This window comes from Thermobia domestica, chromosome 8 (assembly GCF_964235325.1).
Source record: "Thermobia domestica chromosome 8, izTheDome1.hap1.1, whole genome shotgun sequence".
NCBI lineage: Eukaryota > Metazoa > Arthropoda > Insecta > Zygentoma > Lepismatidae > Thermobia > Thermobia domestica.
Window position 1 is genome coordinate 127392538 of NC_137461.1, and position 144179 is coordinate 127536716.

Sequence of the window (144179 nt, forward strand, 5' to 3'; positions counted from 1 at the left end):
GCACGAACACTTTTTACAGGGTCTGCTTCCACGATATTGCTGAGGGGCTCATCAGAAATCCCCTTTGTTGATTGCTGTAGTTCTCATTTATCAATCCCTAGTTACAGGCAAGAAAATGCACTGTTGATGTTTTTCGCGACTATGTCTCAGTTTAAACTCATAAAGGATAACTACTCATAATTGTGTGTTAAAAGTCATAGTTTATACTCGTAAAGGGTAAGCACTCACAGCTGTGTGCTCTCTATGATGCATTTTTAAACAACCCTGTTGAACAATACACTTCATCTTGACTGACTGGGTACCTCAGTTTGTTTCGTGAATATCTACTGAGTTTGTGACGTCGTACGCGTGATTTCGGCTTATCCATTGGCTGCATTATAGAGAGTGGTTTCCCCTGCAAACACAAGAGCAGACATTCCGATCGTACAACTGAAAATATATTGTATTTCATTTATTCTCTTTTTTTTCAAATGTTTTCTATCTTTCTTGGAAAGTGGTTGAATTCTTTCTAAACCCTACATATACTATGTAGAATCAGTGATTTTAATAATGTCGCTAAGCTTCTTCGTGGCTATACGCATCTTCGATGCTCAAGTCCTGGGTTCGATTCCCGGCTGGAGATCATGTGGTTCGGATCACACACTCTAGGTTCATGTCTCACATAGCTTCGATGCTGAGAGGGACGCTAAATCTAAACTCAACCAATTAATAACATAGCTAAATGAATAATAACCACTACTATTTTGTCTTTCTATTATTTCAACCCAGGAAGTATTATGGCCGATTAGACGGATTTCAGTTGGTTGGTGTGTGGTCAGCCCTTCACATCACTTCGTTGTTGTCTCGTTCTGTATAGACTGGAGTTCCTTTCCTTTTAATCCAATGGTCCCGATTGTATCACGATGGTGAGACAACAAAAGAATGCTATGCATTCGTCAGGAATCGAGCTCGATACCATATTTCATGAAAGACATTGCAAGAAGGCCCTGTGATTCGATGGAGCATAACAAATTAGTAAACCGTTAATAGAAATAAACATAAAGCGCTGAGATCCTCGAGAATATGAGTAACATTTTAAAAATATACATAAAAATTACACCCTTTGTAATCGAAACCAAGATTTCACGTTTAATGAGAGTCTGGAAGTAAAAGAAATGCCTATAATTAAACAAAGATAAATAGAAAACTTACTTTCTTGAGAGGGAAGAGATACATCTTCCTCTTCTTTATGTTGAATTACAAGGCAGTTCGCAAGATTAAGGTGACTCAACCATAGTTTTTTTTTTTCTCTGAAGACATCTAAAACCTGAAAAGAATGAAGAATATTAAAGTTTTGTTCACTTTATTCAATGATATTTAAGAAGTTATACGTTCTCTGTAAGAGTTTTCTTACCTTGTTTACTACAGTAAAACCTGGCTTCAACGGACCCTTTATTAGACGGAAAACTGTCTTAAACGGAAATATTTCACGATATCATGAATTTTGAACTAAAAAACGCCTAAAAGTCTCTTCATTAAGTGAAAACTGTGTTATGTGGACAATGGAAGGCAAAATAAACCTTTTAAGGGAAAATTCTGAGTTCCGGACTGCAGCGTTTAGAAAAATTATTAGACATCCTGTGAAGGGCAAACATATACATTATACTATCTGCAATAAATTCTTCGTTCCTTTGCTAAATCTTTCTGGACAATTTTCCTTACGGAGAAACATCTCTGATTTAGTAAAGTGTAGTATCTGAGGCTAAAGTGTGCGGAAAATTGAGCAGCCAAGCAGCAATATATACAAAAATCCCTACTTGACTATTGGAAAAAATAAGGGTAACGTGTGCATAGCATATATTATGTTTATTTGAAGATTTTGTGTATTAATTTGTAGAAGAAAGAAGTACTGTAATTGAACAACGTACGTACAGCAATATATTTTCCCAGTATGTCCGTTATAAACATATATTTTTAAGGAAAATTCTACCTCCATTAAGGGGAAATCTTACTTTAACGGAAATTTTTACGAGTTCCGCTTGATTCCACTAAAGACAGGTTTCACTGTGTTAGATTTAAGTTGGAATTCAACATTCTCAATATCAACAATGTAGAAATCAACGGATTATCCCTTTCATATCATTTTTTCATTGCACTTGTTTTTACTTGCTCTTTTTATCTTGTCAGTCAAAATCATGGATCATACAATTCAATAAATGAATAACTAATAAACGTAACTAATAAAAGTAAACTATAAATAATAAAAAGACCATATCCAAGAAACAATGTGTGTAGTTAGTTCAAAGCATTGAGTTCACTCCTCCTTCCACTCCAGTACAGAAACGGTTTCTTTTTCCATCCAAACAACTTAAGTACAGTGACACCTGTCAAATTGGGTTTTACAGAGCAAGAAAACTGTACGCAACGTGAATCAATCTCTCATTTATGTAGTAGAGTGAAGGTCTTGTAGTAAGGCAAAATGCCGATAAGAAGATACGTCATGGCTCTGACCCATGGAAACTTTGGAACAGTGTCAAAATAATGGCTTTGTCATGAGACGGGCCAATTTTAGTGATTTAATTAAACGTTATGCATAGCATTCTTTACAACTCTTATTACCAAAGGAATTGCATCCAAAGAAAACATCAGTGGAACTTACAAGATCTGTACTGAAGATGATCTGAGATATGGCTGCCTATGAGAATCCACTACCTCAGCATGTTACGGTAAAACGGTTACATGTGGCCTAATCACAGTGAGTCGTGCAATCCATCACAAATTGAAGCTGTAAACTGTCCGCAAGTGCAGCTGCATGCGTTAACATTATGGAGCAAAAGAGCAAGGCCAGAAGGATGTGCGAGCGCCATCTATTTAGTACCGCTGGAAGTTTGTTGTGACAATGCAGGAAGCTTAAATTTACCTAAAGGTCAAGGGTTTGTGGAAAAGTCGGCCATCACCTACAGAGCTGTTCGTCAAAAAGATCTATGTAACTTGGTACATCAATTCAAAGTTTCTCGAAAGGTTTTATGACTTTTGCTTTCTCCTGTTATAGAGGAAAGGTCGAAACACAAGTCAAAATTAATGCTGCTTATTCATAACATGTTCTATCCCCAATTTATACAAATGAAATACGACATTGTATGGCTACGACATGGAACTGCACCAGGACCATGGCTACCGGCAAGGGAAGGGTAAACGCTAAGTAAAAGAACACTACCATCACTATCTGCTTTCCCATTCATCTCATCTAAGTATTGCCCAAGTTCAGCAATGATTATACAGAAATCGATACATCAAAGAGATTAGGGCGTTGGGCTGTGCTACTGGACAGTTCTAAGGAAGCTTTTACTGGTGAAAGCAAGGTGTGTGTAAAATTGACTAACAGCTTTTAACTCGTGTCTTCTGAATTATTATTTCTTTTGATTGCCTAATAATTACCACCAAATAAGATGAATTCACATCTTTCGGGTAAGTGAAAGCGATTTAACTAACTCTTGACTTCGGGACAGTCATTTCAAAGGAATTTGTGAGAGTCTGGAACTGCGATAAATTTGAACTTGCTCAGCGAGTTTCCTGAAGCACAATTGAAACGATTATATGTATATAATTTTTGACTCTTTAACAAGTTTGTTTCTTGTTCTGAAAATAAAGAGAAAGATGCTACAGTAACTTAATGTTTAGATCTATCATTATACTTACTAACATCCATAGCATTTAAAGCAGGCGTAGACAGCAGTTCTAACGTAGAAGCTGGTTGCAAAATCCTCAACTGTAACATCCATCAGTAACAGCGACACTTCATTGCAGGTACTGGATATTTCAGTTTTTTGAACATGTAACGTTAGAATCTTCTGCTAATTGCATGTAATATTGACTATGATAATCTCAAATGCACTATAAAGAGTTAATAGCAAAGTCTTGAAGAGGTTAAAGAGTGTTGAACAGTCAATCATAAGTGCTGAAACATTACAGAATCTTCCCTAAAATAATCACGGGAGGTTGTTCGATGTCTCGACAATCATTTACTAAGCGTTGAGAAGCAACTTTGTACTCTAGATTATTCTTTGGATGAACACTGCCAGTTAAAATTTGAATTTCTTTGTTTATTCACAATTTAAATCTCAATAATTTTTTAGTTTTCGTGTATACTGTTCACATGCAACTAGTCATAAAATATTTTGTACAAAATGTTGTCTTGGTGTAAGAGTATTATGAAGTTTTCGAAGTATTCCATCTCATATCGGGACTTCCTGTCCATGTAGTTTATAATTGATTGAGTATATATTTTTCCATCTTCAACAACGTTATGTCCATGGAAAAAAGAATAAAAATATTGTGTTAATGAAGGTTGTATGCAATCGTATATTCTTTCAACATCTTTTCTACATTCTTCTGGTCGTTTATTTGAATTGACTTGTTCTTCACTTTGCATTGGCATTTATTGGCAATTCAAAAAAAAAAAGTCTTTGTGTGTGATAGATATTATCGATTTACACAGTTTTAGTTTCTTTTATATTTAAAACCTGATAAGTCCCTTTGAAATTAGAAGAGCAACTGTTTTTGCAAATGCAATGGTTTTATATTGAATGTTTCGTCTCCAAATTTAGTTCCGTTACAATCTTCTGATAAATGGATCACAAAAATTATAGAACCCGTCTTAAAATTAACTTTTTTTAAAGCATATTAGAAGTTCATAAGATCAGTGCATTCAAAGCAAGGAGTTATCGTATCTGTTTCATAGATGTGTTACTCATGATCATGTCGAAGCTATCTGCTTTATCGAACTGTATTTTTCAGTATATTTTACTAATTTCTTTCTATAATATGAAGTTAGGCGGTATATTATTCTCTTAATCATCCAACCCAAGCATTTCTTGAAGATGTAATTAAGGACTATATGTACACATTTTCCCTCTGCATCACAAGTTATCTCTGTAGGTTTCGTACTCATGGCCCAAAGAATATCAGTTCTTTTCTTTAATTCCATTCTGCGAAGAATATATCCAAGGTAAGTTTAGATCCATTACTCCTTCTAAACATACGTAACTCCTTCTTCCATCGTTTTGATTCCTTAAGGAGTATTTTTGGATTCAAAGGAAGACCTTTGATTGGTAGATCTGACGTATGAGAATCTGCCTGTAAAGACAAAACGCTTTAAAGAGTCTACATTTCTTAAAATATTAGGTATTTCAATTATGTTGTCTATTAATCAATGTACCATCATCACATTTGGGAAGAAAGTGATTACTAGCTGAGAATTTTGCTTTGCTTTATTGTACTTATGATTGCATATCTCATCAATAAGTATAAAACATCAATATGATTTTGTCGATGAGTATGCAACACAGATATGTTGCTAGTGGAGAATATCTTTTGACGAGAAAACACACTTGTTGTTAATGTTGGAGCAAGCTTTCATAAATTCAAGTGCTTAAAATTTATTAATATCTGAATAAATTATTATTTCGTATATTCATTATTTCAGGCTAAGAATCTAATGAAAACAAACAACAGCAAATAATTACATTTAGTAGTTAATATAGTGCGAACTCTCTGAAACTCTCTGACAGGAAGACAGAACCCACTAATCGCCCAACACATCAAAGTCTTATCTGTTCTTAAATACTGTATTTTCCGAAACACATTTCGCTTTCAACTATGATAATTAGAAATACAGTCCCCTCTTAGGGAGCTGCTATTAATATTTGTAATTACTATTTTGTTTATTATTCTTGTATATCTTATGTATTCTTAGTTAATATAGATTTAGAAAGAAATCCCGGCCGGGTAAATTAATTATTACAGTATATATAATCTACAGTATATTAATTCTTATCTTTAATATAATTTTGTTTAGCTTAATTGTTAACTAACAGCAGTTTTCCTTCTTTACGAAACAGATATTTTTTAACAGCTCACTTAGAGGAGAGTCAGTTACGAACGCTAATCTCTCTCTTTTTTTAAAAAAAAATCGTTAATTTTAAAATATTTTAAACCAAGCGTCTGGCTGGTGACCGTTGGCTGTGACTACTATATAAGAGCAGAAGAATCATAGGTGCGGGAGGATTAGACTAATCTGATGTTTTCGTTAAAATCGCGATTCTTTAGTATTCTTCTGCCAATTTTGGTGGGATATGCGCGATAAATAGTTCTCTCCTATAAAGGGCTGGATTCATTACTTCCAGATAAAATGATCCGAGACATTTTTTTTCCTCTTAGTATGAATAAAGATTTACTATAGGTTAGTCCTTGGGCATTTTCCTTTTTATTTTCCCATAAAGGTTATTAGAACTTTTTTTTTTTGAGTATTTTGAAGCTTTGTTTAAACCCTATGCATCTAGACCAATCTGAGTACATTGCTTAGAGAAAGATACTTTGGGGGCTTGTTTTCGTTTTTTATATTTTTTTTAAATTTTTTGTTAATCAACTATGCTATTCCTCCTGGGTGCATACAGATGTTAAATGAGCCGCTTATACTCTGTGGACACAAGTTCTGTTCTCGGAATGTTTCCTTAAACGAGGAATGGTGATTAGTGAATGGGGGCGAACTTGGAGGTGGCAGAAGTAAACTCTAAATAATTCAAGTACAGTAATTAATTGTAAACAAATGTAACTTTAGTTTCATAATTTTTTAAAAAAGTTTAAAACCTCTGTTTGTTGGGAAAAAGTTTCTTCTAGTTACGCCACTCAGAGTTATAATTGACCCAGCACACATTACGGAAGAAGTAGAAAAAATAATCGTGCAAAAATAAAATAATTGTTCCTTCCATCAATGTACGTATTCGTTTCCTAGCTACTTTGTACTCTATACAGATAGATCTGCTTGTATGAGTCATGTAAACAAAATCTCTATAGAACTATAGCAAAAGCTATAATTTTCATAACAACTGTTTGAGACTCTACAATAGCAGAATGACCCTTTAGTGCAATTGAAATCTGACAAGAAAGGGTCACGCAGTGGCTCCGCTGAGATCCGAACGAGATAATCGTGTTTGCATTTGATATGTCATAACTAGATAAATCCCTAAGTTATACGGGCCACCGGGCGGAATATCGTGAGTTACAACATATTTTATAATGTAAGGACTACAAAAAAATTAACTGACAGAATTGTTTGAACCGAGTCATTTGTTCGGAAACGGTTGGGTAAGTGGAAAACTCGGCCAACACGTATCTCATCATTTTCAACGACAAACTCTTTGGGATTAAAAGCTTTGTCCCAGAGTCCCCCGCAGGGTCCCAGACGGGGTCCAACTCAAAATTTTTAAATGGCAAGGAGGGTCAAGTAGCACATCATTTGAAAGCTGTTGAAAAATGAAAGAAAATGCAGTAAGTCTCGACTTTCTACAACAACCCTGTGCAAAATGGCGGAGGGTCAAAATGTAAACAAAAACAATTTAAAAGTCCATGGTCACCCCTATAAATTGGAAACGGTGAGACAAATGTGAAAACAGGTAAGGAAGTGTGGCATTATTTTCAAAGTACAACAATTTAAGTGAAAACGTCTTGTCCCAGGGTCTCCACATGGTCCCAGGTGGAGTCCAGCTAAAAAGTTTCAAATGGCAAGAGAGGTAGCACATCATTTGAAAGTTCCTGTTAAGTGAAAGAAGATGGAACACATCTCGACTTTCTACGACAAGCTTGTCCAAAACTGCGGCGGGTCAAAATGTAAACGAAAGCTTAATTGAAAATCTATGGCCACCTTGAATCCAAGATGGCCGCTTAAAACCTATATAACCTAAGGATAAGCATACCAAACTGCTGAAGCTAGGAAAACCAAATTTGGCATTAATGTTGATTAGTAAGTGACGAAAATATGCGAAATCTTGAGTTCAAAATGCCGCACTATGTACCGAATGCATGTCCAGCTCACACCACTGGTGTTGGAGAAGCGAAATGTGGTGTTTACGTTTATGATTAATAGTAGATATCCACAAAATATCAAACAGTATAATCTGTAATCCAATATGGCTGCCAGCGGGAAAAGTGAGTTTGTATATAAATGTTATTTTTTGGAATACAGTACTGTGACCAAACCAACAAAGTTTGACGCAGCTCGATAAACTGAAATGACTTACACATGGTATGGTACTACCCGCCAATCTTGCAAATGATTTTTTTTTGTTGGTATATTTGGTATTGCTTGAAGTGTTGCGATCAAACCAACGAATGACATACAAATGTAGCAATCACGAATACGTTACAATAGAGCCCCCAATCTACTGGTGCAGCAAGTCCTTTATGTATGACAAAATTAGAAAAATACCCGAAGGTATTCAACTTTTGTTTAGCAGAATGAGTAGGAAGTCAGAGTTGGGTGTTCATCGCATGTTCGTTATATTCAAGTAAATGATGTCGAGAGAACCGTGACGAACGTGCATTAACAAAACATATATGTGTTATTACCGAATGAAATAATAGTTGAAGTGAATCGAAATTCAATTGTTCTTTAGTCTTCTAATTGTTTCTAAATACATAATAGAGGTGAATAGAGATTTCGATTTGTACTGTTATGAATGACATAGGTTTTAAGCGGCCATCTTGGATTCAAGGTGGCCATAGTTTTTCCATTAAGCTTTTTTTACATTTTGACCCTCCGCCATTTTGCACAGGGTTGTTGTAGAGAGTGGAGACTTACTGCATTTTCCTTCATTTTACAACAGCTTTCAAGTGATATGCTGCTTAACCCTGCTTGCCATTTGAAAATTTTGAGTTCGACCCCGTCTGGGACCCTGCGAGAACCCTGGGGCAAACTTTTTTATCCGAAAAAGTGTACCTTTGAAAATGATGGGATACGTATTATCCGAGTTTTCCATTTACCCAACCGTTTCCGAACAAATGACTCGGTTCAAACTATTCTACCAGCTTTCTAGCTTTTATATTACAAAATGTGTTGTAACTCACGACATTCCGCCCGGTGACACGTATAACTTTGGGATTCATCTAGTTATAACATATCAAATGCAAACACAATTGTCTCGTTCGGATCTCAGCGGAGCCACTGCGTGACCCTTCCTTGTGAGCAGAGAATTCGATTAGATAATGTTGTCATTTGTGACGTGAAATTGCAATAGATATTTTCGCTTTTGTTTTCCAAAATGTGTTTGATGAAGTTATTGGAGTGTAAAACACCGAGGGAAGGAAACTATAAAATAATATAATGAAAACATTACTAAAATTCCCAGATTACAGTCAGACGAAAATATGTGTAGGGGTGATTGCTTATTCCAGGGATAGCATATGCCAGGAACACCGCATCTGCAGCCCTCTTGAATTTCCTTTGGCAACTTTTTTTTCTTCCAGTGAAGTCATTTTTCCAAGAGTGATTTGTATCCCATGAAATATTTTCGTACACGAATAAAACAAGTTAGCGGGAAGGTCATTTATGTTTTCAGTGTATAAAAGTAATTTTTATGTTCAATATTTGAAACTATTTACCCTGCTACATATAAATGAAGGTGACAGGCAAATACTTCAGTATATTTATAACGTCCATCCACTGTTTCTACATTCAGATGCTCTTCATTACTAGAATTTGATTTTGTTTATGAATAGGTCAATGATTGTACCGAAGGACATGAGCCTTGATGTACCAAAAGACCATGGGCGGAGTTATGGGGGGCATGGGGGGAATTGTCCCCGAACTTTTTGAGAAAAAATAAAAATGCCACCTATAAGATGGCCACCTACCAAGACCTCCGAGACCGACCAGAAAGTCTGCCCCCCATTGCCCTCCCAGTAAACAATTCCTAGCTCCGGCTATGCAAAAGACAATACTTGGGATATAATCAATATAGCTAGTTTTGGAACCAATGCCTCTAATTGCATATTAATTGTATGTTCTTTCACCAAATGATATATTAAAACTGTGAAATGCGCCGGAGTTCCTTTATATTATCCTAAATGCTCTCAATAGTGTCAAATAGTTTCCTTTTAAATGCGATTCAGGGTAATGAAACGTAACCTAAATGGTATGTTATAGAGTTATAGCTAAAGCTATTATACATAAAATGAGTATGTCATAAAACACCATTTACTTAAAGATTTAACAGGCTTGATAGCCGTATGCCAAAAGTAACACATAATCTACTAGGGGATATCATTTGATGTTATAGAATTTTAAATAAAACCTCAACACATTATTTTCTGAAAGGTACTGCAGACTAAAGTTAAGGTATAGAGCTGTGAATTACTTTTGGTATGAACTTTTGAAGTGTTTGGCGTAAGAGTTCCCAAGTCTCGGTTTGGCACATCATCTTGCTTTGCAGGTGAAGATCCATTATCTCGCTGGTCGATCAGCTGATGTGAATCCATCAAAATGTGGTTCTCCGATCCCTTTCTCTGGTTGATAGTTTTGTTCTCGGTTCGTTTTTCGGGCCCTACCTTCGGTCTCTTCCAATTGCAAATATGGAAACTGGTACTTAGTGTAATATCTACAGTTATGACGAAGATAGCCGTCATCTCGGGTGTCCATGAAGGTTGTGAACCTCAGATACGTACGTTTTCTTGAAACCTTCTTTGATACCATCGTACCACATCGTGGAATCTTGATGTAGCTAAAAGGCAGAATGAAACTCTTGACGGTGACCAAAATTACGGAAGAGTCTGTGAACTTTTTTCGTCCTCATTAAAAACAACTAGGAAGTTTTAATTCTAATCTATCAGCAATCCATTATATTTCCACAAGCTGACACATGGGGAAGCAAAATACAGGCAAAGGAGTGCAATGAAAGGAGAGAATAAGGAATTGCTGTAAAAGACAAAAGTAACGAAAGTCGGCTAAGAAGTCTGCATAATGTACCTGAGTTTATTGTACAGAGAAAATTAATTAAAAAAAAGTTACAAAAGCGCTTAAGAGAGCTTGATACCAAATCAATAACGTGTTTATATATAAATTAACGATAATTCCTTGAATTGACATCAACGGGGATCGAACCCATGGATTTTTCGAACACAATCAACAGTAGGAAACAGGAAAAAGTCACATGGAGATAGATCATATGATTAGGAGCAATGGTGTTCGACGGTGATGTTGTCTTTCTGCAAGAAGCTAAACACCATTCCTGAAGTGTGACACAGACCGCTGTCATAGTGCAAATGCTGCTATCCAAATGCCCATTTGTCCGGACGTTTACGTCGAACGGAATCGCGTAATCGTCGTAACACAGTTGCGTAGATCTCCTTATTGACAGTTTGGCCACATGGAACAAATTTACGATGTACGATCTCGAACATGTATATAAAATACAACACAGTAACATTTTCAGCAGGATTGGCCTTCTCTGGCCTTTTAGGATGATTTCAATGGGATGACATTAGCTCGGTTTTCTGTACCCGTAAACCCATCATTCATTTTGTATGACGACACTACCCAGAATTTTCAGATCATTGGCGGCTGTTTTCTTCAATCCCCTGCTGATGGTGCCATGAGCGTTCTTCTGGAATTATGTAAGAATCCTCGACAGGAATTTCGCTAATACACGCTTAGATCTTCATGTATGATTTGGTAAGATTTGGAGTCAATTGAAATATTTAACGCTCCCGTAGTTTCACGGACAGTAGTCTATGATGGAATTTCTCGGACCGAAAGCGCGTACGCTAACCGTAGTCACAAAGCTCTACACTGATTTGAATCCCATGAAATTGTCAGTATATGTCTCATATAGACTTAATGCTGAAAAGAGGCAATAGACAATTATGTTAATTGAAATTTTGTATTCATGTTTTCGACATACTAATGTGAACGTGATGCCTTTAATATTTTTCTCTAATGACATCCCTCACTGATAACCTGTGAGTAGACTACTATAGAAGAAACACACTTATTTTATTCTACTTGATAAGGAGCTTACCAAAGCTGCCTACACAGCACACGTGACCCACTCGGATCAAGACAGATTCTTTCGCCAGTTGAAGGAATAACATTCCTTAAATATGTAGGGTCACACAGTGACATCAGGGAAACATAGTCTGGAAATAAAATGAAATAAATAATAATTGGCATGCAGTTTAAAGTAATTTATTTATTTGTTTAAAAACTCCGAATAACACAGGGTGCCCAAATTATAATTGAGAACTTTTAATTTCACATTTTTACACATTTATTACAGATTTATGACAGTTATTACACATTTCAACAAACGGGTCTTTTGGTAAACTAAACTTTGCGAAAGTAGTCGTAAGTTTGTAAATTTGTGTATTTGGTGCTGACGGTGCTAGTGTACCTTAAGAAAAAGTACAATGTGCGTATACTATGAAGTGTTACGCAAATGCAATGGAAATTTCGCCGTGTATTTTATAAGGATCGTTTGTCATGTACCATATTATCCTGCAGTAAGTTGACTTAGCTGAGGAAAAGTTCTAACGCAATTTTTTGAACGTCGAACAATAATAAAAATTCTCTTGAAACAGAAGAATCGTCCTCTTGATGAGTTACTCAACAATGAGTGATTATGAAAGCATTTTATGCAGATTTAACTGAACATATGAATGACTTTAATTTAAAATTACTAGAAGACGACCAGGTTCTGCCTGATTTATGCTCTGACACTAAGTCCCTTCGACAAAATGGTTTTCTTTCAATCCCAATTTAAAAGAAAAAAGTTTTACGCATTTTAATGCATGACAGACATTCAGTCTGCAAACTGAGGCTTCATTTCCGGTATATTTTGCAATAGAAGCTTTGGGTGCTTTAAAAATAAACTTTTGAGTCTCGTTTTTCAAATTTTGATACAACTACAAACGACATTGAGATTTTTTCAAAATCCTTTTAACGCCGACATAGAGGCTCTTGCCCCAGAATTTCAATATATTGGAAATGATTGATTTTCAAACGGTATCACTCGCATGTCTCTAGCATGTACCATAGTGGAGAAAATTTGCAAAAAAGGGAAATTTTTGTCAAAAATCCCTTTTTCCCCGATTTTGGACCCCTCTGGCCGGCTCCTGTGTCAACCCATAGAGCCCCAAAATATCTCAAACATACTACTTACTATGTGTAATAACTGTGCGAATTTTCAATGTTATATCTTCAAAAATAAGAAAGGAAAAAATACTGCCCCATGTGCAAAATGGATTATCCATTGCTCACATAGGGGAAAGCTGGTACTGTTTGAACATGGGGCAATATTTTTTTCCTCCCTTATTTTTCAAGATATAACATTGAAACTTCGCACAGTTATTACTCATAGTATGTAGTATATTTGAGATTTTTTTGGACTCTGTGAGTTGACACAGGGGCCGGCCAGAGGGGCCGAAAATTGAGGAAAATGGGATTTTTTGACAAAAATTTCCCTTTTTTGCAAATTTTTTCCACTATGGTACATGCTAGAGACATGTGAGTGGTTCCGTTTGAAAGACTGGTTTATGCCAAAGAAAACGAGGTACGTATCATGACTTTAGAATAAATAGTGATAATACTGTAGATACTTTACTAAAGTAATTGACTAAAAAATGTGTAAAAAATGAAAAAAATAAAGAAATCGAGATTTTTTGACACACGTCTGTTGACTCTAGCAACATGAGTTATACCTCATTTTCTTCAGTGTAAGGCAGCCTTTCAAATGGTACCATTCAAATTTCGCTATCGTGTACTTGTGAAGAGAAAAATGGGGAAAAGAGAATTTTTTCTTTAAAAAATCCCCTTTTTCCATTTTGGACGAGATTTTCCCATTTCTGGTACACGATAGGGAAATTTGAGTGGTACATTTCGAAAGCCTGTTTCATAATGAAACCAACGAGGTACAAACCCTGATTCTAGGGTAAATAGTAATGTGGCAGGGAGTTTTTGAAAAAACTTCTCAAATATATCCTTTTTTAAAATCCATCGTCCATGTTTGTGACGTCACAGCCCCCAGACAGAGCACGCGAGGCTGCAAAATGCACATAAAATATGTTCTATGATACTTCATATTTGAATGAATGCAAAAAAACCGGTCTAAAAAGCTTTACTAGAGACTTATAAAGCAAATTCCGAAGGTCGACGCCATGGCACAGCTGTTGTGCCATCATAATTGAAAACGGTTAATGGTTATGATCCTGTTCAGCACTAACAAAAAATGTCGAAAGACAGAGACGATCCTCGAAAATAATTTGCCCTGGCATAGATTTTGAAGAAAATAATAATTCAATGATTGAACAAAGTAAGTTTTTGTCAAATCTGGCGAATAAATCTCGTTTTATTGAGCAACTCACAAAAGAGCTCCAAAGCAGAGGAATTACTGTTATGCAAGCAAATGATGATGCAGACAGGCTCATCGTGCAAACGGATATCAAACTGGCTACCAGAATCAATAATAAGCCTGTAGTTGTAGTAAGAGAATATGTTGACCTACTGATTCTGCTGACATCATTTACACCCGATGAGATACCTATCTACCTTTTGAAGCCAGGACGAGGCAAAGTTTCTGATAATTCTTCTATTGATGTGCAACACTGCTTTAAAAATATCAAAGATCAATTTCTGTTTTTACATGTAGTAAGTGGCTGTGACACCACATCATCTTTGTTCATGGAAGGAAAGAAGAAAATCTAATTTCTGAGAACTAACCCTGAACTTCAAAATGCAGTTTCAGTTTTTAATGATCCATTAGCACAAGCATCGATAATACTAGCTGAAAGAGAAAACTTTCTTCGAGTCTACGGAGCTACAGAGACAGAGACTTCTTTAAATACCTTTAAATACACTAACTTCTATCAACTCGTTTCTAAAGCCAAAATTGAAGTTAACTTGGCTAGTCTTCCCCAACAACAGAGACTACCCAACAACACCTATTCAGTGTTTCATCAAGTGCAACTATGGAAGGTAATGTGTTACCAGCAGAAAAATGGGGTTGGCAGAAAGAAGATGGAATTTATTTGGTTCTAGTCACCACGCTTACACCATCCGTTCCCAAAAACCTTTTGAAGCTAATAGCATGTAAATGTCAAAAGGATTGCTATTTAGGTTGCAGATGCATAAATGCAGGTCTTCGATATTTTATTGTATGTTTTCGTTCTAGAGGATTGCGATGCCACAACTTGCCACCAACTATGTCAACTGAAGAATAAATAATGGGTGAACAAGTTAAGAACAACTATTTGTTGATGAAGATAAAAACAAAAGAGAATCTGAAAATGTAGAGTTGTGCACTTTTGGTAGCAGCATTTCGAAAGTCACAGACAAATGGCTGACGAAATATTGATAACAAGAGTGGACTGCGAACAGCCAGAACATTCAGATAAAGTTATAAATGGAATTCGATTAAGGAATGATACATGAAGTTAGCCTTCCTCAGTTCGATCCCGACAACTCATTAAGAATGGTAAGCAAACTATTTTTAGTTTCTTTTTAATTTATCTCACAATTTTAAAGATTGAGTAAATATATAACGTAACACTCCCTTAGTAAATTGTTTTTAAGATTATATAAAAATATAAAATTAAAAAAATCAAAATAAAAGGCAAGAAAAGGCAAAGAAAGGGAAAATGGTCTCGAAAAAGGAAAATGGAAAAGGATTGTTTTAGGGCAATGGTTCCCAACACCTTTTGGAGGACTTTATTTATCTCCATCATGAACGAGACTCCAAGAAACCTAAATCCTAAAAATCGTGATTGAAATCCCAATCCTAAATAATTCAATGTGTCCTGTCACCAATTAAATATGTTAAGACAAAATACGGTTAGAAATTTTAAAAATGATATTATAATGTTTGATGAAGGTTGGTTTAAGATAAAACCCTTTTCCCAACTATTAATTGCGTGTTCTGCAGTGAATATCCACTGACCTCTACGGGTCTGTGGACCACCATTTGGAAACCTCTGCTTTTGAGAATTGCAATTTTCTTCAATTTATTGGAAATTTAATGCTCTACAAGAAAGGCCCAATAACATTTTTGCGTATCTTACATAGTTTTAGCACACACAAAAAAAAAAAAAAAAAAAAAAGTGAAGAAAAAATATCCGAAAATAGTTTTTTTCAAGATGGCGATTTCCCAGGCTTCCCACCATTAACATCAATTGAACTCTACCGTATTTATTTTTAATGCTATTCTGAACATGTGTACCGAAAATCAGCTTGTTCCGAATTTGTTCCACTGATAAAGCTAATTTGCCTAGGCTGTCTTCATTGTTAGAAGGTACCAGTTCGCTGGGGTGTTCATGGTGATGATCACTGTCCGCGCGAGCCGCATTACATGCATATACGGAGACGGTTATACGTACGAAAGCACTGATAAGAAAAAAAAAACATTTAGGACAACGCCTACGATGCAGCGAACATGCAGCATGGACCATAGACACGCAACATAGATCGCAGATTAAAATGTGTAATATAATCATGTGAATCGTCGTTCGTCTTATTTAAAACCATGGGTCGCGTTTATGTCTGGTGCAAGGTTACATTCCGCAGCATTTTTGCCCAATCTTGAAATGGCGGAGGCTCTGTGATGCTGTAGACCACAATATCTTTGTTTGCTCTGAGCCCTGTGCTAATGCTTACCAGTCCGCCTCATTACCTGTGATTATGACGCTATTTTAGGAGACCATGTGTACACTATGCTTCAGAAGTTGTTTCCAAGTAATGATAGGATGATAATGCGCTCATTCATACAGTTGAAGAACATTGGGATAAAGTTGAAACATCTTCCCTGGTCCTCCCAATTCCCAGATCTGCAGAGGCGGATCCAGGACCGACTTCTGAGGAGGCGGTGGGTTGTCATACTGCTACTTTTAACGGCTCCAAACTTTGGGATGGGTTTTATTTATATATATAAAATAAGAAAGTTTCCGCCCCTGTCTGTGATCTGTTTCGGAAACACAAATCTTGTGTAGATTTCCGCCTCCATCCTTTGTCAGTGAACTGAGTGATGCACTGCACGCGAAATGGTATAAAATTTCACTTGTTACCTATCACGATCTTTATGACTCCATTCCTCGTTCCACTCCATTTCTTCCATCCATACTGTTGTGAGGTGGAAAGTCGGTCCAGCGCCATATTAATATTTGTAAGTTGTACTTTTTCAAAAGACATTTCCTCACATTGATAATTATATATATGTATATTATGTAATACTTCCGGTATAAACTAATTCACTCTGTATCATTTACGCATTTTCCAACCTAGTTTGTCTCACAAGACTCTATTTGCTACATTGATGAGACATACCGTATAAATAAATCCTTGTACGAGAGCGAAGGTGTACAAAAACTTCTAGAATATAATTAAATGAGGCATTAATATGACTATTTAAAATTTAAAAGTGTATCCTCAACTCTCATTTACGGTATTGTCTTGCACACCGTTGACTAATTATAAAGGGCAAATACTGAAAGCATTACTTCTCATAAGTTTTAAAGAAACAGAAAACACTTATATATATAAAACAATATGTTCAATATGTTTAGTGCTTATCCATCGCTCTCTATTTCAGGGCTGGTTATTCTAAATGGATCAAAAGAAATAGATGAAAGTTATCGTGCCCATTTCTGCTGTTTCCCTTATGTAGCTATAGACAACTGTGGCGTCGTTTCAGATTTTGTTTCTGGGGGTACAAGATCCTCTATCGAAATAAGAATGTCACGTTTTATTTATTAGGTTATTAGTATTTCTTGATTAAAAATATGTATTTATCAAAATTCGAAAATGACATCCCTGATAGACTGTGTACAGCAAATGCACCACTATATGCAAAAATTGCACGCCAAGAAAGACTTGTGGGAGTCGAGTGAAATTTATGTAACAAATTTATTACGTGACTATACAGAAATAAGTATAACTACAGAACTGAACAACCCTCTACTCTTGCAATCTGATTCATCAAGATTACGTCTACCAATTAAATAGGCGTTGAATGTATCCCCCAAGAATCATCTGCCATGCAGCTGAAGTTAAGGTTACTAGAAAGCAAAATATGTATGTTCCTTGACAGAAATTGAAAAGTTCACGGATTCTCTGAGTTAGGTAATCTTAGCTAAGGTTCGTGTCAACAAGGTAATGACACTGTCTATTAAAGGTCTCCAATGAACAAGTTACCGACCAACAATATCATACTTATGTCCGATGAGTGACATATCAAGCGACACACAGATCAGGGAAGCAGCGTACGTGTCATTCCTTTAAGAAGACGTCTACATTCTGGGGTATATATGTGGTTGGGAATTATCCTGTTAAAATAGCATCCGTGTTGTGTGAAGGAACTTTTCTGATTTACTGGCTACTTGTGAGGTTGCTCTGAATTGGTAGTAGCTGAGGTCGTGTGTTGCACCCAATGCAGTCGCCTCAAACCGTTATGCTTGTCTTTTGGCTGCCATGATACTCGACAATACGCTAGCAGATTACACTCATAATGACAGCGTCTAAAAGTAGGTAGCCGTCACAGTACGACTCGTCTGGGCCGCTCAACATGGTAAGCAATGGCATTTACATGCCCACTGTAGCCTGAAACGTTTGTGGTTCTGAGTCAATGGAAGTCAAGTAAAGCCATGCGTGCCCCAGTATAATATTCCCAGACACTGTCAAACAGTCAACTCAAACAGTTCTACATCCATTATCCTTTACCGTCTAGCTGATGCTGTGTACGACGGTGTTCGCTGTCATAGCCATCTGAAAAATATGTCTGTTATCCAGTGGTGTGTCCACGTCCCAATCGTTCCTGCGTATGATTATCTTCTGTTTCCACACGCGTATCACTGTTTTGGCGGCATGCTTGCACAAGCACAAACTTCTCATGGTCTTCCTTTTTTGTAGGAAAACGTAGGACTCCATTGAACACAGTATATTAATAGGCTACATTGAGCCTTCCTATGCTGACGAGGCATATTGACACTTGAGCATATGGTATGTTTCCTGTTCAATTGGCCATGCTCTACTAACTGAATGCTGTGTTGATCGTCCTCTCGCTGTGCTATTCTTTAAATATAACTAAAATATATTTCCTTGTATAAATTATACTTCTTTAAATATAGTTTTCAATGTTTCTCGCGAGTTTAAACTTATTTTCTTTCAACTTCCTCAAATTCTATTGATCCACGTTGGAGCATAACCATGTTAGAAATATGGGAATTCATTGATATTTTTACAATTAAACTAGAAAGCCAATTAAAGTGGTGTCTTAAATGATTCTTTAACGATTTCTTTCTTTTTAAATTTTAAATCATGTTTGACTAACTGGCTGTAGCAAATTATAGTAGCGACGCTCATAATTTCACCAATCGTCAAGTTTTAATCGTAACTTAGAGAAAACGCTATGAGGACTTCGGCAGAGGGTTTACATTGTGGATATTTGCTTCTCCTCACAATGCATTACGTAAATACGTTTACATTATTATATAATGGTCAACTTTAAAAAGTCTGCTCCAGCTACAACCCACTGTAGCTAGTATTCTTCTCACCTACTAAGGAGCACTCCCTAATTCCCAGACAATATAAGCATTCTATGAAATAGATCAACAATCGTCTGAGACAATAGCCAAGCTCACATTCAATAAAACTATGTCTGGCCCTATACCCGCTTAATCTTAAACAAAAACACCTCAGAATTGTAAATTACACAACTTGATGCATACTCAATTTAATTTTCAAAGAAAATTCCTCGAATAGCATAAGACGCCTAAGCTATACAGATAAACCACAGCTACATTAACATCTTTCGTGAAAAGTTGATCCACTTTGTAATCAATGTCATCTGTCGCAGAGACGATAAGTAATATAAATTTACATCAAATTTGACAGAATAAACATGCTACATAGCTAAACCCAAGGTTACACCATCTGTCACGAAAAGTAATTCAATCTTAACCTTGACATAACGAAGACAAAGTTACTGAGCTAACCGAAAGTTGCATCAATGCAATCTGTCGCCAAACACTCGAAAACAAGTCCTACTTCTCGGTGCCCGTAGAGGCGAATTGGAGCGTATATTACGAAGTACAGGTAAATCTGTCAGAGGCGTACGCAAGGGGATTTTCGGGTTTTAATTCCACATTGAGAAAGATATTATGGAAAAGTAAAGTTCAGTCACGTTTGTACTGAAAGAATATGAGTTTGAGTATCTGAACCCGTTTCGTTAAAATTCTGTGTACGTTACTGAAATATGTAATTTTTTAATGATTACTAGATTTTACACCTAATCCCCACCATAGCTGCATTATGTTCATCTTTCCAACTGTTAGATAAGGACCCGTCTCCTTTAGCTTAGCCAGCATAATCGTAGGACGTAAAACTTAAAGATTTAATTTAATTTATGGTAGATAAGGACAATCATATCCAGTTTCAAATGAGAATTACCACCAAATTTTGCTATATACATTATATATAAACGAATGATTTACTACATAATTTAAAGCATTAGAGTTGTGAATCTGGAAACACTAATCATCACTATTAATATATAACATGCTTACTGGTACATGTATATAAATTTTCATCAAATAGTTTAGGCCAACATATGTAAATTTTCATTCTTTCATTGGCCTATTGTTTTATAATAAGATTAAATTCAAACCTCGTCGTAGATACTTAGGCTACACACCCACTATTATTTATAAATAAATATTACCTATTGAAAATCTTGCATACGTATTTTTTCCTCCAAGAATCCAAATTCTCCACACTTTATCGTAAATTTTGCAAATGAATTAATCAAAATATATGAATAAAAATGAAAGAAAGAATGAGAGAAATTACTATCAACTTACCTTGCGTCCATATCTTGCGGATAGCATATTCTTAACATAAAAACTAGTGTTTTCATGGTAATAGATTTTTAAAGAATTACAACAAATAAAGTAAATTCAAAATTTTATAATTTAAACGAATTTCTATTGTTCCTTTCTATTGTTGAAATAATGCTCTGAGCAGCTAGTATTTCTCATATTTTTTATTTTAATTTTATTTATTTAATTTAGTTTATCCAATGATTATGCACTGATGCTAAGGGAGACAGTTATAATGGAATGGATGATGATAATGGTGGGATAAAGGAAGTGGGAGGAAACTATAGAACCCCGATAAAGTCCACGCACACTATGTTTGTTCCCCACAAAGCTCACTTGGCGAGAGCTGGGATCAAACTAAAGATCCCATGCACCAGAGGTGAAAGTTCTACCACTAAGCCACAGTAGCCAAGTACTCTTAATAGTGATGTATCGCTTGCGAGTGAGTCGACTATTCTGACTAACTCTTTTGGATGAGTGAGTGAGTCGTTGTTCACTAGAAATGAGTAACGATTCTTCGAGAGTAGTTACTCTTTGAGAGTCGTTGTTCTTTGGGAATCGTGGTTCTTCGGGAATCATGATTCTTCGGGAATCGTGGTTCGTCATTGTTCTTCGGGAGTCGTGGCTCTTCAGGAGTCATGGTTCTTTTTGAACCACTATTCTCTGGAAGGGACGATTCTTTAGGAGTGACAATGTTTGGAGAACGTGAATCTTGTAGGTCGCTCACCCGCGAACAGCCCTCTTGTTGGTTGATTCTGTCAGTTGCTGTTTCGCTGGTTCTCACTATAGCGAGCGCCTCTTCAGTCGAGTTCGGCAAACGTGCGTTGCCTTAGTGTATTTGCATCTCTGGCATGAATAAATTAAAAAGAGTACCAACAATGTAAAAGTTTAGCACTTTGATGTGGCAGTTGGACTCACATTGATATTTTTCATATAAAGCAGGGGTGCCCACAAATGGGGGCTATGACGCAAACTGCGTCATTGAAATATTTGGGGGGTTAAAAATCTATATAAATATGTTTGAGGGGGTGTAAAAATTAATCGAAAAGATTTTTTTCATGGAAGAACACCTACGGATAGACAATTAAGGGGGGTGCGTCATGGACATGGGGGGCATCACTATATAAAGCGTAAACTTTTAACTATCAATTAAAATCAGGTCAAGTACGTAAGAGCCCGAAAGAGTCGGTTCTTTCTTGTTCCGTGGATCCGCTCTTGCAATCGCACATAGACAATTGAATATTCAGTTGAGAAATTAATGAAAACGAGAGCGCACCAGCAGTAGAGATTAGTCACTGTGGGTTTGTTCTTACTTCAATATTGTGCAACTGTTAGTTTTAAACAAAAGTATGTGTTATACAATTCTTAAGGGAAATGGTATGTTAAAATGAACGTATGTAATTCAAATAAATTCGTAACAATTACAGTAAATTTTAAATATATTTTATAATAGGGGAGAATTGATCCTGATTGTCTTAGTTCATTATTTTCGTTGCAAAAGGTAATTTCAGCTTAAATAACGAAAGTCTACTTAAGGGTATTTTAAGATACTTTTATAATATAGACCTATATGGAAATTCTTAAGACTGTGATGTACAAAATTCAAAAAGTATTTCTCGTAAGTTGTACCTACAACATAACTGAATTTTATGGAAGCACACAGGGTTGGGATGGGTAGGACCGATGCCCCTGTTAAGGTTTTCTGTACTTAAAACAGTTCTTAAACAACAATGTTATGTTATTGACACAATACGTATATTACATAAAAATGACAAGAATTTTGTAATCACGCCAAGAGAAAACAGTTGGTTATTAACACCTACTTCGAATTCAGTTTTTATCATGTTACTTTGATTTGATTCAGGTCCGTATCCACGAGGGGTTCGGGGCCCCAGGCCACTTCTAAATTTTTATTGTCTCCCCTAAAATTTTCATGGTAGGCTTGCAAATGACCTATAATATGGTGTTGAACTATAGGGTAAAGGCACCGAATATGGAATACTTTTTGTTTCTTCTTCATTTCTCAGAAATGCGTATTCCAGAATAAAAATATTATACATCATAATACTTGTGGTACCTTTGCAAAACAAAATACAAGTATGAAAGTGTGTTCCACATTATTGATTTTTTACAATATTACAAAATTGAAAGAAACTCAATTTCCCATATTAGGCACACCCCGCTCCTAATATGAAACACTACCTGTTCTTAAAATGGAATACTAGAACAAATGTATGTGTCTACCTACAATACGACATTTAGACAACTCGAGCATGGGCGATGTATTCGAGCAATTTATTTGCTTATTTAAGGAATAAATTTACTTAGATATTAGTTCAAGGAAAGAAGCATATGAAGTGTTCAAGCCTCGAACTCCGAAATCACATAGACCCTTAATATAAGTCTACGAATTGAAAAGGACTCGGTCCGGCCTCCAGAAAAGTACCATCTCTTCATACGCCTGATGGGACTGAGGAAAATAAGGGAAAACCTCACTCAGAATGGGCGGTCTGAGCAGTGATCGTGCCCATGCTCGAATTATCCAAATGTCGCGTTGTAGGCATTGCGGCCTATAGATCTATAAGACGTAAACAAAAATTACATAACATTCTTAAGACAATTAAAATATAAAACAGCAGAAATACCTGAATTCTTCATAGTACAAAGATAATTATCGAACTTGACTGGACTTATTCATTATTAGGCCTATGTTTGTAAAATGCTTGTACAACGAAATTTTCGGGGAAGCAAACTACGTGCGACAAATAAAGTATACAAAATGCCCTATATAAAGACAAAGTTCGAACATACTGGATTAGTGTCTTTCAAGGCGTACAATTTTTTAATTTCAGTTTTGCTTTGCAAAACACTGGCCACAAACATATTTTTCTCCATCTTTCATGGGACAAATTTCTTGGGACCATCTTTTACAATGTCCCTACCCTGCACTAAGCGATCATAATTTACCACAATGTCCACATTCCTCCTCCTCCTCCTCATCATCAGTAGGATCACTTAAACTATCACGATCTTCGTTCAAATCACTCACTGACTCTTCAAATTAACTTTCTAACTTGTAGCCACTTGATGTCTTTATCTTTGGCTGTTTCGATTGGGTTTTTTTGGGAGGGGCTTGGAAAGTTAAACATTTTTTAACTACTTGCAGAGATGAGGTAAAGGCCCGTTGTAATGAGGTAGAGGCAGCTTCTAAATAATTTTTGTGTAGAGTGTTCGTAGCTACTTTAGCCTCACCTGGCTTTCGACCAAATGTGTTGCAATGCTGTGGCTGTAGTTGTGGACTCACAATGCTGCAATGCTGTGGTAGCAGACTCACTATTTCAATCGGTACTGTCGTGCTGTTCTCTTCACTTTGAACTGTAGACGACACGGTGTTTGGGACATTTGAACTAATAAATAATCTGTGAAAATTTCATTCAAATCGGTTCACGCGTTCAGGAGTTATCGCGCACAGACAGACAACACAAATGCCAAACGTGTCGACTAGGAGACGTTCGCTGACGCTCGGTCTAAAATAATATGTCAGTCCTGTCAGTCCTCGTCACTCGATTTGGCGTATGGAGTCAACCAATAAGCTCACAGTGCGCTGATTCCAAATCTTCAGTAAGAAATTTAATCTTTCGTAGTTGATTTTGTTCATATTTGTGGTCATTTACGAATGATTAGAAACCTCACTGAAGGTTTGCCAACAGCGCACTGCAAGTTTATTGGTTGACGCCATACGCCAATTCGAGTGACGCGGACTATAATATAACTTACAATTCAGTTATTCTTCTTCACTTCTAATTCACATACGTATGAACCTATTTAGGGATATTCCATATTAGGATCCTGCTAGTATTCCATATTAGGGAAATTGCTATTTTGGATAGTTCTTTTCCTACTCGCGTTTACGTGATTCTCAGTGTGCTGAATCTTTATGCCCTTATGGTACACTATATATGTAATCTAAACATCACAAACTCAAAGATAATACATGCCTTTTTGCGTACATTCAGCAGCTTGGAAGGGTACGTCCGAAAAACTCAAGTTCTTCAGAAAAATATTCTGCAACAAAAGAAAATGTTTTGTTATCGTTCGGCAGCAAACCCCTCATGCGCAGACTGAGGGTGTCACTGTGTACAAGTTTACGTAAAGTCTTCTCGGCGGCAGCACGTAGTAGACGAAATAGTCTGGTATTTCATATTAAGAACGTATTCCATATATAGCGCACCCACCCTAATATTGTTGGATCGCCCTCCCTAACATCCACCGAGCCCCCTACATTTTTGGACTGGCTACGGGCCTGATTTGATTTGGTGTTGAGTCTAGTGTTCTTTTCAGTAGCGAGGCACTGTAGCTCAGTGGTAAATCGCTTACCTTTGGTGCGTCGGGTCCCTGGTTCGCTCCCCGGTCAATAAGTTCGTGGGGGACATCATGTCCGTGGGTTTTATCAAGTACTTCGTTTCCTCTCACTTTCTCGTTCCACTAATTTTTCCATCATCATTCAGTTGCTTTAATCATCGTCCTCCTTAGCCTACAGAGCTTAATCGTTTGCCATTAAACTAAAATGTTTCATTTTATTTCAGCAGCGGGACTATATGAAACGTGGACCTACTGAAAACGTGGAACCCGAACCACATGAGCTCCCACCGGAAATCGAACACCGGATCTCCCATGCCAAAGTCGCGTACGCTAACCGCTTAGTCACGGAGGAACTCGTTACTTTGATTCTAAGGAGGATGTGGTCGCCAACGTTTTTAGGAAAAATTTAGTTTCTCACTATGTTGTAATAAAATTATAATATTTTTGGCATTGAATTTAAAGTTGTAACTCTTTTGCAGTAATTCTAAAGTTGTATTGCTATAACATTGAGTCTACAGTTGTAATGTTTTGCATTCCGTATTTTGATTCGTTTAGGCTGCAATTTGCATATAGCTTTTTGTGTATTTGTGATGTATTTTCACACTTATTAATAGTAATTTTATTTAGTCTAATTTGTATGTGTATTTTGTACCTGAATTGCATTTTTGTGTGTTACATCTGTTAATTGTAATTTGCATTAGTATAAAAGTGTAACGATTTTTAAAAGTTAAATTTGTTAATAGTAGTATGCTTGTAATCTAAATTTGGAGTTATAACTTTTAAATTCATTTTATGTACTGCATTAATCTGATAATACAATTTTAGTTTTTAACTTCCCCCTCTCCCCGTTGTAAAAATATAAGTAAGTCACTGGGCCGTTCAAATGAATCGATTCATTTCAGTGAGCGAACTATTGAGCGGCGATCTCAGAGGTGAATCGGTTTGCCCATCACTAACTCTTAATGCTAAGAATAGCCTATAGTGTTATCTCCAAAATGATACTTGTGAGAGAAACAGAATGGGGAAGAACTTTTATAAATACTTGTTAAATGTACAATACGATCCGAAAGTCTTGTCTCTCTTTTTTCATTTGTATGTATGTGTATTTTTATTCCATTTTTTTTAGATGCCTGACACCTTCCCCTTTTCTTTGTACGTATATGTGCATTTATTCTTCAATTTCTTTTCAGATTGCTAATACAAGTACCTACAGTGTGGAAATATGTATTCTGGCAAGTGCATGCATGGGCAGCAAACGATACTGCTTTTTATAAGAAAAGGACGGTCGACCATCAACATGACAAGAAACATGTAAAGCAGTGGCGGATTCTGTGGTGAGATTTCCCCCTCCCAAATAGTGTTATTCTATTTTTAAGAACTGGTTATATATATTACTGGATACCACAAATAACAAATAGAGACCTACACAGCATTCTAATACAAGATGGTGTCACAAAATTAGGTAGCACTGCGAATATCTTGGAAACAAATTAGCCAAAGATAGATGGTTGTCAAAAAGTATTGGAAAGACCTTAATCCAGCAATGGAACGATAATTGTTGATAATGATATGTATGCGTTTCAAATATAAATAGCTCTCACCACTACTCCTATGAGAACCCACTTCTCATTCATGACATCTGAACACTTGGGATTAAGAAATAAATGCATATCTTGTTCTGAGAGATCATATGTTTAACCCTGTAACTGTAAGAATTTTTAAAAACAAAGATAGTTAAACTAAGATTTACTGTTCCTGACAACTGGGTAAAATTTAGTGTTATGTCTGGATATAAGAAACGGTTCTGCAAACTCGAAATATTTTACAGCCGGTTCTAGGGAACCGGTGCGAACCGGCTGAATAGTACCACTACTCTCCTCCCAAGTAATAAAAAAAAATCATTGCGGGAAAGATACTGTGAACTTGGATTTCCAAAAGTGATTATAGTGAACACATGAAAAATGGTCTTGAATGTACACTCATGTCCAAAATTATTGTCGCATGTCTATAAATAGGTTGTTGTAAGAATATAATTTGATAACCAATTCGCCCGGTATTTCTTACAAAAAGTAGTGTGTGTGACGTCCATTTAGACAACCCCCCCACCTTGTCAAAATAGGTCGAAAATGGTGTCAATCGTTTGTGCAGAAATGTGCAACACAAATTTTCGTTTGTGCAACAATGAACAATGAGCTAGAGCGAAAACAAAGTGGGGGCTGTCTAAACGGTAGCCCCCCACCTTGTCAAAATTGGACGAAAATGGTGTCAATCGTTTGTGCATCACAAATTTTCGTTTGTTCAACAATGAACAATGAGCTAGAGCAAAAACAATTTGGGAAGGGCTGTCTAAACGGTAGCCCCCCACCTTGTCAAAATTGGACGAAAATGGTGTCAATCGTTTGTGCATCGTTTGTGCAGAAATGTGCAACACAAATTTTTGTTTGTGCAACACTGAACAATGAGCTAGAGCGAAAACAAAGTGCGGGACTGTCTAAACGGTAGCCCCCAACTTGTCAAAATCGGTCGAAAATGGTGTAAATCGTTTGTGCAGAAATCTGCAACACATTTTCGTTTGTGCAACAATGAACAATGAGCTAGAGCGAAAACAAAGTGGGGGGCTGTCTAAACGGTAGCCCCCCACCTTGTCAAAATTGGACGAAAATGGTCTCAATCGTTTGTTCATCGTTTGTGCAGAAATGTGCAACACAAATTTTCGTTTGTGCATCAATGAACAAAGAGCTAGAACGAAAACAAAGTGGGAAGGCTGTCTAAACGGTAGCCACCACCTTGTCAAAATTGGACGAAAATGGTGTCAATCGTTTGTGCATCGTTTGTGCAGAAATGTGCAACGCAAATTTTTGATTGTGCAACAATGAACAATGAGCTAGAGCGAAAACAAAGTGGGGAACTGTCTAAGCAGTAGCCCCCCACCTTGCCAAAATTGGACGAAAATGGTGTCAATCGTTTGTCCATCGTTTGTGCAGAAATGTGCAACACAAATTTTTGTTTGTGCAACAATGAACAATAAGCTAGAGCGAAAACAAAGTGGGGGTGTCTAGGCAGTAGCCCCCCACCTTGTCAAAATTGGACGAAAATGGTGTCAATCGTTTGTCCATCGTTTGTGCAGAAATGTGCAACACAAATTTTTGTTTGTGCAACAATGAACAATAAGCTAGAGCGAAAACAAAGTGGGGGTGTCTAGGCAGTAGCCCCCACACCTTGTCAAAATTAGTCGAAAATGGTGTCAATCGTTTGTGCATCATTTGTGCAGAAATGTGCAACTCAAATTTTCGTTTGTGCAACAATGAACAATGAGCTAGAGCGAAAACAATTTGGGAAGGGCTGTCTAAACGGTAGCCCCCCACCTTGTCAAAATTGGACGAAAATTGTGTCAATCATTTGTGCATCGTTTGTGTAGAAATGTGCACTACAAATTTTTGTTTGTGCAACACTGAACAATGAGCTAGAACGAAAACAAAGTGGGAAGGCTGTCTAAACCGTAGCCCCCACCTTGTCAAAATTGGTCGAAAATGGTGTCAGTCGTTTGTGCATCGTTTGTGCAGAAATATGCAACAAATTTCCGTTTGTGCAACAATGAACAATGAGCTAGAGCGAAAACAAAGTGGGGAGGCTGTCTAAACGGCAGCCTCCACAGTGCCAAAATTGGACGAAAATGATGTCAGTCGTTTGTGCAGAAATGCGCAACACAAATTTTCGTTTGTGCAACAATGAACAATGAGCTAGAGCGAAAACAAAGTTGGGAGAATGTCTAAACGGTAGCGCTCCACCTTGTCAAATTAGACAAAAAATATATCAATCGTTTGTGCATTGTTTGTGCAGAAATGTCCAACACAAATTTTTGTTTGTGCAACAATGGACAATGAGCTAGAGCGAAAACATAGTGTTGGCTGTCTAAACGGTAGCCCTCCTCCTTGTCAAAATTGGTCGAAAATGGTGTCAATCGTTTGTGCATTGTTTGTGAAGAACTGTGCAACACAAATTTTCGTTTTTGCAACAATGAACAATGAGCTAGAGAGAAAACAAAGTGGGGAGGCTGTCTGAATGGTAGCCCCCCCACATTGTCAAAATTGGACGAAAAGGTCGTCAATCGTTTGTGCAATGTTTGTGCAGAAATGACCCTTTTTTCGACCAATTCTGACAAGGTGGGGGGCTACTGTCTAGACACCCCCCACTTTGTTTTCGCTCTAGCTCATTGCTCATTGTTGCACAAACAAAAATTTGTGTTACACATTTCTGCACAAACGATGCACAAACGATTGACACCATTTTCGTCCAATTTTGACAAGGTGTGGGGGCTACCGTTTAGACAGCCCCCACATTGTTTTCGCTCTAGCTCATTGTTCAATGCTGCACAAACGAAAATTTGTGTTGCACATTTCTGCACAGACAATGCACTAACGATTGACACCATTTTCGTTTAATTTTGACAAGGGGGGGGGCTACCGTTTAGACAGCCCCCATTTTGTTTTCGCTCTAGCTCATTGTTCATTGTTGCACAAACGAAATTTTGTGTTGCACATTTCTGCACAAACGTTGCATAAACGATTGACATCATTTTCGTTTAATTTTGACAAGGTGGGGGAGCTACCGTTTAGACAGCCCCTGACATTGTTTTCGCTCTAGCTAATTGTTCATTGTTGCACAAACGAAAATTTGTGTTGCACATTTCTGCACAAACGATGCATAAACGATTGACATCATTTTCGTCCAATTTTGACAAGGTGGGGGGCTACCGTTTAGACAGCACCCACTTTGTTTTCGCTCTAGCTCATTGTTTATTGTTGCACAAACGAAAATGTGTTGCACATTTCTGCACAAACGATGCACAAACGATTGACACCATTTTCGACATGTTTTGACAAGGTGGGGGGCTTTCTAAATGGACCTGTGTGTGTGCGCTCCAAAAGTGGCGGATTTGAACTATTTGTAGCCCAAATATATAGAAATGAATTCTTTGGCAACTAATGACTGGTACTAATGAAATAATTTTATGTATGTGTATAATCTGCAAATACATGCATGGGGCAAATTTCATGTCAAAAGAGCAGTAAATAAGAACAATAAAACAAAAATAAAACTTCTTGTCCATTTACCAACATTTTGTTTTACTCATTCTAATTTTCGTATTTATGATTCTTTTCCCATGAAATTTACCACAAATATACATTTCCCGATTATACACATAGTATCAGTATTAAAAGTACCCTGCAAAATCATTATCAAATTATATAAAGAAGACAGTTATAGATATGCGACAATCATTTTGGACATGAGTGTACATCTTTTAGGTCATCATTCGTAAATGAGATGGGAACATGAGACGAAGACATGAAGCTTGCTAAAATTTGCTCAATATGTTTGTGAGAGGTAAAGTTTTCTTCTCAGACGAAAGTGCAATTTATTGACCTTGTCGGCTTTTTTCTGAGCAAGAAAAATTTGGAGCGGCGGAAAATTTCACACAGGACATGGCGCAACCTCATATTCGGTTACGATAATGGTGGTACCCATACTGATGTTCTGGATCACTAAACAAGCTGGAACAAGAGGAGTAACAAGACTTTCGGACTTTGTTATATTAGTACAGAACATGGAGCCCTCGGGGATATTAAAATTAATAGTGGCGTACGCAGAATTTTATCACGGGGAGTTCAAGCATTCAATCCTATATCCTTTCAGAAGTACGATTTTTGCATATCCTTATATAGTAAAAGGGACCGCGGTGGCTCAGTGGTAGTGCGTTCACCTTTGGTGCGTGGAGTTCGTGGTTCGATTTCAGCTCGCTCCAAGTGAACTTTGTGGTGGACAAACACCATGTGTGTGGGATTTCTCAGGATTCTCCCGTTTCCTCTCACTTTCTTCATTCCACCATTTCATTCATTTCTCATCATCACCGTCTCCTGTAGCCTAGCCGACATAACCGTGGGCCTTAAAACAAAGATTTAATTTCATTTTTCTAAATATAGTAAATATTGATTTCTCCATAATATATTTCTCAAGGGGGTTTAAATCCCCCTGAGCAAAATATTTTGTAAAATTAAACATTTATCATACGAGGGTAGCCAAAAAGTTCGTAGCCCAACCCAGAAAGACTACAGGTAGAATGATGAAATTGTATACTTACAGTTTTAAAGAACATTACTCTGTACAAATACAAATTTTCTTAATTCTTATTGTGTTTTCCAGGCCTTTGAAGTGATCATGTATGCCCAATCAACGAAATTCACGATCATGGAGATAACATCAGCTGTCATTATGATGATGATGATGATTAATATTATTATTAATAATAATAATAATAATAATAATAATAATAATAATAATAATAATAATAATAATAATAATAATAATAATAATAATAATAATAATAATAATAAGGGTTGGTACCGAGACCGAGACGATCTTTCATATACCGAGACGAGACTGAGACCGAGACAGACCTCTATAAATCGAGACGAGACTTAGGTCAGTCTCGAAAGTCTCGGTCTCGTCTCAAATATTGATAGCTATTTTGCCTTTACTCAAAATTTGTTTCGTTGCTGCGTGAGTTAATATGAGAATGGTTGACTGATGTAAAGTGGCGTATTTAAGGGGTAAGTATCGGGTTCAAGCCCCTCTCGATATAAATTTGTGATCATTTATCGCATTGCACGTACAACACAAATGTTTCTTACCTGTTCTTCAAGCTTCTCCCGAAACAAAATCCACTGCTGATCTATAATCTTTTCTCTCTCTAGTATATATACAGCAGCGGATCCAGGATATGATCAAGGGAGGGGGTAAACCATACTTTGCCGCTTTATCCAGTGTAAAGCAGGATTGAAGCTCATTTTATCCAGTGTATACCTCAGCGTTAAAGGGGGCTATATCCCCTATTTCCCTTCTCTTGGATCCGCGTCTCTCTCTCTCTCTCTCTCTCTCTCTCTCTCTCTCTCTCTCTCTCTATATATATATATATATATATATATATATGTACGTATATTAAAATGCTGAAATTTTGTACCATATCATATGAAATATTGAAGGGAAAATTCTTCTAAATACTCTAAGGACAATATAGTATCACTAACATCAACATTTTGGAAATCCCTAATAACTCAAATGGCATAGACGGTGCAATGCGGATCATTTGTATCTTAGCGTCAAATACTATGATCATGGTATAATGCATTTCGAATGAATGAAGGAACAAAGTTACAACAAATGGAAATTTTAACATTTTTTAAAGTCTTTACTTCGAAAACATGCTGATATATCACGTCACATCATGTAGATGCTTCTAAAAGACTTAAATGATCATAATGACATTTACAAAAATTATTATTTCAAACCGTTTTAGGTAGAGATGCAGGGGCTCGGAAAAAACCGGCTTTTTTTAAAAAAAACTCGGTTTTTTCTGCTTCGCTTTTTTGCTTGGGAAATTTATATGTATATAATAAACACATTTAAACCTCCTATATACAAAAGTAAGCAGAGTTGGCAAGAACCATGGTTGTTTCTGAAAATGCCAAAAACCCGTTTTTGGGGGGCAGTTTAAACCAGGCTTTTTTGGGGTTTAAATGAGGTTTTTTGATTTAGATATTTTGCTTTATGTATTTATATTACATATTCACAGAAATAAGTTCGTTTCGCCTTGGTGTTATTATCCAACAACGGGGTTATGCTGGAAGAGGTCCCATAAGCTTAAAGAAGTCCGGTCAGTAAATTTCTTAAATTGAGAAACTCCCGCCCTAGCCATCGGGAAAATCCCGTCATTCTTTTAAATGTAAAACAATAACGGGAAAATCCTGTAAAATTTAATTTGCATGTAAAATTTAAAGGTCAACGCATTATAATCAGTACGCTAAAACTGAGGTATTAAATTACAAATTTAGTGTGTAGATATCATTGAAAGTCCAATCCAAGCTAATGTTGGAAGCTAAGCAGGCAATCGATAAATTTTACCAATTTTAATCAATATATTTAAGCAACCTTCGCTTCTTTATAAAACAACAGGCATGCAGAAATATATAATTTGGTTTCGTTTCGTATGTTTAGGCTTAACATCCTTACGTAATACCGAGGTTATCAAGGAGAAGACTTTCGCTTAAAGTGACATCCGAAAGAGTACTTGGTTTACACATGAAAGAAGGGTTGTGGTTCGACCGAGAATTGAACATGGGACACCTTGATTAAAAGGTGAAAAGGAAATAAGACTAATGCAGATGGTTTGACATGTGAAACGTCACCATGAAGTTCACACGATTCGCATTTTTGTTCTTTTAATTTTTTTAGTTTAAACCAGTTATTAAAAAAACAGCTGGTGTAAACAAGCCAACCCTAAGAGTAAAAACTTCTTTTAAAAAATACACAAATAACTAGCAAAATTGTATGTAGTATTTTTACTTCAAAATATTCCATACCCTCTTTTTGAAACAAAATAAAATTAAAATAAAACATAAGAGAAATACTTAGATTTATATGATACAATTAAATGCTGCACATCTGGAACTTTTGGTTCTGTATATTCTTGAAATTCTACAGTCAAGTTTTTTATAACTACCATCAGGGGGATTAAGAGGGCGCTTGCCCCCTAGAGGAAAATGTACTTCAGAATATTGAAAATCCAATAGGATTTTTACATTAGTTACAGCAAAATTTGAAACTATTTTTGAAACGTCGCTTATACTTGCCCCTCCTTGGAAACCACAACATGGGCGCCCTTGACCACCATCACGGTCTACCCAGTCCTCAAGTTTTCTGAATTTTTAACAAGAGGGATTCAACATATCATTACGGAACTTCCAAAAAAAACAAAAAAAGAAAGACTACGGAATATATTTAAGTTAAGCTAAATACAACTGCACAACAAACGTGACTGAGTGGTTGGCTTTTGCGCTTCTATCGGGAAGTCCGGGATTCAACCCAGCATTCGACCATTCTGACAAAGCCTTCCTTCATTCCATCTGAGAATGTAGAAATAGTGCGTGTACTGGCCGACAGGGAGTGTAGGAGTTGTCCGACTTCCTTTCTTATTGTTTTTAAATCGTTATTATTACTAATTACCAGCAGTAACGGTTTTGCGAAGGTTAGAGGATCGGTCTTTCGGACTGAAGCCTGTTCTCCAAAGTTGTGGAATGTCTAAAACGAACGAAATATCTATTAGTTATGCCAGGGGTGCCCAACCCCCCAAAGCTGATGGCGCACTCCCCCCCAAAACTAATAATCTCTTCCCTCCTCAAAACTCAAGTCCTCTAAAAACAATTGCCCAGTGTAGCAGTAGTTTTTATAGTACTAGTAATTGTTATTTTTGTTGTTTTTATTTCCTGTAGTAGTACAGTGAAACCTCCCTTAACGGACACCTCTCAATAACGGACACCTCTATAATACGGACAGAGTTTTTCGTTCCGGCAAATTTATATGTTCTCTTATGGAACAAAACCCTCCCTTTAACGGACACTCTCAGATACGGACGCGGACAGTCCTTTTTTCCCCCAGACTTTCAATAACCTCTTCATAACGGACAGGAATTATTCTCGGTTCCGTGATATATTACAGTAGACAAAAAAGTCTTTTCCCTACAAGTGTATCTATCATGAGTCTAGACCTGGTGAACCATCAAACAGAACAACTTCAAGCTGAACTTGAAATTCTTCTTTGTTTATGCCCGCAATAAACTGCTTTCTGATGGAAATCCTAGAAAACCTTCAATAAGTAATAACACTCATGCAGGTTCAGTCGTAAGGCCAAGAATTCTACGCGAAAGATCTTCCATTCCCTAACAAATTTAGCCGTTTTTCGTCTGGGTCTTGCATCTTTCTCGACAATTTCTTAAATAACAAAATAATGTTTGTTTTACAATAACATTTTCAACGAGCAATGTTTCCTCTCTTACTTTTTTGGAAAAGTAACATTTTTCTTTTACTTATGACACTGGAACAAGTCTGGGTTCGGGGTTTTCCCGGCTTTCTTTTCACTTTCACTAAGAGGATATTCTTTGTGATTGGGACTGGGTCAATAAACATATGCACTTCCAATAACTTGCCTTTTCATCCAAAGAACGAACATATTAACACATTCCATAGTAATAATAGTATTTAACAGAAATGAATTTCTCCTTCATCCCTCCCAGTAATTTAAATGCGTACTAAATATTTTCATATTGAATTTTACGTATCTACGCTCATACATAATGCAGTTACTGTATATTACTGCATACAATTACCATTGTGAAAAATTACATTTCTGTAACCTCTCTGTAACGGACACCTCTCAATAGCGGACAAAAATTCATGTCCCATTAGTGTCCGTTATTCAGAGGTTTCACTGTATTATAGAATGCTTGTAGTAGTAGTAGGGGCAGTAGTAATTATAAAAATGGCATTACTTTTATTAGTAGTCTTGGTAGTGTACAATACTAAATATGTTCTATAAGGATACTGAAGGGTATAAAAACTTCTACACACTGTGTATGGCACAGGTATTCTTTTTTTTCAATTATTATTATTATTTTTTTCTTTACAAAATATTGATATAATTCCCTTGTACATGAAAAGTAAGACGCAAGTTACAAGTTATTGAGTTTGATACCACCAAAAGAAGATGTTATCCTCGAAATTAGCCTACAAAAAGAAGTGATATCCAACAAAAAACATTCCTGTAAAAGAGCCAAGTACGAGTGGACTTAAAAAGAATTGAAATCACAAAAATAGGCGCCAAGTTCTGGTGGACAACAGTTACAAGCACTCACTGGCTCACTTCAAATTTAGCTTTGAAACTTGGCTGTTGTCTGTATGGTTACCACTAGCTCAAAATTATGTCAAACTACTTTATAATTTTCAAAAGACAACATAGGTAAGTTTCAAATCTAAATTTGAAACTTATTCCTTGAGTGTTTGTACTGTTGTTCACCCGAACTTGGCGCCAGCAACTTGCGCGGTACTTCATTCATAGAGTTTCTAAGCAGGGGGTAGGGGGATTCATTCTCGAGATTAAAAAAAAAATCGCATCGTGTTCCAATGTTATTCTGACGACAGCAAAATTACTTATTCGACATTAGAGTAAAATTCTTCCCCAGTTTTTTATTCCCCCCAATTTTTTTTCTCGATGGCACAACTTGCGCCATTCATCCCTCCTGTGGGCGGCCCTTCCTTTCATACGGCTACTTGCGCGGTACTTCATTCATCGAGTATCGAAGCAGGGGGTACGGGGGTTCACCCCGGAAAATTTTTGAAAATTAGCTTTCAAAATCGTGTTTTAATGCTATTCCGATAGTAAAATTACTAGTTCGAAAGTAGAGTAAAATCCCCCCCAAAATTTATCTCAATGGCGCAACTTGCGCCATACATCCCCCCTGTGGGCGGCCCTGAGTTATGCCTTTACTCATAAACTTTAAGCTCCCGTCAAATAAAAATTACGAATGTTTAGAAAAACTAAACATTAGTAGTAAGAAAACCCTCCTAAAACACTTTTTTAAATTCGCCACTGATTCTCAGTATAAAATGATCTTCAAGGTTGTATCCGGAAGATTATTGCTAAACATATAAACGAAACGAAATATTAGTTATGCCTGTACTCATAAACTTCGAGCACCTCCCAAATAAAATTAGGACGTTTTAGAAAACGAAACAATCAGAGAAACCCCTCCCAAAGTACTTTTCTAAATCCGCTATTGATTATTTGTATAAATTGGTATTCAAGGTTGTATCTGAAAAAATTATTGCTAAATCATTGCACAACTACAGTATAACAGAAATGTGGAAATATGGTTTGACGGACATATTGAAAAACGTATGCCTTGACGGATATATAGAAAAACGTAAGTTTAACTTTCGTGCTAGAAGCTGGAGTACTAAGCTCTTAGAAATGAAACACGGATGACAAACTAAAATGACCTAGAGAAGGAAAAGATGTCGATAACTCAAAAGTTAAAATAAAGTTAAATAGCCAGTAAAATTGCCCTCAAATACTACATTCTTCATGTTAGCTTTAATTCGTAAAATATGTGCTCCATCCATCTTGATGGTGAATTACAGAGCTAAATATGGGATTCAGGTCGTGGAAATCTTATCTAACTATAGAATATACTATAAGAAAGCTATTTGGATAGAAAAATCATGAAAATGAAAAAAGCCAAAATTTCCAAAATTCTCGTTTTTTTTTTCAAAAAAGCCGGCTTTTTATGTGAAAAAAAAACATCGATTCAAAAAAGCCGGCTTTTTTGCATCTCTAGTTTTAGGGATACCAAACATATGAATAGTGATACTGCTTAAAATAACGTACTTGTGTTAAATGTTTATAATGGTTGTTGCTTTCGCTTGCTTCTATAACTTTACAACAATAGTTTTTTTCTTGGTTTTAATTACAAGTCGCAGTTCCATTATTTTAAGCAGTGTTGCCAACTTTTGCTTCCTTTCCCTGACATTGTAACTGAATAATCGTTGCGAGTTCCTCATACTGTCACTAGAAGGAGGCGCACTACTATCCTCTATCGTCATTTCTTGGTACTGCTTGCGTGTCTACAAGCAATTTTTTGCACTGCATACCTGTTCAGAAGGTTAAACCGGAAATACCAGAGAAAAGTGTACATCTTGTTATCATTGGAGAAGATTTGTACCAAAACTAGTCAAAAAATGATTTATAAATTGTATTGATCTGTATCTGTTTTACTGCGATATTCAGTTGTTGAAAATTGTAGTGATATACTTGAATCTTGTGCAATGTACGGAAGGAAGGTAAGCTATAGCAGTTTCTGATTATTGCAGTGGAATTAAGAACCCTGTAAAATGGAGTCGTGGTAGGTAATTGTGGCTGCATAATTTCTGATCTAAGGTAATCTAATTTTGCTTCTTCACCATACGAAAATAAAAAGGTGAATGTATAGAATGTATTCATACTCGCCCATACTCGCCCAACTCTTCAGCTTAATATTTTAAGTAAAGTGAAAATATGTACTCCATATTTTACTATTACAGCTATTTGTGATTATTTATATGTGATTGTTCTTCTGCAAACAAGTTGTTCTGATACAAACAAGTACATATTATTATTATTATTATTATTATTATTATTATTATTATTATTATTATTGAATTATAAGAATATTTTAAAAAATGGGAAGATATGACGACATTAATAATGTACACAAAGCTTTTAAAAATGCACAGCTTTCCTTAACGTCATCTGCAAGCAGTAATTATACAAAAAACTGTAAAACTCCAGTCTTTATCATATCCTTGACGAATAAAAGAAAATAAGTATTCATAATCAGCAACACAAGGAGCGTAGAAACGGACATATTATGAAATGTTTCATTGATGTTTATATCTTGGACAAACAAGAACAAACTTTCAGGGGGTGAAAATGAGAATACAGATTCTTCAAATAGAGGAAATTACGAATAACTGGTAATAATTAAGAAATAAGATCCATTAATATTGAGTCATAGGAGCTAGAGGTAATTGTGACTGCATAATTTCTTTTTTTCTGTGATCTAATTTTGCTTCCATTCGGTAATCCATTATTACGAAACAGTATTCTTCACATCCCCCAAAGAGATGCGAGGATTATAAAACTATTAGTCATATCTCATGGAGCAAAAATTTTAATTTGAATTCTGAACAGAAGATTGTATAGACAAACAAAGGAAAAAGTTGAGGAAGAACATTTCGGGTTCAGGAAACGTAAGGGCACAAGAAATGCAATTGGATTATTAAGGGCGATCGGTGAAGTGTTTATAGAAAAACGGTAGGAGTTGTATGTGGTATTTATTGATCTAGAAAAGGCTTTTGACTGCGTGAATTGGGAATGATTGTTGGAAGTTTTAAAGAAGGTTGGGTTGGAATGGAAAGGTCGAAGACTCATAAGAAACTTACATATGAACCAATAAATAATTGTTAGAATAGGGGAAGAAATGACAGAGAAGAGTGCAATTGGAAGATGAGTTCGACAGGTATGCTGTCTCTGCATTATTTAATATCTATCTAGAAGAGACAGTGAAAAAGAGCCTACAAGATAATGACGGCATTTGAATAGGAGGTAGAATGATTACGTGTATGGTTTGAAGATGATACTCGTACAGCTTTTGTTGCAGAATCTGAAGAAAAAAATCAGTAAGATGTTAGAAAACTTGAAAAAGGGCTGTGAAGAATTGGGATGATAATAAATGCTAGAAAGACAAAAACCATGGTGATTGGAACGAAGGGATCGGTGGCAAATATAGAAGTAGGAGGGGAGAAAATAGAACAGGTGACCACGTTTCGATACCTAGGTAGTGAAATAAACCTTTAGGAGGAAGAAAGGGTCCCATGCTATTTTCTGGGACCTTAAATAAAGAGTTGAGAAAAAGAATCATAAAATGTTTGGTGTGGAGTATTGAACTATATGGCTCAGAAACATGGACGTTACGCAAAAATGACGAGAAACGATTGCAAGCTTTCGAAATGTGGATGTGGAGGAGAATGGAGAGAATTATCTGTGTCCATCAGGAAACGAATGAGAGTGTGTTAGAAGTGGTGGGGGAGAAAAGAACAATTTTAGATATTAAGAAGAGGAAAGGAAACCGGTTGGAACATTGGATAAGAAGGAACTGTATCATGAAAGGCGTGCTAGAGTGTATGGTGGCAGGAATGAGAGGAAGAAGGCGAATGAAGCTACAAGTAATGGATGATAGAACATAAATCACAGAAGACGAAGGGTTTGCAGAAGACCGTGGAGAATGGAAGCTTCGCAGTTGCAGCAAGTGACCTTTTAATAATGGCAGAATACCTATAATGATGATGATAATTATTACGGAGCCAATTAGAGAATTCTAATGTGTTCAGTGGGTTATTTAATATACACGGTGTAATTCAGAACGAAATACTATAATTTGTTTCTGATGTGTTGCTTTCATTTAAAAAGCAAGAAATTTGTAAAACTAGTTTTGTTTCGATAATCCTGATTGAAAGTACAGATCTAAGTAATTTTTCTCAGCTTTCTTGTGTATTTCATTGTGCAGGGTTCGATTGCTTCCTTAACGTTTCTGAAAATCGTCAGCTAAAGCTCTTTACAATATTGACTACCTAGTAGTTGAGGGTACAACTGTGTTCAAAAGTTAGTAGCGCAAACTTATTATAGTGTGGTGGTTTTTTCGAGTCATTTGAATAGACTTCATGCAAGTGTTAGAACACCGTGACTTACTGTCATTTTCGTCTATTGTTTCACTTACAAATTAAACCTTGTATTGCCTCAGGCGACTTGTAACATCAAAGATTTCAAAGTGTTCTTCCTGACATTAAATAGACTAGCAGCATTTTGTCCAAGTCCACAAAGAAGAGACATGCATTGATTACTGAAATCGGGAGGCGGCTGCCCAAAGTGTCTACTACGTTCTGAAACTATAATTCTCGTTTAGTTAGTACTGTAACGGAATATTGCAAGGACCTTATTTTATTATTTGAAAACGTGACAGTTCCAGGTGAGATGAATAAGATTAATAGCAGCTGGTGGGATTTTAGTTTCACTAAAAGACTTTGAATTCACTTTTATATTGAAGATATTTCCAAGCATTTTCCGTCTGACTGATGTGATGTTTTCCATCTTGCAAAAGAAATTGTATTAGTAAAAGAAGAGAACTGAAAACTGACCTTGAAGAAAAACATGAACAATTTAAAGAATATGGAAAGAAGACAGTGCAGGAAGCAAAATATATACTATATGTAAGCCAGAGAGAAAGATGTTAATATTAAACGGTGATCTTAATTTTAAGATGTCTCATAAACACCAATTCGCAAGGCCAAGTCAGACTTGAAAAGTTTAGCATTAATCTCTATTCAAAATTATCTACTTTCGGAGCTACATAAAGATACAAACTTACATGATAAGTTCATTAATGGCTTTGGCAAGAAAGCCAGATGGATTGAGGTTCACTTCAAGTAGTTCTAGTTTCAGGCAACTTTTTAAAAGTATTATTATTAGTATCATCATTATTTTAACATAAGTAGTAGTAATAATAACATTGTATAATTGTAGAGTATTATTAGGAATAGTGTAACAGCAGAAGCCAATGCCTTAGTTATTATTTATAGAGGGTTTTAATTCAAATAATAAATGTTATTCGAGTTTTCAGACAATAAACAGCAGGCTTCATTGGATTGCTTACCCAAAGTAAAATTTCACGACACGCCACTGATAACCATAATTCAAGACAAGACAATGACATACTTGTAATGCATCGAAAAATATGCTAATATAAGCAAAACTATGTCTATGAATGGCGTTAGGTTTGAATAATAAACTTTCTGTGTACTTAAACTTAAAGAATATGATTAATGTTACAGCTTTCCGTAAGAAGTTATTTAACCTACTTGCTATAAAGTGTTATTATAAGCCTACTATTAAGGAATATTTAAATGATTCATTAAATGAAGAATAGGTAACTCAGATGCTTACTCCTCAGTCTCCATGCCAAGTGTGGTATAAATGGTTTCCTAATCACCATGTAAATGGTCATGTTCAGTGGCGTATTTACGATTTTGTTTCGGGGAGGGCTTTGCTAACTTTTGGGGGCGCTTTGCCTGAAAATGTGAAAATTCTGCAAGATATTTCATATACTTTACTATGGTAAGTAAGATTTCGGGGGGGCTTAAGCCCGGAAACCCCTCCCCTAAATACGCCACTGGTCATGTTTATATACTTAATATCTTCTACTTTATGGTTTTATATTTTAGTAAGATCCGTAAGTGCAATATTATGTATACCTTCTGGCCTGTGCAATATTATGTATACCTCGTGGCCTGCTACCTGATAATAGTTTGTATGTATTTTATTGATAATTGTGATGCTTACATGAGAATTTCGCGCGTTTTGTAAGCTAATGACACAGCAAATAAATGAAATGACAAATAGGTAGAAGAGATTTTCGAGAGATATTTTCTTCCTATAAAAAGTCCTTTTGTACACTCTTTTGACACTTTCCCTTTATTGCTTGGGCCCTTCTGACGCGAACCCATTTTGAATACCTGGCCTTTTGTTAACCAGGGCGCTTCTTACTCAGTCTTCTTTTTTTTTATGTGAATTTAAGTGATAGCACTAGGACTTAAATTAAATCTAAGCACATGAAGAAAGTTGTTTGGTTGTTTGTAGATGTATGTAATGGCACTTAGATAATACATGGCCTTAGAGCAGCGTTTCCCAACCTTTTTCAACTTGCGGCACACTGCGGGGCTAACTTGAATTCTCGCGGCACACTCATATATTATTATTATTATTATTATTATTATTATTATTATTATTTGCAAATATAAAATACCACAGTATTTTTTTTTCTGTGATTACTGATCTCCTTCTCAGAAAGATGAAAGCTCGGTTAGTGGGTTTCCCTTATGCTAATTTATTATGCTTCTTTTTTTTAAATCTAATTTTAAAATAGAAAACAATTGCAATGAAATATAGGACTCGGATTAAAAAAAAAAAAAATACGCTTTGTTTTTCGAAAACTGTATCCAACCTTTCACTAAGAACGAAGATCACTAAACAACGAATGAACAAACAAATGCCTTGTACTTTTAACTTTGCTGGTTTAACCAAAACCGGTGCATATTATTGCAATCAGACAGCTTGGATGCGTCGAAATCAAAACACACCCGTTGAACAAAGTGTTGTTCTGTCATTCACGTGCGAATGAGTGTTCTACGAACGTTCACTTGACGCGTACTGTACAGGTGCTTCCATTTCACGGTGTTAGAATGGTATCTCAATTGAAGCGTAACATAGCAGCTAACCGTGGAAATGTGTACGAGCCGAAATATTGTCTGCTACACAGTAATAGATGTATATTACAATTACAGTGATTTTTTTCATGGTAGAAATTCAAAGTAATGTGAAATACGAAAATATATATTTTTTTCTGTCTTGCAATTTGCTAGCTATAGGATTAATAATTTTGTTTCGATTTCCTCGCGGCACACCAGCGGTTCATTGGCGGCACACCAGTGTGCCGCGGCACACCGGTTGGGAAACGCTGCCTTAGAGTATACTTCCTTGAAATTGTCCTCTATGACGTTTATAAATCCCTCAGGGATAAACAAAATCAAAGATGCTGCTCGTGGGATGCAATGTATTAAACAGAGCACAATGTAACTAGGTAACAATGCCTACTGCGTTCTATTTCAGTACGTAAATAAAATACACACATCATAAATGACTCGCATTTTTATTTGATAAGCAATAATAATAAAGATTTATTGGTTGTTTCTTTTATAGCGAAGATATTGCCAAATACAAATTAGCAATTATAATATTATAGTATTTTCAATATTATCTGTAATTGACACGTTATAAATTCATATAACAAGTAATTTGAACTCTTAACCCCTTAGGAGAAAATTAACTTCTAGCCTGTGATACATGATGTTCTAGACGTGATGTTAGCGAAAAGAGCAAGTTCACCACAGTGATCCAGATAAGTGGTTATCCTTCATAAATCTATTTTCATAACACTAACCTAAACTAAGAAATTAACAACCAATATTAATACTTCAAGTATATTCATTATTGTCTGTCTTCGTGTGAGTTAATAGCAATTACTGACGGTGAAAGTTTTATTGTCTATTTATTTAGATAAAAGAAAAAATAAGCAGATAAACTGTTTTAGGATAAATCTTATATTCATCCATGCTATTTGTTTCTTTCTGTAATTTATGTTCAAACTAGCAAATAGTCCCAAGTATTACTGTGGGAAATAGTTTGCGTTTATCCTTCTATATTTTTCATATACATGGGAAACACTGGTTCGATTCCCGACGGGAGCTCATTTAGTTAGGATCCCATGCTAAGCTATATAGCCTCGCTGCTGAAACGGACGCTACAGTCAAATCCAACCAATCAACCACTAGCTCAAAACTCAAACGTCTCGTATAGGCATCTTAGGGAAATACTGTCACACCTTTCCCTTCATTCTAGGCTAAATCAGTGGCGGATCTAGAAGGCAAAGCCTGGAAGGGCCAACCAAAACCCAGACTATGATAGGCATATCATGATTTTACTATCAACTTTCAAAAATGTATAAAAGTAGCTTAAATTACTTTTGTCACTCAAAATTCTGGGAAGCCTAGGCCCCGGGCTAGATCCGCCACTGAAAAAATAATTAAAAACCCCACTGAAACACATGTTTAATTATTTTAGATGAAAAGTCCAAACAGCAATGTCATATCTCCTAACCTTAAGGGATTCCGAGATTAGACATACTCGTAAGACCATATGAGACGAGGAGTGAAGTTCTCGACTTGTCTCGCAGTTTCAAAAGAAGATAGTAGTCTCGCAAAGTTACTTTAGTTCTCGTCAGAGTTAAATCCATTTCAATAGTGACATCCAGCGCGTCAGAAACGCACTAAGAGCAATATTCCACAGCTTAGATCTGATAACAGAGGAGTTGCGAGAAAGCAAAAAGATGCATAGTGTATCAAATAAAGAGCGACAAACGGAAAGAAGACAGAATAGAGATGAAAATGTACACTTCTCCAATTTATAAATGCGCAAGTAAAATTTTCTAAGGCCCTCAAAATTGTAAGTTTGGCAACAACGCATTCTGAGAGAGAAAGGGAAGGAATTGAAAAAGAAACGAGACTTACGAACACAGCTTACAGTTTCCTGTTTGAAATTCTCAGTTCCTCTTTTGTTACTTCTAATAACGATACTTCTAGTACCAAACAGTACCTTAGCATTAATGCAGCAAACTTAAAAAAAAAGAAAGAAAGAAAACACACACACTTCTCGGCGAAAAACAAAGATCGTCCTAAAAACAAACAAGTGTAGTTAAAAAGTTCGTTATCTATCAATGCAACTGAAGGAGCGTTCTCTAGTCGTTGCGATACCCAAGCGTGTTAAGTAGTTTTTTTTTTTTTTTTAATTGTTGATGCAATATTTTTTAACCTGGATCGAGTCCCACTCGATGTATTTATTTTTTTTTATTTTGTAATTTTTCAGTTATTCTTGCCGTACATTTTTATAGTATGTATTACACGGAGGTGATGGACAACTTTCTAATTTATCCAAAAATAAGGTGTACAGGCATAGAACTTTTTCTATATATTCCAATGTGAGTCACTCTTCGTGCAAATCACTCCTTGCATTGATCCATAAAATTTTCGTAAACCTGTAAATAAATCCGGAGATCTAGTGTTAAGGAAATCAGTATCAGATCTAATACCTCCTTCATCACTACTAGAACGCAATTTATAGGTCTATTATTATTATTATTATTATTATTATTATTATTATTATTATTATTATTATTATTATTATTATTATTATTATTATTATTATACATGTCTTTGGTGTCGGAGACCCGGGTTGGATTCCCGGCTTGAGTTCATGTGGCTCGGGTTCTACGTTAAGCTGTAGCTTCATTTATCATATACCCTCGCTGCTGAAAGGGGCGCTAAACTCAAAATCGAATGTATTATTATTATTATTATTATTATTATTATTATTATTATTATTATTATTATTATTATTATTATTATTATACACAACTTTGACATGGAAGACCAGGGTTCGATTCCTGGCGGGAGCTCATGTGGTTCGGGATCTACGTTAAGCTGTAAGTTTACTTCTCATATAGCCTCGCTGCTAAAAGGGGCACTAAACTCAAAATTAAATATTATTATTATTATTATTATTATTATTATTATTATTATTATTATTATTATTATTATTATTATTATTATTATTATTATAAGTAGGGAATAGAAATAAGGTTTGAGCTACAAATTTTGTAGCTCTAGCTGTAGCGGCGCTACAAGTCTAGTCCTGTAGCTTGTAGCTGTAGCTGAGCTACATATTTTTATAGTTTGTAGCGAATTATGCACCAATAAATCTTTTCCAGGATGCAAAAATATTTTGTAACTCCATTTCCTCACAATTTTTAGGAAAATTTTATATGATGATAAGGAGAAAATATGATTGTTTTCTGATTTCTGTCTCCAATTATTTTGCAACAATATTACAAGAAAATTTTCTGAAATAAGTTGCGTACTGTCGACCGGTCAAAAGGATAGTAATGACTCTTAAAATAGACCTACATGCCATTCTAGCAGCGAAAGCATATACATTTTTTGGGGGTAGGGGGTAATATGTATATACTTTAAAAAGAACAGTCAAAATGCATATTTTACTGTGAAATGTAAATTGACAGACAAAGCTTTTATGTAATATTTTAACCAAACTTTCAAGTTCAGTTACGCATGTAGATGCCATGACATATAATATGATCCATGATGCCAAGTAAACTGTATTTGTGACAAGAGCTTAAGTAGCGAATACGTTTCTGGAATACTAGCTAATAGTTGTAGCGAGCTGCAATTTTTATCATGTAGCTGTAGAGCAGTTACTTTTGAAAAGTAGCTTTCCGATCACTGCTCATACTAAAATAATGTTGGCAAATTGTGAATATACTATATATATACTTGCCTTTCAAGTGTGCCTCTAGGGTCTATTCTAGGCGATCTTGCGTTTCTCCATTTCAACAAGCGATAGAAGGAAATTTACCATCTTTCTCACTTGGTTTTCTGTATGCTCAGAAAACTCTTAAAGTTAAGGATATGATTTAGACTACTCGGGTCATAACCAAAGAAGGGACAAGAAAACCATGGCCCTTCTCACCTAAACCGATGAAAACTACTAAACATTGCTTAAATCAATTAATTCTTCACGATAGCTATGCAAAAACTTTATCGAGTTGGAAATAGTGGTGTCAACCGACTCGGCTCGACCCCTGAGCCACCGCTTCACCTTCAACTCCGACTCGGTTCAACTGAGCCAACAACTCGAGCCGGGTAGATGGAATGAGCCATTGACTCGGTTCGGCTCGGCTTAGGTGAGCCATTGGCTAGAACCGGGTCGGTTGAGATGAGCCAACGACAAGGTTCTGCTTCCCTCAGCTAGGCTCAGGTAAGCTATCGGCGCAAGCCTGCTCGGTTGGGGTGAGCCATCAGCTCGGTTCGGCTTAGCTCAGGTAAGCCATTGAGTTTAGGGCCCCTTTCAGCAGTGGCGGATCTGGCCCGGGGCCGGGGGCCTAGTCCACCCAGTTTTTTGATATTAAAAATAATTTAGGCTATTGTTTATATATTTTTGAACGTTTATAACTGATGATATACCTATCATAGTCTCAGTTCTGGCTGCCCCCAGTTTTACTTTCCAGATTCGCCACTGATGTGAGACAAAAGATATAATTTTATTTATTAAGGGTAACCGACGAAAGGTTTATAAAAGAAAATGCTTATAGTGTTTGAATACGCGACAAAACGTACTAGCGACAAAACGTACCACCGACAAAACATACCATTTATCCTGAGGGCTGCTTGTGAAGGTTTTTCTAAAAACACTTTAAATAATGACAAACGACAAAACGTACTTGATAGGACGGTATATATATATATATATATATATATATATATATATATATATATATATATATATATATATATCGGCCAAAATAAGGTTAAAAGTTGAACAGATTGGTGGTGTGAAGAGTACCGATGCAAGACCAAGACTAAGACTAAGGCTAAGACTAAGACCATGCCTGCAAGTTTCTCGCAACACCAAGACCATATCTGCAAGATTCTCGCCAGACCAAGACCAGCAAGAATCTTGCATATGCAATTTTTGAATATTTGCTGATTTCCATCATACTTTATCCAGGCTTTGGACCAGAGACGGATAGGCATTATTAGAGGGGCGCGGGTGCTTTCTCCCACAAGGGCCACCAGCATCTCAATGTCACAAATCAATTGCATAGTTTTCTTTCTACAGTAAGTCAATAGTATTAACAATTGACAATTAAAACCTGATATTCTTTCATCAGTATAAATTTATTATTCTGAATTGTTCAAAATAGTATATGACGTTCAAGGAGAACGTATACTACCGGTATATTACAAAATTAGCAGATGTTTTAGTGTACTAGTTTTTGATGCTACTGTATCTATCACTTTTGCATTCGAAATATTTTTTAATAAATCTTTTTCAATAGACATCAACAAAATGTTTTCAAATGTTCCTGAGACATGGTACTCGTTAGACTATTTTTAATGTATTTCAGTTTATTTCAATTTTGAAAAATTTCTTTCACATGTTACCTGAGTTACGGGCAAAGTCAATAAAAATTTGTATGCTGGAAACCTGGATAAGTATTACTGCACAAATTACAATTCTGCAAAATTAAAAAGCAGCACATTGGACAATTTTGCAACACGTTTTGCATTCGCTTTCCTTGTAAACAAATGTATTTTCTCCTAATTCTGAATCACTTGCACCATCAGCACAGTCATTTTTCCTCGGTTGTGCTCGTCATCAAGACTGACTTTCAAGGATATCCACGTCCTTTAAAAGTCCAAGAGAATACATTTATAGTATCCTTGGAAACTTCTTAACTGAAGCTTTTCAGAAAATATGTAAGTTTATCGAAAGGCACGTCTGGAAGTTCTGTTCTTTGGTTGAAGTGGCTAGGGTCCAAATAATCCATAAAGTACATTGCTTCTTGAATATTGAAGAAATACTCAAAACTATCATGTTCAATAAGCGGCTGATTAATATATTAAATCCTTGTAAGAAGTGAAAGTATGCTGGAATTGCTGTGTTCCAACTGGTTAATTTTTGGGTTATTTTCCGTGGCAATTAAAATGCAATTTCTGCAGCTTTCTTAACTCCACGGGAGGATAACCATCACGTACTCACACAACGCCGAATATTATATGGCACCATTTTTTTCTATGAACCACTAATACATACAAAAACTTTACATTTCCAAATGAAACCATAATATTAATGGGTTACTTCAATAAAGTGGGGGGGAAACTGCCCCCCTTTGCCCCCCCTAATCACCGCCCATGCTTAACGGATTCAAAATCATCTCTCTACTCTTTCAGTTGGAACAGAGTAGTCTGCACCATCCGATAGGACTACACTACCAGCACCCTCTATTTGGAGATAGTTTGATAGAGAGGTCGTCACTTGAAATATCTTAAGGAACATTTCTGCTGTCCGAATTGTTTTGAACTTGAGAAGATCTTTTTATATCCTTTCGCTTTACACCTGGCTTTTGGTTTGATATTTTCTGTAGAAGCAATTCTCTTAATTGTTATGTACAACTCTATATACAAAGCACTTTTTGGGTTCGAAAAATGACCAAACTTTTTCTGAAAAACAGTGTGTTTTCTACCATCTTGTTTCCGCAATAACTGTAAGACGCCTTTGTTGACATTTGATCTTCCAAATGTACATTCGCTGATAAGACTCATGCATAAATATCGCACAGTCATTCAGCAGAACAATGACACAGAACCAATGCAATTTTTTGTCAGATCACATATGACATGATTGAGTATATGAGTGTAACACCACACTTGTAACTGAGCATCTTAGTAGTTAAGCGGTTAGCATATGCGCCTTTGTTGTTGGAGACCTGGGTTCGATTCCCGGCGGGAGCTCATGTGCTACGGATTTCTCGTTAATCAGCATGTCCCGTCTCATATAGCCTCGCTGCAAAAAGGACCGTTAAACTCAAAGTCAACTGAATCACACGTGTAACTGATCATAGGTGAATTGAACAAATCCGAATATTGTCCTTGCATGTTACTTGAGCCATCGGTTGAATTTCAAATACACTTCTTAATATCAAGGTTCAACTTCTGCAGAATTTCCAGCAGTAAACCGCAAAGACACTGGCCTGTGGTAGATATGCATTTTACAATGACAACAATACTTTGTTAACCAACCATTTTAACAACATACCGTAAAACAACAGAGCACTGGCCTGAAACTACTATATCTTGAGTAGTGTCTAATAGAACAGAAAATATTGAAGCTTGAGAGACTTCTTTCGAAATATCTTCTCTGATAAGTGTACTAGCATTCAAAATATAATTCACCGTGTTTAGTAAAAGTTATGCGACCACTATCCTGCTTACTTCCTCGTATATGACTCTTCTCGGTGACCTTATCTAAATTACTTTTAAGCGGAAGATCAAATTTGCTTAAGAAAGGAATAATATCCAAAAAGTTTCAATGATCTATAGCTGTGTCTTTCAGTTTATAGGCTGCTACATTTTCTCTGTAAATGGGCCCTCTTTTACCAATGAGTTTCTGCACTTTGACAACTCGATACATTACCTCTCTGTCCTTCTCAACCTTATACTGCCGTTGTTCGACCTGCTCATGAGGAAGTAGTACGTTTTGTCGCGGATTAAATATCCGAAATGTTTTAATTAGTCCAAGACAGGTTGTAATTTATATAAGTGGTACGTTTTGTCGTGGCATAAATATCAGAAATGATTTAATTAATCCATGATAGGTTGTCATTTATGACAGGTCGTCAAAAGTGGTACGTTTTGTCGCGAAAATTCAAGTGGTACGTTTTGTCGCTGGTACGTTTTGTCGGGACAGCATAGTGTTTATCGATCTAGAAACTTGAGAACTATATGGATGGTTTAGTTTTAAATATCAAGCTATAGAAAAGAAGTGCAGACGTAGCGCCATACTGGAAGATATGCATTTCTTAAGAAGGCTTGAAGAAATTGGAGAAGGTTGCTATAGCCTGAGGTTAGTACCGAAAAAGAAAGAAAGATTTATAAAATCCGTTGACTAATTATGAGCGCATGCTCGAAAACCAGGGAAAATTCTTTTTCCTCTATCAGGCTTTTGCTTTGTGTAACTGGAGCTAATAAAGCACAAACGGGGGGGTTTCGCGCACAATCGAGCACAAACGATGCACTATACAATGACACTAATCCCATCATTTGTGCTTTGAACCAGGGGGGGGGGAAGTTCACGCTCCTGGAGAATTCTATTAAAGACAGTAAAGACCATCACCGATCACCTCTAAAAATTTCAATTTTGTCCAGTAGATGTCAATTGCTGCAAGATATTTCCTGTTACCGAACTGTGCGGTGTGTAATTTCTAGACAAGTATTCACCTTTGTTTCATTAGTAGAAAATGGGATATGGATAGACTCGTTAGAGTCCTATTGCTCATGAATATGTTAAAGATTGACTCCATTAATGAAACAGATCGAGGTAATGGCTCTAGCTATCTGTTGCAGAAAACGTAATTCAAAAATTTATTTTTGTTCATGAGTTATCATGTAAAGTAACGGGCTGTCGTAAGTCATCGTTACCCATGAAGATGTTAACGGATTTATCTGTTAACCAAGTAGACCGAGGTAATTGCTCTAGCTATCTGTTGCAGAAAACATAACTCAAAAATTTACTTTTGTTCAAGTGTTATCATGTGAAGTAACTGACTGCCATAAATCATCGTTGGCCATTAAGATGTTAAGGGTTGAATCCATTAACGAAATAGACGAGATAATCGCCATTGTAAAATAATAATAATAATAATAATAATAATAATAATAATAATAATAATAATAATAATAATAATAATAATAATAATAATAATAATTCGCTTTCCTTGAGGAGTTATCGTGTGGAGAACGAGCAATTGTACGACGTACACACTATAATCACAAACTTTCCCAATTGCGTGATCCTAATAGATGTGAAGAGATAAAGACATTGAAGCAATGTATGAGAAACTTAAATAAGATGAAATTAACAAGAAGAAATACAGAACAAAAGTAACATAAAATAGCAATAGAATGAAACTGAAAGGAGGGAAATTTTAGGCAGATTAAAAAAGAAAAGTATATTGAGAAATGATATGAAAATAGGAACTGAGTGCATACTCAAGATGCTGAGGGTGAACTACAAGTAGTGAAGATGACAAACAGTGTACAATACTGAAGTTTTAATTTAAACAAGCTCATTGATATATGGAGTAGGGAAGCAAACTAGGTAAATAGTTTGGGAGATTATCTGAAAAGAAATTGTCTTATTATGGATTTGTTAAGATATTAGTTAAATGGTACAAAAGAAAGGGAAATAAACCAGTGGCGTCGCCTTTTGCACAAAAATTGACAATTCCTAAAATGTCTTCTCTTATGGAATATTGATTAAAAAGAGCGTAATAAGAAACAACTTCTGCCTTTTCTATTATTTTGTAATGTAACATACGAGTGAAGTGGTGTGTGTTTAGGGATGTTAGTGTATATATAATTAAATTTAGTGAATTCAACATAATTCTAGGTTTTAGGATTATTTTGTATAGCTGGAGTGTGAAGTGATTCTAAGTATTGTTGTGTTTTGATGTATTCCAAGAAAGTGAAAACTGCACCTAATGGCAACGAATGTGTTTCGGGAAGCTGCAAAAGCAAATATTGCTTTAAATGTCGTAGCATATGCTTGTAGTATTTACTGTCTTTCATTTTCTAAGAGTAATAATATACATTTAAAGCATGTGTTGAATTAAAAGTTAAGTTGTTCAATTAACCCAGTTTCAGTATAACATCTACAAAAAAGACTCGTTATTCATTACTATGATTAATATTATCCTTTCTATTTATTTGGTTTGCAAATTTGTTATTAAATAATCTGATTACACAATTTTCCAGACAGAATTTTAAGATGTTCATGAGCAAGGAATCAAATCTCTTCTTACACTTTCGTTATTTAACAGTACAAAGGTCTAGTACAGTCAGCGACTTTAGAAAATGGAGGTTGGATACATAAGAAATGATAGCTTTTTCCAGTAGCAGAATAGTTTCACTGTATGTCTGATAGTTGGACAACCAACATGACAGCAAATACATGCCCGAAAACATAACATGCCAGGATATTCCTCCATTTGGAGGAAAAAGTATTACTATCTGAGAGCATCACTTAGAGAAACAACCACGAGATAAATCTACAGAAATTCCATTTACTTTAAGATCAAAGAGATAGGAATTAATGCAAAGGAAACGAAAACAATAATACGCATCATGCAGAGACCGAAAAAGTATGGAAAGCTAAACAAAATGAGAAAAGAAGGAAAGAGGGAAAGGAAAGAGCAAAAGACATGTGAATAAATTAAATTTTAACACTTAAGGATAAACAGTGTCCGTCTTTCCCCCTGACCCCATCGTGGGTTTTCTCCCTTCATAGGATAAATCTCTTTCAGTATCAAACGCGATCATTTATAGTGTTGAAAAAAAATTAACTCAGTCTAGGCCGAGACTCGAACCCCACACCCTTAGAATGACAGTCTTACGCGGTATCCACTTACCTACACAGGCTCTATCTATAAACCAGCTATTACCCGCGCTAATATCAAACGTGTTAAATCAGCCATTGTCGGTGAGCCACCCCAGTTCCATTTGAAGTTTAAATTTTATTTACCTCACTTAGCCATCTATGGGTAGCAGTCCCCTTGCTTTCATAAAAAACATTTGTTCTGTAGATTAAAATCAAGAATGAATTAATCTGTACTCTTGGGAGCTTACTGGTGCACCAACATATCTATCTATCTATCTATCTATCTATCTATCTATCTATCTATCTATCTATCTATCTATCTATCTATCTATCTATATCTATATGTCTATCTATCTATCTATCTATCTATCTATCTATATCTATATATATATATATATATATATATATATATATATATATATATATATATGTGTGTGTGTGTGTGTGTGTGTGTGTGTGTGTCGAATTGATTTTGGATTAAAAGAGCGACTTCGCAAATTTACGGAACGCGTGTTAACACGACAGTAAGGACATCTCGTAACGTTGTTAGGTAACACACGCAGTGTAAATAAAGTTTCAAAACCAGGAGTCGAAAGATATGCCGTGGGTAAGTCGGTAAGACGTCTGCTTGCTGAGTGCAGACATTCGGGTTCAAATCTTGGCTGTTAAGTTTTTTTTTTTTTTCGTTGAAAATACATTTCTATATTTTTGCGTTTGAAATTACTTTCTTTCATTTTTTGTAGATTATCTTAAATTAGTGAAGGCCAAGTAAGGTCAGATTACATATATGTCTGCTTTATCTGTGTATACAGTCCAGAGATGGAGTGAGTCAATTGGGTCAAGATTTGTGAGTAGGTCAGTGGATCGTGGGTCAACAGGACGTGACTAACTATGACACACCACCCCCCGTGACCTCTCTGACTCACACTGACCCTACGTTTTAAATTTTAAGGTCTCCCTCTTTATTCGGCCTCCCTCCTTATTATTAAATTCAATGTATAGATAATTATTAAGTTGAGTTGATTTTGAGTTTAGCGCCCTTTTCAGCAGCGAGGCTATATGAGACGGGACCTACTGATTAACATAGAAACCGAAAAACGTGAGCTCCCGTTGGGAATCAAACCAGGGTCTTCCACGCCACAGGTATATAATAGTGCCTTATATAGCAGTTAATATTCTTGCTATAAAGTATCAAATAACTAAACATTTGATTTAACAAAAGAGACACTGACCAAAGCTTAAAACTTTACTTTATTTTAAATTATAATTTGTAACTGTTTCGGATATCTAGCATATCCTTCTTCAGACACGATCGAAATTAATGAAAATACAGATCTGTATTTTCATTAATTTCGATCGTGTCTGAAGAAGGATATGCTAGATATCCGAAACAGTTACAAATTATAATTTAAAATAAAGTAAAGTTTTAAGCTTTGGTCAGTGTCTCTTTTGTTAAAACAATTAATCCAAAGCCATGAATAGTCTTACTAAACATTTGATGTAAATAAATGAGAAACCTAAAATATTGCAGATTACTGCAATTGCGATTTAATTCAATTTAAGCATTATACATCCATATGATTGTTAAAGTTGCTTTATAAAGATGCAGATTATGAATTATAGTAATTTTTTCAATTAAATGAAATTAAATTAAGTTTGACGTCACATGCTTATGTCGGCTAGGTAAAGGAGACGGTGATGATGAGAAGTGAACGAAAATTGTGCAACGATGTAGGTAGAAGGAAACAGGAGAATCCTGAAGAAACGAACGCACACGGTGTTTCTTCACCACAAATCTGACTTTGTGCAAGCTGGGATCGAACCAAGGACCCCATGCACCAGAGGTGAACGTTCTACCACTAAGCCACTTTGGCCCTATGAAAAATACAACCATATTTATTCTCTCTCTCTCTCTCTCCATTTTTATATAGTTATCAGAAGCATGAATAATTTTCATTTTGGGGGGTGCGGTGGCTTAGTGGTAGAGCGTTCACCTCCGGTGCTTCGGGTCCCTAATTCGATCCCAGCTCGCGCCGTTTGGACTTTGTGGTGGACAAACGCCATGCTGGTGGGTTTTCTCGGGGTTCTCCCGTTTCCTCCTACTTTCTTCATTCCACCATTTCACTCCTTTCTCATTATCACCGTCTCCTTTAGCCTAACCGGCATAACCATGGGACGTTAAACATAAAGATTTCATTTTATTTCAATTTTTGTTTTGAACGTATGGTTTCAAGTTGGTATTAAACTCAGAACTCTGATCTTAATGAGTTGAGTTGATTTGGAGTTTAACGTCTCTTTCAACAGCAAGACCATATATGACGTGGACATATTGATTAACGTAAAACCCGAACCATGTAAACTCCCGCTGTGTGGTGGTAATTGTGATTTTGAGTTTAACTGCCCGGTCAGCAGCGTGGCTATAGGAGACGTGGACCTACTGATTAACATGGAATACGAAACACATGAGCTCCCACCGGGAATCGAACCCGGGTCTCCCAGGATAAAGTCGTGCGTACGCTAACTCCCACCGGGAATTGAAATCTGTTCTCATTGTAAGAATGTTAACGTTCCTTATTTTACCGGTTTTTGTATAACTTCATGGACCAAATTTCACAGAAGTAAATCCCCACGGTAAGCAGGTTTGCATATCCAGACTCCTAAGTATGAAAACATTTACGCTCACTTCAACCTCAAACAATTCATGAATTGAAGAATAAAGGATAATATTCCCGATAAAGTATATGGTTTGAAAAATACCATATAGGAGAGGGACATATCAGTCCTTTCTGCTCATGGAGTTATTAAAACAGGATCATCGGGCAGTGGTCTTTACCATTGAAATATATTGCTTCTAAAATATTTCCAAGTAACTTCCAATTTTCTTGTTCTTGTTGTGGGGCTCAATGGTAAACCGCTTACGCTGGTGCGTGTGGTCTTTATTGTTTCGATCCCCGGGCAAGTAAGTTTGCGTTGGACAAGATCGTATCCGTAGGTTTTCTCAGGGTACTCCCGCTTTTTGCCACTTTTCATTCAAAAAATTCTTTTATCATCATTGACTTGCTTTAAACATTGGAAGAGTCTAGTCCTTGAGCAGCGTAATGTCCGAAGTCAGATTCCGGTCCCCAAGCCCAAAATGAGGTGTAACCTTTGCATGTGGCTCAGATATCAGTACCTTTGTTAGCGTAAGGATAAAACAACATTTATAGCCTATAAATGTTGTTTTATCTTACGCAACCAGGTATTGATATTGAGCCAATGCGGAACCTCATTTTTGGCGCTTTGAGGCCAGGAACTGACTTCGGACATTACGCTGTTTTCAAACGACTAGGATCTTTCCAATGTTACCATCCGCGTCCAACAACCCCATGTTTAAAAGGGGAATAGAAAGAGCCCGTGTCTAAAACTTCCGGACCCAGTTTCTTGACGTTCAAGTTTAGGGATCGACTTCTGACATCACAATTGTGCTCAACGGATCAAAACCTTTTAAATGCCGCCAACGCCGTCCAACAACTTCATCTTTAATAGGTGAATAGAAGGGACCCGAATCCATAACGTCAGGACCCCATTCCTTGAGTTGCGTGGCCTGGGCCAGACTTCTGACATTACTACTGCACTCAGGGGACCCGGGCCTTTCCAACGCTACCACTCGCGTCCAGCAACTCCATGTCTAACATGGTCGTCCTGACGTAGGAGAATCGACTCCATGCTTTTTTCATAATTATTCTCCAAATGGATTTGTATACAAGGTAGTTTGGCAAGTTTAGCAGCAGGTCTAAAATAAGCCTCTTGAGAGTGGCTCTTATTTGTTAAAGAATACATAACGATCCCTTTTGGCTGTTGCAATGGTCTGTCTAAGCGGCTTGATAAAAAAGAAAAAACAGCGTAGCATAACAACAAAAAGGTGTTTCTCTTATATGTTAAAAATAAAAGCACAGAAAGAAAAAGTCAAAGTTTGGTAAGGTGAGTGTCGGGGGGCGCCGAATTCTACTTCGCCCCGGGCAACGAAATTTCTAGCTACGGCTCTGAACTCCAACACTGATCGGTCATTCAGAGTCTCATCCCTTACCTACAACAGCGTAGTTTGATTAACCTGTTATACCAAAACGTTTGGAAAGAACCTTTGAGTGTGACTTATTGATAGCTATGCAATATGTTGACAGAGTGCTAGTCTTCAGTTTAGCAACGAAGGTGCCCTTAGGCGAAATTTCACGTTGCTCTCTACTTTTGTCTGTGCCTTGTAAACCGTAACATTATGTTTAAAGGCAAGCAGAAACAACGTCAGTTGTTTAGTACTTCTTTGCAGAGCCACTGATAAGGCGTTTGTGTCTTTTACACAAATAATTTTTGCCTGATTGCTGTTTGAAGCCTTTTTGTATTATACACTATAAAACAACATATCCAGATTCAGAGAAATACACAGAAAGTTTAAAGAAGGGGGTTAAAAATATCGTTATTATTCAGATGCTTTATTATTATTATTATTATTATTATTATTATTATTATTATTATTATTATTATTATTATTTTCTTGAATACAGAGATACAAAGAACAAGAACTCCGTCACCATTAACACGAAAATGACTTCGAATTGGAAATAATAGATCAATGCATTTAATTTCGAGGAGAGGCTATAGGGCAGACACGGATCCAGGGAGCGATCGGGGCAATCGCCCCCCTCCCACGGAAGAGGAAGCTTTCTTATTTTATATATAAATAAAACCCATCCCAAAATTTGGAGCTCTTAAAACTAGCTAAGTAGCAGTATTACAATCCACGCCCCCCCCCAGAAGTCCGTTCTGGATCCGCCCCTGCTACAGGGGTACTTTAGAGTTCACTGCTTTTCCTTGCAATCCACGCTCATTGCTGGATAAGTATTATATTTTATTATATTATTTGTCAAATTGAGCGAAATAGTTTTACCACAGCGGCAAATTCAACAATTAGGTTTAGGAAAAACAACTCATTGGTTCAAACACACACAGAAAGAGAGAGTCCATTTGTTCGGGATGTTTTTTGAGGTTCGCGGCGTCTCCCAAGAAGAAATCTTGCTAAAACATATGTTGTTTTTAACAAGGAACGTAAATGGGTATCAGGTATATCAGTACTTCAAATGGAAAGCAAAAAGAAAAGAGAGATAAAGATGAGTAATTTCCTATACTGTATTTTTGGCATTGAAGAATACCGTTACTGTTTTATTTATCTACTGTACGCACTTCTGCGTTTTACTAACCAACCCACAATCATGCTATATATACCATATATCGGCTAGGTCCAATCTGCTGCCAATGCGCCTTTTCTTCAAGGAACATTTTTTTTATTATTACACGCTCAGAAACAAGGATAATCACCCGAAACCTGAGAAGATCTGGAGAATGACCCAGTAACAATAAACTGACAAAGGGAAGGAAATACAAAAGTGGAAAACTATTGTAATTCAAAGTCGAGGCATTTTTTCTTGCAATAAAAGACCCTTCAAGTCGGGGGAAGTTTCTTGAAATAATAGTAAAATATTTTTAACTTGCTCCTTATTTTAGCTTATGTAGTAATTTAAGACACAAAGATGTATCGCAATTTGCAATACATTTTTCAATTTGCAGTGCAAACATGTAAATGCAATGTTGCATTTCCATGTTTGCGCTGCATTGCATTCCCATTTGCACTGCAAACTGCGATGCGATACTCCATTTAAAAAATGCAAGGAGATTCCTGACCAGTTGTTCTTTCAGAAAAAATGTTCAGGGTGAGGGGAGCACTGCTGGTACTATTCTATTTATTATTGTATTATAGACGTAATATTTTGGTCTCCTCCGGGGGGCACTCTCAGAGCTCCGGGAGGGGGGCAGTGCCCCAAAAACATATCTGGAAGAAATACTGTTCCTGACACCAAGATAAGACAAAAGGTAATAACAAACCTGGGCGCACAAATGCTTAATTTCGGAGTTATAGGCTGCCAAAAACATGAAGAAATGAACTTTAAAGGTCCATAGCTCCAAAACTAGGCGACCTACCGTAGTACGGTCAAGACCTTATTTAGGAACTAGTACGTGCGCTGTCCAAATATCCATATTTTAGAATTCTAACATACTTCTGCAACAATTTTTATACAGGTATTTGGTGAGTACTTCAAATTATATGCACATAGCCAAAGTTCCTCTCTAAAAATTGTCGCATGTGTACTCTAGATTCTGAAACATTGTATTTTTGGATAGCGCACATATTAGTTTCTAAGTGAAGTCTTAACCCGACTACGATAGGTAGGGATGCGCACGAGACAAGATTTGAGGCTTTCTCGTCTCGAAAATGTGCTGTAAAAGTGATGTCTCGACTCGAAAAATGTATTCTTTTTTATTGCAAGAGCTGTGTCTCGACTCGAAATTTGTCAGGAAAATTCTGTCTCGACTCGTCTCGTGCGCATCCCTAACGATAGGTCCCATAGTTTTACAGCTATGAACCCTTAAAGCCCCGGATCCAGGATATGATCAAGGGAGCGACTAAATCACTGTTTGCCGCTTTATCCAGTGTAAAGCAGGATTGAAGCCTATTTTATCCAGTGTATACCTGAGTGTCAAGAGGGCTGTAGCTCCCCTTGGATCCGCACCTGTATAATATATATATATATATATATATATATATATATATATATATATATATATATATATAACTGTTTCTGAGTGATTAGTTTCTTCAAAACTATTGTTAAAAATATGTGAAGAGTTTTGAGACATTCGAGTCGAATCAAGATTTTTACGAGCAGTCTCGATTCGACTCGAATTTTACAAATTCTGTCTCGACTCGTGCACATCCGGTTCGGTTCTCGGTTCGGTTCGATATTGAATAAGTTGTGAGCCAAGCCGCACAAGTCGTTGACAACCGTAGACCCAGGCAGAACAGTTTTAAACATGTTTTCCTGGCACGCTATAACTTTTAACAAATTTTGGCCCAAGCACGAATACTTGATCCTCCGGAACTCAAACCCAGAACCTCGTGAACGATGTCCTTGTGTCCTAGATTTCACGACTACCGAAATCGGCAGTTAACTAGTTTTTAGTATTCAGATGGAAACCGCCTATCTTTCAAGCTTAATTACAGAATTTAATAATAATAATAATAATAAGCTGTAGTGGAAGTAGCAACATTGATAATAATTATATTGTTTATGCAGAATAAGTGAAAAAGGAACTTGAAACTACACACAAGATTTGGCTCGATTTGGCTCGACTCGATTCGAAACTCGATCCAAATTCGAGTCCAGTTTCGAGTGGAGTCAGAAGAAATTTTTCGAGTCGAGTTCCCGAGTCGAGCTAAAAGATGTCTGTTTCGAGTCGAATCAAGTTTAAAAAAAAAACACTCGAACTCGCTCGTGCCCATCCCTAACCACTGCCCCTGAGTGCAGTAGTAATGTCAGAAATCAGGCTCAGACCACGAAGCTCAAGGAATGGGGTCCTGACGTTATGGGCTCAGGTCCCTTCTATTCACCTGTTAAAGATGAAGTTATTGGACGGCGTTGGCGACATTTCAGAGGTTTTGATCCGTTGAGCACAATGGTGATATCAGAAATCGATCCCTACTCTTGAACCTCAAGAAACTGGGTCCGGAAGTTTTAGACACGAGTCCTTTCTATTTTCCCTTTTAAACATGGGGTTGTTGGACGCGGATGGTAACATTGAAAAGATCCTAGTAGTTTGAGGACAGCGTAATGTCCGAAATCGGTTTCTGGCCTCAAAGCGCCAAAAATGTGGTTCCGAATTGGCTCAAAATCAATACCTGCTTGCACAAGATAGAACAACATTTATAGCTGTATGGATGGCTTTATCTCGCGTAATAAAATACTGAGACTGAACCACAGCAAAGGTTTACATCACAACCCAAATGCTTGGGATCGAATCTGATTTCTTACATCACCGCAATCCTCAAGGGACCAAGGCATCTCCAATGATTAAAGCAAGTCAATGATGATAGAAGAATTGGTTGAATGAAATGTGGGAGGAAGCGAGAGTACCTGGGAAGACCCACGAATACGACCTTGTCCACCACTAACTTACTAGGCCGGGAATCGAAACAATAAGGACCCCATGCACCAGAGATAGAGCTCTACCACTGCGCTATCGCGCCCAACGATTAAAGCGTCAATGCTAATAGAGAAGTTGGTGGAATGGAAAGTGTGAAGAAGCGGGAGTACCCTGAGAGAAACCACGAAGACGATCTTGTCAACAACAAACTTACTTGACTGGAGATCGAAACAATAAGAACCCCACGCACCAGAGGAAGCGCTCTACCACTGAGCCACCGCTCCCAATGATTAAAACAAGTTAATGATAATACAGGAATTGGTGGAATGAAGAGTAGGAAGAATCGGGAGTACCCTGAGAAAACCCACGGATACGATCTCATCCACCTCAATGTTAATTGGTCCACCAGAGGAAGCGCTATACCACTGAGCCACCGCGCGCAATTATTAAAGCCAGTCAATAATAATAGAGGAATTTGTGGAATGAAAAGTGGGAAGAAGTAGGAGTACCCTGAGAAAAACCACGGATATGATATTGTCCACTACAAATTTCCTTGGGTGGTGATCAAAACAATAGGACCCCACGCAAAAGAGGAAGCGCTCTACCACTGAGCTGCCGTGTCGAATGATTAAAGCAAGTCAATGATAATAGAAGAATTGATGGAGTGAAAAGTGGCAAGAAGCGGGAGTACCCTGAGAGAAGCTACGGATACGATCTTGTCCACCGCAAACTTATTTGGCCGGGGATCGAAACAATAAGGACCCCACGCGCCAAAGTAAGCGGTCTACCATTAGCCACCGCGCTCAACAAGAACAAGAAAATTGGAAGTTACTAGGAAACATTTTAAGAAGCAATATCTTTCAATGGTAAAGACCACTGCCCGATGATCGTCTTTTAATAACTCCATGAGGAGAAAGCATTGATAAGTCTCTCTCCTATATTGTCTTTTTCAAACCACATACTTTATCCGGATACTATCCTTTATTCGTCATCCGGATGTAATCAGTTATCCGAATGTTCTATTATCCAGATATTATCCGTTATCTTAATTTTATAAATTATCCGGATAAATCCATTATCCGGATATTATCCGACATCCGGATAACATCCGTTATCCGGATCTTATCCGTCATCCGTTATCCATCATGCGGATAGTATCCGTTACCTCTATATTATCCGTCATTCGCTATCCGGATATTTTCAGTCATCCATTATCCTGATATTATCCGTTATCCGTCATCCGTTTTGTTGTCCGTCAACCGGATATTGCAAATTCGGATAAGTTTCTATCCGATATCAGTATAAAAATTATCCAGATGTTACAATCCTTAATCACCATCGCAGGAGCTAAATATCTTCAAAGTCTGCTACACAAGAGCTTGGGCGGATCCAGTGGGCGATCATGGCGATAGCCTCCCAGAAAGGGAATATTTGTGTTTTTATATAGAAATAAAACCCATTCCAGAGTTTGGAGCTCTTAAAAGTAGCTCTAAATAGGAGTATTACCAACCACCGAGCCCCCAGAAGTCCATCGTAGATCCACCTCTGGACAAGAGAATGGGAAACACTATTATTCACATTCAGTTTGCGCATCTCAACAAATAAACAATATTTTCTTTCACTTCTGCATTCTACTACTGCATTCTAGTGAACTGTAATGCCTTTTATGTTTAAAAATAATTATTCATTTTTCAATAATTGTCAATGTTTATAAGTTCAGTAATTCACCATGAATAGAGTCAACTAGAAGTGTTTTTGTAACGAAGAAATAACAACATGAACTGTGAAATATCTTCTTACAAACTGTCGAGAGTTGAGAGTCGACAAACTTTGCTCTTTCGTTTACCGATTACCCCGAAACCGCGGTAGCCAGAATTAGCCCAGGATAGGGGACTTATATTAAGAAAATGAAAATCTTAGGAAAATGCAGAAGTCTTTTAGTCTGAGAGAAAAAAGGAATGAAATCTTTAATTTCTAGTTCTGTTAGTCTTGTAGCTCTTAGTCCGTGCCAAAGTACTGATAGAAATATGGCCAATGAGTTATGACTATTTTGTAGAATATTCCACTTTAATATTACATGAAATTCATCTTCCGGCTTGCTTGGTTGTGAAAAGTTATAGAGTGTATTGGTATTGGTATACTATGTAAAGTATGTGTACTGTTGCTGATTTGTGATAACAATCAGAAACAGAAGTAAAAGGTAAATTGCAGTAATAGATTTCTGTTAATTTTTATATTCAAGGGGAGACGGAAAACCTACTTTTATCTTAACATTTGTTTTTCTTAAAATTTCTATTCGGGTTCACACTCTTCCCCCTCAACATTGAATAGGGAAATGGAGAACTTATTTAGAATTTGATTGTTGATTCCAGTATATTTCAAGCATCACTTCTCGGACCTGGGCCTGTGATATGTCGATAAATCGCTATCGTCGATATATATATATCATATATCATATATCAACATTCGATATCGCGAATATATGGACATGAATATATCATTCGAAATTTTCGATATCGATATTCGGGGGGCGGCGAGGTATAAGGGGCCCCTAAGACTGGCGATGGATGAAGAAATTAAACTTACTTATTACAATATTGTTTTCTAATCATAATATCTTTATTACCACAAATTGCAATGTAAATACATCCACTTGCAAATTTGCAATATTATATGGTATAATTTCTTAGGCGCCAGAACTTTTCTGTTCCCTGAAAAAAGAAACAAAAAATCACGTGCAAAAGCAAGTGCTTCGAACTTTGAACTAGAATTTACAAAAAAAAAACTTTTTTTATTTCTCTCTCTTGGAGATTGATTGATTGATTTTGAGTTTTACGTCCCGTTCAGCAGCGAGGCTATATGAGACGTGGACCTACTGATTAAGGTGGAATCCGAACCACATGAACTCCCTCCGGGAATCGAACCCGGGTCTCGTTACAAATCGAAGGATAATAATGGGAAAACATACTGTATATTTGGTTTTCAGCTATGGATTTTAGATTTGCAATTGATATATTGTTCCGTCTTAGCCGAATTTGAAACAAAAGAAGTTTCCAATGAGTTATTCAAAGAAATGTTTTCCGCCTCCAAATGAAAATAGGAAGACACTTAGAGAAACTTATTATCGGGTTTTAAAACACAAACATATGATTGATAGAGTATCGACCTAAACCACTCGACCATTTTGCATGCTTTTGCAGGCTTTCTTTTAACCTTTGTGAAAGCAGTTTACTGTTCCATACTCGCTTTTGTTTATTGCGATACGACTATGAGTTCTCAGTGAATATTTAGACGTCACAGCTCTTGCAATGTATAAAAGTGTTTGTAGAATAAATCACATTCAATTTTACGTCCTAATAACATATGTAAATCAGGTTGAATTCATGAAATGATTGAGGTTGGAGTGAACGTAAATGTTTTCACACTTACAAGGAAGGGTCACGCAGTGGCTCCGCTGATATCGGAGCGAGACCATTGTGTTTGCATTTTATATGTTATAACTAGATGGATCCCAAAGTTATACGTGCCACCGGGCGGAATATCGTGAGTTACAACATATTTTGTAATGTAAGAACTACAAAAAATTACCATGCAGAATAGTTTGAACCGTCATTTGTTCGGAAATGGTTGAGTAAGTGAAAAACTCTGCCAACACTTATCCCACCATTTTCAACGAGAAACTTTTTGCGGTAAGAAAAACATGCCCCAGGGTCCCCCGCGGGGTCTCAGATGGGGTCCAACTCAAAATTTTCAAATGGCAAGGGAGGTTAAGTGGCATATCATTTGAAATCTGTTGTATTTGGTCTAGGAATTAATTCGTGCGGGTGGACAAGAAATGGCGCAACGAACGGAGCGTCCCACAGTTCCGTGTATCCACACATGTGTTGCAAACCCCTGTCATCGCGTATCGTTCGTAGTATAGGGCAGTGGATTAAAGCGTCAACAATACCAGTTTGTAGTTAAGTGAACATGGCGCAATTTGTGCCTGATAAAGTGTTTTTGCGGGGTGTCCTGCTGCATTACTTTAACATGCAGAAAAGTGCGACTGAAAGTCATCGTATTTTGGTGGAAGTGTATGGTGACCATGCTCTAGCTGAGCGAACGTGTCAGAAGTGGTTTGCACGGTTTAGAAGTGGTGATTTCGGCTTGGCAGACCAAGAGCGAGCTGGACAGCCAAAAAAATTTCAAGACGAAGAATTGACAGCATTTCTCGAGCAGGATTCGTGTCAAACGCAGGAACAACTTGCAGCAGCATTAGGCGTTGATCAAACAACAGTCTCCAAACGCTTGAAAGCCATGGGAATGATTCAAAAGATGTCACATTGGGTTCCACATGAATTGAAAGACAGAGACGTTGAAAGACGAAAAACCATTTGCGAAATGCTGCTTCAACGACAGAGCAGAAAGGGGTTTCTGCATCGAATTATTACGGGTGATGAGAAGTGAATCCATTACGAGAACCCTAAACGAAAAAAGGCCTGGGTGAAACCAGGTGAACCAGATCCATCACAACCAAAACGAGATATTCACTGTGCAAAGGTTATGCTGTGCATATGGTGGGATATGAAAGGTGTGGTGTACTATGAGCTGCTGCAACCGGGTGAAACTATGAATGGAGAACGTTATCGACGACAATTAATGCGTTTGAAGCAAGCTCTGGCCAGACCACGACCAGAATGGGAGAACAGACATGATAAACTTATTGTTCAGCATGATAAGGCTCGCCCACATGTCGCAAAACCGGTCAAAACCTATTTAGAAAATGTCGGATGGGAAGTTTTACCCCACCCGCCGTATTCACCAGACGTTGCTCCTTCGGACTACTACTTGTTCGATTGCATGAACAACGATTTGATTGGACAGCGGTTTACTTCTTCAGAAGATATCGAAACATGGGTCTCTGACTGGATCGCTTCCAAGGATGAGGACTTCTTTCGCCACGGAATCCGTACATTGCCTGACAGATGGGCGAAAGTGGTGGCTAGCGATGGACAATATTTTTCTTAAGGTATTTATGTATTTTGTGTTTGTACTACAGCTTCAATGTATGCGTACCAACCGCACGAATTAATTCCTAGTCCAAATAAAATGAAAGAAAATGCAGCAAGTCTCGACTCTCTACAACAACCGTGTGCAAAAGGGCGACGGGTCAAAGTGTAAACAAAATCTTAATTGGAAAGTCCATGACTACCCCTATAAATCGGAAACGGTAAAACAAATGTGGAAACAGGAAAGAAAGCGTGGCATTATTTTCAAAGCACAACGTGAAAATGTCTTGTTCCAGGGTCCCCACATGGTCCCAGGTGGAGTCCAACTAAAAAGTTTCAAATGGCAAGAGAGGTAGGACATCGTTTGAAAGCTCTTGTTAAGTGAAAGAAGATGGAGCACGTCTCGACTTTCTCCGACAATCCTGTCCAAAATTGCGGCGGGTAAAAATATAAGCAAAAGCTTAATTGAAAATCTATGGCCACCTTGAATCCAAGAGACAGCTTAAAACCTATATCGAAAGGATAGGCATACCAAACTGCTGAAGCTAGGAAAACCAAATTTGGCATGAATGTTGATCAGTGGATGACGAAAAGATGCGAAATGTTCAAAAAACGAAACGTCTTGAGTTCAAAATGCCATAGTATGTATCGAACGCATGTCCAGCTCAAACCACTGGTGTTGGAGGTAATCCAATATGGCTGCCAGCGTGAAAAATGAGTTTGTATATAAATATGTTATTTCTTGGAATACCGTAATTAAACCAACAAAGTTTGGAGCAACTCGAAATACTGAAATGACTTACACATGGTTTGGTACTACTCGCCAATCTTGCAAATGATTTTTTTTTTTTTGTATATTTGGTATTCTTGGAGTATTGTGATCAAACCAACGAATGACATACAAATGTAACCGCCACGAATGCGCAGTTACGAATTACAATAGAGCCACCCACCTACTGGTGCAGCAAGTCCTTTATGCATGAACTACGTATGACAAAATTAGAGGAAGTCAGAGTTGTGTGTTCATCGCATATTCGTTATATTAAAGTAAATGATGGCGAGGGAACCAAACAAAACATATATGTGTTGTTACTGAATGAAATTATAGTTGAGGTGAATCGAAATTCAATTGTTCTTTAATCTTCCTATTGTTTCTAAATATATAATAGAGAAAAATAGAGATTTAAATTTGTACTGTTATGAACGACATAAGTTTTAACCGGCCATCTTGGATTCGAGGTGGCCATAGTTTATCAAATAAGCTTTTGATTACTTTTTGGCCCGCCGCAATTTTGGACAGAGTTGTCGTAGAGAGTAGAGACTTGCTCCATCTACTTTCATTTAAGAAGATCTTGCAAACGATGAGCTACTTAACCCCTCTTGCCATTTGAAACTTTTTAGTTGGACCCCACCTGAAACCATGTGTGGACCCTGGGACAAGACGTTTTACCTTAAATTGTTGTACTTTGAAAATAATGCCACACTTCCTTTCCTATTTTCACATTTTTCACCGTTTCCGATTTATAGGGGTGACCATTGACTTTTCAATTAAGTTTCTGTTTACATTTTGACCCTCCGCCATTTTGCACAGGGTTGTCGTAGAGAGTCGAGACTTGCTGCATCTTCTTTCATTTTGCAACAGCTTTCAAACGATGTGCTACTTAATCCCTCTTGTCATTTGAAAATTTTGAGTTGGACCCCATGTGGGACCCTGCGAGGATCCTGGGCAAACTTTTTTATCCGAAAAAGTGTGTTCTTGAAAATGACGGGATACATATTATCCGAGTTTTCCATTTACCCAACCGTTTCCGAACAAATGATTCGGTCAAAATATTCTGCCAGCTTTGTAGTTCTTACATTACAAAATATATTGTAACTCACGATATTCCGCTCGGTGGCACGTATAACTTTGAGATCTATCTAGTTATAATATATCAAATGAAAACACATTTGTCTCGTTCGGATCTCAGCGTAGCCACTGCGTGACCCTTCCTTGTTAGGAGTCTGGATATGTAAACCCGCTTAACGTAGGGATTTATTTCTGTGAAATTTGGGACATGGCGAATAAATACGAGTGAGCTTGGAAATGTGAAAGTTCATCTGAATTTGTTTTACAATCACTTCAAAATACAACTTTATATATACTTTTAAAAAGCCATCCCTATTTTGAAAAAAAAAATACTGTACTTAGGCTCGAACCGCCGCCCTCCGGTTCTAGAACTTTAACAGCGCTATTAAGCACGCTTGACCACAGAGGCAACTCACGAAAATGCGTTGTGATATAGCTAATAAAATCGCTCCAAGCGCAGGTTTACACTTGGAATTTTAAATAGCCAGTTTCTGTCTTTTTCAGTAATTCCAACTGAAGATATTGACTGATTTCCCATATTGGAACTTTGCGTGAAGTGTGAATTGTATGCTCATTTCAAAAATGCACTATTTTCTGTTCTTTCAATTTTACGTATTTGCAAGTGTTCCTAAGACCTGTTGTGTGCAGCGATTTTCACACAGTTAAGCGTTTTACTAACCCCCGGAGGCATAATATGTTAAACGTAGGCAGCATGCTGTTGTTATCATAGTAGTCACTTGTAAAGGCACACCTAGTATTAGTTTTTCATTTTTGTTCTTGTGTTGACCTTGAAGGACCAACAAATGCCTTTCGTGAAGCTACAAGTTTTCTTTAACTTTATACTTTATAGCAAGAATATTAACTGCTATATAAAACACAATTATATACTGTGGCGTGGGAGACCCTGGTTTGATTCCAACGGGAGCACATGTGTTTCGGATTACATGTTAATCAGTAGGTCCCGTCTCATATAGCCTCGCTGCTGAAAAGGGCGCTAAACTCTAAATCAACTCAACTTAATAATTATCTATACATTGAATTTAATAATAAGGAGGGAGACCTTGAAGGAGGGAGGCCGAATAAAGAGGGAGACCTTAAAATTTAAAACGTAGGGTCAGCGTGAGTCAGAGAGGTCACGGGGGGTGGTGTGTCACAGTTAGTCACGTCCTGTTGACCCACGATCCACTGACCTACTCACAAATCTTAACACAAATCTACACAGATAAAGCAGACATATATGTAATCTGACCTTACTTGGCCTTCACTAATTTAAGATAATCTACAAAAAATGAAAGAAAGCAATTTCAAACGCAAAAATATAGAAATGTATTTTCAACGAAAAAAAAAAACAAACTTAACAGCCAAGATTTGAACCCGAATTTGTGCACTCAGCAAGTAGACGTCTTACCGACTTACCCACGGCATATCTTTCGACTTCTGGTTTTGAAACTTTATTTACACTGCGTGTGTTACCTAACAACGTTACGAGATGTCCTTACTGTCGTGTTAACACGCGTTCCGTAAATTTACGAAGTCGCTCTTTTAATCCAAAATCAATTCGACACACACACACACACACACACACACACACATATATATATATATATATATATATATATATATATATATATATATATATATATATAGATAGATAGATAGATAGATAGATAGATAGATAGATAGACATATAGATATAGATAGATAGATAGATAGATAGATAGATATGTTGGTGCACCAGTGAGCACCCAAGAGTACAGATTAATTCATTCTTGATTTTAATCTACAGAACAAATGTTTTTTATGAAAGCAAGGGGACTGCTACCCATAGATGGAAAATTGGAAGTTACTTGGAAATATTTTAGAAGCAATATCTTTCAATGGTAAAGACCACTGCCCGATGATCCTGTTTTAATAACTCCATGAGCAGAAAGGACTGATATGTCCCTCTCCTATATGGTATTTTTCAAACTATATACTTTATCGGGAATATTATCCTTTATTCTTCAATTCATGAATTGTTTGAGGTTGAAGTGAGCGTAAATGTTTTCATACTTAGGAGTCTGGATATGCAAACCTGCTTACCGTGGGGATTTACTTCTGTGAAATTTGGTCCATGAAGTTATACAAAAACCGGTAAAATAAGGAACGTTAACATTCTTACAATGAGAACAGATTTCAATTCCCGGTGGGAGTTAGCGTACGCACGACTTTATCGTGGGAGACCCGGGTTCGATTCCTGGTGGGAGCTCATGTGTTTCGTATTCCATGTTCATCAGTAGGTCCACGTCTCCTATAGCCACGCTGCTGACCGGGCAGTTAAACTCAAAATCACAATCACCACCACACAGCGGGAGTTTACATGGTTCGGGTTTTACGTTAATCAATATGTCCACGTCATATATGGTCTTGCTGTTGAAAGAGACGTTAAACTCCAAATCAACTCAACTCATTAAGATCAGAGTTCTGAGTTTAATACCAACTTGAAACAATACGTTCAAAACAAAAATTGAAATAAAATGAAATCTTTATGTTTAACGTCCCATGGTTATGCCGGTTAGGCTAAAGGAGACGGTGATAATGAGAAAGGAGTGAAATGGTGGAATGAAGAAAGTAGGAGGAAACGGGAGAACCCCGAGAAAACCCACCAGCATGGCGTTTGTCCACCACAAAGTCCAAACGGCGCGAGCTGGGATCGAATTAGGGACCCGAAGCACCGGAGGTGAACGCTCTACCACTAAGCCACCGCACCCCCCAAAATGAAAATTATTCATGCTTCTGATACCTATATAAAAATGGAGAGAGAGAGAGAGAGAATAAATATGGTTGTATTTTTCATAGGGCCAAAGTGGCTTAGTGGTAGAACGTTCACCTCTGGTGCATGGGGTCCTTGGTTCGATCCCAGCTTGCACAAAGTCAGATTTGTGGTGAAGAAACACCGTGTGCGTTCGTTTCTTCAGGATTCTCCTGTTTCCTCCTACCTACATCGTTGCACAATTTTCGTTCACTTCTCATCATCACCGTCTCCTTTACCTAGCCGACATAAGCATGTGACGTCAAACTTAATTTAATTTCATTTCATTGAAAAAATTACTATAATTCATAATCTGCATCTTTATAAAGCAACTTTAACAATCATATGGATGTATAATGCTTAAATTGAATTAAATCGCAATTGCAGTAATCTGCAATATTTTAGGTTTCTCATTTATTTACATCAAATGTTTAGTTATTTGATACTTTATAGCAAGAATATTAACTGCTATATAAGGCACTATTATATACCTGTGGCGTGGAAGACCCTGGTTTGATTCCCAACGGGAGCTCACGTTTTTCGGTTTCTATGTTAATCAGTAGGTCCCGTCTCATATAGCCTCGCTGCTGAAAAGGGCGCTAAACTCAAAATCAACTCAACTCAATAATTATCTATACATTGAATTTAATAATAAGGAGGGAGGCCGAATAAAGAGGGAGACCTTAAAATTTAAAACGTAGGGTCAGTGTGAGTCAGAGAGGTCACGGGGGGTGGTGTGTCACAGTTAGTCACGTCCTGTTGAACCACGATCCACTGACCTACTCACAAATCTTGACCCAATTGACTCACTCCATCTCTGGACTGTATACACAGATAAAGCAGACATATATGTAATCTGACCTTACTTGGCCTTCACTAATTTAAGATAATCTACAAAAAATGAAAGAAAGCAATTTCAAACGCAAAAATATAGAAATGTATTTTCAACGAAAAAAAAAAAACAACTTAACAGCCAAGATTTGAACCCGAATTTCTGCACTCAGCAAGCAGACGTCTTACCGACTTACCCACGGCATATCTTTCGACTTCTGGTTTTAAAACTTTATTTACACTGCGTGTGTTACCTAACAACGTTACGAGATGTCCTTACTGTCGTGTTAACACGCGTTCCGTAAATTTACGAAGTCGCTCTTTTAATCCAAAATCAATTCGACACACACACACACACACACACATATATATATATATATATATATATATATAAATAGATAGATAGATAGATAGATAGATAGATATGTTGGTGCACCAGTAAGCTCCCAAGAGTACAGATTAATTCATTCTTGATTTTAATCTACAGAACAAATGTTTTTTATGAAAGCAAGGGGACTGCTACCCATAGATGGCTAAGTGAGGTAAATAAAATTTAAACTTCAAATGGAACTGGGGTGATTCACCGACAATAGCTGATTTAACACGTTTGATATCAGCGCGGGTAATAGCTGGTTTATAGATAGAGCCTGTGTAGGTAAGTGGATACCGCGTGAGACTGTCATTCTAAGGGTGTGGGGTTCGAGTCTCGGCCTAGACTGAGTTAAGTTTTTTTCAACACTATAAATGATGTTCGCGTTTGATACTGAAAGAGATTTATCCTATGAAGGGAGAAAACCCACGATGGGGTCAGGGGGAAAGACGGACACTGTTTATCCTTAAGTGTTAAAATTTAATTTATTCCCATGTCTTTTGCTCTTTCCTTTCCCTCTTTCCTTCTTTTCTCATTTTGTTTAGCTTTCCATACTTTTTCGGTCTCTGCATGATGCGTATTATTCTTTTCGTTTCCTTTGCATTAATTCCTATCTCTTTGATCTTAAAGTAAATGGAATTTCTGCAGATTTATCTCGTGGTTGTTTCTCTAAGTGATGCTCTCAGATAGTAATACTTTTTCCTCCAAATGGAGGAATATCCTGGCATGTTATGTTTTCGGGCACGTATTTGCTGTCATGTTGGTTGTCCAACTATCAGACATCGAGTGAAACTATTCTCCTACTGGAAAAAGGTATCATTTCTTATGTATCCAACCTCCAGTTTCTACTGTCGTTGACTGTACCTACTTGCGTTGGTCTTGTCAATTTACTTAATAAAATATGAAATACGATACCTGTATGGTACTTTAACTGAAAAAAATATAGTATCCTATTAGTTATACAACCTTTCGTCAAAGTGTTAGAAACAACCAGGGAAACTAAGATTGATATACAAATATTCAGATCATGTCTTGCCCCCCCCACTTTTAACGTCCAACGCCGCCACTACCCTTGCGTATGTGCTTTCCAACATTACACCATGTTCACAGCAGAGCAGCAAGCGTGATAGACTGCCCTGTGTGTACAGAAGGGAAGTGCGGGTAGCTAAGGGGAGGAACTACGGTCTTCTGACGTTCACTTTGTGGTGGACAAACACCGTGTGCTTGGGTTTCCTTGGGGTTCTCCCGCTTCCTCCGACTTTCTTCATTTCACAATTTCATTCATTACTCATCATCACCGTCTCCTTTAGCCTCACCGGCATAATCGTGGGACGTAAAACTGAAAGATTTCATTTCATTTTTTCTTCTGACGTTCAAATCAAGATTTGAACGTGCAGCGTCAATAGATGTTGACTAAATTTCCAGTAATGAGGTGCTTTAAACAGAATTAAAGAATGAGCTTCTGCAATTGAAAATTTAAAAAATGTAGTAGTATATAACTCATTCTTTCAATCAGTTATCTTCATTTCTTTTTATCTCAATTTCTTGTAATGAAACTAAACTAATCAAACAAACAAAATCACTGCTTTCCGAGGTCGTACCAAGGGGATTGAGAGGTTTAGAACTCTTCCCCAGAGGTTTTGATGTTAACGCAGAACAAAATTAAATTTTATTTTCAAGACTTCTGATTTTTCCTTAGGCTACGATTTTCCTGCCTAAATAAACTAAATGTTTGTAAGAAAAGCGAATAGCAATGTACTTGGTAACATTGCTACAATGGTAAAATAAAAAAAATGTATTGTTATTTTCAGTAACGTACGTTCTGCTGTAATACTTCTATGTTTACACTAGCGCGGAAAGGTTTCTTCTTTGGGGGAGATCTTACTTTGTAGACTGTACTTTATGCGCGGAAACATTATTCTCTCACAAGGGAAGTTATCCAACTCCTTGACGAGTATCGCATTGAAACTTGCACAAGTAGAGAAACATGTTGAAAGATGGAAACATGCTTACTCCGACGATTCGCAACGTCGTCGAACAGGAATTATAATGATCGTTCCACATAGCCCCTGGAAGTTATGTACTCTGGTCATACATCCCTTGGATGGGATATGAATCTGATACACTGAACTTGTTTTCTCACAAACACAAATGTTGCAAATTCAAGATGATAACAGTTGGTAGTGATTGTGATCTCTGTTGATGCGAATCGATACCAAAGGGAACACGATACGCGATCGTAAGTTCGAAACGAACATGTTTACCCGGTGGAGAGAAAGGATACGCTGGAACCACAATGCAAAAATGGCTTTCTATGATGTATTATTCTTGATATCTTTCTATGATGTATTATTATGATGTATTATTAAAATGGCTTTCTATGATTAGTATTATTATTAGTATTATTATTATTATCAATATTAGTCTTATAATTATTATTATTATTAGTAGTAGTAGTATGATAGTATTATTAATATGAGTAGTATGATGAGTAAAAAATAATAATAATAATAAGAAGAAGACAACAAATGTATTGCTGGGATCGTTCAGTAATGGAGTTCAATCCGTCTTGAGTGTCCTTTAGCACTGCTATGAAGGGTCTAACATCTACAGCCGGGATTCGAAGGAGAGACCTGCTGAGTAGTTGGAGACAAACTTCTACACCCGAAAAGCAAGAATGTTAACGGTACTTTACGTAATAATGATGTTCTAACATGGTTCTTTAATGGATGTTGTCAGAGGGTGTCGTGTATGTCATTATGGGTTGATGACCTGCTTACGTGTATTGGAAAGTTGTTATATTTCTGTTTTTAGTTGTGCTGACATGGAAAGGTCATGTACTCATTTTTCGAGTTTGTATACGTGTCTGTAGAGACTTTATACTGGGTATTTTTAAAAATAATAATAATGGAAATTTGAATTAAATCTGTTGATACGTCATTTTGAGAGAATAAAAGATTACACGAACAATATGTGAGAGAGAATAAAAAGATATTCTCCTAATATATTTAACGGTTCGATTTCTATGAAATCTCATAAAGTGGTAGGAAATTGTTTTATTTGTTAAAAATAAGAAGCTCAGAACACTTATAATGTGTGATACGCACTGGGATCGAACCCGGGACCCTTAACACTATTGGTGAACACTGTATGATGGGAGGGAAATATTTATTCATGCGGGACTTCTTAATTTGTTGGATCGTATGCATAGCATACTCGGTGAGCGTGGTAAAACCTCGTGTACGGTATGATACACTATGATGGTACATATACAGAGCGTGGTTTCCGTACGTCTGTTGCTGATGAACTTAAGACATGAACTGAACTTTTCCCGCGCTTTTGGAAACCCGGTTGGGTAGGAGTGATGATGTGTGCTTGCTAAAACTTGAATTTTAATACAAAGGAAGATTGCTGACACGGTTGGTAAACATTACAGAATACCGCCAGACTGATAGAAATAACTTTGGCGCCGCGGTAGGTGAACAAAAGGAAGATTGCGGACGTGGGAGATAAGCATCACAAATTGGGGACAAACTAATAAAAATAACTTTAATGTTGGGAATGCCGAACACGTGATTACCTTGCGGTTATGAAAATACTTTAAATACAGGTTATAAGAGACAAAATATATAAAGATACATCATGCAGTCGTATGAGAAGAAGGATCTTTGCAATAGCAATATTGAAGCAATATCTGATGCTGAAACAGAAATATACGAATCATCGTCAGATGAAGAATTTGATTTTGATGCAATAGATTCACCAGCGCTAACAGTTTCACCAACACCGCCATCATCTCCAATTGTATTATCAAGAACATCACGATTTTGGGCTTTAGATTGTTGTTGTAATAGTGAAAAAGTGGATCGCGAATGTATAAAGAAGGCTATTGAAAAATGGAATTTTAATGAAACACTAATATGTGATGGGTGTACGACAGGATCTAATCATGATTTTGATCATGATTGTATGACGACGCGTCCAGAATTATTGGAAATCCGTGCTTGGAGTATTATAGCAAGTCCTAGTGTTGAAGATGATGTGTTTTATTTGTACGCAAACACGCATATTATTGGACTATTAACAAGAGAAAAATTTTATGACGCCTATGTGGAATTATTAAGTGATACAGACTATTTACCGGAATTACTAGAGATCTTCATAAGAAAAGACAAACGGAAAGCGAATATTTCAGATTGAAAAAAAAATGTATTCGAATAGTGCTAGTGTTTCATGTGTGTTATGTAATGGTGAAAACATTAATGTGAACTGTGTAATAAAAACTATAAAAGTATACTTACACAACAATAATCCAATGGAATGCGTGGAATGCAAGTTACATCTTCCTCATGAATGTAAACATTTTTATAATACTGGATCATTTGCAGTGAAGTATTTATCTCTTGAGAAAACTCTTAGTGAACTCTTTGAAGTGTTTGAACAAGAACATAGTGAAATCTCATTTCGATGCTTTATGCAAAAAACTTGTGATCTTTTACAAAATACAGAATTTGTTGGACAGATAATTCCGTTTTTTATTTTTCATACAAATGAAATTTCACCATGTGTAAGTCAGTATATTATTGATATTCAAGGTTTTAAAATGTCTGATAACGAATTTATTATTCGTGAGTTTTGTTTAACTGCATGCGATGATACAGTAAATTTCCATTGCTTGGTAAAATCACCAGTTGAATATAATTTATTATCACTAGGATGTCAAAAACAAATTGACTGGTTAACATTAAATTTGCATGGATTGAAATGGAATAGCAAAACTGGATATACTGTATCATGCATACGAAACCTTGTATATCAATTATGCGCAAAGAATTCAACCTTTTATTGTAAAGGTTTAGAGAAATCTCTTTGGATTAAAAGAATATTTGCATTAGATAATGTCATTGATTTAGAAACAAAACATTGTCCTTCATTAAATGAATTATGTGGAAATACATTTAATGAATATTGTTCTTTTCACACAAGTATTGTAAAGAAATCAGGATGTGCATATCGTAATGCACAACAGTTGAATTATTGGTGGAAATATGAAAGATCAACAGCATTAACTAATGCATTATCAAGATTGTAATGAGGAATTGTAAATAAAATGCATGGGTGTAAGTTTAAAAAAAATTATTGTAAATTAAAAATGTAAATTTAAAAAAAAATAAATAAATAAAAAAATTTTAAAAAAATTATTTGTGTTTTCTTTTTAAAAATTTGTTTACATGTTTATAAACAATAGTATCATTCTTTTTCAAAATTTTCTTGTTAAACAATTTTAAACACTTTTCAAATGATTGAGTGCGAATAATATGATGCAGAAAATATAAGACAAAATAACCACATAACACAGAATTATCATGTTGATATTGTTGAATATTTGTAAAGTACATTTTAGTATTTTTCGACAAAAAGTTTTTTATTTCCTTGGGAATGTCCATAGCAAGACTATCAAAGTAGTACCCATGTTTTTTCTTATTGATGTACACTGCAACCCAGTGGGAACCAGCAGAATCAGATGTATCAAGATTAATTACAAGTGCTGCAGGAGGTTTTACCGTTACAGGAAGTTTGTCAATAGGGTAAATTCCAGTAACACTTGCACCAGTCACTTTATCAGTTAGTAACACTTTTAATAATTCATCACTATACATGATAAAGATTATTTTTAATTGTAGTAGGTATGTAATTATCACTGTTATTCACATGTAACACATAATCATACACTTTCACATATTCACTATACAGTAATGCTTCATGAACAGTACATCTATATTGTCCGAAACGATGCTTATTATGTGCACACCGATGAACGTGAAAACTTAATGCAGTATACTTTGGACAGTTTATTTCTTCCAAATTTGTAACTTCTCTTTGAAGAATTTCTTGAAGAAAACACTTTCTATTTATTCCGTATGTGTATATGGTTGTAGTATTTGAACAATATGTTTGAAGAATTTCCTTAAGATGTGAATATTCTACATCCCCTTCGTGCCAGGTAATGCCATACACATTCTCACCTAGATATTTGTTTGTGCTTATGATTGGCTCAGATAAGTTATTTAAAGGAAATGGTGGTTTAAAAATCCAATTTTGAAAAAAGGGAACGTCAGGATTTACAATGGCTAGCTCTTTTATAATAAACTCATCTTCGTTATCATGATACGCCGAGAAGTGAACAACAACCCGCATTGTAGTCAACTAAATAAATTAGAAGGTGTTATCAGTATAAATATTTCTGTCTTTGTCTATTTGTGCTAAAGAATCGAATTGTGCGTACACAATGCATGTAACAGGTTCAGTTAAAGTTTCTGAAAATGATACTTTTAAATTTACAGGGGAATCGCGTACTACATCCCACGTGTTATCATCTAAAGTTCCTGTTGGAGATAGAATAAATGCATACAGAGCATATCCGTTTGGATACTCATCAAGAGTAACAGTATGTGAATAATTTTGATAATATATACCAGTACCTGAAATCAAAGTATAGTAACTTAGAAGGTATAAATTATTATTAAAATCGGGTGTGAGGGGGTTGGGAGGAAATGATTTTGAACCGACTTGTAATTGCAGTTTGTTAACGTTAAAGTTTCGAAATTCAAAGGGATTAAGATGTGATTTCCCATTGAAGGCTCTGTTGGAGATGAAACCAATAATCAGGCCTTTAGGAACATTACCCAGGAAAAGATTATCAAGGCTGTAAGACTTTACTTGTGCAGGTATAGTATAAGATCTTGTTTCCACTCTCGTCAGAGGTAACTTGGCTGTTTCCGAACCCATTCGTGTATTTAATTGCATAGCTAAATCTGCAGCTACATCAATACGACGTACATGAAGAATAATTTCCTCAAGTGCAACTTTATAACTTGTATTTTCAGCAGACATTAAGCAAAAATTATCTTTACTACGATGTAGTTTTACACGCAAACTTACTTTGTTAGGAAGCATACGATCTAAACTTACAATATCCGTATGAAGACGTCCATACATTTCAAAAGATTTACTATTTTTCACCATATTAGCACGTTTTTGAAAACCAGCATTTGTATTATCTAATTTATTAAAATTTTTTGCAGTATCTTTATGCCACATGGCACATGCTAAATGTGTTTGAGAAGCATCATGAGAATAATTTAATAATGTTTCAATGTATGCACGATAAGGATAAGATCCTGATGAAGAACTAATTAATTTATCATTTAACGAAATATCAATTTGACTAAATAAAGAATGTAAGAAATTATTTACGGGTGCGACAACATCATCGTCAGCTAAAGTTGTACCATCAGCTTTAGTAATTTTACAACGTACATAAAGATATAGATATGCAGGATGAATAAATTCACCTGTTTCTCCCGGAATAACAAATTCAATAGGTCCTTCTGAGGTTAATGTGGAAATAGGACGATATTCAGCATTTGTAGTTGCTTCAATAGCTGTTTGTGTCATTGGTATAGAAAAGAAATCAAATTCATTGGTACAACATTCAAAACTATTTGAATTTAGGAACGCCATTATGAAAAGATGTCCTGTATATGTTTACGTTTTGTTGGTGGTCCAAACTTTACAATTGCAGGAGCTTTCCTCTTGCGTGACCGTCTCTTGCCGTTACCAGTTAGCAACTGCCCAACTTTATTAATTGCTTTTGTCTTTAAACTATTACCAGCCTCTTTTACACGTGCACGAACCGATTCTTTAAATGGTCGATTTTCTAATACATCACCCGCAACTTGCATACCGGTTTGTAATGCTTGACGTCCTACAGTTTTTGCACCTTGTTTAAGAAATGGTAAAGCAAAACGAAATAATCCTTTAAAGAAACTACCTATACCATGTCCCCTTTGATATACAGGTCCTGAAAAATATGGTATTCCGCGCCCACGATGATAAGTAACACGTCTTGCTCTCATTTTTATTATTATTATTATTATTATTTAGAAGATGCCGGAGAGCGTTTAAAATGTAGTGTTACGGTCAGTGTCCCAGTACGAAATGGCAAATTTCGCCCTGCATGATCTTTTAATAGTATTTCAATTGTATTAAAACAAAATTTTGCAAGTGGCATATAATGAATATCTTCAAATGTAATTGTTTGAACTTTTCCATATTTAATATCAGAGATTGTTGCTATACGTAATAATGGTGCTTTTGTATCACCTAAAAATTGATATTGTATAATATCTGTATAAATAAAAATTTGATGTGGATATCCGATATCTATGTATGGTTGTTTGAATCCATGAGATTCTTTTACAAGATCTGATTTTTCAGAAAAACCTAATTGTAAAGCTAATGTAGGCGACAATGTAACTGATTCTACATGTTCATCACATTCAACATGTACAACATTTGAAAAACTAAATCTTATAAAACTCGATATTGCGTTTAATTATTCTAGTAAATGATGAATGGATGGATAATATCCAACAAGAATTTTACTTTTCATAGGTTCTGCATTTTTAAATTTGTACCATATAACGTTTTCACCCGCGGTAACATTATAACATGTTAATGGAATATGTACTTCACTTAATCCTACATACCAATCGGATTCTGATAAACGAATATTATTTTTTAATTGATTAATAAAATGTGTTGGACTATTTGTAGGATATACATCAGCACTAGCATTTGAAACTAATGTAATGTAAAAACTATCATCAATACTTTCAGAAATCATTTTCGTTTAAAGTGAAGTGTTAGGTTTGAAGTTCCAAAACGAAATGGTAATTTTAACCCGTGTTCATCTTTTAAGTTTACTTCTATTGTATCAAAATATTTCTTTTCAACTTTAACATAATGTGGTGTGTGAAATACAAAAGATTTTACATGACCGTGTTGTACATTATATACACTAAGTTTTCGAACTAATGGACCTATATTTTGTTGTTGTTTTACAATATCAATGCAAACATGAATTGTATTGGGAATATTATAATCTAAATCACATGGAAATTTTCCACGTGCTAATATTAAATCAACATTTTTAACTTTTGTGTATATAACATTTTTAACATCAAGCGTATTTTCATTAATAAATCCAAAAATCTGTTGTAAACCCGGTGTAACACCAATCATACATTGATCTTCTAATTTTAAAGAATGTTTAATAACAACTTGATTTTTATTTTGTAAATAGTGTAACATACGAACATTTTCAGAAATTAATTGCAGAATTGATTCAATTGATGAATAATATCCCGGTGTTATTGGAACATGGTAGCGTTCAACTTTATCATCGATAACACTAGTAATTATAATTTCTTCATTTTCACCAACATTGTAAAAACTCCACGGAATATTAATTTGTGTTAATGCAACACCCCATTCCCCATCACTTAAATCAATAGGTTGTGCCAATTTAATTCGAAATGATGATGTAGTATTATTCTCAAAAAGATTGCTACTTGCATTTGAAGGAAGAGTAACGTAAAAGTCGTGTGTAAAGTTCGAATTCATTTTGCAGACTGAATAGAATCTGATCTAATCCACGAATTCATACTTGATGGATATCCTAACCATTTTACATACATCCACCCTTTTTTACGTTTTAATACTTTTTCAATGAAATATGTTTTCTTTGAATTTATAATTACTTTTTGTAATTCTTGTGGATAAAATATTCCTTTAATTTCTTCACCGTTCCAATCTTTTAATTTGTAAGTGACAGGATCTGACTTAATACATTTGTCAACAATAAATATTTCTTGTGACCATTTAGGTAAATATCCTTTTTCTAATACATGTTTATACTTACTAACACGTACATAATCACCCTCATTAAATTTACATGTTATATTCTTTTTATTATTTTTATTTCCGTATAATGTTTCCCACACTTCATTCACATTAGAATCATTTACTTGTGCAGGTGCCATTTTAATACTTGAATGGTATGAATGATTATAATTTTTTACAATTTGATCTAATACATTAATATAACGATAAGTATTCTTTGCAGTAAAATAACGATACAATTTTTCTTTTAATGTACGTATAAAACGTTCTGCTAACGCGCATTTAATTTCGGAATGAACACTATAATGATTAATTTCATATTCTTTAAACAATTGTTTTACATGACGATTATAAAATTCACCGCCTAAATCTGTTTGTACGTTAAACACGGGTAACTTGAAATTTTTAAAAATTTTTGTTATTGCTTTTACCATTTCAGGACCTTTCTTTGTTTTTAACGGAACACAATATGCGTAACGTGAAAAAATATCAATACAACATAATATATATTTATAATTATTATTATACTTTGCAATATTTTGCATATCTGCTAAATCCATTTGTAATGTTTCATTTGGTGCACTAACATAATACTTTTTACGTTCAAAAACTTTACGAGCTGGTGCATGTAATGTATAATAAGCATCTTGAGAAGCTAACCAATTTTTAATTTTCTTTTTAGATAACTTTGTTTTGTGTTGTAATGTTTGTATACTTGATAAAGAATCAGGATTTGAATAATCATAATATATTTTTGATAATTTTGTCATTTTTACATACTATATTCTTTCCACTGTTTAAATAAATTAGCAACTACTGCAGGACTAGTAGATTTTCTTACTTTACGAATACGTTGTCTACTACTACTACTACTATTTACTTTTGATGCTGGTGTGCTAATAGGTGTACCAATAAATTCTTTAGGAACATTAAGATCTTCTAATAAATTTTTAAATTCATGAATACCTAAAGGATTTCTTGAATATTTTCTTGTACGAACATCATTTACTAAATCTATAATATTTGAACCTGGTATTGTTTTTCCTTGAATACGTACAATGCCAGACTTATCCCACTGAATTTTATCAGAACTTGTCAACTGTTTTAATAATAGATCTTTTCCTACGAAGTGTTTTTGGTACTGATTGTAAAATGTCTGATACAAATGGTAAAATAGAAGTATTGCTATCTTGTTTGGAACTTGATGATAATTTATCTTCTTCTTCTTCTTCTTGAATGATAGGTAAAGTAATAGGCTTATGTGAAGAAGAAGATGTATACTGTAAATAACGATGCAAAGCTTGTTGATATAATTTCCACTTTTGTTGTACACTAAGATCACGGCGTTTTAAGATATTATTCATTTCTTCATCTAAACGTGACTGATGTGAATCTATGGATTTAAGATTTGATTGAATTTCATGTACAGCATTTTCAGGAACTAAAATCATTTTACGTAACTCTGACATATTTAACGACTGAAAATACTACTTCCTACTGCTGCAAGAAGTGGTCCCAAGATTAACGGTAAAAGCGCACCACCTTTTTGTAGTAACAACTTCTTTTTATTTAATGCAGTACGCTGCTGAGATAGAGCGCGTAAGATCTTTTTATGTCTACGTAAACGTTGCTTCTGACGAGAATTTAAAGGAATGTTTCCTTTTATTGTGTTTTTAGCTACTTGAGATATTGTTCTTATTAAATCCCCTGAAGCATTTTGTAAAATTTGTTTTCGTTTTGCATTTTTGCATTTGCACAGAGCACGGAGCGTGCTGTAGTGTTGTTTCACCTTCAACATCTTGATGCCGACTAAACAAAAATTTCTGTATGCATGTCTTTTACGTTAGCGTACACATGCATGATTTCATTCGGAAAAATATTTGTACGTATTCGCAATGCATCGTTTGTTTTTTGTGTCAAGTCAAATAATAAATAAGTGTGAGGCTCCCGTGTTACTTCTTCGAACACACTCACGACTTCTTTACTATACCGAGGCATAATTTGCCTTGCTAAATATTGTATTTGTAATTTATCACGTGGATTTTTAATACTATAATATAATGTGCATTTAAACTAATATCACGTGCATGTTTTCCTTTTGGAAATAAATTTTGAATAATAAATATTACAGTTAACTTTTTATGATGTGCATACTTTGTAAATAAATTAGCAACATCGCCATTAGTTTCCGACATTAAATCATCAAGTATTAATAATGAATTTTCTTTAATTTCAAAATTATTCATGTCAGGTATTCCCTCTACAAAACGTATTTTTGCATTTGCATCTAATTTCGGTATTACTGCACCATAACACCAAACAATATCATTAAATTTTATACTAAACATTTGATCACATTCATTAAGTAAACGATTTACAAAACAAGTTTTACCAGCCCTTGAAGGACCAGCAATTAAAATAGTAGAGGGATGTTGAAACTTTAAAATCTTGTAATCAAATGAATGCATACAATAGAGACTCTGCTTTATATACACACTCACACTCATACATTCACATATTTTTCAACATGTGAATTTTAATATTTTCACAATCGTTGATTGTTCGGAGTATACATACTAATGAAACGGATAAAAAATCACTGGGATATAAGATTAAAGCTTGAATTTCAAAACGAAAATTTAAATAAAATGAGCTTCTACAAGAAGCGTACCAACTAAAATTGCATAGCAAACGAATTATTTACAAGTTTACAGCGTAGCTGCTCTGGCATACGAACCATTAAAAAAATAAATTATGAATAAATTAAAATAAATTAGGAATAAATTAAATATTTTTAAGAACGAGTATACGAGCCGTTTTTTTTTAAAAAAAGAGACATTCATACAACTCACATTCATTCATTCGTGGGTCTATAACCGTAAGGTACACTTGCACGTTTTTGTACTGGTTCATCGTCAGTTACGTCAGGTTCGTCAATACGTTTTCGTTTTTTGTTGACCTCACGGTGTGTCTCTGTCTCCCTACAGCTAAAGATACGGAACCCCGGTCTACGAACGATACTGTTTGGGTTTTCTATTACTGTGGACTCTAATTGTCCAGACACTAATTTATAGAAACTCTCAAAGTTAATTTTTTGAGAGGTTCTATCGTTTAGTGTTATCCCCCTAATTTTGAATATATCGCGAACATCTCCTTGGGCATTTGTTAGCCGCATTGCGTAGTTTTTACAGCCAAGACCTATAAAGGTTGTAAACTCCCAACCTTCAGGAATTTCATTTGTAAGATCACCCAAATAGTTTCCGAGCGGTAACAAGGGTTCCTCATCTTTTTTCTGTAGATACATGATACTGTCAGTGTCACAGTAAATTGCTCTGTCAGGTCCTACAGTCGTCAGTAGTTCGTAAAGTCTAAGTCTAGCCCACGAAGTAATAAATGCGGCTAGTATCACATTAGAAAACGCTAACGGAACGTTTTCGTTTTCAATGTCTCTGTATGTGACAATGAGATGGTCATCATCAATTGGTACCACACTTTGAATTTCATACCTTGCCGTAGTTAAATACCTAAGAAATGTAACCTCATCACTAACAATTATACTCTGTGACATATCTGTGCGCTGCCCCCACTTTCCATACAATGAATTGAGGTATAGTTTCGCACATTGCCTCAATCCAGGGTTCGTCCTAATATTATCATAATTTAATCGTATGCCTTCATGGGCATAATATTCTTCGATATATTTATGTTTGTCTTCTTCAGTGGTACAGTAAGCAGGAAAACCAGAGGCTTCCTGGTTCATCTGAAGGAAGGAATTCACATAGCTCCCGAACAGTCCACCTGAATTCCCCTCTTCAGGATCTAAGAGTTAAATTTCCCATATCTCATGTATATCGATTATTTTGTAACCTTTTTTAAGAGCAAGGTGTAACTCTGGAGTGCAAAATGTTCCTGTGAGAGCACACTCAGCATCACTATGAGTACATTCATTAGTGTTTTCTTCTTCCATACATGTGCGGCAAAGGCCGAAAAGTAATCGACCTCCCGCAACGTATGGTAAGATCGGAAAATAGAGGTCCTTTGCAGGGACAATTGTGCATTTGACTACACCGTGAATACTTTCCACATCTGGAAAGTCCGGTCCCGTGTGAATCTTAGGTGATTTAACCGGCATAGGTTTACGCGCCATTACCCATGGGTAAAGGCTAGTTACATCGGCATAAGATATACGCTCATCACTCGTACAATTGACGTAAGAACGAAAGACCTCCGTGCGACCACCGTTGTAACAGTTCTTAGGAATAAGAAAATCAGGTAGATTAGTACAACGTTCTTTAACAAACTTTTGCACTTCCTTGTCTGTCTTTATCTTATTATCCCAAGAACATTCCCATATTTCATATAGGTTTACACCTATACTTTTCAGGTACTTACGGCGCCGCATGGTTTGCTCATAACGTTTTTCCATCGTATTGTACGAGTCTTGTGCATCGTGCAAAACCGCGTCACGGTTAAAGGGAAAACAATGGCGGCAGGCATGGAAAAAACATCCGTAATACTCGAAGGCAGCGTTGAGTCCTTCGTGCCATCCATCGACCTTGTACCTACCAATATACTTTTCCCCACCTCTCCTAGCATGCTGGATTTCTATCCCTAATTGGTCTTCCATATACATAAGCCATTGCATAGCTTTTGTACTATACTTGGTCTTATGATGAAATCCCAACGCGGGAATGATAGGAATAGTATTTTCCGGTAAGTGCAAGGTACGATATGTACGCATTGCAAGACTTGCAATGGTTGATGATGTTATGAAACATAGCAAACCCTCCGTTTTCTCTTCAATAATATCGCTAAATTTGATGACCGCTTCTGTTAGAATTCTAACATCATTTTTACAATAAGCCAACATATCCTTCTGCAGGTTAAACTCCTCGCCACTTTCCGCACGTTCTTGGTGCCAGGCTTCCAATTGTTTTCTTTCTTCTGTGCTTCGTCCCTCAGGGTCATAGTACTTAAGCGGAGGGTAGGGACCGACATAATTTTGATTTTCTTCAGTATTAAACAAATATGGGAAATCTCCCTTCTTTAAATTTTGACTAAGGCCTAACGTTTTCGATAATTTGGATAATTTAGCACCAATATAGAGGAAAAAGTCGCGAAAAAAGATACGGTTACCTATGTTAATATTAAAAATCTTTTGACCCTGAATAAGAACACTAGGTACAATATGCTGGTCTTCTATTAGAGTTCTAAGACAGAAGAGACCATCATATCTCGATGCATTATGAGCGATCGCCAGGATTTTCTGAAAGACAGGACGTTCTACTAACACGTGGTTAATAAAATCCATCATTGTCTTAAAAGAAAACGAACGATTTCCAATATTGTCACCGCACGTTTTACAAGGCTCATCGATACCTTTCCTTATACAGACGTGACATACATGATGACAACACACCAGTACAACTTCATGTTCCCTTTCACCGCGCTCATTCGGCGCCTTCAACATCGTCTCTACATCATAGGTAATGTACATAAACCTTTTCGTATGAACAGGTTGCTGTCTCTGAACAAAACATGTATGATTTGTATCAACATACGCGCGGCATGTTGAACAAAAATGTTCACCACACATGTGTTCAGATTTTCGCCCCCTCTTATCAAAGATGATACCACAATCGATGCAGAGCTTTACATTATCACATACGGATTTAGCCGCTTTATTATGTACCAGATGGCTGTCAAAACAAATACCCTCAGCAAATTCTCTATTGCATGCATTACATTTAATTCTGTTTGCAGTATCGTCCCGTTCGTGAGTATGTTCACAAAAAGTACAACGAGTTTTACACTTGTGTGCATGATATCTTTCATCATAACCTTCCAAACAATAATAACAATACTTCCGTTTGCTAAGAAAACTTGTAATATTACGAATGGGTTCGAAATGACCAATAGTGTTACCTCTTTGATATAGGATAAAAATCTTATTTTCTGCGTGTTCTCCCGGGTAAAGTACTATATATTCTCGATTATTCTTTTCAACCTCCTCATAAACAACGATTTGATATTCCCCTTTCAAATATGCTTGAAAGAGGTCCAGATCAGAGATGTCACAACCTTGCTTACTTTGAACGTTAACTCCTGCCATTTCGCAGAGAACTTCTGCTTTAAGAATCCAATTATCATAGTCTCTTGTTTTTAAATTACATAAAACTTGACTACTTGCGGTATGTTTTGTTATTCCATATATTATGGCCATGGGGAGGCAGTACATATTCTTATTTTCAATGCGAATTAATCGCTTTTCCAAGTAATCTTGGTATTTGCAATATTTTTGGACAGCACTCATTGCATTAGGTCTTCCTTGTCCGTGCAAATTCTCTGCTATATGGAATCGAAACAATACTTCTTCCCCTAAAAGGAACACTTCATTCGAATTTAGTACTCGTTCGATTGAAGTGAGGACTGTTCTAGCAGTGAAATTGTCCTTTCTTCTAAACGGCACATACACTGGTTTGTTATTAGTACTATTACTACTTTCAACGTATAAACCAATGTAGTCCATGGGGCGTGCATTGGAGATCACATGTTCCAATGCAAAATCGATTAAACTCTCGATATAGGCCTCTGGGTTATTAATATTCCTTTCATCACCCACAGGTCTGACGACAATTTCATGGCCCGTAAGATGAAACTTACGAAACCTTTGTCTGCTTTGTCTTACAACTTCGAAATTACTATTGCTTTGATTATCCCCGCCATTATTATTATCACTACTACTACCACTTGTACTACCACTATTATGACTACCAGTAGTACTACTTGCACTATTCTTATTTATGTTGCCATGTCCAACCATTGGTGGGACACTAGCAGATGACGGTCCAGGCTGAGGAGAAAAAATCAATTGGTTCCCATAGTCATGATTATCCTGTACACAATATTGAGTTGTATTGTATACAGGATTTTCTCCCTGGACCTGTTGCGTGGGTATAACCACAGCATTGTCCTCATTTTCAACCAATCTCCTCATTTCTTCTTCAATTGGTAATTCAACGGAATTTAAATTGCCAATCCCATCTGCTTTATCATTTAGGAAAGCTAAATCTTCATTTGATAACAAATATAAATTATTAGGACTCAAGTTATGAGTTTCTTGAGGGGTCATGACTATGGCATTATTATTATTTTCAGATGGGATTAAGCGTGGTTCCAAAACAAATCGCGAGCCAAAATCAAAAAACTCAGATAACTCTGTATCATTTATCCTATCTACCTGACCTTCCCCACAAGCTAATAAATACATAACTTTATCTAGAGCCAATTCATATGATTCTTTACTACGGAAAAAACCGTACACAAACAAATCCAGTACGTCAGCACTGCTTACACAGTGCTGGAGAATTAGTGTATCATTACCTTCAAAGACACGAAGGGTCCGCAATAAGGCTTCACATCTCAACGATCCCCTATGGCCAAGTCTGCTTAATTCCATGATGGCTTTCCACGTACTAAAAACCCTAGGGTACTCGTTGAGACCGCGCAAAACCTCTTGCAGGTAGATCTCATCAATCATGTTAAATTCTTCAGTCGGGCAGAAGAAATCCATCTAAAAAAATAAAACAAAGAAAAAACTATTTTGAGTAATCAACACCACTTTAATAAAAAAAAGATCAAATAAATACATCTTTTAAGCAACGCTCACATGATAATATCATATAAAAGAAAAAAATAATCACCTTTAGTTAATTAGTAATATGTAAATAGAAATCAATCAAGTTACTTTATGAAAAATCAGTAAATATATTCACCTATATTGAATTATAAACTATTCTATTAAAAATATCCACACACACACACACACACACACACACACACACACACACATACACACACACACACACACACACACACAGAGAGAGAGAGAGTCTCTCTTTGTTCATTAATATTGGTTAAATACAAATCAAGTACAATTAAAAACTATATAATTTCTTTCTCTTTTTTTTTAAAAAATCATAATAATAACCATAAGAAATACATACCTTTCAAGGCTTAGTTCTCCGATCGCAATCCACAAAAAGAAAAAGAAGAAATCTGAGCTGGGATATTCGGTACTTTTAATTAATTGCTAGCACCACAACGCTTAGAACAGCTTCAATATCTGTAATAAAACAGGTCTCAATAAATATAGTGGTAATCCTGTATACTTTATTTAATACTATTAAAATAGGTTTAATAATCAGGAATGCTTTCTCTGTGATCTTTAACGCACGCCGACGTAAGAAAAAATGATAATCGTACACATCAAATACATGTTATATCATGTTCTATCAAGTGTTCTCCCCCTCCCACCACTAACAGTGACATCTGTCGGAGAACTTTTAAATTAACTTTAGTTTAGTTTAACCCGTGCATCGTGTTGACGTATTTGTTATTAGTCCTGAATATATATTTATATTTTAAAGGTAAAGTATGATATATATATATATTTCTTTTTAGCCATTAAATACTACTGATAGCATTAAATAAGTACCCTTCTCGCAGTTGTGTTCTGTTAATAAAACATAATTTGTGAGGGCATAGTTAATTCTTCTTCTATCAGTAAACCACCAAACGTTCATTATATTACAAATCCCTAAGGGGGACCCACCAACACATATGGAGCTTCAGTTGAACATAATTATCATCATTATGTTATTACCTAAACAGAAAAACCCACAATTGTAGGGACTAACTAATGGGGAACATGCCCTCAACCGGTAAAAAACAGCCCGACATAATTCTCTTTTTTTGCTATAATATAATATAATACTGTTAAATCTAAGTAAGCCTGGGGGGCCGCGGTGGCTCGGTGGTAAAGCGTTCACCTTTGGTGTTTGGGGTCCCGGGTTCAATACCAGGCTAAGTAAGTTTGTGGTGAATAACACCGTGTCCATGGGTTTTTTTCTCGGGGGTTCTCCAGTTTCCTACCACTTACTATATACTTTTAAGAGCTTATTTTAGTTCCCATATTTAGTTCAAACACCTTATTTTTAACAACGAGTTTGCACAGCAAACGATTTATTTTGCAAGTTCGAAAATACAATTTGCTCCGACTAATTTATTAGGAGAATATCTTTTTATTCTCTCACATATTGTTCGAACATCTTATTTTTAACAAATAAAATAATCACCGTCTCCTTTAGCCTAACCGGCATAACCGTGGGACTCAAAAATTTCATTTTTTTTTCTTTCTAAGTAACCCTGTGACTAATGGGAAAGGGACCCGCCAGTTATACTACAAATAGGACTACATAATTTCCTTGTAATACAATACTGTTTAAATCTAGGGTCACCTATAACTAAGGAAAATGACCCCCGCCAGTTATAGCTATGTGTTACAATAGTCGTACGTAATTCTCTTTTGCTATAATAGTCGTACGTAATTCTCTTTTGCTATAATACTGTTAAAATCTAGGCAATCTATCTGACAGGCAAAAGCCCCTCATTGAGGGACATGGTACAAATAGGAATACTCATACATAATTTCAATTCGCTTCATTGTAATACAATACTGCTAAAATCTAGAGGAACCCATAACTAATGGGGGAAGGGCTCCCGTTACTTGTAAAAATATACTACAAATAGTCGTACATAATTCTCTTTTTTACTTCCTTGTAATACAATACTGCTAAAATCTAAGCAATCTATCTGGCAGGCAAGAGCCACTTAGTTGAAGGGACATGGTACAAATAGGAGTACATCATTTCATTTTGCTTCGCGGATATACAACAAGTTTTCAAGTCAAAAGACAGTGTTCAATAACCAATGTATTTAGGGGGTTCCGTAAAATTTTCTTTCTTGGCATTAAAGCTATTGTTTGCGCTATGTGGCTAACATTCAGTAATATTTACTATTAAAACACAATAATGTTGGGGAAAAGCGCTCCCCCAAGACTAAAACATTTCTTTCTGCAAATACTAGTCTTAGTTCAAACATTTGCGTTCCTAAAAAGATTATCAGTTGTATTACCAAAGCGTAGTAGTATGCCATCTATTGGCAAATGAGCTTACTTAAACAGTTCAAGTCCCATCTGTACAACGTACATATATATATATATATATATATATATATATATATATATATATATATATATATATATATATATATTAGGTATAACTGATTTAAAGTGATCGGTATAACAGTTAAAAAAAATCGTAACAAATGAATCAAACATATTGTAATTAAGCATCCTTTAATTAAGCAAATAAAACTCTACAAGTAAATGGCCCGTCTTTAGGCCTTTTATTTGTAGGTTCACACTGCAAGTGTTCTAAGTTTGCTTAGCAAACGACCCAATAAAATATTTTAAAACGAGCTTAGTTAGTATTTTCGAAACAAAGTTTCTCTTTTGAATTTGCTAAGCAAATGAACCAATAAAATAAAATAACACGAACCAATAAAATATTTTAAAAACGAGTTTGTGTAACAAACGATTTATTTTACAAGTTTACAGCGTAGCTGATATTAGCTTGTGTACCAAGCATGAAAAATGTAAATAAGAATGAGCTTTTAATAATAATAATAATAATAATAATAATAATAATAATAATAATAATAATAATAATAATAATAATGTCCCTCTTGCATGATTACAAAAAATGGTCGTCGGTTTATTTCCCGGATAATGTTTCTCAGAAGCAAATCGTGTAGTTTTTCAACAATTATTCAAAAAAACTTTCATTATAATTAAGTGAATAATACATGGCATTTAAAAAGTTCTCACCTTAAAAAATCAGAGTTCGTTCTGTTAAATCAGTGACAAAAAAGTTCAACACACAAAAAATCAACACACACACTATGGAACTGTGTAAAAACAATAATAACAAACTTTATTTCAATACTATATATATATATATATATAAGGATTTCATTATGTCCCTCCCCCAAGCATCATGTTTTCACCGGGTTTTCAACCCGATTTCATTGCCACAGCGAAAAATCTAAAAATTTCTTATTTTCAAGTTCGTCAACCGCTGGAGAAATCTCATTCAGACAGGGTATCGATCGATCAACATTCAGGACAGGCTATGTACGGTTTTCATCTAATTAAGGAAAATGCTTACATGTTCATCAGATATTAGATATTCTGCCAAAAATCAGATATTGCCACAAAAATACATCTTCTAAAGGGGGAAGAAACATAAAATTTCTATCTGTCTTCTTCATCACTGCAGATAAGTATCGCAGTGACAAACATCGTTAATGGAAAAATATTTCAGTATGTCATCAGTCAAAGTTCCAACAAACAAGGGAGAAAGTGTCTAAGGTTATTCCAGTACAAGCGGAAATAAATTAGAAAGTGCATTGACACTCTATACATGCGTGTCACAAGTCATAGTTCTAACGTAAGCAAGGTGAAAGCGTGTAAGGCAACGACCCGGAAATAATGGAATTTACAAAAATAAAACTCTGTTCATTCTAAGACAGCCTTCTCTCAGATGCGGAAGAACAATTCACTCGCTCCGTATTTCAAACTTGGCTGTAAACACGAAGTTAACTATAATAAATAAACAAATCAATAAAACGATGAATAAATAATCCATTCAATCATACATACATACACACCTCGTATTTCACATATGTTTTTTTTTCTCGCCAATTTACATGTGAGAATTGCAATAATTCTCAGTACAATACAGCGTTCACCTCTGGTGCTTGGGGGTCCCGGGTTCAGTCCCCGTACAATACAGCATTCATCTCTGGTGCTAAGGGTCCCATATTCAATCCCCGTACAATGCAACGTTCATCTCTTGTGCTAAGGGTACCAGGCTCATTTTCAGTACAATACAGCATTCAGCTCTGGTGTTAAGGGTCCCATATTCAATCCCCGTACAATGCAACGTTCATCTCTTGTGCTAAGGGTACCAGGCTCATTTTCAGTACAATACAGCATTCAGCTCTGGTGTTAAGGGTCCCATATTCAATCCCCGTACAATGCAACGTTCATCTCTTGTGCTAAGGGTACCAGGTTTATTCACAGTACAATGCAGCATTCACCACTGTTGCTAAGGGTCCCATATTCAATCCCCGTACAATGCAACGTTCATCTCTTGTGCTAAGGGTACCATATTCAATCCCCGTACAATGCAGCATTCAGCTCTGGTGTTAAGGGTCCCATATTCAATCCCCGTACAATGCAGCATTCAGCTCCAATGATAAGGGTACCAGGTTCGATCCCAGTGCGTATCACACATTATAAGTGTTCTGAGCTTCTTATTTTTAACAAATAAAACAATTTCCTACCACTTTATGAGATTTCATAGAAATCGAACCGTTAAATATATTAGGAGAATATCTTTTTATTCTCTCTCACATATTGTTCGTGTAATCTTTTATTCTCTCAAAATGACGTATCAACAGATTTAATTTAAATTTCCATTATTATTATTTTTAAAAATACCCAGTATAAAGTCTCTACAGACACGTATACAAACTCGAAAAATGAGTACATGACCTTTCCATGTCAGCACAACTAAAAACAGAAATATAACAACTTTCCAATACACGTAAGCAGGTCATCAACCCATAATGACATACACGACACCCTCTGACAACATCCATTAAAGAACCATGTTAGAACATCATTATTACGTAAAGTACCGTTAACATTCTTGCTTTTCGGGTGTAGAAGTTTGTCTCCAACTACTCTGCTGGTTTGATGCTCCAACCCACCCGACCACTAGGTCGGTAAGAAAATGAACATATACTAGTACCATTACTACTACTACTACTACTACTACTACTACTACTAATAATAATAATAATAATAATAATAATAATAATAATAATAATAATAATATACTATTATTAATACTAATATTAGGCCTAATGGTATTCTATAATAATAATGCTATACTATTTCTTCTTCTTGCCGACCTCGTGAACGTGCGAGTTCAGGCATCAAGTCAGCGACTCAAGGGTCCCCACTTCGAATCCCGGCTGGCGTATGGTTGTTTGTGGAGTTTCAGGGATTTAGGATTTAGATTTCTGGCCTCTCGGCATCTAAGGCTATGTTAGCTCGTCACGTATGAGGGATGACGTACCTCTGCGAGGATACTATCCGGGGAAAGGGAAGGAAGAAAGGATTCGTGAGGGAAAGAAGCGACCTGGGGAATGTTAGGTACCAACCTGGCATTTGTCTGGTGTGAATATGAGGAAAACCCAGAAAAACCTCATTCAGAATGGCTGGCCTAAAAAAATCACTGTTTCGACCGAGTGTCCCACCAGGAATCAAACCTGGGAGGCTCATTGCACAGTTTCAAACCTTTATAGCAGTGCAAGAGGACACTCAAGACGGATTGAACTCCGTTACTGAACGATCCCAGCAATACATTTGTTGTCTTCTTCTTCTTCTTCTTATTATTATTATTTTTTACTCATCATACTACTCATATTAATAATACTATCATACTGCTACTACTACTAATAATAATAATTATAAGACTAATATTGATAATAATAATAATAATAATAATAATACTAATCATAGAAAGCCATTTTAATAATACATCATAATAATACATCATAGAAAGATATCAAGATTAATACATCATAGAAAGCCATTTTTGCATTGTGGTTCCAGCGTATCCCTTCTCTCCACCGGGTAAACATGTTCGTTTCGAAGTTTTTTTCGTTACTGAATGGGCTCAAGAATACATTTGTTGTATTATTCTTCTCATTATTATTACTTTTTTACCCATCATACTACTAATACAGTGCGTCCCACTAGCTTTCGAACCCGAACAAAACGTTATAATTTCCGAACAAATATACATAGGAAAATGAAATTCACAATACACGTACCTTGTTTCATGGTGAATACATGACCGTCACAGCAGGTGCTGAAAGTGTCCTCCCTGGGCGCCAAGACATGTTTGTACACGGCGTTCCATATTGTGAGAAGTTCGATGTAGAGTCTCCGGTGTGATCTCATGAATCGCATTCTCAATGTTGTTTCGCAACACTTGCAGTGATCGTGGGTTGTTTCTGTAGACACAACCTTTAAGAAAATTCCATAAGAAGAAATCAGGTGGTGTCAAATCCGGGGATCTTGGCGGCCACAATCCTTTGGAGATTATCCTGTCACCAAAAAGGACTCAATTTCTGCTATGGCCACATTGGAAGTATGGCATGTTGCTCCGTCTTGTTCGAAATAACCGCGACGCAGTTCTTGATCGTCCAGTTGATTCACAAATTCACTGAAGATGTGTAAGTAAACTTATGTGTTTACTATATCTTCAAAGAAGATGGGTCCAATGATACGATGTCGGGAAATTGCACACCAAACTCCCACCTTCAAGGGATGAAGTGGAATCTCATGGTACACATGCGGATTTTCGGCGGCCCATACCCGAGTATTCTGCGAGTTCACACAACCGGAGAGATGGAACCAAGCTTCATCTGTGAACCAAGTATAGTCTAGGATTCCTGGATTGTCATGCAACAAAGCTTGCAACCAACGACAATACATCACGCGCTTTTCCCAATCTGTAGTCTTCAACTCCTGGACGACTGTAACGCGATATGGAAACAGTTTGGCTCTTTTGGCGGCTCTTTGCACAGTTGACTTTGACATCCCTACCTCTTGTGATAATCGACGCAGGCTCTTCTTAGGGGACTGCAAAAGACGTTGCCGCACATTCTGTACTGTCTCCTCGGACATCTGTGGACGCGCCCCTCCATGTCCCGTAAGCAACGTTCCTGTTGTTTCGAACTTGTTTACCAAATGATGTATTGGTGATTTCGGCATCCAAATTCATGGCAAAATTCACGTTGAACGGTCTGATACAATCCCGATATCCAATATTTTTTAATAATGAACACGTGTTCCTGTACGGTGTTCAGAACTATCCTCGCGATGCAGCGAGTCACACTAACGCACGCGCACCACGCCAAGCACTTCCCCTGGCGCCACCTATCGTCTTTGTTTGACGTGTGCGCTTCTGTTCAACCCTTTCTCGTGTTTAGCATGAAACAAGGTACTTGTATTGTGAATTTCATTTTCTTATGTACATTTGTTCAGAAATTATAACGTTTTTTTTCGGATTCGAAAGCTAGTGGGACGCACTGTATTAATAATACTAATTATACTACTACTACTATTACCAATGGCGTAACTAGTTTAACTGCGCCCTGGATCGGTCGATCATCTATTTACTCATACCCGCCCCTTGCCACACGCATTTTAGCTGCTGCGATATATGTACAGATGGTGATCAGAAAAATGGAAACACCTGAACGAAATTGCAACTTACCAGATTAATATGGTGTCTGGCCACCTTTCGCCTTCAGAACAGCCTTGATGCGACGTGGGATGGAGGCATAGAGGTCGTGAATGGTAGAAAGTGGAATTTTACACCATTCATCGTGCAGGGCATCGGCCAGTTCTGTGAGAGAGGATGGAGGTGGAATTCGTCGCCGGAGTCGTGTTTCCAAGACGGACCACAGAGGTTCAATTATGTTGAGATCTGGGGATTGGGCGGGCCAAGGGAGGTGTTGAACTTCATCCCGATGTTCCTCAAACCACGCTGCAACAACGCCAGCTGTGTGAATGGGTGCATTATCATCCTGGAAGATGGCGTCATTGTCCGGGAACAACATCCGGACCATAGGATGCAAGTGGTCTCCTAAAATTGCTACATAATCGTTGGCAGTGATTCGTCCGCTAAGTGTGACCACAGGACCCAATGAAAACCATGATATGGCGGCCCACAGCATCACCGAGCCGTCGCCATGTTTCACAGTTGGGCGGAGACATTGCAGATCATAAGCTTCTTTGGGCGTTCTCCACACATAAACACGACCCGTGGTTGGGAATATGGTGAAGGATGACTCATCCGACCATATCACACGTTTCCAGTCCTCAGCGGTCCAAGTTGCATGGTCGCGGCACCATTTGCGGCGTGCGAAAGCGTTATGGTCCCTGATGAGCGGTTTGGCCCGTGCAACACGACCCCGTAAGTTCATGTCATGTAATTCGCGGCGGACTGTGATTGTCGAAACAGAGTGGGGAGGTACTGATTGAGTTCCTCCGTCACTTGCTAGGCAGTGGCACGACGGTTCTGCGTGACAATGCGCTTTAATACCAGGCGTGATCTGTCACTCATGATTTTCTTCCGCCCACTGTTGCGCTTCCCCGATGTGGTTTTCCCGTGTGTTGTGTAGGCCGTCATCACCTTTGACACTGTCCCACGCGACACACTAACACAGTAGCCACTGCCGTCACACTCACTCCACATAACCGCGCACCAACAATTTGCCCTCTTTGAAAATCTTAGAGGTCTCCCATTTTACACTACCTCCATCTGCTGCAGCCACTGGACACTGCTGTTCCACTGCGCCTGACGTAGTATGGAGACCGACCTAAGACACCACCACCAGCGTTCCGGCGCTGCGGGCGCCACGACACCACTGCCAACCCATACATCTGACGTGTTGCCAACTACAAGTGTTTCCATTTTTCTGATCACCATCTGTATATAAGGCAGTAGCTGAAATGCGTGGGGCATGAGCAAGATACATAGATACTTACAGAATACAAAATTATTTTCATTAAGAAACCTAAAGTTTTTACTTATCATTTTCCTAAGTTATCTCTATTGTCTGGGTATTGCCCAGTGGGGATCCAGAAAGGGGGCGGAACTCACGCGCCCCTCCGTGAGGAGTAAAATATATAAATTAGTAAAATATATAAGTGAAGCGCTGGTTCAAAGGCTGTGGAAAAGAAGTTTTAAAATTTCTCTCAAAAGGAAGATTCCGAGTGCGTTCTCCACTCATTGCAGATAATGTATGCGTTTCCAGTTCATGGTCATTCTGGATTATCTCGTGTTGAACAACATGGCTTTCCTCAATGCCGCCTCCAGAAGGGTAGAGATAAATACGTATTATGAATCACTGCAGTCCTCATTTTTGTTAGCAAACAAAATATCGAAAAATGTCACAAGTTTATTTTTCAGACCTGCTGCTCCATCAAAAATTCCTGGATCCGCCCCCGGTTTAGGCTGTTGCCAATTAAATGCTAATGGTTATAGCGTACCTTTTCAAATGTTTTCAAACTTTCTTTGCATAAGGAACAGTTTTCCGTATTTTTTCATCTTTGCGCCCTGGAGCAACTGCTCCATTCGCTCCATTGTAGTTACGCACTGACTATTACTACTACTAATAATAATAAGACTAACAATCATACTAATAATAATACTAATCATAATAGAAAGCCATTTTTGCATTGTGGTTCCAGCGTATCCCTTCTCTCCACCGGGTAAATATGTTCGATTCGAACTTACGATCGCGTATCGTGTTCCATTTGGTATCGATTCGCATCAATAACATACCAGAGATCACAATCAGTACCAACTGTTATCTTCTTGAGTTTTCAACATTTGTGTTTGTGAGAAAATAAGTTCAGTGTATCAGATTCATATCCCATCCAAGGGTTGTATGACAAGAGTACATAACTTCCAGGAGCTATGTGGAACGATCATTATATTTATTGTTCGACGAACATATCATTATATTTATTGTTGCGAATCGTCGGAGTAAGTGCGTTTCCATTTTTCAACATGTTTCTCTACTTGTGCAAGTTTCAATGCGATGCTCGCCAAGGAGTTGGATAGCTTCCCTTATCAGTGTATTTCAAAGTACCAAAAGTGAAAACATGTTGTGTGGTGGTACACTAATTAATTTATAAATGTGTTTACTAGTATTTTTGATTTCTTTTCCAAATTTCCATCAGTTATGTACCGCTAGAGTTTTTGGTAGGTATACGCTCGATCGTTTTCAAAACTATTGCTTATATCCATCCTTATACCTCCATTGCATCTCTCAATTAAAGTAAATATATACTGAACTATAAAAAAATTAGGTGGATATATTCCATATACTCTCGTATATTCTTTTCGATATGTTTGTAGTGTTAGATTTTCCTAAAATACTTTCTCAGTACTAGTGAATCTAAGGTCTCAGTACCGAAGCAATTTTCGGAAGATTTCTTGTTACAAAAATCTTATCATTACCTTATTTTGTAGAGGATTCTGTCGAGCAGTTGCAAACTACTGTATATCTTTTAGTGCACTGACGGATTGCGAAAGTTTAGAAAGAAGTTATAACATAATCGATCAAAGATAACTATCATCTGGAGGTGAAAACTGAACTTTCTCAAAATTTCAAAGTTAATGGCTGATAGATTATGAAATGAAAATATCATTGTTTTGCTTTTCTCGTGTTTTACATGAAGGGAATTAGTAGTGGACCTGAATTGTCTAACATATTTGCAACTTCTGATTGAAAAAGTAAGGAACTATGAGAACTGTAATAGACATATTATAATTATGCTGAATTTAACTAGTGTGAGCACCAGGGGCGCACCACACGGAGAATCTGCAGGGTTCGGATCCCCCCTCAAAACTTCTTAACTCGACCTACGTTTGTACACTTTCATAGTAAAGCTATAATTTTTTAGTAGAGAAATGACTGATGTAAATTGAAGATCTGATGTAACACTTCATCTATACTCTTTTCTTAAAAAATCTAATTCTATATTTTTTTTCTTCGAATATAGATGGCGGAACTTAACAATTAGATATCGTTTCTCGGCTGTAGAGTTACATGGGGTCAATCATGCATAGATGTAGTGCCTTAGAGTATTGGACCCTTCCGAAACTTTGGACTCATACAACTCAATTTTCTGGATGCGCGCCTGGTAAGTACGTCAAATATTCTACCACGATTCGTTCTCATGGTCATTTCTATTAATATACCTACTCATAATAATCTTGTAGAAAAAGAAGTCTCATTCGCTCACTTTTGATTGATTGTATCAGATCTTGGGATGTTTGAATATGCTGCATGGCTCCATTAGGAGTCAGAAGATTCTAGTAGCTCTGGTGTTTTCCGTGATTTGGTTGATTTCATTAAATGTCCTGTCCCGTGACTAGTGTATGCCTTTGGTAGACAGGCCCAGGGTTCAATTCCAGATGGGAAAGCTGAGTTGAGTTGATTTTAGTTTAGCGTCCCTTTCAGCAGCGAGGCTATATGAGACGTGGACCTACTGATTAACATGGAATCCGAACCACATGAGCTCCCGCCGGGAATCGAACCCGGGTCTCCCACGCCAAAAGCGCGTACACTAACCGCTTAACCACGAAGGAGCTCATCAGATGGGAAAGCATCAAACACATTACAGTAATCTCCTTTTTAAACTGTAAATCTCGTCTTATATAGCCTAACCTCTAACAGAGAACATAATACAAAACAAACAGTCATGAGGTGTCTTGAGACAACAATGCAAAAGTATTTGGACAAAGCGTTCGTAACTAGAGGTGCTTCTGCAAATATCATAATAATTTAATACATTGCGTGTTTAGTGTATACTGTTAACAGTTCACAAAACAGCATACCTGGCAATTCAAATATACGAGATAGCAGACATTTGGAGTCTAATACAGATTCCACTTAGTATATTGTCGTAAAATTGATGGTGAATATGTAGAAAGAGAATGGCACACAACAAAATTCGTGAAAATCATAGTAAATAAACCGATGTTGACGTCAGAAAGTTAAAGTTGTTTTTACCATCTTAAAGAATATGAAAACATTTAAAGGAGTGTTGTAGCTGAAAATAGTCTCAGTGCATTAGCTATAGTATCAACAGTGAAAAAAATGTAAAAACTAAACTTCAGAATAGTTATTGAGAAGTTAAGTGTCCAGAAAAGCATCAGAAGTGATTTCATGTACGAATGAAATGGAGCATTTCATTTTGAATGGGTACTTCTTATTATATGTAAATATATATGGTTACTATCATTGATTTTTATAGTATTTTTTCATATTTAGAATATTGAAAGAATTCTAGAATTAAAATTTTCTAACGGCTATGAACTACCAAAAAATTATGTCACGAGACGCCGGAATTCTTATGTGTAAGAAGAACTTGACGTAGGATTTCACTATATATAAATAAAAATTTCTAAATTTGTTATAAGAGATAGCAGAATACTATATTCATGAATCATCCCGTAAATTACAGATTGAGATATCATTCAACTTGAAATTAAGTGCGCACTTTCATCAAGACAAGAGTTCTAATCTTCTGCTGTTTTTGAGGAAATCGTTTTCAGAATTGTCATTTCCCATTTCGCGTAAGCGATAATGGAGAGGCAAACAAAATTTGCCACAATGAAAAGTTAGTGATTCAAAGATAATTTCAAGTGTTGATTCTTGATAGGTAATTTCACTCATTCAGTCCAACATTCAATTTGAGAAAATATGTAAAGAATGCTTTCTTCAGACTAAAGTAAAAAGCTTTTTTTAAAAAAAAACAAACAAAAACATGAGAAATACATAATGCTATCAGATATTATGAAATACTAGATTTATCAAATATTACGAAGTTCGAGTGGTATTTAGGACAAGAAACATTGTAACACGAACTTGTTATAAAAGTATTGTACATTCCTCTAATGTAATTAATCGTAATTGTTAATGTTAAAGAAGGAAAAATGTCACGTTCATATCACGCGAAGGAATTTAGTTTGTATAGTTTGGCTTGCTGTTTTCTCAATTTATTAAAACTGAAAGTTGTAGTTGATTTCTACCACTTCCGTCTTTAGTAGAGATATTAGACTGGAGAAGAAATATATTCTTGGGACGCTTAACTGATTGCAGAGAACTTTTTTCGCTAGTATTATCGATTCTATTCTATAGTCATCAATACCACAAATGGAAGTGATTGCTTTCTGCCACTTTCAGTTCTAGCAGGGAGATTAGTGTGGAGATCGAATCTGTTCCTGTGACGCTTAATTGATTGCAGGAAACATCTTCTCGTTACTATATTACCAATTTTATTCTGGAGTGATCAATATCAAAAATGGAAGTGATTGATTTCTGTCATTTGTGGTTCTAGTAGAGAGATCAGAGTGGAAAAGAAATATATTCTTGGGACGCTTAATGAATTGCAGAAAGCCGCTTCTCGCTATCTATTGTATTTTATTACTATTAGGCGATCAAGCAACTCTATCCATCACGACTCTGGAACTCACTAAAGAAATAATAAACACTTCTGACCAGAGTATATACACTTGTTTATTAAAAACTAAATTCCAGTGTAACAGTTTCAACAACGTAACGTTGTCTTCATCAGACACTAACTCAAAGAGTTCAGAGTTGGTGTCTGATGAAGACAACGTTACGTTGTTGAAACTGTTACACTGGAATTTAGTTTTTAATAAACAAGTGTATATACTCTGGTCAGAAGTGTTTATTATTTCTTTAGGCGATCAACGTTAAAACCGGAAGTTGAAATGGATTTCTATCACTTCTGAATTTAGTAGAAAATTAAGGATGTAGATGAAATGCTTCTCGCTATCTATACGTTTTTGTTCTATACTGATCAACATGAAAACCGGAAATGGTTGATTTCTATTACTTCCGGTTTGAATATTACCTCCATCAACGAGGTCGATTTCGAGCATCTACATCCTGCCAAAATTCAGAGAGGAGGTGATCCATTAAATACATAGTTCTTGAGGTCGTTTGTCTCCTAGACGAACATACGCAAGGACAGAGCAAAATATACAAGGAGTTTTGGTAAAACAAATTCCTTATCAACCATTTACTCCCTTTCTTTTATAAAAATTCAAATTTGGATATTGTGGAATAATCTAGTAGTTCATCCTAATTATCAAATTTAACTTTCTTTTAAAGTTATGTTTACAAAATATTTAAATCAGTGTACAGAAACATGTACAGATTAACTTTACTGTGTATTTTTTTCAAGATGAAATTTGAGTGTGCAAACTCTTGAAAGCTGAACATATATCCTTTTAAAATCCATAGCACAATTTCTCAAGCACAATAGTTATAGGCAAACATATAAAAGATTGAAAGTGTTTTTGCGCACTGAATGGTACGGCTCAAATTGTGTCGCATTAGCCCAGTACGATTCATCCCGGATATAAATTTATACCTTTTAGCATTGGGATTTTATTGCAGGGAAATCCTCGACTGTGGCTTTGAGGACGCTCTACTTTATCTGATTGCGATGCGATTGCGAAAAGCGAAGAAAACATGCTGGGATTGCTGGTCTGAACTCGTGCGAGTAGTTGTCATCTAGAATTGAAGTCATGCCATTTTCAGCACGGAAAATGCCTATAGAATTTTTGTTTTCGAATCAAAAATACAAATAAATATAACGCAAATATATATTTTAGAAAAGATAATAACAAAAAGATTTTGTATTTTATTGTGTCATACGATCAATAAGCTGAAAAATGAGGAATTAAGGAATATTTTCGTTGAAAATTTGGAAGAAAAATACTCAAACGAGAAAAGGATAAGCGCAGTTGGAGCATATCAAACTTTGCATACAGCAAGCTGCAGAAGAAGTAGTAGGTTATCGCGAACACCCGACGGCTAAGAAATCATGGGTTACAGAAAAATGTTGCAGAAAATGAAGGAAAGAAACACGTTGAAATAGGTTGATGCAGAAGAAGGTAAAAAGATGTACAGGAAGTTGTTCAAGTAGTTGCGAAGGGAAACGGACAGAGCAAGGAAAGACTTTTACTAAAGAAAATGCGAGAACATAGGAAAATTAGAAAGAGTTGGGAAATATAAGGGAATGTACAAGGACGTGAAATCTGTTAAACTTTGGAAGAAACAAAGGGTTATTACGATGGCAGTAGAAAACAAGAATGGGAAGGTAGTCAGCGAGAGAAGTGAAATCTCAGGAAGATGGAAAGAATATGTTGAGGACTTATATGAGAGTAAGGATAGAACGTGTGGCCTAGAGTTGCAAGTAGGCGAGGATGATAAAAGATTTAGCATTCATCGCGATGAGTTTGAAAACTATATCCAACACGGTTAATGGTAAGGTAACCGAGACAGATGATATACCAATCGAATTCATTAAGAATATGGGAGACAAGCTCCTGAAAGAATTGTTCCAACTCTGCAATGAAATGAAACAGAAGAGTGGCCAAAACGCTTCCTGAAGATTATCATGATACCGATGATTAACAAATCGAAACGAGAAAGATATTAGAATTATAGAAGTATTACTCTTATATCTCACGCAGCAAAAATTTTACTACGAATTCTGAACAGAAAATTGTATAGAAGAACAAATGAAAAAGTTGATCAGGAACAGTTCGAATTCAGGAGAGGTGAAAGATATAAGAAAAAAAGAAAAAATGTGTATGTGGTATTTATTGATCTAGAAAAGGCTTTTGACCATGTGAATTGTTAATTGTTTTTGGAAGTCCTAAAGAAGGTCGGGTTGGAATGGAAAGTTCGAAGACTCATAAGAAACTTTTATATGAACCAACAAGTAAGTGTCAGAATAGGGGAGGAACTGACAGAGGAGAGTGTACGTGGAAAGGGTGTCGGACAGGGTCTGTTTCTGCCAACAATATTTAATATCTATCTAAAAGAGATAATAAAAAAGAGCCTATATAATGAAGACAGTATTTCGGTAGGTGGTAGAAATGATTAGGTGTATACAGTTTGCAGATGATATGGCAATTGTTGCAAAATCAGAAAAGAAAATCAAAAAGATGTTAGGAAACTTGAAGAAGGGTTGTGAAGAAAATGGGATAAAGTAACTGTTAGAAAGACAAAAGCCATGATGATTGGAACGAAGCGATTGGTGTCAAATACAGAAAAAGGAGGAAAAATAAAACAAATGTCTAGTTTTCGATACGTAGGTAGTATTGTTAGTGATGATATGAAGTGCGAACGTGAAACGAAAGCAAGGATAGGAATGGCGAAAAAAGCCTTTAGGAGGAAGAAAATATTTTATGGGACCTTGAATAAAGAGTTGAGAAAAAGACTCATAAAATGCTGCGTGAGGAGTATTGCACTCTATGGTGCAAAAAACATGGACATTCCGCAAAAATAATGAAAAACGACTGTAAGCTTTCGAAATGTGGGTGTGAAGTAGAATAAAGAGAATCAGCTAGTTCGAGCGGAAAACGAATGAGAGGGGGAGGGGGAAGAAAAGAACAATTTTAAAAAATAAGAAGAGGAAGAGAATCTGGTTTGGACATTGAATAAAAAGGAAATACATCATGAAAGATCTGCTAGAGGGTATAGTGACAAGAAAGAGAGGGAGGGAATGAAGGTGACTATAATTAATGGACGATGTCAAAACAGAAAAATCGTACCTGAATTCGAAGAGGTTAGTGGAAGACCTTACGAACAGGAGCGTCATTTCATATTTTGCTTGGGGGGGCAAGACTCCTTGATATAAGTAAAATTTCACGTTTTTCACTGATTTACTACTATTCTATTCATAAAATCTATATACATCTGAAACTCAGGGGGGCAAATGTCCCTCCCTTCCCCCCTAAATGACGCCCCTGCTTAAGAAATGGAAGATTCTAAGTTACGGCAAGTGACCTGCCAATAATGGCAAAATACCTATGGTGATGATGATGATAATATGATTCAAATGATGTTTCAAATTCAAAGGATGATGATTCAAAAATAAAACGTAAAACATTGGTATAAAATGTCCCTTTTAAAATATTTCTTCAAACACTTTTCAATTATAGGAGATCTCAAAGAGATAAATACCGTTTCAATTTTCAGCGAAGAAATATAATTTCATTGGTCCATGTCATAGGTGTCTATAAACAACATATGCCTTTGCCCACCATAGATACTGTGAAATAATGCATAATTATAGCTTTATACACTAATGCAGAGGAAAAGTATTTCTGAAAACTGATTAGTCATGTTTATCAGTTGAAAAGTTTGAATTCCACCGAAATAAAATGGCGCAAAATTCAGAAGGTAAAAAAAGAAAAGAAGGAAAGAAAAAAAAAGAGAGGGGAAAAAATATTTTTGAAAAATTCCTTACGCTTCGCGCCAACCATAGTGGTGCTTTGCGGCTGATCTACCGTCTTCACTCACATGTACGGGGGCACCGTCATATACTCTCGTACCGGGCGTTAATTCCCACGGCACGGCACTTATTACTTGGTATTTAATTATCGATCTTACGATTTGTTTCGAATCTCTGTGCTAATAAGTATTCAAGAACAAACATGTTTTTGTTTAATTCGTAAATTAGGTAGATTTCGCGAGAACTTAACGTATCAAATTTATATATGTATTTCAAAATTGAAAGATGAATGTGGTGTAAAACTGACATTGTGTATTTGTCCTGTACATTATATACATGATGTAAACTGGTATATATACTAGTAGTAACTATGGTCTTTTTTAAAGTTATTTAAGTTATATTTTATGAAATAAGGAATTAAAGTGGTAGTCAATTAGTTGTTATAGTGCAAGGCTAATTTGTTAACAAGTCGATCGTTACAAGTTTGATTCGATATCTTTATATATTGTCTTTGCTATAAGTGAAAAAGTTTGTAAACAGAACGCTGCAGCCTAGTTGTTGCGCATCTAATCCTACATTTCCCCACTCCCTTCTCCGCGACGATGATGTTTTGCAGTGTTGCAATCTGGAGGGAGCGGAATGGTCTGAGGATTTTCTACGACATTTGAGTGTAAATGCTGTATATTGATTGCACTAAATTTTTAATGCATTTTAATATTTTCTCTTTGAATATTAAATGAATTAAGTAGGATTAGGGGTATTCCTTACCAACGTAATATATGAATTAAAAGGTGGAAAAGTTCGCAATGAATCTTAATGAAAAATAAATAAATAAATGATAACAGAAATCACCTTCTAAATATTTTCAATTTCTCCTTCAGTTTCACTCTCCCACTCATCTGAATCTGTATCGGCCGATGAATCTGAGTCTGAATCGGTTTCACCAAATCTAGTTATCAGTTCATCTACACGCTCATCCATAAGTCCGTCTCTTTCAAAGTAAGAATCTTCAATTTTTTTCACGTGTTCAGAACATTTTACCCATTTCTGTGGTGAATATTCATTAAATAACTTTCCCAGTAATTCTTTCTTTTCATCCAGTGAATCGGAAATGCATTGCCTTGCTTTGCTCTTTATTCCCCCTTCCCCCCCCCACACACAAGTTCAATAGGATTTAAGTCTGCGTGGTAAGGTGGAAGTCTTATTATAGTGTGCCTCGCGTTTATAAATTTCTTGTCAATCGCGTATTGTTTCACATAAGGTACATTTTGAATTCTTAAGAAAAATTGTCTTTTGTTCATTCTCCACAATGTATTTACTCTATTCTCCGCTTCAATTTCGGTTTCGTTTATAGGTTTGTCTGTCGCTGATAGCCACTGTATCATGTCGCTTTTAAGTGAAGACATAGATAGTCTTTTATTGATTTGAACATTGTGATAACTGGCATTATCAACGACAACAACGCTGTTTTCGGGAAGATTAGGAAGTAGTTTTTCATCGATCCATTTTGAAAAATTTCTACTGTTCATCTCATCATGATAATCTCCATTTTCTCTGCTTAGATTTGGACAATAATAGAGCATTATCAACAAACCCAAATTCCCCTCCTGCATGCACCATAATAAGACGTGGCCCTTTTCCAACAGTTTCTGTTGCACCTATTTCACTCTTACTTTGCCAACACGCCAGTACTGAATGTGATGCGTGAATGTAGGTTTCATCTCAGGCCGGGCCCGTGAATTAATAATGTGAGGCCCGACTCGAGTTAGCATTTAGGCCCGACCCAAGGGCGCCGATTTCTCTGTAAAGTTGGGGGCATTCAGATGCAGAAGGTATATACATGAGGATTTTAAAGCAAATTGCATTCAAATTATGCCAAATAATGTATATTCATAAATACAATAGGGGGCCTACATGACCTTTGGGACCTCGAACATATAACTAGGGTGATAATTAAATCAAATATTTTAATTGCAACTATACCAAATATTTTGATCCACACTTCTGGAAGAGGAACTAGCTGAAATAAAAGAAATCGTTGAACGAAGTTTTCTCTACTAGTTATAAGTTGTTATAGTTTTTTTTTTTTTTTTTATACACAAGTTGTATCTTCGGCCTTGGAAGTTGAATAATTATTCATTCTTACTCAGAAGGATGGGGGGGGGGGCGCAAAATATTAAACATTATAACACTTGAGACATAGTTTGTACTAACAATAGACTGAAAGCAGCTTATTTGTTGTCTTATATTGACAAAAATACTTTTGTCAACTCGTCTCATTGAAGTAAGACAGAAATATTTTCCTTTCAGAAAGGTGCGCCCCCCGTTCTGTATTCGCCCCTGGTTCAGTATCGTAATGTTCTAGTAGGCTCGGCTGTCAGTTCAGTCTTTAATGTGGAATCCAGAAAATTAAGCCATTCGCCTTTTGGTTTCTCTTCGTTTTAAAGCTTAATAACGAACATACGCAGAATATACTACCGTAGAATACGAAGAGCTACCACCGCAACGCATTTTCGAAAGCGGGATTAAATGAAATGGACCACTGATATGAGAATTACGAGTCGATACTGTAGGTATAACGCTACACGGTAATATTTGTCATTTATTTTAGCAGGTGATATTTGTTGTAGCATAAGTTTGCTGAGTTAGTATCACTGGTACTTTCAAGGGCAGATCAGTGAATGGAAGAGTAGTGGGGAGGGTGGTGGAATACGAAGTGCTCCGCGGCGATCTGCGCATCTTGGTTTGAAACTTGTCGAGTTATATAAAGGTAACCAAGAAAGTTCTGTTGCTTTTTGTAGAGGTATGTGTTCCATTGGCCCTCATATCGTGAGTTGAATGCGAATGGAGATAAGGCGAAGGTCAGTTGTTGATGTATTTATATCCAACATACTACCTCGTTGTGGCAGTTCAGTTACACCGTGAACTTGCGTAAGGACAGAGTGAACATGGGACCTCCACAGAGCGTCTTAAGGGCGTGTATGCTGTACGAGTTCAAACTGAGGTCAAACGCCATGCAGCGGGACGGAAGATATGCCAGGCCTTTAGTGAGGGTATTGTGACTATGCGGACAGTGCAGCGGTGGTTTAACAAGTTTAAGGACGGTGACGAAACATCACGTGCCGGAAGACCAACATACGTACAAAATAAAGATCTTCAGGCAGCAATTGAGGCGAACAATGGCCAGACATGTTAGGAACAGGGACTACAATCCAGTGTGAGTGGAGAAACCGTTCAGCAGCACCTCCATCAAATTGGGAAGCACTAGAAGTTGGGTCGATGGGTCCCACATGATTTGACTCTGAGCCAGAAGGCAACGCGAGCAGACACCTGTGTTTCTTTGCTGTCTCGTTTGAGGAAGAAGCCATTTCTGGACAGCATGTTGATATGTGATGAGAAGTGGTTCCTGTACGAAGCTCCACTGCGCCGTTATCATTGGTTAGCATCCCATGAACAGGTTCAGAAACAGGTGAAACCAGCGCTGGATGAGAAGGTTCTCTTGTGCGTTTGGTAGACTGCTCGCGGCATCGTGCATCGGCAACTGCTACGAACTGATCAGAGCACCAGTGCAACTGTGTACTGTCAGCAGTTGAGCTATGTTCAAGAAAAACTCAAAACTCTGGAGCCAGCACTTCTGACTTGCAAAGGGATCCTCCTGTTAAAGGACAACGCTAAGCCCCACGTGGCTAGGATGACCCGGAACATCATTTTACGCCTTAGATGGGAAACACTATTGCATGCGCCATACTCCCCGGACATTGCACCGTCCGATAATCACCTGTTCCATTTCTTGGACAATCAGCTTAGAGGATGCTAGATCAAATCCCTAGTACTGGTATAAAATGCACTTGATACCTTCTTTGCTTCACGGCCCACCAAGTTATACCGCGATGGAATCCATGGCCTTCCAGAACGTTGACAGAAGGTTGTCAATGATGATGGGGACTATTTTTGATCTTTCAGGTACGTCTTAGGTGACATATCGATATTCGAAGGTCATGGTTGAAAAAGAGATAGAACTTTCTTGGTTACTTTATAATATCCTATATTTTGTGTTCGTATGTTTGCCAATAGCCGTACAATTCTTCTTTTGGTATATAGTTAGGTCAGTTTTTATTATCTTGGTTTCTTCTTTTCTTTTTCGTTTCAACATAGGTTTACACGTCGCGTTCTTCGGAAATACCTTTCAATGTGTGGTAAGTATACAACTTTCCTACTTCATAAATTAATATACATTCTTTTATTTTTCTCTATTTTATATATTTTTTTTCTATTCATATCAATTTTCCTTTTTTTATATCATATATGAGCATATTTGGCTAAACTGCTGCAGATGGCGACCCCGGAAAAGACCCACATGAATCTGTTTTGAACGTTGTATTTACTACTTATCTGTTCTTACTTTCATATAGATTACCTACATTTACCCCTGTTTCATTACAGGCCTTCACTATTCATTGTTAATCACATTAAAAAAAATTCATTCGTCCTTGCTCTTTCCTATATCGGCATACATAATATTAGTGCGCAAAATTAGTACCATCGAACTGTTAACTGTTGCAATCTAAACACTACTCAGAAATTACTAAAACCCTGAACCCTTACTTTCTCACTGCGATGGAGGAAAATGAAATGAAATCTTTGTAAGTTTTACGTACCACTGTTATGCTATGTACACTCTAAAAACAGTACCCATGATTTTGCATAAGTACCCATGAAATAAAAGGTACTTCACTGATGTACCTATGAGAATTCAATGTACCGAAGACTTTAGTGGGTACACACCGCATCTCAGCCTCTTACCCATGAATTAGTGGGTACATGGAAGATCTATGGTAATTTCGTACCAAAGAATGTACCCATGACAATAAGGTAACATCAACATACGCCATATTGTGTGTTATCGGTTGATGTGTTGTTTGTGCATTATTTGAATGAAGATTGGTGCTGGAAAGACTCAAGCAACCAATCAAACGAGTCACATATAAAAGTAAGTGGAATATTCTGTATTTATAATTGTATTTGAATATTGTAAATGAATTAACTTGTCTAAACTGTATATTATATTTCAATAGTCAAACAGTAATTTAAGCTATAGTTCCTTTAAAACAATTTTTGATGGTTAAGCTGATTATAAAATGTAAATTTTAAATCTAGTTTTTTAAAACATGCACAACATGCTAATTTTCGTGACTTGATCTGAATAATATTCCGACTTTTCCGTGGGTGCCATTAACGTATGTAGGAAAATCAAGCGTCATTTATGGAATTGAAAATGCAAGGGTAAGTATTCCACACACATGCTTACGTGCACCTTGCACTTCACTGGTTTGTATAGGTTGTGTTTATGGCTTCTGGTACTTACGTTCAAGGGAACGTTTACTAAATCTTCCCGAGCTTGTGGAAGGACTTCGCCGTGTAAGTGTTGTATCGCCGGACCAATTTTTGGAAATTTACAGGGTGAATTGGAGAATTTATTTTGGTTTGAGAGGAAGAGTGAGTGAAAGTCAGGTGAGGGGAATAGTTGAAGCTAAGAAAGTGATTTCTGTAGGCTGTGTTTGATGTTGTAAAGGAATACTGTATGTGGAGGCGCAAGTGACTGTTTGGCGGAAAAGTACACTTGTTATGATCTAGTGGCGGGAAAGACAGTGTGGTAATAGCGCGTATATGTCACGATTGTGACATATCGTGTTTGCGTTTTATAGAAGTGTACAAAAATAACGAATGTCAGTTGTTGAAATTGTGTGAAAGACACAGTATACTGTTTACAAGTGGAGCTTTACTAATATGAAATGCTATTGAAGCTAGTATCATTGCCAAAAACAATCTGTTTCACTACCAACTCGCATCCGCACCATCGCTGACACGCCTGCTTCCTTCGGACGCACCCAGCACTTAGTATACATTTGGATGCCGTGTTTATACGCAATTGTGAATTTTTATGCCAAATTGTAAAAGTCTACATGCCTCTGTTTTGAAGGTAACTGAACCTAACCTAGCCTCATAATGTAATCTAACCAAGTGTAGTACACTTTGGTACTTTTTTCTATTTTCATGTGGCCCTCAATATAACACAAATGTCCCCTTCTCCTTCTCCTATAGGACGATAAATGCATGAAATGGTGTAATAAAGAAAGACGGAGGAAACGGGATAGCCCCGAGAAAACCCACGCACAAAGTGTTTGTCCGCCACAAAGTCTACATATCGCGAGCTGAGTTCAAACCAGGGACCCCACGCACCAAAGGTTGAACGCTCTAGCATTGAACCACCGCGGCCCCCACTGCGATGGAGGATATAGCTTCGAAACTGCTACTAAAAATTCGAGATTGATATCATCCTTCCTTGTGTGTTTCAGGGCTGTTTGGGGTACAGTTCTCTATCAAAGACATGTCTCTATGACATTAGAGGCTACAAAACGCATAGAAAACTTCTTTCCTGCATGCTAACCATACAATGGGACAATACTTACGTTCACGAAAAATTAATTTGTTTCAGCATCGAAAACGAATTTGTGGTCTTACTGCCTTAGAAAGTGTTCTTTAAAGCAGGAGCTCTATTAATAGGTGCAGATTGACTTCACGAGGGTGGACACAGTGTGTGGATGTATGGAGTAAGAACATCGGCCCAAATCTGTCTTCAACATTGAGGGAGGGGTACAGGTAAGACCTTTCCCATATATATATATATATATATATATATATATATATATATAAGCAATGCTCAAAATGTTTATGAAGTTGAAAAACAATGCTGTGGAGGATCTGGGGAGCAGAATTGTCTTCAGTGGCATATTTAGGGCTGTTGGGCTCAAGCCCCTCCCGAAATAAATTTGTTAGTTTTTCACATTCCACATACAACAATAATCCTTCTTACCATTTCTAAGAATTTCATTGATTTTCCAGTTTCTTAAGTTCTTTGTTCAGAAATATTACTGTATTTGTCAAATTTCATTCCATATAAGAACTACGTCCTTTTGTTCTTTCTTTCGTCCATTCTACTCTTCTGTTTCTTTTTCTTGATGTTACTTTCTTTCGTTTCGCCTGTCATACTTTATCGACTGCTGTTAGTTGTGATTCAAGTCGGCCGTCATCAGTAACACGAAAACTAAGAGGAGTTGATAAGCGAAACTGGTGTTCCACACCAAATTGCGCAGATATCAACATGACAAGACTTTAGTTATTGTAACAAAGGAAAAATTATATCGTTTAGTTATTTTTAAAATAAGGAAATGTTTGAATTAAAGAAAATCAAAACGGGGAAATAATTAGCCCGGGAAATTAGGTAGGCCAAGAGGATGCTTCCTTTTTCTTGTATGAATAGAATAAAGGGCTAGATTCACTCCTAAATTTTTGTATCATATCATATAGGATTTATCGGTCTGCAATTCTTGCAATTATAACTTCAATTTATGCATAAATTAAAATATATTTTATTCTCAAATTCAGGTGGGCAATTGCCCACTTTCTTTCTTGTATTGGGCATAGCCCCTCGAAACAAATTCCTAAATACGCCATTGGTTGTCTTTAACATTGGGAGGTGGGCAGATTTGAAGCTTATTCTAGGGAAGGGAGATGAAACTCATATTACGGTAGATGAATCTGATTTCTTAGGTGAATCTGTTGTACAGTATATTATATAATAGGCGATGTAGATGAAGTAGTAGTACATATCAGTATTACAAATCACTGTCGTGAACACATTCTGAAATCTGAAACATGCATATTTATAAATGGTATGTTTCTAATTAGGCATCCACAAAGATCCACGTTAAAATTGTTTTATAATAATGTAAATAATGACTTCCCCAAAACTATGAAGATAGAATATCAATAATGTATGACGAAACAATACTCTTATTTGGGCAAAATGATGATGGTCTCAATAGCATTGCAGGAATCGCTATAGAAATCTGACGCATGTCATATACTCTTTAGTTAACAGATGTAGCCTTAAGATTATGGAGGAAAATATTCCAGCAATTGAATTCTTTTCTTTGCTTATGAAGCATCCTCTCTCAAAAGGAAACTTGGGACACGCGGAAATACTTGGGAACAAACCATGGTTCGACCAGGAATGCATTAAACTAGCAGAGAAGAGAAAACAGGCAAAATTACGTTTGCTACAAAATCCGAATGAAATAACTACACAAAATATCGTACACATCAGGCGGGAAACTTCCGAAATTTTTAGAACATAGAAACGCGATTTTTTGAATGCTAAAATTAAGGAACTTGAAGATAATAGAAAAAATGAAAACATTCGAGACATGCATAAGAGATCAACGAATTTAAGAAAGGCTATCAACCTCGTTCTTATATATTAAAGAAAGCTGACGGAACAGTTCTCACAGATACAGATAGCATTTTAAATAGATGGAAAGATTTCTTTGACGATTTGCTTAACACGCAGCCGAAAACTAATGTGCGTGGAGAAAGAGAGATACACACCGCAGAACCGTATTTCCAGAACCCAACCAAATAGAAGTAGAAATCGCTATAAAGAAATTATAGAAACACAAATCTCCGGGTGTAGACGAAATTCCGGCTGAGTTAATTTTAGCTGGAGGCGAAAAATTGTGAAACAAGATACGCAAACGCATTCTCCTTATCTGGAACAAGGAAGAACTGCCACAAGAGTGGAAAGAATCAATCATTGTTCCAATCCACAAGAAAGCCGAAAAAACTGACTGTAATAATAATCGGGGCATCTCTCTTCTGTCAACATCCTATAAAATCCTTTCAAACATTCTATTAGCAAGATTGACCCCATAGGTAGATGAAATTATTGGGGATTATCAATGCGGATTAGGCAAAATCGATCAACTATTTATCAGGTATTTACCATTCGCCTAATACTCGAAAAGAAGTGGGAATACAATACCACGGTATATCAACTATTTATTGATTTTAGAAAGGTTTACGACTCGGTTAGGAGGGAAACATTGTACAACGTTCTTACAGAATTTGGAATACCGAAAAAGCTAATTAGATTAATGAAGGCATGTTTAAATGAATCCCAAAGTAAAGTCCGGGCAGGAAAATTTTTGTCCACGAGCTTTCACGTCGAGAATGGCCTGAAAGAAGGAGATGCGTTGTCACCATTATTATTCAACTTTGTCCTGGAATACGCTATAAGGAAAATCAAAGATAGTAACCAGGGCCTAGAGTTGAACGGTGTTCACCAGGTTATGGCGTACGCTGATGAAGAAAATTTAATAGGGGATGATAGGAGAACAATAGAAAGAAATGCAGAGGTCTTATTAAACGCTTGCAGGGACATGAGTTTAGAAGTAAATGCAGAGAAAATTAAATACATGGAAGTACATCGGGACTGTAATACGGCAAATTATTAATGCGTTAAAATATTAAATAATGTTTTTGATAAAGTGGATACTTTCAAATATCTAGGATCAATATTAACAAACGAAAATCATATTCACGAAGAAATTAAATGTTGACTAAAAACAGGGGATTCGTGTTATTATTCGTTTCAAAATCTCTTGTCGTCGCGAATTCTGTCGAGGAATTTGAAGCTTAAAATATGTAAAACGATAATCATGCCTGTTGTTCTGTATGGTTTCGAAATATGGTCACTTACTCTGAGAGAAGAACATAGACAAAGTATTTGAGAACAAGATCCTGAGATGAATATTCGGACCCAAGAGGAACGGGAATAGCTGAAACTTCATGACGAGGAACTACATAATTTATATAGATTATCAAACATTGTTATGGTCATCAAGTCTAAGAGGGTTAGGTGGGCAGGTCATGTAGCAAGGACAATATTAAGATGTATAACGATATTGTGTAATTTTTAATATTATTACTTGTATTTTTAATATCTTTACTTGTATTTACGGGCAATATGTGCTACTAAAATATGCACAAGCTAGCCAGAAGAAGAAGAAAATAAAAAAGAACTAGAATTAATTTTCTTTTCTGATATTATGATTGATGTTCTGTCGACATACTAATTGAATGATATGTGTTATTGGTCGTCATAGCAACGAAAGATATAAGATATAACAAAGAATCCATCTTGTATAATCTACATGTATATTATTTAAAGGGTGTAAATGTTTCCTTCATTACTTATTATAATAAAAGGTAATATCAAAGTGCAGTGTTTAAGTGGAGTTTGGTAAAATAGTAGACTAGATTTTAGACATATTTGAACTGTGGGCTATAATGTAAGGCTATAAAATATAGACAAAAATAAGTCACGGTAAAATTGGTGTTTTCAGCCACAGATTGCGTTACGTATAAATTAGTGTTTTCCGCCTCAGGATTTCTGGAGCTTTGTGAGAAGTAAACAATCTCCTAAATATTAAAATGAGTGTTACTGTAAGTGAATATACATCTGAAGCAAGTGGTAATATAGAAATGAATACATCCTCAGGCATAACTGACCTTATCAAACATTTTAGTGAACAAATGAATCACATGAATCAACAGATGGGACAAATGAAGCAACAAATGGACAATAATATTCAGCATATGACACAACAGTTATCACAACAGATAGAGCAATTGAATAGTAAATGGGATACCCAGATTGAGCAGACAAATCAACAGTTAACACAACAGATGAAGCAAATGACACAACGGTTAATTTCGAAATTTGAACATAGGGTCGTAAAATAGATCAGTTTTTACATACGTCACCCGAGATTCAAAATTCTACAGAAGTTGCGGAAACTATAGTTAATGAGCATACAAAGCAGAGTGTAATGGATCAAAACAAGAGAACGATGGTTGTTCCCAAGACAATCAGCACGATTCCAGAATTAGTCCCAATGTTCCATCCAGTGATAGTTCACAGACAAATAGTGACTCACAGTGCTTTGATTCTGTTCCTGTTTTGCAAATCCTTGAAGCAAATGGAAACAAAGAACTTATTTCTGATAATGTTGAGAGGTTAATCATGGGAAGCAGCGATGATGAACATGATCGCAAGCGGAGAGATAAGTTCCGAGTCAAGAGGACGAGGTACAGAAATGGAAGAGATAAGTTCCGAGCAAAGCGGACAAGGTACAGAAATGGAAGTCAAAACGATCGGCGAAGAGAAGGATGGGTTGACAGAAGAGGAAAGAAGTCAGATAGAAATTATCCGCCTGACAGCGATGAGGGTATTTCTAAGAAGCAGGACAGTGATACATGAGATGACCAGAGGAAATCTTCATGGAACAGAAACCGTGATAGGATAGATTACCGTAAATATTGTGGAAAAAATAAGTACAGCCCTGTTAGAAGACACGACATTTCGTCACCAGTCAAACGGATGAGAACTGAACCGAATTTTACCGGTAATGTAACCGAACCTAATCCTAGTTGCAACAGTAATAGTAATCATACTACACTTAAGAAGCATGTAATCATTAGATCTAATTTCACCCGAATTAAGTTTCGTAGAAGTTTCACAGATGGCAAAAATTCTCAAAATAGGAAACAAAGAACTGTAGAAGTAAATAATGCACAAGATTGTATTCCGGTTTATGACTTTCAATGCAACTTGAACGAATTCGTTGGTCATGTAACTTAAGCTAATGTTGTGGCGTCCGAAAGGATATATATTCAATTGATTCTTGTTTTATTTCACTGTAAATATCATTATGATTTCGTTTGTTATTTGTACTTTATTTGAATTCTATGAATATAATATAAATAATATACGTATAACAAAAGATCAAGAATATGAATAATGCTTATCAAAGTTCTGATAATTATACTAATTTTTATGACAAAAGTCCAGCGTATAAAACCATATTTATGTATCAAACAAATTAATCCTAAAGTTTTCGAACTAATGGATGTAAAAACTGCTGAACTTTTGGGTTTACGCAATATTGATGAACTAAAGTTATGGCGTCCTTCAAAATATACTAAAAGTAAATGGATGCAATTAGTTAAGACATTGGTTCCTTCTGAAGTTGTATCCAAAGTCAACATGAATGACATTTAATCTTTAAATTAATTCTTAATATGACAATTTCTTTATTTATGTTAGTTTTTGTTATGACGTTAATTATCTTGTTTTTCTCTAAACATTGTCGGTATTTCGTTTCTAATTTGAATGTTGCTTGAATATATAATGTATTTGATCCTGTCTCGTTTCAAAAGAACAATTATATGAATGTCATAATAATATCTTTTTCAAAACCTTAGTTATGCCCGAGAAAATAACATAGACTTCGTTAATTTCTAACTTATGATAAGTATTAATGGCCTCAAAAGGACTTAAATAACTTTTATACCGTATTTTGAATGTACCTTCTATTTATGTTGTTGAATTGTATGAATATTTAAAATAAAATTAATGATGAGAATTAGAATAAATAAGAAAATGATATTAATATAAAGGAATATTATATATAATTATATGAATTATAATTTTTATATATACGAGGGTCATTCAGAAACTTCGGTAATCAATATGGATTATCTAACGGTCCAGGATTCTTTTTTCATTTATTGTAAACGAAAATTTCTATTGTTCGGGCGACATTATATAACGATTTGTGTAATTTTTAATATCATTACTTGTATTTTAAAAATCTTTACTTGTATTTACGGGCAATATGTGCTATTAAAATATGCACAAGCTAGCTAGAAGAAGAAAAAATATAAAAGAACTAGAATTAATTTTCTTTTCTGATATTATGATTGATGTTCTGTCGACATACTAATTGAATGATATATGTTATTGGTCGTCATAGCAATGAGAGATATAAGATATAACAAAGGATCCATCTTGTATAATCTACAGGCATGTTATTTAAAGGATGTAAATGTTTCTTACATTACTTATTATAATAAAAGGTAATATCAAGATGCAGTGTTTAAGTGGATTTTGGTAAAATAGTAGACTAGATTTTAGACATATTCGAACTGTGGACCTCATAGATGAATCTCGCAGAAATAGGAATACAAAGTAGAAACAGGATCCACTTGGCTAAGGATAGAAGTGAGTGGAGAGCTTCTGTGAACGCGGCATTTAACATCCGGGTTTCATAGGTCATAGAGTTAGATTACGAAGCATGAGTAGATGCCTAGGCTGATATTATAAATAGATGAAATGCGCATTATTGAAAAGATGGATTCTACTGACATTGCACTTCGTATGCTAGGGCCTAGGCGAGAGGAGGAGATAAGATTTCAGATCAGGTTACGTCACGCACAGTCGCACACCTTCTCTTTCATTAAAGATGGAAAAGCCAAGAGAAACAAATTTCATCTCACTTTTCTTTGTGGCAGTCGGACACAAATCATCACACTTATCTGCAAAAGTACTTTTCAAACCGGATTATTGGGAGAGTCTCCAGTTTCAATGTTTGGGGGGCGTGTTTCCCCATTTCCCCGGAATTTATGCCCATACCTACAGCCGAGACAACTTTCCAGCATGAGGAGAGGGGCATATCCTCTTCTGGCATATTTATTGCAATTTGTGTCCAAGTAGCGGAAGTGGAATTAATACATATTGATGAGACTACTAAACACACTATAGCGCGAAGTTCAGTTTGAAATACTACATAATACGATTCGTTTTTAAAGATGGAAAAGCCAAGAGAAATCAATTACATCTTAAATTCCTTTGTGGCAGTTGGACACAAATCACACATATCCCAAAAAAACACTTTTCACATAAGATTATTGGAGGGAAAGTTCCCCCCAGGTCTAAGATTGGGGGGACATGCCCCCCTCGTCCCCCGGTATTTGCGCCAGTGAGTAAGAACTACAGTGCATTAATCAAGAATTAACTTGTGCTAGGCGGCCACTAAAAACCATGAATATTACCTAATCCAGTCAGAGCAGAATCGCAGCAGGGGGCGCAAGTTGCAGAGAGGGGATGCATTTAAGGAGCAGGCGCGTCAGTGATGGCGGGTATACGCATAAATGAGGATAGTGGATAAACGGCAAGGCAAAATATATTCATTGGCGGCTCTTGCAATATGATTTTGCAAACTGCCTTGACGTAGCACATGCTTTCATCGTGTCTTTGCTATTGAGTATAATGTGGTACAAAGCACACTTTCCATTTCGTACTTCAACTTTATTATAATTTAATGTGTAACATTTAAATATTTTTTATTACTTTAACAATCCTATTGCAAAATCAAATACACAACTTCTTCCATGGTTACAAATTTAGGCCTCATAACATGAGATGCCCCCAAATTTTGCCCCATTTCACTGCATTTATCTCAGATGCAACTCTCCTTTTACTGGTTTCAGCCCTATACATTTATTTATTTATTTTCCTCCATTACATCATCATTCACATGTTACGTTAGTTAATAACATAGTGAGTTTGAAAGACAGTCATATAATGCTCTACTGCCTGTTCCCCTCATACTGCATCAATCTGCAAACTCAAATAGTCCAGAATTTAACAGCGGTTTTCTCCCTTATTAATCAACTTACACTGATGACCTTCATTACCTGTTTATTACTTTCATGATTACGTTTCGTCTGGTTTTGTTAATTTCTCCGTACATTTTGCATTTCGGGGCCGCCATATGCGGCAGTTAACCCATTATATTTAATCCATGTCTTTTCCTTTCTAATAAATTATTATTTTTGTTTAATTGTAGGTCAGCCGACATGATAATTTCCGGATGAGAACAACGTATGTGAGTAACGTAAAACTTCTATATAACTTATGGGTTAACTTATTTTAAAGGAACATTAAAATAGCTTGCTTCAATCATTATTTAGCTGATATCTTAAATTGTTTCACAAAACCAGAATCCCAACTATTCTTCTAACATGAGATTCAGTGTAATATATCTTATCATGAATTCATTTTGTGTTGATGGCTATTCAACATACATGAGATTTTAAAAAATTGAAGAGTTTGATGTAAACATAAAATTTTGAAGAATTTAATCATGTTTTAAAGAGAAACTCTCTGCCGAGCTAAGACTTGAATTAATGCTCCATAATTATTTCTATTTCTACCACAAAACAATTATATATATATTAGAAGTTATCTGTAAAATGCTTTTCTTTAAGTCTATTATATTCTTCAGGAATCCGTAGAAATTATTTAATTACCATATTCATATACTCTTTAGATTACTTTAAACTTTTAAAATCAATACTTTTTTTTTTAGTTATATCGACTCGAAAAAGTTTTCTTCTTTTGGATGAGATCTTGAGATACAGAACAAAGCACTTGTCAGCTACATCAACTAAATTTACAAAGCTTTCAAAATTCATATTTAGTATAGAGTAAAGAATTTCAGAAGAAAAAAAAACTAAATAATTAACATAATAAATAACAAAATATCACAAAATGTAGCTATAGCACCACTACAAAATATCGTGTAATGCGCTATTTTACAATTATGGAATAGCAGCGCATTACATGGTGTGAGCTGGGATCGAACCAGGAAAAATGAGTATGAAAAATGGCGATATTTCGCTTGATGAAAAAAGTTATTTAAATTCACATATTCATTTTAATTCATACAATATAATCCCAATTTTATGTTTCCGCATTTAACGAAAGATTATTTTGGTCCTGTAAAATTATATATATATATACAGACTTATACATATATATAACAGACTTATACATATACTTATACAGAATATATATATATTTCGACTTCGACATACCTAAAAATTTAGAAGAATCCATGGCGCCAGGTCCGTAAGTGCTCGATGTGTTTCCCTTGGTTCCTAACAATAGCCCGACAGCGTAATTTCCACTGTAATAGGCTTCTCTGAAGAACTGAGAGGGGAATCTTGTCCCATTCCCTTTGCACAGCTTTCCAAAGTCCTTCCACATTTGTCACAAGCCGTTTTCCCAAAGCCCGCTTCAGCAATCCAAATCCACAATAGTCCATAGGACTTGCATCTGGAGATTTAACAGGTACCTCATTGAAAGGTATCACCTGTATACCACTTGCCTCCTGCATCTCCCTGTAGAATGCGAGGGACGATCGTGAGGTATGTGATGAGGCCTTGTCCATGTGAACGCGCACCATTTCCGTACATTGTTGGAATCTCATGCTCGTAGATAGGCCGCATGATCTGCTCCTGAAAATACTGCGAATTTATTTTGCAGTTCTTCGCCACCCTACGAATCTTCAGTTTACCTCGGTAACAGTGGCTAATAACGACCATGAACCCTTTTAGGAAGGATTCTTTATAGACACGGGCCCATCTTTTGAAGTTCTTGTCGCCTTTCTCTCGGTACATGATGGCTCTCGTTTTGCCGCAGTCGGTAAGGTAAATCCATGCTTCATCGAGCGTTACGACGTACATCCACCTTTGTTTTGCCAGATGCCGTTCGTACAGCTTCCGGGCGTTACACTTTCGTTCCTTTTGGTGGGCATCCGTGAGAAGATGGCCGCGAGCTTTCATGACTTTTTCCACCTTGAGTTGATGGTGTAACGTCCGGCTCACAGTTCCCAAAGACACGTCAAGACGATTAGCCATACACCTTTGTGTTGGCGAATTTTGTTGCATTGCCATGTTGCGAAGTTTCCTCTGCATGGTGGAGGTGGCCTTGGTGCATTCCCGCTTCCTAGGCAACTTCGTTGGTGATCCAAATGGTGGAGCTTTGTTGCCCTTGTACTTTTTAATAACATTTTTTATTCCACTTAAACTGATGTTGCAACCATTCTCCTTGCACTGTTTTCTAATGACAGAAACACTAAAGTGGGCGTCATAAAGAGCCGCAACATAGCCTTCTCAATACCGGCTTAATTTGGGCGGCATTTTGGTCACAGAGCGGAAATCCACACACTTGGCAACAAATTTAACACAACACACACACACACACATATATATATATATATATATATATATATATATATATATATATATATATATCGGGTGTTGCAAAATAAATGTTACAACTCTTGGGAGGTGAATCCTGCCACTGAGACAAGAAAAAAAGTTCTCTTGAACTTTCGGTTATCGGACATAGTTTCAGATCTACAACGTGCCGAAAGCGTGGGAAAATGAGAGCTCCTTCGTGGCTAAGCGGTTAGCGTACGCGCCTTTGGCGTGGGAGTCCCGGGTTCGATTCCCGGCGGGAGCTCATGTGGTTCGGATTCCAAGTTAATCAGTAGGTCCACGTCTCATATAGCCTCGCTGCTGAAAGGGACGCTAAACTAAAATCAACTCAACTCAAGCGTGGGAAAATGACTTTCGGACGCCAATAGTTCGGAAACTATCCAACGTAAAGAGGGCGGGTAAAAAATTCACTGAAGAAGTTATACCTGCTGTATTGAATTTTGCATGTTTCACAATCCTACCATGCACGCGCAAGGGATTCCCCAAAGGAACGTAGGGAGTCCCGGATAATCTGCTAAATGGAAGTTGGTCTAAATGGATATGAATTGATAGGGTTTCTACCAGGTAACAATAATTCGTTTGTATTAAGTCGATATCTAGAACAAATACAGAATGGCGGACACTTTCATGCTCGTTTGGCCAACAGTGAAGTTCTGAGTATTAAGTGTAGCGTATTTGTACTCAGATGCTCTAGAAAGACATCTGGAGTGTCGGTAGAGCACAACAGATGGAGCAGGGTGTTTCACATGTGTGGAAACACGTAACGAAAAATGCCCAGAAATGCACTCATACTCAGTAAACGTGAGTTCAAAGCGTCGGAAATGTAAGGATTAGCGTCAAGAATATGAAAGTCAATTCACCAATAATATTCCCTCAAACCGACGCAATATGATGTGCACGGTTGCATACCAATAAGGATGCAACAACTGAGGCCGAGTTGAAATTGTGCAAGGGGACTCACTAAGAAACTGGGTAAACTAAATGAATGTCTCTAGTGGGGTCGCATGATCGATATTGAAATGTGGCCAATGTGTGTGTTGATATCGACATTTAGCTAATGGACAAATGTGAACAGGTACCACTACTGCTGGGACACCGTCTCACATGCGAAAATAGGAAAATAACGTTGTATATTCTGTTATTACATCTGGTGCACTTTTTGGTAGAACGTAACTAGAACAAGATTGTATCAATGTCCCACTTTGTTTGGGACATTGTCCCACAGTCGACACATATGAAAAGAAATCTCTTAATCCATGGTTCAAATTGTGATAGAGCGTGAAAATAACAAACGTGTATCATGTCTCACGTCTTCTCGGACATATGACGTACTCGATATCAAAATACCTCCAGAAATATGTATCTTACACACAGTACACATGCCAAGACAAAGACGAACCAATTTGGCACATGTAACACTACCGCTGGAACACCATACATATGGAAAATAAAGCGACATGAGAAATAGGAAGAAACGTCTTAAAGCTCTGATTATTTACAACTGTGCAGCAGGAGTAACAAAATGTAACACACAAGCATGTCGGGAGGCTGTACAAGAGCGCTTGCCAAACAAAGTGGGCACTCCTCAAAGAAATGTATACAGAGAAAGTCAGGCTCCCTTGAGCCTCAGGGCTAGAGCGCTCGCTTTCGCTCGCGTGGTCGCAGTTTCCAATCCTACTGGGAGCCCACGGCCTCAGATTCAGAACCCGAGTAGTTATTTTCCTCTTTTTCCCACGTGGGACGGTGTCCCAGCAGTAGTGGTACCTGTTCACATTTGTCCATTAGCTAAATGTCGATATCAACACACACATTGGCCACATTTCAATATCGATCATGTGATCCCACTAGAGACATTCATTTAGTTTATCCAGTTTCTTTGTGAGTCCCCTTGCACAATTTCAACTTGGCCTCAGTTGTTGCATCCTTATTGGCATGCAACCGTGCACATCATATTGCGTCGGTTTGAGGGAATATTATTGGTGAATTGACTTTCATATTCTTGACGCTAATCCTTACATTTCCGACGCTTTGAACTCACGTTTACTGAGTATGAGTGCATTTCTGGGCATTTTTCGTTACGTGTTTCCACACATGTGAAACACCCTGCTCCATCTGTTGTGCTTTACCGACACTCCAGATGTCTTTCTAGATCATCTGAGTACAAATACGCTACACTTAATACTCAGAACTTCATTGTTGGCCAGCATCCGTACCTGGCGATTATGCAACCACACACAACGGGCATGAAAGTGTCCGCCATTTTGTATTTGTTCTAGATATCGACTTAATACAAACGAATTATTGTTACCTGGTAGAAACCCTATCAATTCATATCCATTTAGACCAACTTCCATTTAGCAGATTATCCGGGACTCCCTACGTTCCTTTGGGGAATCCCTTGTGCGTGCATGGTAGGATTGTGAAACATGCAAAATTCAATACAGCAGGTATGACTTCTTCAGTGAATTTTTTACCCGCCCTCTTTACGTTGGATAGTTTCCGAACTATTGGCGTCCGAAAGTCATTTTCCCACGCTTTCGGCACCTTCTAGATCCGAAACTATGTCCGATAGCCGAAAGTTCAAGAGAACTTTTTTTCTTGTCTCAGTGGCAGGATTCACCTCCCAAGAGTTGTAACACTTATTTTGCAACACCCGATATATATATATATATATATATATATATATATATATATATATATATATATATATATATATATATAAGTAATACATTTAAGGAAAACCATGTAAGTAATTTTCCCGCACTTAATGAAAAATAATGCAGAAGAAACATTATTAGCAAATAGTAATGAAAACACTAATCATATCCGTACGTATTTTTAAAAATATTTTGTTAGATTCAATAGTTTGTTATTTAACATTTTGTTTGGATCAAATTGTTTTCTATGTTTGTTTAAAAATGTTAAATTTGAAATCTTTTTTATATGAAATTTCCATGAAAATGTAAATCAAAATCATTCAGATCTTCTCTTTTAAAAGGACAAAATGTGTTATGTGTTAAAATATTAAAATCTTATATTAGACATCTTAGTAATACTCTTTTTAATTTAATGATGCACTTATTTTATACCATGTTCCTATTTAGTGAGAACTCTCATTTAAGGAAAGAAATCAAAATCCCCGAAGCAATCGTCAAATAAAGGTTATACTGTATGCAGTTTGTAGATGTCAATGAAGAACAAGTTAGAAACATATTTTACTTGTAATAGGATCAGTATGCTAAACGCATTGCACTTTAATAACCTTGCATGTAACTTGCCATCTTGATTCATTTGTAACCTAAGTTTAGTATCTAAGTATTGTTCATAATGTTAATAATATTTAAATACTATAGTACAAAGTTATAATACGATATTAGATTGAGTTAGTTGTTGAACTCAAGGTTCTATTTTCAAGAAATTAAATAAAGTCAAAATTATAAGAGAGGAGCATGTAGTGAATGTAACTATTAATACGGGGATAATCCCAGAAGTAAAGCCTCCAAAGCACTGGAGACGCATGGAAACTGTTCGTCTGGCTGTTGGCAACAGTGTTGTTTTTGTTATTTCTCCCACTCCCAAACAAGCTTGCTTGCACATTGGTCAGGTTTTGGCTTGGCAGCCATTTGTTACGGAGCTTCCGCTTGGCGCTACCACCAAGTGTGAGGTTCGCGCAGTTATTCGCTTTTTGAAAGCAAAAGCATTAAATGATTGACAGTCATTACCAATTGACGGAAGTGTATAACGAGTCATGCATGGATGTCAGAAACGTCGTCAATTTCCTACGTGAGAGTCGCGCGACCAGCACCTGTTTTCTGCGTGAAGAAAACATTTGGCCGAAACTCGCTTTAGCAATGATGATAATGTGAAAGAAGAGGTTCAACGCTTCCTTAAACATAATGCGGCAATCTGCTATGATATTGGCATACACAGACTCCAACAGCACCTACAAAAATACATAAATTGAAATGACAATTATGTAGAAAAATAAAAGGTACAATCAGCGACAAATGTTCTTTCCGCTTGATAAAATTAGTTTCGTATATAACTTCAGAATCAAAGGACAATTTGAGTACAGGTTTGAAGTGGACACCGATATGTTAGGAAGTTTGACTTATTGGTCACCGAAATGTTTGGAAGTTTGACTTATTGGTCACCGAAATGTTTGGAAGTTTGACTTATTGGTCACCGATATGTTTGGAAGTTTGACTTATTGGTCACCGATATGTTTGGAAGTTTGACTTATTGGTTACCGATATGTTTGGAAGTTTGAAATTATGTGGGTTTGTATCCTTTTTTAAACAAATTTGGAAAGACAATATTGTACATGTAACGTGAGTGTATATTTATTTACAGTTCGTTTATATGTGACCTTTGTACTTCACTTGAAATAGAATCATTTTACGAGTCCATATTCACTACATTGATGATGCTAACGTTAAAAAGTAGACAAGAGTGGGTAATGTGTTCAAATTGGTTTCTAGAAAATTACTTGAAAAGTTAACAAAATAAGAAACATAGTGAACCAAAACTTACTACGCAAGTTATATGGTTGATTTATATAATTTTGATATAATTTTTATACGGAAAATTAACCTAAAGCGTTAAAATCTTGACCGTTTTTCAGATATCAAGCGGGGCGAAATGTAGTATTTTCCAGATTTCTTGAGCACTAGCAAAATAGATTTCTATGGATTGTTTCATATGTATACTCAGAGTGAAAAGAGGAAGCTTCATTCTAATCAAAAATCAATATAGAACATACCTTCAATTGTTGTTAATAATTGAATATTTGAGAAAAATGTTCAGCGTGGAAGGACATAAACAAACAAGAAAGTCCGTAAAGCTACTTAGTGTTGAACTAGCTAGGATTTACTAAATATAGACCCCTGCTAATAAAGAAAAAAAAACACATCTAAATGCTTATTTATATTATTCGCTCACGAAATAAATAAATAAATTAGATAGATCACTCCCGAGAAGGCTGTCTAATCAATGAACCAGCTATTATATTCTGCGTAGAAAATCCCACACGTCCCAACATATGCGCTAAGCCTAATTTGCAATTTAAAGATTTTTTTTTTATACGCTGCATTGTAAGCCTGTTAGTGCTCTAACGAATAGTATAAACCAAGGCTAAGATTGGCTAAAGGCATTACTCACATGCACAATACGAACAGGTAACGTAGTTTTAGTAGGGAAAGTTTACGGAAAGATCTTAGAGAGATGAGTAAAGTAATCCACACAGGATAGGCCTGGCATACGGTGACACCCGTTGATGATTTGGTTGTTGTAACGATTAACGTGCGGTTTTCTTAAGCCATTGTTTCCTAGTTATCAAATTTCTAGTGATTGAGTCTTTCAGATAAATACGCCTTGTAGAGTACGAGGGTCACTACGAAAGTTTTGAGATGTGAAATAACTTACATACTTAAAATCAATTTAACACATACATTTTTTCAAAGTATTCATCATTACACTGTACACAGTTTTGCATCCTCGAAAACCACTTTTGGAAGCAGTGTTGCCAGTCTTTTTCTTCAAGTGTTGAAAGTTCATTCTCGTAAGCCACTGCAGCTTCTTCAGGGCTGCAAAATCTCTTCCCACGCATGCGATCTTTGTTCCTGCACAACAGAAAAAAAACCCACGGGGCCAGGTGAGGGCTATACGGCGGATGAGTCATAAATTTGACCTCCGTAGATTCTAAAAACTGAATTGTGATGTTGGCCGTGTGTGCGGACGCGTTGTCATGATGAAGCAGGATCCCATGCAATCCAGTTCTTGGAAGCCGCTCCCGAAGCTTCTGGAACACTTTTGTTAGGCAAACAGTGGCGTACCACTGAGCAGTAACAGTCCCTTGTTCTTCAAGTGGAACAGTTGCAACATGGCCAATTTTGGAGAAGAAAGTGGCGACCATCTTCTTCCCCACACTTCACGGTCGCTTCACTTTCGTGGGTGGATTTTCGTCTGGAAAGATCCAAACTGTAGACTGGCGTTTATTTTCAGGGGCAAATTGATAGATCCAAGTCTCATCACCAGTAAAAATGTCAAAGACGCGTCGAGAATTGCCTCCATCAAATCTTGCAAGCATTTCTTCACACCATTCCACACGCATACACTTCTGTTGTTCAGTCAAAGTATGCGGCACCCAACGAGATGAAACCTTCCTGAGCCAAAGATGATCATGAAGAATTTTTATTAATGCTGGCGATCCAATGTTCACTGTAGATTCAATGTCGTTGAAAGTTGTTCGTGGATTTTCTCGAATCCATGTTGGAAAGACTACAAGGTGGATGCAATGCAGTGCTACATTCTTGTCGCTCTGGCACATGACGTCATCTTGGTCGCAGACGTGGCCAACGAGAGTCAGATGAACTTTTAACAAGCGCTTGCTCGCCGATATCTTACACGCAAACTTTTCTTCTATTTATAGTGATCTTCAAGGAAGTAAAAATTTTAGTACAAACAATAATTATATATACGTAATGTAATCAATGCTTAAGCTAAGTGAATTCAGAGGAAGATATTTACAATAGCAAAAGAAACAGCAATATCAGTTCATATTAAACACCTTTGAAGCTTGAACAAGCCGATATTGCTCACTACATTTTCTGTTTTTAATTTCTTTACTTTTCTTTCTTTCTATTCTTTTTTAAACATCTAAAGTAATACACTTGATAGGCCTGAATAATCTATAACACAGTGTGTCGTTAATGCATTTCATTATTATATATTTATGTATGCTCAAGTATATTTTCGTAACACATTGATCGGTTTTGATTTACTATTATTATTATTTTGCTTGAAAGAGAATTCTTTACTGATGACCCCATATAAATTTTGAGAATATCTCAAGGGAGAATTCATGGTTTTCGTAAACAGAGATGCACGTACGTATATTTTCGTTATGCTTGGACAATTTTTTTAAGAGGTTGCTCAAACGTAAGTTTCATCAGAATCTCAGGGAAGGTTAAAAACTTTATTGAGCAGGGACGCACGTATTTAATATTTTAAACATCGTTTTTTATTTTTTATTTATAAAAAAGTCACCTTATTTGAAATCGCTGATCGCTTATTTATAGAATTTGTACTTGAACAAAAGGTTTGGTGAAATTGACAGTTCTCTGAATATTAGTGTCAAAATGTACGCCATAACAAACTGTATTATTAAACATTTCTACGAAATAAAACGTTACATATACTATTGTGTTCTGAAAATATATAGAAATAAATATGTATATACAAAGCACCTCAAACAAAAAAATTGCAACATGATTATTTCAAGCAAGAAGCAAAGTAGGCCTACTAGACGTAAGTGAAGACTATGTAGGAGTGTTACAGCTAGACTAGAAAACATATAAACCATAAAATTATATAATTTTCTTGATAAGTTTTCTCTTCGCTGTCCTGTAGACTAAAGAAAACAAACGATAAATGGAAGTGAATGTTTATGTGGAATTTGGTGGAATGAGAATGCGGGAGTACCCCGAGAAACGATGTTGTCCACCACAAACTCACTTGACCGAGAAGCGAACCAGTACCCCTTGCACCAGAGGTGAGCCTTCTGCCACTGAGCCACCGTGCTTCCTTGATTGGTTGAGAATCTACTATATTTTTAAATTTACTGCAGTCATTCTTAATTTTGTAATTCTGGAGGAGCCCCCTAAATATGTATATATATAATTATCCAAAGTTATGATTAAAATGAACAAAAATTTCAAAATCTGAGTGTAAAAATGTCCCAACAATGACGCCCTGACATGGTAGGTGGATACTTTATTCTCTTGATCTAATACATTGTTATATATCTTTGAACCGTTAATCGTTATTACGAACCTTCCATTCGTTCGTTAATTTGACGTGCAACGTCCCGTTTCAGCACCAAGGCTACACGGAATGCAGACCTTCAGAATGAAATGGGATATGAACTACTTTAATTAGTTCAATGCTCTCCATATGCGTAACTCGGGGGAGGTAAGCCTCCTAGATCATCGTGCCTCTCTTCTCGAGTTACATACCTGCCTCTATGGGGAAAATTTTGTCTCAATATCTTATGTACAAGGAAACGATTGTAGAAATGAATACCTCTGTCGCTCCCCCTCCCTTATGATTTCGAATCCGGGTTTTGAATCAAAGTTCGTCTTTTTAAATCGTACTAATGGATTTTTGTATGCAGAATCAACACTAGCTATTGTAGCTCTAAATACTATTATTACATGCTATTAATACTAAAAAGAAACTACATAATGAAATCGCTTTTTTTACAATTTCATTTAACATTGCATTTTTTAAAAATTATTTTTATGTAAAACACCATAGACTATTTTAGGTTTATTTTGTCCTGTCGCCTGTAAGCTAAAATCCATTTCTAAAGACATTCCCCCCCTCTTTTTGAGGAAATCTAAAGTATTTCATATTAGTTCCTTTAGTTTTTCTGTAATAATTACTATAGCCGTACACTGCACAGTTAGGGATTCTCGATATCATTTAACAGAACAAAGTAACAAAGAATTTCCATTTGTCACTTAAAGTCGCGCCTTTTCCCGCTGTCTCTTGCAAACCAGATGGCGTCACAGTCACGACAGCGCTTCAGGCGACATGCGCATGCAACCACCTTGTAGTCTTTCCACCATGCTCGAATCATTTGTTCCACAGCGGCAATGATTTCATCTGACACAGCTTTTGCCGGACGTCCAGCTCTCTCTTCATCTTTAAGCTATGTTCAGCCTTTTCTGAATTCACCAAACCACCGAAAAATTGTAGCACGGAAAGGAGCAAGATCCCCAAATGCCCCCTGCAAACGGTCAAGGCTTTGTGTCTCGTTCAAACCACTTTTGAAATCGTAAAGGATCATTGCCCGAAAATGTTCCCTTTCGAGCTCCATTCTAGACAGCCCAATAGTGTTCACATCAACAAACAAGTGAAGGCGATACGGCCACGCGGATAAGCAACGAGGCGAGTTGAAACTTGCTTCGCTTCTTCGCTCTGGATACCACTACCGAACGCAATTGTTGGAATTCTAATACTGTGCCACAACAATGCGTATCTCAAAACTTTCGTAGTGACCCTCGTACTGAAAATGGGCTCGTAGACATCAATCGTCATATTAAATAGTAAATTTTTACTATCTCTAATATTTTGCAATTATTCTTTATCACAATGTTGAACTTAGCAATAGATGGAAGTTAAATGAGATAACTAATTTAGTTTCTGTGATTGTCTTTTCAGATATAGCAAGTTTCATGGATACAGAGGAGCAAGTAGATCGTGTATTACCAGATAATGATTCAGCACCATAATCGAGACAAACACACTACGCCCGAGAGGATCTAATCTGGTTTTGAGTTTAATGCCCCTTTCAGCAGTAAGACAATAGGAGACGTGGATCATGCGTGGAATCCGAACCACATGATATATCTCTGAGAATCGAATCCGTGTTTCCCACGCCAAAGTCGCATACGCTAACCGCTTAGCCACGAGGGCAGTGTTGCCAACAAGTTAATACAAAAAGTCGCTAAATAGGAAATGAAATGACTCCAATTTTGGGTGAAAAGTCGCTAAAAAAAAAATCGTGGAATTTTGCCTCTTTCATATATATATATATATATATATATATATATATATATATATATATATATATATATATATATATATATATATATATATGTGTGTGTGTGTGTGTGTGTGTGTGTATAAGATACGTGATCACAATTCAAACCATAGTACTATTTACGCTACAAGAACGTATATGAAAGACATATATAACTAATAATTATTTCACTTTTATACATTTTTAACTTTATGATCAATTTTGCTTCAGCGAAATCAAAAATAAGTTTAGAAAAACGAACAAAATTAAAGTTCTAGGAAAAAATCTTACACACTTCACTTCTACTCTCGCTTCTACATATAATCTGTTTGCTATCGGCAATGTATTATTTGTATCTCTAAAGGAAGCTCTGTAAACTAAAGGTCATTAAAAGTTGGGATTGGTCCCCATGAAGAGGTTAGAGATAACAGCAATCAAAGTGGGAATATAGAGATAAATGTTATGCACTTTCCCAGCTCGTCAACACCTGCACTGATTCAAATAAGCAAAAGGAAAATAAACATATATCTGAACTGATTCGAGCTAATAGTGCTTATTTTAGGACAAGTTGTTCGCAGCACAAAAGTCGCTAGATTTGTAGTTAAGTCGCCAAATCGTCAGTCCAAAATCACCAAAAAAAGTCGCTAATCGGAAAAATTATTTTTTGTTGCTCTCCTGGAAGGCGAATCCCATAGATTTAGCGACTTTTCCCCCAAATTGGCAACACTGCACGAGGGAGCTGTACACTGGCGAAGAAAAGAAAGCGAACACAATCAACAATCAGAACCTCCATTATATTTAGTTTCGCTGAGTTACTATTACAAAAAAAAAAAAAAAAAAAAAAAAAAAAAGATTTTGTATATTAAGTATACTTATAACATTTTATTTTCCTTCCTCACAGAGCCTGATATTGAGGGGATATCTTGCCTTATATTTAGTGTGAACTGTAGATGTTATTATGGATTAATATAGTAAACACTCGTCATTTAAAAACAGTCACACTAAATTTATTTGAAAGTAGTCTTTAGTTTCATTTGAAGTAATGATGTCAAAATAAATTCTGACTGTTTATATTTCGCGGTCACAGATGCACAGTTAGTTAACTTTTTTATTATTGTATCACAGTCGCAACATGCACTTGGTTCAGATACTTCTAGTATTAGAAGAAAAATGAATAATTAGCTGTTGTTTAACGTCAATTTTGAGCACCGAAGGTATATTAGACGTGAACTTACAGTTTATAAAGTGGAATCAGAACCACCGTGATGCGTTCAAATTTTTAGTGCTTTTCCACTCGGAATCCAACGGACCACGTGCATTAGCCATTAGACCAGTGAGGAAGTTTATGAATAATTACTGTATTTTCTAATTAATTTTTCGAACCTTGGCTGTATTTAGACCCTTAAAGTTGTTACACTGACAATTTTGTCACTGAGTTTGAACGTCGAAATCATCGTCGTTGCATTAATTTTGTACAACAGAATACAGTAGTGTATATCCAACATCAACTAAGTCATAGGGTATGTTGTCCTTTTGTGGCTAAATGTCACTCTCAGTGATTCAAATTTGAAAAAATTCTGAAATCTTCTTTATAAATAAATGTGCTCTGTCTATAATAGATTTTTCAATATTAATGTTCGAAACCTCGGAGTAAATTATCAATAACCCTGTACATCACAATTATGATATGCATAATAATATCCTTAAAGAAAGTTATTGAGGTAAATTGATTTTCTTTACCATTAATCGAAAATTCGATTTTCTTGTAAGATACATATTTAACTCGATGGATCTTATAGTCATTATTTTAATGGATTTGGGAAATCATTATTTTCCTTCCCAGAAAGTTGTAATATTTTCGTATTTATCTAAAGGAAATAAAGACGTCCATTGGTATTTATATGTTTTTCTCATTGCATATCCTGTATATTCGATTAGATAATGGGATGATCTAAATTCTAAATATCTCACAACCTAAAAAAGTCTATATTTCACTATATCTGACAGCTTCTTGAAATGATCTCGTTCTACTAGAATGCACAAACTAATCTTTACAAGAGATCTATGGCTGTGGATTATCTCTTGATACAGTGTCACGGTGAATGAGATAAGATAATTTTATGTGTATATAATGTGCAACGTAAAGGAAATGCATGAGAAAAAATCAAGTGAAATATCGAGTTATATATAATAAAAGATCTGGGGTTATTAAAATATTCAATTATATATTTTCATCAATAGGAAATTTGTCTTCTTCCTTCAAAAATAGTAAACAGAACTCAAATATAATTTCCATTTTATTCCTTGTGTGGCCAATGAGAAATAACCCTCCCAAAATAGTGATTCGTGCAGAAATGCTTATTTAGTCCTATGCAGGGGTGTCCACAGGCAAGTTCTTGGGCAAAGGTTGCGTCCCTTAGATTTTTAGGGGACAACTAACACTAGTATTTTATTGAATATGACACAATAGAACTTTAATCTATATATATAAAAGAGAACGTACAAAATCCTTTGTCCGCTCATCACGCTAATGCGGCTGAACCAATTTCTTTCATTTTTGGGGGGTTATTAGGATTTGGACCCTAGATGGTTTTTATCATATCACTTTAATTTTTAATTACCAGTGTCTTGAGATAATTGACCATTCAGGTGTCCACAAATCCTTTGTTAGTTCATCATAGGTAAAAATAAACGTATTTATATGCAACCCGCATGACCGTGTCACTCGGCGGGTTAACATAAATGACAGGCGATATACAGCGGAAAATAGCTTGAATCTTCTGTTTAAAATTTTTTTAATTGATTTGCTTATTTTTACAGACACTTTTACAATATGCCAGCACCGGGATGACCGCAGCGAAGCGGGGCGGGTTAACATAAATGACAGGCGATATAATGTTAAGATTTACTGCAATCTTCTATGGTTTTTATCATCACTTGAAAGCGAAAAAGTAAAAATTATCTAAGTAACAAAGTTTATTGCGTTCCGGGGTGACCGCAGCGAAGCGGGGTGAACGCTGCTAGTTAGTTCATAATGATTAGAGCCCGGATTTCGATGCACAAACAAACCCCGATAGATGCATGCAAATATGCACGAAAAATATAAAAAATGCACTAAAATATGCATTAAAAATTTAACATATGCACTGAATTATACACTAAGAAAATAAATTTTCAATTTCTTACAAAAATATCTTATCTAAAGAGCCTTCACTAGAGCGAAATTAAACTAGACCCCTTACTACTAATTTTAGAATTTTTCTGTAATATCTTCAAAACAAATAAAAATATTCGAAAAGCAGAAACGGAGTGAACTAGATAATACGATTTTGCATGTGATATCTTTACCACAATTCACCTATCTGCTTTTGGTATTCCGCTATTTATAGAACCTGCAAAACATTCTAAATCTATCTACAGTTGCAAATCAAAAGCAGATAGATGAGTTGTGATAATGATATCACATGCAAAATCGTGTTGTCTACGTTTCTGCTTTTCGAATATATTTATTTGTTCTGAAGATATTACAGAAAAACTCTAAAATTAGCGATAGTTTAATTTCGCTGTAGTGAAGACCCTTAATGACCTCTGTTGCAATGAACTATGAACATCTTCCTTAGGTTTTCTTCTGTAAGCCACCTGCGTTTATCAGTGAGAAACGTTCTGTAGATCGAAAAGTTCTCGGTCCTCTTCCTCTTCTAATTTCATGTTTTGCCATTCAGTACATTTGCAATGTCACAGATTGTTTTGTACCCGGAATTTTTGCCTAATTCTTAGCAAAGTTCACCTGACGCTATTTTCGCAACATCGTGAGTTTCACTGGATGAAGTCTGTGATAATTCGCAAAACAAGGAGAGTGAATGCTGCAAAGGATTGTTACGGGATCCCGTCTGATAATTTCAGGTATTCTTGAGAAGTGGTTGTGTATGTACTTAATTTTGTTCTCAATGCCACTTGTAGGGAAACATTTTGTGACACATAAATAGGGGCTGTATCATCGGGATTTAGTGAGTCTACAACTGTCTTCACTTGGTTTAAGTTATCTGCATAAAACGACACAGCTTCTAGCCAGGGCCCCATCGGGTTAAAACTTATTGCGGAGGTAGAGAAACATTTTCACAACTTTGCGAAAGATACGTACGCGCGATCTCACAAATACTTTCTTTACATTTAATACAAACGCACCTACTTCCTGATATTGGCATCTGATTGCTTATGCTACGCGATAAAGACTGTATGCAAAACAAGTCAAGTGGATTAATTTAAGATACAGCACTTTCAAACCAGATTCTGCTTTAACAGTGTACGGGGACGCATCAGTAACAAAGAGTAACACATTGTCATACTTGATGCGATCTGGGCATAGCAAAGTTAACGAATCATTAAAGAATATGGCAATTGAGGAATGATTCACTTTCCTTAACATCTCGAAATTCAATAAGTAAAGTTTACTACTCGCCTTCATTGCACCAACATCAGCACTACAAACACAATGTCCTGAAATATGCTTGTATGCAAGAATCAAATTCGGAAATATGCAGTATCCTGCAAAGTTTGGGAAATATGCATGCACATCGAAATTCACTCAAAATATGCACTCACATGCACTATCATATGGGTCTCAAACGAATCTTTACAAGTCCGTCGGAATGAAAAAATTACTTTCCATACGTTTCCGCATGTTATTATAAACATGCATTTTGCTTATAAATCCGGGCTGTAATAATGATATTTTTAAGAATAGACAATGACCAAAAGTTCTGAAATTGAATAAAACTTAGTCTACAGAGTAGGTAATCTTAGTTTTGTCACAAGCAACTCCAAACTCTTCTATTAGTACTTTTTATGTGCGTGTTCGGGGAGGAGGGAGAACAGTAAATTTGGGAAAGTTGCGTTCAAGTACATGGGCAGATAGCAACGGCTTGTGGTCGTTCAACATGCAACGCCGTTCAACGAGCACATTGCGCGGTAACGAAAGTAGCGTCCGCGTCTTTCACCTGCAATATATCTGGATGAAACTTGATAATGAAATCTAGGGATGCAAACAGAAACGAAACACTTCATTTAACTTCCAAGAATGTATTGACGAATAATTACAAAACATTATGCAAAAGTTGAGAAGGAAATACTTACACGGGAGGGTCCCACAAGTTGTCGCTAAAATCTGATTTCCACATATCACATCTGATAGAGCATCATGAGAAATGAAAATGAGCAAAATTTAAGGTGCTATGGCCCTGAAGGATAGGAGCTAGGGGGTTTCAAAATTTGAATATCCAAAAAATCATATCATGCAATTATGTACGTTTAAAGTAAATATCTTGAAAACCGTTAAAGCAATCAAAACAAAAGTTGCACAATATAATGATAATAAAATGCCCTATCGAAAACCATAAACAATGTTGCCATAGTTCAAGCAGGGTTGCCAGCTCGGCATATAAATATTTTATTATAAATAGCACCATACATAAGTGTGCACAGATTTAAAATGCACTATTATCACAAAACATAACAGTGAAGTGTAGTGGTACAGTGTTGCACACTATTGGAGCTACGTGTGCTGAAAATGTACAATGGAGAAGTTTAATATGTGGTAACAGATGGTAATAAAGGAATCTGGGTCTCACACTACGAATTTAGTTCAAATGCATAACACAAATAGTATAACATAGCAAAATGTCAGCAGTGTCAAAAAATATTGATGCATTTGAAAAACGAAATTGAGTGGTGCTATTTTTACGTCCTGTGTCACCTTCGAAGCTATATAGCAGTGCAAAGTGGGATACAAATCACTATGAAAGAGAAAGATAACAATGAAATGCAAGGTAAAAAGTACAACAAAAACATGTCCGACGCGGATTGAAACCCGCGATACCTAATATGTCGATTGTCTAGCCTTCAGGACCCCACCGCTATCCGGTCTGACTAAAAACGAAATGAGGTAGTAACAAAATAATTATATTTCCCATGTGAATATGGTAATATTATACGGTGTACAAACATAATCATATGGTATGTAGGAGAGGAAGTAAAAGAATATGTTACTTAACACGAAAGACCAAACAAGAAAGTACTGATAAGATAACCTGGAGAACCAGTTTACGGAATTAGAAAACACGTGCTTCTTTCCTCGCGTATATCATTTTGTTTTCACGAGTTGTCTGCTTATTCATCGGGGCTACAGAAGTATATTGCAAAACCCTCACCTTTTTCTAATGCACTCTTTTATTAAAATTTGTTCCCACATATGAGACTTCTCCATTGTACATTGTCAGCACACGTAGCTCCAATAGTGTGCAACACTGTACCACTACACTTCACTGTTATGTTTAGTGATAATGGTGCATTTTAAATCTGTGCACGCTTGTATATGGTGCTATTTATAATAAAATATTTTTATGCTGAGTTGGCAACCCTGCTTCATCTATAACAACACTGTTTATGGTTTTGGATAAGACATTTTGTTCTCATTATATAGTGCAACTTTTGTCTTGATTGCTTTAACGGTTTACAAGATATTTACTTTAAACGTACATAATTGCATGATATAATTTTTTGGATATTCAAATTTTGAAGCCCCCTATCTCCTATCCTTCTGGTCCATAGCACCTTAAATTTTGCTCATTTTCATTTCTCATGATGCTCTATCAGATGTGCTATGTGGAAATAAGATTTTAGCGACAACTTGTGGGACCCTACCGTGTGAGAAGCGATGACGAAAAAATATGATAAAAGTGTTCACACTATTACACAACGGCACTATGTTTTCGAAAGCTTGAAGTTTCCCTGACTAATAGCAGAAATTCTGAGAATTCCGTATGTTTTCTAGAAATTTCAAATTCCCTGACTTTTTCCGGATATCCCCCTCATTCGTCACCATGTATTGCAAATAATTCGACTAATGCGCTCCTCGTAGTCGTAAGGCTGGAGTTGAGAAGAAACAATGAGAAGGGCACATGCCGACAACGCTGTGCTCAAGCTCGCGTATCATTGGCTACTGCTTATTTAAACTTGACATTTGGAACAGATAGTAAAACACACGTCAATAACTTTCACATACTGTCTAAAGCAACATCACCCTCCATCGTTTCCTCCACACGAAGCTTCTCAGAAGAAAGAGTAAGCAAACGCTTGTTGCAGCTTTTTTCTCGTTTCTTTTTGTTTCATCCTTCCTTAATATTTTTAATTTCTGGTTTCGAAGAGGGGAAAGTCGGGACCCCCGGACCCCCCTTCCCTTGGCTATGTGCATGTCAGGTGGGTAGGTCAGGTAGCCAGAATGGAAGAAAGTAGAAACACTTTCAAAATTTTAACTGGAAATCCAATCGGAAAATGACCATTAGGAAGATCTAGGCGGAGATGGGAGGACAGTATTAAAATGGATCTTGCTGAAATAGGAATACAAAGTATTAACTGGATCCATTTGGCTAAGGACAGAAGTCAGTGGAGGGGTTTTGTTTACCTCCGGGTTTCACAGAGCATAGATTTGGTTAGTGAGTGTTTTTGTTGAAGTTGGTTAATTTCCAATTCCTAACCTAATATTTTTTTCTTTATTTGGTGGTAATATACAACCTTAATGCTGAAAGGTAATGTTAAACTTCAATATGCGAAGTTCAGTGAATGAGCATGAAAGGTTTTGCAATCATTGGTTAGAGAAACGATATTTTTAGTACAATACATCAACTGTACATCTTATTATTGATAAGTACAGTACAGAAATAATCTATTCACTACAATAGAGGTGATGAAGTTCGATAGACTTTAAATGTTTCTAATTACGTTAGAGAAATGCGTAATTATCACTATAATCACGCCCTTTATTTGTAAGAAACAATTTATCTCTTCTTAACTATGGGTCATAGAACGTCAATATGATAATGAATCAATCACCATTCAAATTAATTACTAATTATTAAGCAATGTGTTGAAATGGCTTCATATTATCTTACAAGGAAATCGTTTTTCTGTTAATCAGGTTTAAAATAGACAATTTTGAAATCAATGAAAATTGTACGTCATTTTGCAGCAATGAATAATTACAAGAGAAGAAAGTATCTCCCTCTGTCTTCCTATAGTGCTGAAACAAAGAAACTTTGGAATTAATTTTGAAGTTGCGTTTGAAAAGCATATTTTACGCACAGAATTTTGATAATTTTTTTGCTGGCTGTATTCTGGATTTTATGTTAAGGTTGCCAGACACGTCTGTGTCCTTTAAACAGCTCATGTAATTATTTTCTTAACGGAGTTAAATACATATGCAATTTTTGTTTCATAGTCCATTGATTTAAATGGGGATTTATTTTCTATTTTGTTTCAATTAACTAAAATTTTAATGATTTGATGATTCTGCTCATTTCTTCTTTAAATATAATTAAAGATTAAATTAACATATTATAATGCAAAGTCATTTTGAAAATCAACGGACATTTAATTAGGCTCAAAGGAAGAAAACAGTAAAACGATATAGTTTCACAACATAATTTCCATAAAAGTTATATAACCTACTTGCTGTAAAGTGCTATTATACGCGTACTATTAAGGAATGTTTAAATGATTCATTTAATGAAGAATTGGTAACGATACTTACTCGTCAGAACATGCTAGGTGTGGCATAAATGGTTTCCTAATTACCATGTAAATGGTCATGGTCAATATCTCCTTTTCTATGATTTTATATTTTAGTAAAATCTTCTGCTACCTGATAATATTTTGTATGTATTTTTTGACAACTGTAATGCTGACACGAGTATTTCTCGCGTTTTGTAAGCTAATGTAACAGGCAAATAAATTAAATTAAAATTCCAGTCCACTGCAAAGAGTAAAAAATAATTTCTTATATAAAACAATGGGCTAAAAAATAAAAGATTGCGTTGGTACTTAACACCGTTTATATTTTTATCCCTACACAAATTTCGTTTCTATGTCTTCTTATATCATATTTTCGCAATTTTATTTCTTTCTTATTTATCTTTTCCTACTAATTTCGTTTCTTTTAGTTTAACGTCCCACAATTACTTTCGAGACTAACGGAGATGGTAATGATGATAAACGAAATGATGGACTGAAGAAAGTGAGATGAAACAAGAAAACCTCAAGGGAACCCACGCACATGGTGTTTGTCTACATAAAAGTCTCCGAGAGCTCGGTGTAATCCAAAAATACAACTCAAGAGGGGGGTAGATTTCCTGGGCCCCCAGACAAATTTTCTTTGAGACCCTTTTTATCACCGGTCGTCAGCATTGTTGTGAACTCCATTTTTCAATTCAAACAGCCAACTGACAATTCAAAAGTCGCTGAATTCCTGCATTATCAATGGACTAAAAACTTTATTCTTGTCAGCAAATCTGTTTAAAAAGAATGCTGTAACTAATGGGCCTATTAGGCCCGCAGTGTGAAGTCTGGTGTTTTGCTTCTTTCTCGTCTGTATTCAATATCCCACCAAATCGTGATGTTAAATGTCCGCAACTTTTCTGTTGCTGTCGCCAGTTTTCCAGGGCACGACGACAAAAGTGTTGTTTCCGTGAAGTTGCTATTTGTAGGAAACAGAGAAGAATTAGTTGCGTAATGGTTTTGTTCCAGTGTGTGGAAGGCCTTATGAGATTTTTTGAAAGAGGTTTCGTTAGCCAAACTCCCACGAAATTAGGCAGGCTTTGCATGGTTACGCGTTATCTATGACCTTTAAATGGTAGGTACTTCGTAGTTTCATTAGATACATCGCATCAAAACCCGTATTTAAGTATTTTAGGCTCCTAAAGTCAATAAAATTTTGCGTTTTTATTTGTTCATATTCAGTATAGTCTTAAATATAGTGGTAGGCTCAGTGGTGGCTCAGTGGTAGAGCGTTCACCTCCGATGCTTGGGGTCCCTGGTTCGATCCCAGCTCGCGCCGTGTGGACTTTGTGGTGGACAAACACCGTGCTCGTGGGTTTTCTCGGGATTCTCCCGTTTTCTCCCACTTTCTTCATTCCACCATTTCACTCATTTCTCATCATCACCGTCTCCTTTAGCCTAATCGGCATAACCATGGGACGTAAAACTGAAAGATTTCATTTCATTTTTCAAAACCACGTACAAATTTCTTCTTGCCTCGTGAGACAACTGTCTGCCAAGGAAGATTAGCAATAGTGCTCGGGATCGTCCGCATGCTTTGTCGATGTCTTCTGATAGATGCTGTTCGAATGAAAGTTTTCTATCTAGTAGTACCCCCAGGTGCTCTGTTGCTGTTCTAACGGAGCTCTAAGGGTGTTCCATAGAGCGTAAAGTCGTACACCTTAGGTGTGCACTTCATGTAGAAGTCCACCAGGGCCGTCTTGCGAGTGTTGACTTTATTTTTTCATTGTTGCGTCCATGACTCTAAGAGATCAATATTTCTCTTTACAGCTACTTCTGCATACCCGAGATTTTTGTTACTGGCAAATATTGCAGTATCGTCGACAAACGCAGCTGTGATCATTGTGTTGGTCGTCGATAGGTCTGTTGTATAAATGTTATACAGCAGTGGTGAAATGTACAGTATGAGCCTTGTGGTACTCCTGTGCATATTGGTCTAGGGTCTATATTTGTTTCTGCGTGTGACACTGAAGCTTCTGTTGGCGAGGTAACTCTATACTACTTATACCAGGTAGCGTGGGAAGCCAGCCGTGATCATCTTATGTAGTAAACTTTTATGCCATACCTGATTGAAGGACGGGTTATCATTTCTGCAGCACAGACAAGCTGCAGAGTGGTGCTATGGTCATCCTGAAACCCGAATTGGTGGTGTGGTAGAATGTTATGTTCCTTGACTTACTGTAACAACTTACTCTGGATGACCTTCTCCACTATCTTGCTGAGATGGATAACCAAACTTATGAGCCGATAGTTGTGGAAGTCCGACCTGGTACCTGTTGACTTTGGTAGCATGATTAGACGTGTCTCCTTCCACCTGGTGGGATAGTGTCCTGTTTGCAAGAGATCTGATTTCTCTTGCGGGGAGTACGCCATTCCTTGAGGTCCTCGAAGTTGTTAAGCTCGAGGAGGTCCAGAGGGTTTTGTTAGAGAACGGAGTAGTTTCCAGAATTCAGGTGAAGGCATACATTTAGCCGCCATCAGCCGGACAGGGCATAGAGAACCAAATGCATGGATTACGCTGGCAGCCAATAAGAAATAACCTCAGCTTCTGCTAACGCCTTAATGGGAAAACTAGGCCGCACTGTAGTATCAACACTGTTTTCAGTAA